The following is a 144,179-nucleotide window of genomic DNA, read 5'->3' as shown; positions in this document are numbered from 1 at the left end:
CATCTTTATTTAAATTTTGAGACTGTCCATTTGCCAATGCAGTTACTGTAGAGCCTCCCAAACCTGTAAGAGTAGATACTTCCTCATGAACATCTTGTAAGGCTTTGGCCACACCCTCCTGTTCTCTAATTTCTGTAAGAGCAGCCACATCCTCCACTAATGGATGCTTAATATATCGAACCTGTGGGCGACCACCCTTAGCATCCCCTCTTGCCTTATACTGCTCACAATCCCTTTTTACATGGCCAGGTTCCTTACAAAAAAAACAAGTAATATGGGATGCAGTATCTACTAATGGAAGTCTCTCTCTTTCCTTAGACTGTCCAAGCCCTTTACAAACAGTACAATTTGACTCACGAGGAGCTGACAGTTCCTGAGAAACTGCCTGCACTTCCCGCTGTTCTCTATGTGAGCCTATATCATACTGTCTCTTCTCCCACCCACGATCAAACCGTGGTCGTTGTTCTGGGACTCGACGCAGATTAAAATCTCCTGGTCTCCTTGCAAGTATAGCATCTCCCAGATCTGCAGCTTTCTGGGGTGAATCCGGCTTCTGATCCTCTATCATAGCTGTAAGATCTACTGAGAGTAAAGAATAAAATTGTTCTTTAAGAACCACATTCCTTAACTGCTGCAGGGTCGTAACTTTTTCTGCCTGCAGCCATAAATCTAATCTGTGTTCAAGCTGAGATATAACCTCTACTAATGAATCTCCAGGCTGTCTCTTGAACTGACGAAACCTCCTACGCAGACCATCAGAAGTAAGGGCTAGTCTGCGAGTAAGAGCATCCTTAAATTGTTGGTAAGTAGCTTCCTCTGATAAAGATGCCAAAATGTTCACAGCCACTTTATCTTGAACCAAAGGAGTAAGAAACTTTAAATATTTACTTTGTTCCACTCTGTTCTGTCTCATAGCTCTTTCAAACAAACACAAATAGTCCAAAATATCCACATTAGATGCCCATCTTGGTAGAGTACGTGGATCAATCTGTGGTTCTTTCTCCATTTCTAACCGACGCTGATACTCTCTCTCTTTTTTACGATCTCTTCTGTCTTCCTCAAAAAATTGACGCTGGTCCTGTAACATCTGAGTCTGTACTTGCAGGAGCTGATACATTAAACTCAACTCCCCCTTCATAGACCCAGCAACCTCAGAAGCACTTCCTTCATTGGAGGTATCAGGCAAAACTTTGTGCTTAACTTTCAGGCGAGCTCCAAAGTCCCGAGCCCCTCCTACAGCACCATCATATCCATCATTGTCTTCTTCCATCTCCTTTAAATTATCCAGTTCTCCAGAATACTTAGGAAGTGACATTGTTACTCCTTCAGACTGCTCCTGAAGAAAATGAAACTTCAAACGCTCCGTCTTGGGAGTAGGGAAACTCTGCAACAACTCCAATTCAGCAGCTGAAAATTGTACTGCTCCCAGAAGTAACTTAGCAGCTCCTTTCCCTAAGCTATTTTCCTGTTGCATTCCTCACTCCACAAAACAAAAAACAGCTACTGCAATTGCATATTAATCAGTGCAAATTGACCAAGGACCATGTATCATTGGTTAGCACCACCCAGTTCTATTCCAAGTGACCAGCACCACTATTCCTTCTGTTAGGTACAGGTGTGCATCACCAAACACCGTGACTCACCACACCCACCTAACAATTCACCACTGGAGGTACCCACCACTAATTACCATGCCAGACACTTAGTAGAGTCCACTACTATTTACCATGTCAGGCACTTAAGAACCCTGGCTGCCACCATGTAACAAACATTGCCCTTGGGGTAGGGAAGGACCAGGGGAGACACCAACCCAGCCAGGACTCAACCCCCCTCCACCACCCTCAAGAGCAATGCTTATTTATTTTTTGCTTACTCCAAGCCAGGTCCCAATATCATACATGCCCTGGTCAATTACTGCACCAAATGTTTTACATAAAAGATTTTTATTAAACTTAAGGGAGTTCAATTGCTCCATAAAAACATTTTCATATGCAACACAATAGCTTTAAAAACAAGAAATCTTAAAGAGGCTAAAACTATACTTACAAATCTCAGTATTGCTTCCACTATCAAGCTATAAGCTTCCTTCCCCCTGCACTCACTTTTCCAGGCACCCAACCCCAGGTTTTATTCCTTAGTTGTTAATACCCTACACCTGACCCAGCCCATCTTAAAGGGGAAGGGACTTGCCCCACCCCGTGACAGACACAACTCCAAATACAACTAGATCTGTAATACCTTTATTAACACAGCAACTAGTAATGTATAGACTGGTTTACTGGGGGGGGGTGCGAGGGCTGAGTTTACCAGGAAGGGGGAGAGAGAGAAAGGCTGAGATCTGAAATATAACACAGCTACAATATAGCTGCATAGTATTAGGAAAGCTACTAATGCCAACGCTATGCAATATAGGGGTACCAGGACCAACCAACTTCATTGTACCTGTATGTTGTAAGAATTAACTAGGGGGATAAGAATAGGCCCTCAGTTTGGCTGTACTTGTCGTAAGAGACGACTAAACAGCCACCGGGTAGATGGGACTCGTCAGCCTGGGAAGGCAGCTCATCTGAGAGAAGGAAAACTCTGATCCCAAACCTCCACTGCCTTGTGGCTACATCCAGTTATGGAAAAGGCTTCAGGAGTCAACCTCGAGGCAAAATCCGGAACTGGAGTGCCTGAGGCAGTTCATGGCTGAACACAGTCACGTTCTGGCAACTCCTGCGACGCCGCTGGAACCAACCGTATTGGCCTCTGCCTTTCCATTGGACCATTTCAGCGACGTGGAGGGGGGGATTTGCTGCATGGGTAACAGCCTATCCTCCATACCTACTTTACCCAGGCTTCGCGCACTGGAGAGGACACTCTGTTCCAGAACCACCATTCAGAGCGTGACACCATAGTCTTCTGAGACTGAAAGATGCCAACATGTGAAAAACACATTAGAAATGGCTATTCAAATGCTTATTTTTTTCTAGTAATTCTTTTTCTGGTAAATTATTAAAATGTTTATTTATAGCAGTGTCTCCAAACCCTGGCCCGGAGGCCAGATGCGGCCTGCAGCAAGCCTCTATCTGGCCCAGGCTCTTGCCCCCTGAAAGCCTCTGGTTCCACTCAATGGAACACGACCACAGCTGTGCTCTGGTTGTGTCTGGAGGGTGTTCTGAGGGCCAGAGAGGTTGAATGAATGAGCCCATTAATTTATTCACTCACCTAAGTTCTACCTCTAATTTATTTATTTAAATTTTATATTTAAATTTTTTTTACGGACCTCAATACCATGCCAGATATTTGATTCGGCCCTCTGGTCAAAAAGTTTGGAGACCCCCCCCAATTTATAGCTTCACTAGCTTTTTGTTGAAAAGTAATTAGTTATTTGGTTAGTGACAATTAATAAAATTCCATTCCATATAAAGTTTGGCAGTATAGCATACTACCAACAAATAAAGTTTTAAAAATCTAAATGTACATGAATTATGCCTCCTCTCAGTGAGATGGCATGATGCTGCATAGAATGCTTTCTTATACCCAGTTCCTAGAGAAATAAAAGTGGCTTGCATGGCAGCATGGTGCAATGGTACTTCTGCAGGGCCTATTGAAGTGAACAGACTTGCAGGACTACTGTCTTATCCAGACATCTACTGTCCTGAGGGCAGTGGTTTCCCCAAGAACTAGCCCCACTCCTCCAAGTAATGCGCAAACTTAGCTTGTTCAAACACACCTCCTGCCTTCATCACTACAGAAAACAGGTAGAAACAAGACTAAGCGTACATGTCACTGTCAGGGCTAGAATAGGAGATTCCTAAATAGGATTTATTATGCAGTGTAGAAAAACATTTTCATTCTCCCTCCCCCCAACATACACACACTATTATCTTTTTCAGTATCTTTTTCAGGTTCAGAATTCAGAACTGGTTCAGAATTCAACAGTAAGAAGCATACTACAACTAGAAATTCTGGAGTTTCACCCTTCATTTAACATGCTTACTCTGCCTTTTCATGGAAAGACCCTCAGGGGTGCCAACAATAACAAATTTAAAAAGACAAGAAATAGCAAAACCAACCCTGAAAATACTGATCACCACAACACAGCCACAACAAAATATTCTAAGTAAAAATAGAGCTTACACGCCAACAATATACTTATTCCCCTCCATAAGCTTGCTAAAAGAACCAACCCTGCTAACAGAAAGGCAAGCAGGCCCACTGGGGAGAGCACTCCACAGCCTAGGCACACAAGTGAAAAGGTCTCATCTCTTGTTCCCACCTGCTGGATTCCAGACAGCACAGGAGGACACAGAACAGAGCTGATGTTATCAAACTGAGTGCACAGGTAGGTTCATATGGACAGCCTCTGGAACACTTGGATAAATGCCATTTCATGACAGTACCTCACTACTTCCTCTATCGACAACAATTTGTGACAGTTCTTCATAAAGAACTGCTCAAGTATGTCTGTCATTCTCTGTAGTGGAAAAATCAATCCAAGAGATTCACTGCTTCAAAATGGATTTTTCTCTTAAAGTGCAACTCCCATAACATTTAACAGCTCCCAGCAATTCTTGTCAGGCTTCTAATATACTTTAAAAGAACAACGAGGTACAGGTACTATAACATTAAAAAACACACTGCTAATTGGCAAAGTATCATTAGAAACACTCAAGAAGAATTGTCAGAAGTTTCAAGACTCTTCTTCCTCACATGCCACTGAAAAGTTTTTCTAAATGAGGGGGGAACATTCCATCACACAGTCGTCCACCTGCAGTCTGAACTAAGGCTATGCCATGTGATTCTTCTGAGTGTGTACATCAGCTTTAAGGACCTCTTAGCTCTAGCAACAGAATATTGATGTTGTCATTCCAGCCACAGCTCAATCTGAAAGCAACTAAATAGAATTTTCTAAAAGTGAAATATCCCAATCCTATGTACTGTATATTCACTTTATAAATTCCACTGGATTTAATAGGACATACAGTATTTCTGTGTGTGTTCAACACTACATAATAAGTGAAGTTTATTTTCAATTGATTTGTGTTTCTACACCTCCAAAATTACTTTTCTTAAAGTAAAAGATAGAAGAGACATCACTGCCACAGAGATGCACACAGGTCTTTCAAACATTCCAGCACTGCAATAGCTGGCCCAGAAAGACAAAAAGAAGTGCTATACATATACTGCATACAATTTCAGTAGCAATGGCAGATACTGAAGTATGCTGCTGTTCTAAACTATCAATGCTCAGTTGGTAGTTACATGTGACAAAGTTGTAACTAAACCAGTTACCACTTGTCAAAACCACAAATGGCTCTTGCTGGAAAAAAGGCAATTCTCCATTCCAATACAAACATGAGTACTCGGTGCACATGCTTAATGCTTCTAGGAGTGGCACACAGTCAGTTACTAAATAGTGTCATTATTTAATTATTTGCAGCATTTATACCCCGACTTTCTCCCCAAGGGAACTCAAAGCAGCTTACAAAAGGGCAGGTACAAAAAAGTAAAAACACAGTTAAAACTGTACTCTGCCCAAAAAATCCATAAAACTTTAAAACAAGCATTTTAAAAAGCCATAAAACAATTTACAACAGAAAAACTGTCATACTTTTTCTGTTCAGCTAAGTCAAGCCAAGAAGAGACTAGCTAAGGAGAGCAAGGACACACACACCAGCAAGCTAAATTACGTCACAGCATTTCTAGGGTACTTAAAAACATATAACATAATCCATTTCCAGAATAACAGTAGCTAACAAAACGCTTAATCTTCACCATGGCAACTTTCTCCTGCTGACGTTTCATCAGGTTACCAGTTTAGGGCAAACTCCAGAAGAGAGGCCTTATCACTCTGCAACAGGGAAGAGCAGAAAAGTGCTGTGGTACCTTGGAGGCCAACTAGTGGCATGTGCTGTCAGTCAGAAGTTGCTTTCAATTGTTTTTACTTTTTTATATTTTAAGCAACCTTGGTGGGACAGACAGACAGCAAGTAAATATGTTAACTAAAATGTTTAGTTCAACAGACAAACCAAGGAAGAGATGATGAGTCTATAAGCACAAATCCAGAAAAAAGAATGAATGCCAATCTGGGATCTCTCCCAGTCTCTTAATGGAGTTTTTCAGGCTGCAGTTTGTGATGGTAGTTGTCTCCCTTTTGCCACCACTCCAGTACTCCCACTGCAGCAGATGGTACAAATGATGCTGTACAAATGATGCTAGGTGAAGGTACAGAAGATATTTAAAACTTCTTTAAGCAGTGCCTAGTAAATAGGTGTTTTACATTGAACAATACTTTAGAAGCTTCTTTAAAAACCCGGAGGTTCTTCAGATGTAGTCATATAATCACTGTTTTACATATGGGAGGTGCTCAAATAGACTGTCACCTTCTCCCCATACACAAGTAATGTGTATAGTGACAGCCAATAAGCCCAGTATTCAGCTGGTATGCACTTTACAGCTGTGGTATGCACTTTAACCACAGTTCAGTATATACAATAACCCCATTGGCCTGTGTTCAGCTGCACAAGCCCTTTGTGAAATAAATAGCTGTGGGCCAGGTTACTTATTTATCTTCTATGGTTGTCAGTGCAATAAGTGCAGATCAGTGCAAAATATATACCTCCCTACATTACTCATAAAGTCACTATCCTTTTCTGATTCTCTGGGATCAAATGACACCTCGAAACATTACATTTTATACTTAGGCAACATGCAAAAAGCAGTTTGAAAGTATTTTCTAAAACAAGCTGGACAGCATTTTGATTTCTAAAAAGTCTTGATTCTTATTTGGGACCAAGATGCCCCTTCAATTCCAATATCATTTAACCCATTTCTGCCCAGCCCACAGGTGTACACATTTGATCCCTGATGCTTATATGCAACATTTGGCAGAAATGGTTCAATTAAAAAAACTGCCTAAATCTCAATTATTATAGTAACTATCCCATTAACATCTTGCTTTTCACACACCTTGCACTCTTGTTGATGATATTTTATCATCTTTTTGCACAAAGTGTAAGTTAAGAACATGCCATTAAAAATCCACTCCAGGCTTAGAAGAGGCTGGTGAACATTGACAAGATAAGACAATCTCAAATGAAGGTAGACAGCCAGATTGCAATGTTAAAGAATAAAGTATGTTAATTAATAATGCTGTAGATCAGTGGTTCCCAAACTGTGACCCGTGGTTCCCTGGGAGAGCCATGGAAACCAGCCAGGGGAGAAACCCTTACAAAAAACCCACCACCCTATACAGTATAGCAGTGGTTCCCAACCTAGGGTACGTGTACACCCGGGGTACTTGCCAGGACCTTTAGGGGTACTTGAAAAAGAATTGAATACTGGCAGAAAAAGGCAGGTCTCTATTAGTATACCTATGAGGGTACAATTTATGGAAATGGGCTGCCAAGGGGTACACAAGTGAAAAAATGTTGGGAACCATTGCGATATAGGATCGTAGCCCTAATGGGGAGCAACGGCCATTGGCCCAATAGGTCAAAGGAGCTGCCAGTCGAAAAAGTTTGGGAACCACTGCTGTAGCCCTTTAAAGGATCCCTGATTGCACTTGATCCTGAAGCTTGATCACCTTCAGGAAGCCCAATTAACCCATTTCTGCCCAGCCCACAGGTGTACAGATTTGATCCCTGTTGTGTATACGCAACGTGGGGCAGGAATGGCTTGTGAGGGGTTTTGTTGGAAGTTGGGGAAGAGGATCATCATGGTGTCATTCTGGCTAGCCTTCCCCTGTCACTTTCTCCCCTGCTCCAAAGCTCAGAAGTGCGGCAGGGCTGTTAACCTTGCCCCCCCCCCCATCTTCCTTGATCTCAGCCTCTGAAGCCAGCAAGCGCTGCTTCACCACAGCAAGTGCCACCCAAGCACCCAGGGAGAGCTCTGCCCACCCTGGGATGCCACTGCTGGCCTGCAGGTAGTACCTGCGGCAGGAGCTTCACAGGCACGAGGTCGCCTTTGCCAAGCCTCACCTGGAGAGAGGAGCCGAGGCTTGCATGCGCCAGCTGGGCAGGGAGCCCGCCAGGCCGCCGGCCCGAGGGGGCTGCAGGCGGGAGAGGGACGGCGCCCACCTCAGGTGCCCCTCCGTGGCTCGCCCTCGCCTACCTGCAGGGGGAAGGCGGCTGCCCTGTTGCCCACGTAGCCGCGCACGACATGGCTCTGGATGGAGAGCACCCTGCACTCCTCCTCTTCCTCCATGCCTGGAGCGGGCGCGGCGAGCCGGAGACCTGCTGCTGCCTGCGGAGCTGCTCGGCGCATCCACGGCCGGCCAAGGACGGCCGAGGGAGAGAAGGAGCGCGGCGGAAGCGCGGGGAGCGAGTCAGGCGATCGGCGCAGGCACCTCAGCCTCCCCTCGCTTACATCACGGCCGAGACCGAGCCGGCAGCCGCTCCCGCGAAAGCCATTTAAAGGCGCCGGCGCCACACACGCGGCGGCGGGGAGAGGCCGGCGCGCACATGGGAGCCAGCAGCCCCCGCACGCGCTGCGGGGAGGGCAGGCTCGACCCCGCCGCGCGCGCTGCCGGCGGCCTTCCCAGGCAGCCGCCCACGCGCCAGAGACGCCCACGCCTTCCGTGGCTCACTTCCCAGTCGTGAGGGCTGAACTGCCGCCAGCTGCGGCGCCCACGACGCCGGGCTTGGCCCACAGCCACAACAGCCCGCTGGATCAGGCCATAGCCCATCAGGTGCCTCAGGGAGCACCCAAGACACCTGCATCCCCGTGCCCTCCTTGTGCCTGGCATGTCATAAGGAGCCCACTGGATCAGGCCATGGGACTGTGGTCCAGCTTCCTGCACCTCACAGTGGCCCACCAAATGCCTCAAAATGTGGCAGACCAGAATGGTTGGCCACCAAAGGCCCACCAAATGCCTTACAAAATTATGCAGGGGATGGACAGAGTGGATAGGGAGATGCTCTTTACACTCTCACATAACACCAGAACCAGGGGACATCCACTAAAATTGAGTGTTGGGAGGGTTAGGACAGACAAAAGAAAATATTTCTTTACTCAGCGTGTGGTTGGTCTGTGGAACTCCTTGCCACAGGATATGGTGATGACGTCTAGCCTGGACGCCTTTAAAAGGGGATTGGACAAGTTTCTGGAGGAAAAATCCATTATGGGGTACAAGCCATGATGTGTATGCGCAACCTCCTGATTTTAGAAATGGGTTATGCCAGATGCAGGGGAGGGCACCAGGATGAGGTCTCTTGTTATCTGGTGTGCTCCCTGGGGCATTTGGTGGGCCGCTGTGAGATACAGGAAGCTGGACTAGATGGGCCTATGGCCTGATCCACTGGGGCTGTTCTTATGTTCTTATATTCTCAGGGAGCATCCAAGACACCTGCATCCTGGTGCCCTCCTTGTGCCTGGCATGTCATAAGGAGCCCACTGGATCAGGCCATAGGTGCATCTGGTCCAGCTCCCTGCACCTCACAGTAGCCCACCAGGTGCTGCAGGGAGCACCCAAGACCACAAGACACCTGTATCCTGGTGCCCTCCTTGTGCCTGGCATGTCATAAGAGCCCACTAGATCAGGCCATGGGACCATCTGGTCCAGCTTCCTGCACCTCACAGTGGCCCACTAGGGAGCACACAAGACAACAGGAGGCCTGCATCTAGGTGCCCTCCCTTGCATCTGACCTTCTGATGTAGCCTACCTCTAAAACTAGGAGGTTGTGCATACCCTTCACAGCTTGTATCCTGTGATGGACTTTTCCTCCACAAATCTGTCCAATTCTCTTTTAAAGGCACCTAGGCCAGACGCCGTAATCACATCCTGTGGCAAGGAGTTCCACTTACTAATTACATGCTGGGTAAAGACATTTCTTTTGCCTGTCCTAACTCTCCCAACATTCAGTTTTAGTGGATGTCCCCTGCCTTCCTTGGGCTTAGCAAGGCCAGAGTTACACACTGTTCAGGGACCCATAAGAAACCACCAAGAGTATCGTAGCACCTTGCAGAGATTCCTTGTGGCATAAAAATTCTGGAGCGCTACTTTATGAAGCTTGGGCCACAAAAATATCTGTTAAGCTCTGAAGGGGCCCAAAGCAGAAACATAACTAGGGTGGAACCTAAGGGCACCTGCCCCAGGATCTATCAAGTGGGGACATGTGACTGCCCCCAGGCTCTGCTCTAGTTATGGAGGAGGTGCTGGCAGCTTTGTGCACCCTGCTCAGGGTGACCAGATGTCCTTTTTCCAGGATATGTCCTGTTTTTTAGCTTTATGTCCTGGAAAAGAACTTAAACCCGTTAGGTCCCATTGGGTCCCGTTAGGGAGAAGGGCGGGATAAAAATAAAGTTTTATTATTATTATTTATTATTAAACATCCTCCTTTTCCCTGTAAGCAGGTCCCTGCAGGAGTGCAGAGCCTTCTTGTAGTTAATTTTATGTAATAAATTATATATACACTATAGTTTTAAACTTAATAAGTTAAATAGTACTTAAATTAACCTCATGCAGTCAATACACGACTGTTTCTAGTTTTTATTTTGTCATATCCTACATTTTTCTTGGATGTCTTACATTTTGGGGTGCCTTGTCCTCTCCTGCAGTTGTGACATCTGGTCACCCTGGCCCTGATCAATCTCCTCTGAAGGCTGGGGGCCTCCACAGGAGAAGAAATGGGGTGCACAAAGTGGCCGCAGCAAGCACCCCCTCCTCTGGGGAGAAACTAGAAGTGATGTCACTGCCCCAGGTGGCAGGGCAGCACTCAACAGATCTGGCCTCAGAAAAGCCTGTTTTCTGGTTTGGGCACAGTAGAATAACACTAGTCCTTAGGAATTCATCACCAATCTTAGATGTTTTGCCAAATTCCTGTTAAATTTGGCCTATAAAACTTACACCCACTTCAAGCAAATTAGCCCCCCCCATCACAGCTCACTCTAGCAGTATATGAACCTACTGCAGTATATAAACCTACTGCACCAGCAGGAAGGTGACTAGTAGGTGGCTTGCCAATAAGGCTGCAGGGTCCATCCTCCCAGTTCTCCAAGCAACAATTCTTCTAGGTACAGCAGCAGCAGCACCTCAGCTCTCCACCACTCAGCAGTCTCTGTTTGGTTAATCCATCAGTCAGTGTGCCAGTTCATTAATCTGTTAGCTGGTTTGTGAGTCAGGCTGTTCATTTGTTAGCCAGAAAGCCAGTCTAATAAGCTAGCAAGTCTCCTCTCTCTCTTCAAGTACAACACACAAACTCTACCTTCAAGTGCTGCTTATATCCTCTAGTAGTGGCTACAGCTGCAAAGCACATTCACTGCTATTTAGGGCCCTGGGGTTAACCCTTGGTTCCCTAGCTGATCTTGAGCACAGGGCCACTGCTAGTACCACACCCTATCTCCTTGGGAGGAGGCCTCTTCCAGGTTTTTCCCCTACAGAGGCTCCCTCATCCTGATTGGATCACCACCCACACACAAACAAAAACATACTAACAAAGGTCACTGCCACACTAAATGCAGAGCTCAGATCTCAGAGCCCAATCCTATGTATTTCTGCTCAGAATTAAGTCCCATTAGAGTCAATGGGGCTTACTCCCAGGAAAGTGTGGATAGGATTGGGCTGTCAATCTCTTACACCAGTGTTCTTCAACTTTGGGGTTGGGAACTCAGTGGGGTCATGAAGCCTCACTTGTGGGGTTGCAGCAACTTAAGGGAGTGAAAAAGGTTGAAGACCACTAGACTAGAAAACCATCAGATAAAGGGGGAGGCATCTGGTGTACCTCTTCAGGTACCAGGATGTTGTGTCCCAGTCCTGTTCTTAGCAACTGTGCTAAAATAGCTTTCACTAGTCCTCAGTCTCATGCTTTATTTTTTGGGTCATATCATGAAAAAGGTTGAAGACCACTGAACTACACAATCCCTACAAAGACACACAAATAACTAGTAGCCGAGCACAAACCTCCCAGGAGACACATTGACTGCCTCTTTCTGCATCCAGATACACATATGATACATGCAAAAACCATGAGACGTTTACCCAAATCAACTGAGCAGCCAAGAGTGTATACAGCAGTCACTATACAAGCAGCCACCAAAGACAAAACACACAAGCAAGTTATTTGCAGTCTGGTTGTAAGCAAATACAAGCCTCACATAGGAGGGATACTGGCAAACAAACAAAACAAAAAGGTATATTCATCAATAATCCATCAATGTGCAAGGCAGCAAAGGGAGAAACACAGAAATTAAGGCTGCAATCCTAACCTCACTTTCCTGGGAGTAAGTCCCATTGAACACAACAGGACTTACTTCTGAGTAGACTTGCTTAGGATTGTGCACTAAGGCAAGTTCAAGATCCAGAAAGGTGATGAGAGAAGTAAGCCAGATGATTGTACAGGTACAGGAACATTGAACCAGTAATAAAGGCCTGGTGCACAAACTTTCAGGACCGTTCCCAAGGTAAATTGTTACACCACCAAATGGCTGGCTGGCATTAAGACTCTTAGGGTGCAATCCTAACCCCTTATGTCAGTGCTTTCCAGCACTGGCATAGCGGCATCCTGCAGTTGGGTGTCACTCACGGAGGGCTCCTCAAAGGAAGGGAATGTTTGTTCCCTTGCCTCAGAGCTGCATTGCCTTTATGTCAGTGCTGGAAAGCTGGATTTCGCCCTTATGGAATAAGAAGCCTTTCTCTCTTCTGGAACTAACTAGGCCCCAATCCAAGGCATGAATCCAGGCTTGTTCTAGCTTCCTCTTAAGCTGCTTCTTTAGATGGTAAATCCCTGTAGCTAGACACTCTTTTGCTGCCTAGATTCAATGTCACTTCTGCTCTTGGGTTTGGGGAAGCAATGGAGAGGAGAATGGGGTTCAAAGAGGAGTCTAACTGGGTATTTCAAATTCTCTGTCTAAGGAGAGTTGTCTATAGAGAGAGTGGGCTCTGGCTTCTTAAGGGCTGTGGTTTCTGGGAACACCTGTCTGCTAGGTAGTCCAATAGGAGTTCTGTTCATCCTCCTCTCTCCAGAGAATGCCTCATTGGGATCTATGTGCAAGGGAATCCTGAAAATAAGAAGTCTGTCAATTGGATTTTCTGAGCCCATGGTAAAACTACTCCCCATCTGCACCCTCCCCGCAAACTTGATAGGTTCTGCAATTTTTTTTTTACATTAAAAGTTCACACAGAGATGTGTATGTGTGAACTTGTACTGTGGACCTTGCACTGAGATACCTGTCTTATCTGCCCACCTTTGAACCTGCCTTCTAACATCATTTCCAGCTGTGAAAAATAGCTGTCACTGGAGCAGAGGATGTACAATTGTTTGACAAAGATGAGTTAAATGTTAGGCGACATCAGCCATTTTCAACCATTGTGCCATGGTGTGCTGCAAGTGGTTCACAGGTGTACCACAGGAATTTGAGGAAAGGTCACTTATTAGTAAGGCCAGTGGGGGATGTGAGCCCCCACACTGCCAGCACGGTGTGCCTTGTGAATTGTCAAAAACCTGATTGTGTGCCTTGACAATTTTAGTACCTTGTCAGTGTGCCATGAGATGAAAGAGGTTGAAAATCACTGGGCTACACTACATTTTATGCGCAGCATGGAGATATTGCCCCACACAACATCCCTGTGGCAAGTTCTCCTAATGTGTTGTCTAGGAGGTCTTACCAAGTGACACAGTGTTATTATCATGTTATGAGTTTCTCTACCTTTTTCTGCATCACTGGCTGCACTGCCAAAGATGCAGCAATTCACAGTTAGAGAGGTGTTTGTTTCTGATGAGTGAGATAAGATTACGGACTGACAGCCCAATCCTATGCATGTCTACTCAGAAGAAAGTTCCATTAGTGTCAATGGGGCTTACTCCCAGGAAAGTATGGATAGGATTGGGCTGTCAGACTGCAATCCTAACCACACTTTCCTGAGAGTAAGCCAATTGAACAACATAAGACTTACTTCAGAGTAGACCTGGTTAGGATTGTGCTCTAAGTCTTAACACAATGGGCTGAGTAAAATAAATAACACCATTTTCAAACATCTCTACTCATAGTGCAAAGAGTGGTGCATCATGTGGTGAGAGGGACAGGGAAAACAAGCCACAAGAGTGATATTTTGGGTCACATTCCCATAACACAGGTTGGATTCTTGCTATTTAAAAAGGGCTGAAATTGTTGATCCATAAAATCATTCCTAATTCTGTAATTCAGGGAGCAGAGAAAGTGATATGATCTCATGCACAATAAACTAATTTATAAAACACTCTTATCTACTATGTAGAATACAACTTTAACAGTACACACCTAAGCATGGCTACTCAGAAGCAAACCCCATTGAGTTCAGGGGACTTACTCCTATGTAAGTGCATATAAGATTACAGCCTTAGGCTTAAATTTTACTTCTGAGGAGACATGCCTAGGATTGCACTGTAGTAATATTTTAATTGCATGGTATGGCAAGAACATTGTCAAAATGTACGAAGGTTCAATCCTTTGTTAGGGATGTGATTTTTCCATTGCGTTTAAAATTCAGTCCTGATGTCTATGGGTTTGTAGAATTAAATCCTTTCTATTTCTTCGTTCATTTTCTATGATACTGCACAATGTTTAACCAAAAAATTCTTTCAAAAACTGTGTGATTTGTGGAAAGTAGGGGTAAACTAAAAGTGTTTTGTGACAACCTCCAGTGTTACTCTGAAGCAGCAAAAGCAACAGAGCACCTTGAAGACTAACACATGCATTAATTTATTACTTAGTTTAAAGTGTTAGTGTGATTTGTTAATTTTGTTAATTAAGAATAAATGTGTTATTCTTTAAGGTGTGACAAGTGTAGTGTATTATGAGACTTGCATTTGTTTTTAACACTTCATTGTGAGACTCCCAGGAATAATTTTTTAACAGCTTCTTATCCCTGTTTGTTTCTTCTTTTCTATGACTCAGATGGTATGTTTAAGAATGGGGCCGCCAGGGAAGTGGTGGATGAGTGTGGGGGAAGGATACCACCTGTCAGCTTGCAGTCGGTCCCAGTCCACCTTCTGAGGCCTCTGACAGGAATTTTATCAGGCAGTACAAAGTTTCTTTTGAGCCCCTTTGCAAGGAGGGAGGGGTGAAACAGTACAGGGGCAGGGTAGAGACGTGAGAGCAGAATTCGGGTAAGTTGGGGCTAAACAGGGTAAAGACAGCTGGAAAACTCTTTGGAGCCCAGGTCTACCAACCCATGTGGTATCAGCAGTGTCCCCAGCATCCAGTGCAGGCAACAAGTTGGAGTAGACAGGAAAATGTAAGATCCCAGGAAATTTCTGGGCCTCCTACTTTGGCTCCAGGGCCCCCTTTTGACCCTGGGCCTGGGTAAAAATTACCCCATTTACCCCCCTCTCCTAGGCCCTGTCTGAGGCAAAGGGTTCAAGCAGTTTCATGGCTGGGTCAACTCTGTACTAAAGAAATAGAGAGAACAGAAAAGAAAGAAATTAACACCACACTCCTGTGTACTCAGGAGTAAATCCCCTTCTGTACAATGAGATTTACTCCCATATAAGTGTGTATAGCATTGCAGCCTCAATGATTTGGCCAAGGTTACTAGTACTGAAATTCTTAACAAATTTATAAGCGAATATGTCCCACTGAACTCAGTAGGACATCTGAGTAAACATGCATAGCATTGCATGCAAGGCAGGTCTATAAATGCAGCTGCTTCAGATGGTACCAAGTTTCCATTTTGAGTTCACACCATGAGGAATAGTAGCCAACTGAGAGTTCCCTGCAGTGTGCATCCAAATCAACATAGTTTTTAAAATGCATGCTTCTAAGTACTACATGTAATTTTTTAAAGAGTGGACAATACTGGTGAGAGCTGAAAGTGTAATTCACAAAGCCACATTCAGATGGAATTAGAAATCAAGTCTCCTGAACTCTAATTGTTGGAACATACGTTGGCAACCTTCAGTCTTGAAAGACTATGGTATCGCGTTCTGAAAGGTGGTTCTGGAACAGCGTCTAGTGTGGCTGAAAAGGCCAATTCGGGAGTGACAATCCCTTCCACACCAGGAGCAAGTGCAGTCTGTCCCTGGTCTGTCTCCCTGGCTATGGGCCTTCCTTCTTTGCCTCTTAGCCTCAGACTGTTGGCCAAGTGTCTCTTCAAACTGGGAAAGGCCATGCTGCACAGCCTGTCTCCAAGCGGGCCGCTCAGAGGCCAGGGTTTTCCACTTGTTGAGGTCCACTCCTAAGGCCTTCAGATCCCTCTTGCAGATGTCATTGTATCGCAGCTGTGGTCTACCTGTAGGGTGCTTTCCTTGCACGAGTTCTCCATAGAGGAGATCCTTTGGGATCCGGCCATCATCCATTCTCACGACATGACCGAGCCAACGCAGGCGTCTCTGTTTCAGCAGTGCATACATGCTAGGGATTCCAGCACATTCCAGGACTGTGTTGTTTGGAACTTTCTTCTGCCAGGTGATGCCGAGAATGCGTCGGAGGCAGCACATGTGGAAAGTGTTCAGTTTCCTCTCCTGTTGTGAGCGGAGAGTCCATGACTCGCTGCAGTACAGAAGTGTACTCAGGACGCAAGCTCTGTAGACTTGAATCTTGGTATGTTCCGTCAGCTTCTTGTTGGACCAGACTCTCTTTGTGAGTCTGGAAAACATGGTAGCTGCTTTACTGATGCGTTTGTTTAGCTCGGTATCGAGAGAAAGAGTGTCGGAGATCGTTGAGCCAAGGTACACAAAGTCATGGACAACCTCCAGTTCATGTGCAGAGATTATAATGCAGGGAGGTGAGTCCACATCCTTAACCATGACCTGTGTTTTCTTCAGGCTGATCGTCAGTCCAAAATCTTGGCAGGCCTTGCTAAAACGATCCATGAGCTGCTGGAGATCTTTCACAGAGTGGGTAGTGACAGCTGCATCGTCGGCAAAGAGGACGTCACGCAGACATTTCAGCTGGACTTTGGACTTTGCTCTCAGTCTGGAGAGGTTGAAGAGCTTTCCATCTGATCTGGTCCGGAGATAGATGCCTTCTGTTGCAGTTCCAAAGGCATGCTTCAGCAGAACAGCGAAGAAAATCCCAAACAAGGTTGGTGCAAGAACACAGCCCTGCTTCACACCGCTTCGGATGTCAAAGGGGTCTGATGTCGAGCCATCAAAGACAACAGTGCCCTTCATGTCCTTGTGGAAGGATCTGATGATGCTGAGGAGCCTGGGTGGACATCCAATCTTGGGGAGAATCTTGAAGAGGCCATCCCTGCTGACCAGGTCGAAGGCCTTCGTGAGATCTATGAAGGCTATAAAGAGTGGCTGTCGTCGTTCCCTGCATTTCTCCTGCAGTTGTCTAAGGGAGAATACCATATCAGTGGTGGACCTGTTGGCTCGGAATCCGCACTGCGATTCTGGATAAACGCTCTCTGCAAGTACCTGGAGCCTCTTTAGTGCAACTCGGGCAAACAACTTTCCTACAACACTAAGGAGAGAGATGCCACGGTAGTTGTTGCAGTCACCCCTGTCGCCTTTGTTCTTGTACAGTGCGATGATGTTTGCATCCCTCATGTCTTGAGGTACTCCACCTTCTCTCCAGCAGAGACAGAGGACTTCATGCAGCTCAGTGACGATGATCTCTTTGCAGCACTTTAGGACTTCAGCAGGGATGCTGTCTTTCCCAGGTGCCTTGCCAAAGGCAAGGGAGTCCAGGGCCACATGAAGTTCTTCTAGGGTTGGTTCACTGTCAAGCTCCTCCAGCACAGGCAGGCACTCAATGTTGTTCAGCGCTTCTTCGGTGACTACATTTTCTCTGGAATATAGCTCAGAGTAGTGCTGCACCCAGCGTTCCATCTGCTGCGTCTGATCCTGGATGATCTCACCTGTGGCAGACTTCAGAGGGGCAATTTTCTTCTGCGTTGGACCTAGGGCCTGCCTGATACCGTCATACATCCCCTTGATGTTGCCTGTGTCAGCTGCTATCTGTATCTGGGAGCAGAGCTGGAGCCAGTAGTCATTAGCACATCTCCTGGCAATCTGCTGGACTTTGCTTCGAGCAGCTCGGAGGACCTGCAGGTTGCGCTCACTGGGACAGGCCTTGTATGCTGCTTAAGCTCTCCTCTTTTCCTCAATGACTGGTGTCAACTCCTCAGAGTGGGCTTCCAACCAGTCTGCCGTCTTGTTGGTCTTCTTGCCAAATATGGACAAGGCGTTGTTGTAAACGGCATTCTTGAAATGTTTCCATACATTCTTGAAATTCTTGAAATGTTGGAGCATACTGTGTTTGATAGCCCCAGGTGTTAGATTTTTTTCCTGACTGCCTTTTGGAAGTATGCAGTACTCAGCAGTAGCATGTTTGTTGGGAGTAGCATGCAGGGATGAGTTGTGACTAGAGTTGCAAAAACACATTTTTCACAACTCATATGGACTCGAGTCTTTGAACCCAGAACTGACTCATGACTTGTGTCTTTTCTCAGAAATGAATTTTGACTCTGAGACTTGCGTTCTGAAACTCATCTATCAGCCCATCAGCCCAGTCCTCTGTGTGTCTCTATGTGCTTACCAACTTTTTTTGGGTCATTTTTGCAGTGCCCCAGAACACCTGATGGTGATCCAGAAGCTGCATTCAAACCAATGTGAGACTTGGCGAGAGGAGGCTGGATTGGCTGCAGGAGGCAGGGGCTGGGAGGAGGAGAGAAGGGAGGAAGGTTGCATGAGGCCGGGGGGACGACGACACTAGTTTGCAACTCGAGTCAAGGGGCAGAGACTTGGGACGTGACTTGTGGGTGTGGCTCCAGCACAACCCTGGTAGCATGCTACATGACATGACTGTGGAACTCAGATTTCTAAATTACTTTAATACAGACATTGTAGCTTGCTTTTAATTAATTTTCAGATTTTGCTTTCTTTATTATTACGTATTTTACCTAGCTTCGCGCATAGACACTTGCCCGTCTTCTCTGGTTGGCAAAATTATTAAGTAGTTTAACACACTGGATGCTCCTTTTTTCTATATGAACATGTTTGGGAGCTCTCAAATAGGAAAATAATTTTTCAAATGTGCAGGAATTTCTTAGTGAGCAACAAACATTGCATATTTTGTTTGCATAAGTCTTTGTGGTCAATCTAGAATCACAGTAAATGGCAAAAACGTTCTTCCGTGTGGAGCCGAGACTGAGGCAATTTAAACTCCAAAGTGCAATGTTGCGAAATTCCTGTTTTCAGTGGTGATCACTGCAGAAGCCTCAAGATTACACTTGCGTCCCAACGATTCAAAACATTGACGTTAAAATAAAAATCCTAAGCCAGTTGTCAACATGGGAAGTTACTCACACGTAACAACTACTAGTGGCTTTGGGTGTAAATGCACATCCCCTTTTCAGAGTTGTGAAACACTGAAGCTAAGAGAAGGATCTGAATCTGGACTCCCCTGGTTTGAATGTGACCTCTGTCATGAACTCACTAGGTGCATTAGGCAAGCCACTCAGCCTCAAGTGCAATTTAGGGATAATAAAATTTATGTTGTAAGAATTCCATTAAGAGAACATTTGTGAAGCACTTTGCATATTCAGAAAGTACTAAACAAATGCTGAGTACAATATTATCAATAAAGTTAATATCTGAAGCAACAAAATTAATGTCCAAAATGTGTGCTTTTGAACTACCTTTCATAATTTATGGAACTTTAATATTGTGGTGCATAAACCTTTTAAAGTATCTCATGCTGCAGCACAGAATTAAGGCTACTTTTATTGAGGACAGGCATTCAGCAACTTTGTATATCTTGTGTGTGTGTGTGTGTGTGTGTGTGTGTGTGTGTGTGTGTGTGTGTGTAACATTTAAGGACCCAATCCTATCCAACTTTCTAGTACCTGTGCAGCCACAATGCAGTTCTAGGGTAAGGGAACAAATGTTCCCATATTTTGAGGAGGCCTCTGTGACTACCTCCCCAGCACAAGATGCAGTGTACACCCCATTGGCACAGCTGTACCAGCACTGGAAAATTGGATAGGATTTGGCCCTAAATTGCCCTAATGCACAAGTATACCACTATGAGGACAGATCCTGATGCATGCCTTGTTACATGCATCCTCTCTACCTGCTATTTTTAGTAAGGCAGCATGTTACTTCACACTTTTGTCTCACTATTGCAAATGAGGCAATTTTGCTATGAATTGCTATTATAAAGGGGGGGAAAAGGAGGGGACGCCTGTAAACATAATCCTATGCATGTCTACTCAGAAATCAGCCCCACTTAATTCAATGGGACTTTCAGGTAGGTGTGTATGGGACTGTAGCCTTTGACTTATTTTACACTCTGAAAGTGAATTAACTAAGAATTGATGAAAATATCAAACTCATCCTATGCTGGAGATTGTTATGGTCAGTTTGAATTGTTCTGACAAGGGGAATTTCTACATGCTGGTTTTCATGCAAAGAGGACTAAAATCAATGCTATTTTTCAATGCCAGAAAGTTTTAAATAGAAACAGGAATGTCAGCTAGGGGACTGGTATATTTCCAGCTTCGATGAAAAAAGCAGTGGTCTAAGAAATATATTGTTGAACTTAAAATTTATATTGACTGTGATAGTGATTATCATGCAGTCAAGCCACTTTATAGTCTGAGATTCCCTTGGACCAATGTAGGAGGAAAGAAACAACAGAATAACCAATATACTACAAAAATAGTGTATAATTATAGCTTGCAAGGCCCTATACTGCTAAGTCTTGAGTCATTGATCTCCTAACAGTTTCAGTGCTAATGTTCCACTAACATCAAGCCCAAAATAGACACACATTGGAATTGTATTTAAAATACTAATTATGAAATCCTCTTTCAAAACAGAATGATACATTTCAAAAATTTTTCCAGAAGAGCTAGGTGGAAGGATATTTTCAGCAGAATCCTATGCATGTCTACTCAGAAGTAAATCCCATTTAGTTCAATAGGATTTACTCTCAGGTAACTGTGTATGGGATTACAGCCTTAGGAAATCTGATTTGTGCACATATTTTGGGCCACAGAGTTTCAAAACACTTTCATTCAGGTGAGTTGATAATGAATTTTTTTTAATCTCATAACATTTTGTACTCACAGTTCTGACATGGAATTGATTATCATGAGTAAGAGTTGAAATCCTTTTTCCCTCTTACTAGATGGCCATAGTCACTCAAATGCAGAAAAAGAGCTATGGTACATGCATGACTCTAAAGACACTAATCCTGTAGTATTGTACCAGATAATAATTCAAGACCAATACTCTTTTCAGTGTATCATAGTGGATGTCCAATATTCAAATATCCTGCTCAGCCATGAAGATCATCACCAGGTGGCTATTGCATCACCTCAACAAGTACAACGTATAAAAAATATCCTAAATGTTGTTCTCATATAAAGTGAACATGCAGCTGAAATATGACTTTCATACTTTACTCTGAAATATGACACTAAGGATGCAATCTTAACCCACTTTCCAGCATCAACATAAGGGCAATGCAGGTCCTAGGTAAGGAAACAAACATTTCCTTACCTTGAGGAAGCCTCTGTGAGTGCCTCCCAACTGCAGGATGCAGCACATGTTCCATTGACGCAGCTATGCTACTGCTGAAAAGTGGGTTAGAATTTGGGCCTTAGGCTGCAATCCTATACATACATTCCTGGAAGTAAGCCCTTTTGAACACAGTCTGATTTACTTCTGAGTAGGTATGCACAGGATTGTGCTGTAAATGGGTGGTGAGTGGCTTTCAGAGGAGTAATGTTTCATACCAGAAATACATTTTAGTGGATTATTTAATAGGTAGTTGGTTTGTGTATTTCATGATTTTCTGCAGTGTGAATCTTTATGAGCCTTCTAAATGTTATATAGTCTGCCAAACCAGAGTTGGAAAAGAAGAGTCCAAGAAATACTCTAACAAAACAGACTTGTCCTATGGAGGAGCCAAGATAAAGAAAAGAACAGAGCCTCTGAAAGCACACAGAAAAGCCCTCCCACCATAAACTGAGTTTCCTCAGCAGTTTGTGCAATATATGCAATTTGCGTCACTTGCTGTTGTCTGGCAGTCACGAGCCACTTCCTTGAGCCCCTGTTGCTTGGGGTTATCTACTTGGCAAGAGTCACTCTCGGCACATTTTCTTCTCTGAAAAAAACATGCACACAAAACAGTGGAAAACTTAGACCACTGCTGTGATCTACACAAAACAGATTTGTGTTCCAAGTTAGAGCTTCAGGGGTTACATGGTAAATTGATTAATGTTGTCTGCATCCATCTTCAGTTGTGTTACCTGGGTGATGGTAATTATGTTGTGTGCTTCTTTTCCTGCAGTGAGGAAAAATGCCCTCTATTTGAATGAACTAAATATAGATTAAAAAAAAAATCTAGTCGTTTACACGTGACTTCAGGGATTAGTAAAATGGTCAATATGATATGACCAAGATTTCAATGTGGCTTTCTTTTGGCTTCTATGGAAGGAGAGGGAGCAGAGGCCACAGTCTAAAAATAAGGGATAATACTGATATGTGATGACACAGATCTATAGTAGCCTATGCGCTAGGAATAGTGAGACCTGGGGACATCCCCCAATGCCTTGGCCACTGTGTAATGAGAAAAAAAACTGCCATACTCCTTTGTTTGCATGGTCCCTTTAAATAAAAACAGAAGACCCACACTTCTGGGTTTGTGAAAACTTCACAAGAACACAGTAAGGAGGTGGATATCACTTCCTGCTCTAGTAAACAGGAGTAGATCAATGTGGCTTACATCTACAGTGAGCTGGAGGGTGATGGTGGTGGACAGAGGGTGAAGGGCACACCAAATCCACTGCCCCCTTGCCCGTCACCACCTGCCACCGATGCAAGCTGCATCAGTTCTCACCACGGTTGGGTTGGCAAGTGCGGTACACACAGAGCATTATAAAATCTGGGATCTTGATAACATCACATGAAACTTGGAACAGTTCCCCTTTAAAACTTGCCCTAAATGCCCCTGTAACTTACACTTTGTTTACCTGTATACATAAGCAGTTCACTCTGAACTTGCAGATATACTAAAGAGCAGATATATACTTATTTATGTTTTACCCTACTATCTCATAATGTTTGAGACGGTTTATTTATCTTTGTATTTATCTATTTAAAAGTATTCACTTCTAATTTGATTTCAAAATTAATAGGCAAAGATAACAGAAAGGAGCAGTGGTGAATGGGATCTTTTCCCCCTAACTGGAAACTCCTTTATGTAACATGGTGTTCTCTTAACTGTACAGCCTGCTGTTATGACCTCTAATCAGCACATCCATGAAAAAGGCTTAACTACAGGTGTGTATTGAAACCACTAGTGTGGTATCACAAAGCCCACCTAGGAAACCACTGGCATGCTGCTGGGTTGTATGGCCTACTGTGATAACTGGTATTGCTCCAGGTAGGATGAAGGGTGTATCTGTCACAGTCACTCCAGAAGGTATCTGAAAGTACATGGGCTGAACTCTTTGCTTCTCTCCCCACAACCCTGCATGGTGGGCTGCCTCATTGGCACTTGATCACCACAGCCCACTGGATCAGGCCATAGGCCCATCTAGTCCAGCTTCCTGTATCTCACAGTGGCCCACTAAATGCCTCAGGGAGCACACCAGATTACAAGAGACCTGCATCCTGGTGCCCTCCCCTGCATCTGGCATTCTGACACAGCCCATTTCTAAAATCAGGAAGGTTGCACATACACATGGCTTACAACTCATAATGAATTTTTCCTCCAGAAATTTTTCCAATCCCCTTTTAAAGGCATCTAGGCCAGATGCCATCACCACATCCTGTGGCAATGAGTTCCATAGACCAACCACACATAGTGAAAGATCCATCTGAAATGTTGTGCGGTTCTTGAAAGATACAACCTTTCTGCTATTGTAAAATTCCCCTCGGGGGTTTAGAGATAGCCTGCCTATGTGAACCGCCATGAATAAAGTCAGAGGAGTAATCCAGTGATTAGAAAGACAGTATATAAATACCAGTATTATTATTATTTGCATAATTTATGCAAATTAACCAGGCTCAATCTGAAGGATTACTGTTCGTGCCAAACTGGATTTGGCATTCCCAGTTTAATGGAATTGATTAATTCTTGGGCCTCAGCTGACTTTGAATTATTACATTTATATAGGATAGGGAATCACTTTCTCCAGCTGTTAGCTGATGGCCTTAGAGGTAGCCAAGGAAAAGGTAGTGGTTTCTGGCAGAACAAATTTATGACATTACAGAAATGAATATTGAAGGTTACAGAACTCTGTATCACTTGATAAGAATATGTGTAACAGAAACTTGCTGTCAGGGTCAAGAGAGGGGCTGTCAGAACTGCATGCTGATCCAGGGCAGTAATGCCTAACCATTAGCACGCCTACTTAATTTTTGTTCCCCTCTTTGAACATGCAGCTTACTGGCATGAAGGCTTGGTAGCCAGAAGGGATCCCTGGCCAGAACCCCACTCCTAGAACAATACTGAATGCTAGGGGTCTCTATCAAAATCACTCTCACAGTAGCACCTGCAGAGTGAGGAAACATGACAAGCCACTGATTTTCCCAGAACCAGGCAGACTCAAGGTTAACTGAAAAAAAGTTTTATTAAAAGTCTAATAAAAGGAAAATGGGATAAGAGAACTAAATGAGCAAGGAAAAGAGTAAAGAGAATTGCATTTTGGAAAAAGGTAATCACCTGCAATCATATAACCAGCCAGCAGATAAAATCTGCAGCATCTCACATCTTAAGTTTGTAACTTAAGGCTGCTGCCTGTGAAGTTCAAATTTATTTTAGAATGCGATAGGGTGTAAAGATGGCAGACTTAAAATCAGTATAAAAACTGTTTCCATATAGATAAACTGTTCTGTATTCAATTATACCTAGAAAATGGAACCACCTGCCTCCCCTTAAATTTCCAATGGGTGCTGGTGATTCTCCCCATCTGAAGCTCCCTGCCACAGCCTATGATAGCTGGAAGAGGAGAGAGAGAGAGAGAGAGAGAGAGAGAGCAAGCAAGCGCACTTCCAGTCAGGACTTTTTTTCTTTCTCAGCTGAAATGATGCCATATGTTACCTGATCTCTACCTCCTCCCTTCCTGGTGACAGGAACATGAGCTGATCCCATTGGCTCATCCTTTAACTCAAACATTTCTGGTTTTCAACAGGAAGAGCAAATGAAGTTCAATGAAGGACCTGGGGAGCACTCTTGGGTAGCCAGAGGCAGGGAGGCTACTAGCCCACCATTAGGAAACAAATGATTCAGAGAGAACAGGCAAAAACCCGCAGAAAGGAATGAAACACGCATAAAATATAGTAACTTTATGACGCTTGCCGTCTCCCAAGATTTAAACAATCTCTTTTGCCTTTTTGTCTCTCCATCATCATCATTCATTGCCACATAGCAGAGTTGCCCAGTGACCTTTATTTTAAAGAGCTGCCATTTAATCTAGAACAGTGCTGCTCAAACCCTGGCCTGGGGACCAGATTCAGGGTTTGGGTGGATCCATCTGCCTGATGAGCAGACCTTTCCATTCTGCCTCTGTGCAGCTGTGGGTAGAACTAGGCACCATAGCGTCCTGGGCAATCATGTCTGCCCAGACATCCAGTTGCACAGCTTTCCGGAATGCAGGCAACAGAAGCAATTGCCCGAGCATCCTGGTGCCCAGATCTACCCACGAGAGCAGCCACACAGAGGCAGAATGGAAAGCTGTGGTCCAGCAGGGGACCTCATTTTCTGAACACAGTGGTCATGACTTTGTGTGCCACTAATCTAGAACAGGGGTCTCCAAACCCCGGCCCAGGGGCCAGATGTGGCCCGCAGCAAGCCTCTTTCTGACCCACGGTCAACCTCTGGTCCTCTGAAAGCCTCTGGCCCACTCAACTGAACATGACCAGAACTGTGCTCTGATTGTGTCTGGAGGGTGTTCTGAGGGCCAGAGAGGTTGAATGAATGAGCCAATTCATTCATTTATTCACTCATCTAAGTTCTATTTCTAATTTATTTATTTAAATTTTATATTTAAATTTTTTTTTCCGGCCCTCCACATCACGCGAGATACTGTGTTTGTTGCGGCCCTCTGGCCAAAAAGTTTGGAGACCCCTGATCTAGAACATAATTGTCCCATAGAACAAAGACCACAGGATTCAAGAAGCACAGCTCCAGACTGCCTTATTTTTGAAATTGGATATAGAAATGGGCTCCATATAAGATCATTGGCTGCAATACTAAAGACATAAAGAATTGGTTGTAAATGATAGTGCTGAATAAAAGAAACCAAAGCCGAAACAGCTCCTGGACTTTTCAAATTATAAAAACTAACTACAGGCAAATTTTATTTGCATTGCTTAGATAGATTGGGCAGGAGGTCTGGTCTAGAGGGTAGAGCCTCCATTTGCCTGAAGATTAACATCCACAAGGTCGCCAGTTCGAGGCCACCGGCACCGTGCAACCTTGAAGCAGCTGGCAAGCTGCAGCTGAGCTGTTCCATCTGCTCGGAGCGTGGGAGGATGGAGGCCAGAATGTTAAACCAGATCGGAGTGTAACACCTTGAATGTAGTGGTTCTTGAAAGAAAGAACCTTCTTTCAATTTGTAAAAATCCCTGCGTGGATTTAATAAGCCTGCCTATGTAAACCGCCTTGAATAAAGTCTTGAATAAAGACCAAGAAAGGCGGTATATAAATACTGTATATTATTATTATTATAGTATATATGCAGAGCATTTAATGGGAAAAGGGACTATTTAATGGAATTGTCTGTTCAGCCCATGGACTTCATTGTACTGTAAAACAGTTAGAAATTTCAATGGAAGGAACTCATTGTTGAATTTAACCCATTTCTGTTGAGGGTAACAAGAGTTTTATTGTAGGCAACTATGGGGTGGCCATAGGAAAACTCACCTTTCTACCCCCAAAACATTCCATTGTTTTGAACATACCATTGTTATTGGTATGTCATTAACTACCTCACATAATATATCTAGAATTAACTCTAACATATGGGAATGCAAGTGAATGGCTCTTTGGAATGACAGATGTACTGACACTATATGGTTTAGCTGAAGAACTGCAATAGATTTGCATGTTTTGATACAGGGACATTAGAGCCCTGTTGGATCAGGCCAAGGGCCCATCTAATCCGGCTTCCTGTATTTACAGTAGCCCACCAGATGCCTTAGGGAGCACACAAGACAAGAGACCTGTAGCCTGTTGCCACTCCCTGGCATCTGGCATTCAGAGATAGGCTACCTCTAAAACCCAGAGGTTGCATACAATCTTCATGGCTTACAATCTGTGGATTTTTCTTCCATTAATCTGTCCAATCTCCTTTTAAAGGCAGCTAGGCCAGGTGCTCTCATAAGATCCTGTGACAAGGAGTTCCACAAATTATTTGATGGGTATTTGCTTTTGCCAGGTCAGATTCTCCCACAAGTAAATTTTAGTGGAAGCCCCCTAGTTCTGGTGCTGTGTGAATGGGTAAAGAACTTCCCTCTCTATCCATTCCATTCACCCCACGCCTCCATGTCCCTCCTTAGGTATCTTCTTTCTAGACTGAAGAGCCCCAAATGCAGCAGCCTTTCTTCAGAAAGGAAGTGCCCAGAAGCAAACCCCAGTTAGTTCAATAGGACTTACTCCCAAGTGAATGTCCTCATAGGCAGGTCTCCAAAAGGACATGGACTACTGAATAATGCGTGTCCGTGCAAGTTATGAGAAGCTGTAGTTGGTGACAGCAAAACAGAAATATCTTGTTTGAAATCTTGGGTCCCTCCCAACTGCATGTTTTTTGTGTAGCAGAAAGGTCAAAATACAGTACACAAGTAGCTAGGGAAGAAGTCGTCTCCTTGGCCATCATTTCTTAGAGTGACCAAGATCGAGATGATCCTTTTGACTAAAAAATTGCTTTTATCTTTGTAATATGACATCTGAAGATGTGGAAAACCATTATTGGTGTATGTTGCTAAACAAATAGTGGAATTATTCATTCTCTCCTTCCTATAATACTTTGTTTCAATTAAGTTTTATTACAGACACAGGATGATTGGTATTTTGTGTTTTTGTCAAGATCTTATTCAGTGTCATTCAATTTTGCTGTAAAGTACTGTTATCCACCAACCTGCAAGGAAAGGTCAGATTTAAAAGAACATGCAATGTTCAGAGAAAGAGACAACTTTATTAGCCAAGTTTAGGTGGCTTATTTTCCATGAATCAGGATATATAGTGGATCAAGAGATGGGTAAGACACACAGCTAAACACTACTCCTACAAGAAGGCACCAGAAGAAATAAAAGATCAAAACAGATGCTTTTCCTCTCACAAAAGCTTGATAAAATTTTTTTACTCCTAAATATTTTTAATACAAAGTTTTAAACTCAACATTTTAACAGATTCTTTAAGTTTCAGCTTAAATAATTACAAAAATGAGCAGTTTTTTAAAAAATATTTTCTTTACAAAGGACTGCTCTTTAAATACAAGTTATTTTAACCCTTATTGATTCCAGACATTTTTAGAATATATTTATGAGCTGGTTTGAATGTGCAGATTACTTTTAATCTGCACCCCTTTTCATATTGTCTGATACAAAATAAGTAGCAGAGTAGGTACTGCATTTCTTGCAGGTCTTCTAATGAATAGTTGAACCAGAATCTTGACAAGTATGGCCTCTTCCTTGGCACAACAGCCCCCCTGCACCTACTGAAAAGTTTGTCTGAAAGGGGCTAGAGGACCCCCAGAACTGGATTGTAGGGCACAAGTTTAAGGGAGACCAACAAAAATATAGTTTTGTGCAAACAGAAGTGCCTTCTGCTTGTGGAAGAGGAACTTGAGGTTCAAGCCACCACGTCTATTAAATTACTGTGTCTAGTTAGACTAACAGTGAAATCCTGGGCAAAAAAAAAAAAAAAAAGGAAAATATACAACACACATTCATGTTTACAAGCTATTCCTCCACCCCTCCCCAGTAATCTGCAGTTGGAATATTCATTAACTCAGAAGTCCTACTAGCATTACCTTTATACTTAGCAAACAGATGTCACTTTTCTTCTGCAACACATTTGATAACAGCAGTCCATAACTCTTAGAATAAGCATAAAACCCTGAGGTTGAGATCAGTAGAAAGATAAAAGGATATCCTAATACTTTTAAGTATTCTTGTCCTATCTGTTTGGCCAAAGGAATATTACACACTAAAATACATTTAAGATAGAATGGACGATATGCACATTCTATAATAGGCTTATCCAAAAGCAGATCACCAACTGATGTTGATGTAGTTCCTCACCATCTTATCATAAGCAGTTTTCAGATGCAGTGTAATGGATTTCTTGTTATTGTATATTAACATCAGTTTAAGGACAAATGTTAATACAGAGCTATAGGTATACAGTATCTGACATGAGTCATCCAAACAAGTGTCTCAATCTTGACAATTTCATACTACTGGAAACTTTAAGGGGGGGACGGACGACGACAATTAAGCACTCTGACCAATAGCACAAGCAGAAGAGGAGATACTTGAAAACAGAGTCACCTCACCAAAAACATTAGTAGTGATTTTATGAATGTTCTGGATTCTATGAAGTGATTGCCCAGAGGATCATTTACCTTGAAAGTTGAGCAAACAGAAGAATTAAAAGACAGATTTTTATCAGTAATATCTATCAGCTAAACTAAAATAAAAAGTCATCCACATCATAACTCTGTGATTATAGTTTGTCCTGTGCCTAGAATGGTTTCTGGACTAATCTGGTGAGGGATGGAGATGAAACGAGATTCTACCTTTGCACTATGTTATATTAAGGAAATGGGGGGGGGCCAGTCTAGAGACCAGACTTTGTTAAAAAAAAAAAAAAGGTTTAAAACACAAATCTAACACCCAGAATAAATTAACAGTCTGATAACAGATCTGCACTGAAATCAAAAGGAAAGCAAAGATACGCAGAGTCACCAATGTATTCTGCATGCTGAATACGATTACATCTTACACTGTAGATTTAAGTCACAGTCTTATTTTCAAAACTATATTTACCCTGTCTCCAAAAGGAATGAAGGCTTTCAGAAATAGGAGCTCCATATTAATCCAGTTCCATTGGATTGAGGAAAGGATAATGTAATGCAAACTATACATCAAACCACTTACGTGTTTGAGGGCAAGAAGATTATAAAAATGCCACATTTTAAAGAGAAAACACACCTTCTCTTGCACAAAAGGTGAAGCCAAATCTGAGGCAGCCAACAATATCAAGGGAAGTGCTTCAGAAAATAAGTCACTGTAGTACTTAAGTTACAGTCAATACTGAGGTCTGCATCTCACACAAGGTTCATGTGGTTTTTTCCCCTATAAAAGTAGTTTACTTGGAACAAATATTTGACATCTAATCCAAAGCCTTTGGTAGAAAGATAGAAGGGAACCTGCTTGTAGGAGAGGAACACAAAGCACAACAGGAATAAGGGGTGGAGAGATTGTGTGCGCCTCAGCTCCATAGAGTATCACTTGAAACTCCACAATTTAATTTCTCTTTCCTAGGAAAAAAAGGGATTAACAGATAAAAGCAACAAGTTTTTAAGAAATCTTTAGACAGCCATTCACGATAGCACAATTATTATTATTCATTTTTAATGATGGTCTTCCTATTTAGAAGCCCAAGGGATACATTCAGTTTATATTACCTTCCTTATGGTAACAACATACACAAAACAGTTTTACTAAATAGGCAAAGAAGTGCCTAAAAATAACAGTGTCATAGGTCATACGCAGAATCTTGGATTGCATCCTATAGAGCATGAGCAGAGGGATGCTCACGTAAGTGAACTTCCCCAACCCTGTCCCCTGCATCTCCTTAATATCCACTCTAGAGGATCAGGAGACCCTCTGGAACAGGACGGAGATCTTTCCTCTCTGTACAAACTGCAGTGCCTTCTGTCTGCACCAGAGGGAATTTGATTACAACCTCTTATTATATTTACTTCAAAAATACTTTCAAAAGTAAACGGTTACTGAAATATTGTGTACAAAACTAGTCCATATTTGCTTAGAAGAAGTCCATGGCAGTTGGTCTTTTCTTAGCTGGCATTAAAGAGGATTTCTGCGATTGAGGTGTTCCTGCAGGAGAGCCCAAAGATAACTTCAACACTCCATGAGGTGGTTTTTGCTCAGGATTGAAAGCCACTCTGGATGGTCCCTCGGGGCTTACTAAAATACTTTTGTCCGTCTTCTTAAATTCTGTCAAGATTAAAATGCAAAATTACTCAGCTTCATCCTCCTGCAAGGCACTGGTATGTTTTCTTAGTCGTGAGAACTGTTAAACATGCAAAAGATCAAGTTCTAATAATCAAGACAGTGATTTGGAGGAACAGAAATGCTACTGGAATATTGCACATGCCAACTGATACTATATATTTTGCCAAAGGGCCTGTCAGTATGATAGACTGTATGTATTTCAGGCCAGACATATCAACCAGAGCTCTTCATTTCAATGGACAAGAGTACACAACACAGGGTAGTTTTCTCAAACTGTGGGTCCCATGTGTGGAAAATGCTGTCATGCCGCAAAGCATTACCGGGAGCCACCAAAGGCTGCTTCTGGGTTTTGCCAGGCCCACAACCCACTCCACTGGCCTCTGCAGGGCTCAGAATGCCTTGCAGAAGTGACTTCTGGTTTGTATCTGCAACTTCTGATTTGCTTCTGCAAGGCATTCTGGGACCCATAGAGGCCAATGGATGGCACAACCCAAAAGCTACCTTCTGTGGCTCCCAGTAATGCATTGTGATGACAACAAGAATTGGGTCGTGACTGAGTGAGGAGACTGAGATGGTCATGGTGCTTACAAATTTGAGAGCCGTAGATCTAGGGGCAAATCCTAAATGGCGGTGATACCAAATAACAGAAAAGGTTTTGTTTCCATCTCAATGCACTTTTACTTTTCCCATATAAGCAAATGGAAATGATTAACGTATATTATATGAGGATACAACATATATTATATGAGGATACAAAGCAGGGACATCTGTTTAAAAAATGCACTTGCATCCACCTGACTGTTTAAGTTGACTTTTCAGGAAATCAAAAAGCAACACAATAAAGGCATACGATCTGTTTGAACCTACCAGCAGTCATATTCTTATTCAGTCCAAAGGTGACCTTTTTGGAGTTGGAAGACTGAAGCTTGCTCAACTACAGAAAGGAAAGATGACATCCAATAGAGTTGGTTTTCAGAACCAGTTAAAACTTCCCTTTTGGAACCAGTTAAAACTCAAGCATTTTTCCTGTCTCATCAATCATTTAAGGTGGTTAAATATGTTGAAAATCATAATAAAAATCTAAATATATTACAATTCAAAGCAAAGTATTACCAGTGTAAACTGCTGCTAATTGGCAAAGGGGCACCTTTTAAAATGGTGGATCTCTTATGTACAGCAGGTGGACAGCAACTGTCCCTATTCACCCCAGCATAGTGTCTCTTCTAGCGATTGTTGCTGATGTGTCATTTTTTCGATTGTGAACCCTTTTGGGACACAGGCCCATTTATTGATTTATGCTTTGTGAGCTTCCTTTTTGTCCAAAAGCGTTATATGACTATTTGTAATAACAGGAACAACAATAAACTATAGACCTCTGAATGCAAGCACACTTTAAATGACCGGTTTTGCCCAAAGGTCCTGTCCAATCTAAAAAAGTGGCCCTTCCAACATTTTCTGAACACAGCGAGAGAGAGAGAGAGAGAGAATGAATGGCTGTACCAATGTCCTGGCCTTGAAAATACCTGCTCTCAGAGAAGCAGCCTCTGTATTGTATTTCTGATCAAGAATGAACATCCTCCAGACAGCACAGCAGCTTAGCAAAATTGTGCATTTTGCAATTAAAGCATGAAAGTTGGTAGATACAAAATGCATTCTATGATGCTCAGAACTAAGACAGAGGGCGTTCCTAATATTCTCAAACATTTAGTGGGGCTGCCTGCTCTCAGTTTGCTTTCTGATCTCAATCTGAGCTTCACCAGCTACAGTTTGTACATGAAAACGTTTCATGCTCTTAACACAAAGCAGACAATTCTGACTTGGCTGCTGTGCTAAGAGGTACTTTGTGCTACTCTTAAAAATAACTGGTGTACAATCAGATGTGCCTCCTCCTGTAAGGAATGTAGTTAGGCATGCTGGCCAAGGTACAAAGCACTGAAACAATGTTAGATTTTTCTGGAGATCGGCACATTAGATTTTATGACAAAGCAGCATCTAGGTGCGGTTGTTACTGAGGAACTACTTTCCTCTTCTGCCACCGTACCTGCATGGAAGTAGTGCTTCCTTTAGCTTTTCGAAAGAACGCTGGCTTTGGCAGAGATGTTTTTTCAAATTTTACAAAGTCATTTCCTGCCTTCACTATCTTTTTCTTCAGCAGAGGGACAGTGCCAATAGTTTCCTGGAGGGAGATAAAGAACAGCTGAACACAAAAGAGCAAGAACAGAGTCTGGGTTCAAGAATATAGTACTTACAGAACTAGTATTTTAGCTCTAGGGCAGTGGTTCCCTAAGTCCTACTCAGACTTTTGGAACCCTGTAAGTCTTTGTGGGTGGGAGTGGGGGGGGGGCAGCAGGACAACAATTGCCACAATCAAGCTTCTGTCAGGCAGGAAAGGATTTTTTCCACTTACCTGGAAGTTGCTATGGATCTCCAGAGGGTCTTGGGAGCCTGCCACCCCCTCTGCAGCTCTCCCCAATGCTTGAAAATGTTGTAAACAGGAAAAAACAACAACACACTTCCTATTTTGGGAAGAAAACCGTAAGTGGGTCCCCCCTTTTTACAACATTTCCAAGCCTCAATGAGGGCTGCAGGTTTCCCGGACCCTCTAGAGCAGGGGTGCTCACACTTTTTTGGCTCGAGAGCTACTTTGAAACCCAGCAAGGCCCGGAGATCTACCAGAGTTTTTTTTACAATGTTCGCGCCATCATAACATATAACATTTATGTGTACAATGTATGTTGGTGTACCTTGAGCCCCACTGAGTATAACAGGACTTACTCCTGAGTAGACATGCCTAGGATTAGGCTGTGAGGCTGCAATCCTAGCCACACTTACCTGGGAGTAAGCCCCATTGAGTACAATGGGCCTTACTCCCGGCGTTTCCTCCCAGAGGCACCTGAAGGGGGGGGGGTCGGCACTCTGCGATCTACTCATTTTGCCTTGCGATCTACCGGTAGATCGCGATCCACCTATTGAGCATCCCTGCTCTAGAGAGCCATAGCAATCCCCAGGTAAGTGAAAAACCCCTTCCCTGCCTGGCAGTCGTGTAACTGTAGCAATTGTGTTTCTGCCCATTTCTGGGCCATTAAGGAGAATGGCCCTTTTTTGGTTCTGCTGGTGGTTTGTGACTCACCAGTCTGAGAACTACTGCTCTAGGGGTTTTGGCTTAGGAATATCACATCAAGAAATAAAACAACTGTTGGTGTTACAGTAACAGCCAACACAGGGTTACCTCACATGTTTGGAAGCCAGAAGTACATGGTGGGATAAACAGATCCATTAGTGTGCTTCCCAGGACACATATCGCATAATGTACAATGCAAAATGGCTTGGATTTTCATGACTTTTGGGGAATATATTTCAGGTTACTTTGCACACTCCAGGTACAATCACAGGCCTCAGCAATATCACTGAGGTCTATTCTCAGAAACTTAAAATCAAGAGAGCAGGCGCTATCTGTTAACTAAAAAAAAAAACAAAAACCAGAAATGGCGTTCACTAATCTTGTTTGACCTTCTCTCCTCCATCTATTAAACTCTAACATCAGACAAGGCAGTCACTGAAACTGTGAAACTCCATTCAGCCGGAATGATGCAACTATATCAAGGTACAACTGAACCACTTTTAAGAAACATTTAATAACAAGCTCTGCTTTCAACTGCCCCAGTAAAAACTCATTCAAGTCATTTTACAAGAACACTAAACCTTTTCAGGCTGAAATTTTCTGATGGAAATATAAATATAGATTTGCACAAGCAAAGAACCGAGTAACAAACAGCTATGACCAGAATAAAAGCATTTGATTCTCATTTTCAGAAGATACGTATGAATTCAAGAGGACTATTTGGAAATGGGCTGTTTAGCTTCTATTCCACACCTACAGTTTCTTTTTTGTTTGTAAGCAAGATCAGACCTGAAAACATCTCCCAAGCTGGAACAGAAAGATGTGGAATTTAAGTATGAATATTTGAAGATGGAAACCACCAGGACATGCAGCCCAAAAGACTAAATACTGTGGCCTGAGACAGGATCTACTAACCTTTGTGTGGTCCACCAAAGTCCAGGTTATTTTCTTGAAAGAGCAGTTGAAGGGCTGGACAACAGTGTGCACTAGGCAGGCACATCAGAGGTGGTAAAAAACAACAACAGAGGGCTCTACTTACATCATTTTTGCTCTTCTTGTTTTCAGCTGCAAGTTCACTTTCTTCTACAGGATTTAGGACTTCCTTGAGCTTCCTTTTCTTTTTCATGCTGACTATTTTCTGTCTGGAAACACTATTCTTTTCCACATTCCTCAACTTGTGTTTTTGCTTCAGTTTAACTTTTCGGACTGCCACGGATTCTGACTCTGCAAGGCTTTCCCTCTCCGGCTGCTTTACGGTTTCTTCAGAAAAACCGTTTCCAGTGACCAGTCCAGACTCCACTTTCCATTTCTTCTTCATCACTTTACTATCATGTTCTACTGGCGCACCATAGCCAGGGTCATCCTCAGTACTTGTATCAGCCTGTCCATTTTGATGGATAGTTTCTATATGAACTTTCTGCAGGCTGCAGTTTTTCTTCTTTGGTTGTTTCTTTAGCTTTCTTACTAAACATGTCAGCGACTTTGACACATCGGTTTCACCAAGCTCACTAATGGGATTTGCAGAAGCAATTTTATTTGCTTCCACGGTTAAACACTTCTTTTGTTTTTTCTTAGTATTTGGCAATTCACTGTTGTGGTTTAGATCTTTGGATTCTACCACCTCAACTGGTTCTTTCTCATTACTTCCAGCAGCTGCGCAAGAATCCATCATTGGCCTGGACTTCTTCTTCCGTTTCTTTCTCTTCTTTTGCAGGCCTGTGTTGGCATCATCCTTCTCAACACCATTTTGTTTGTTTGTAGAACTCTCTGTCAAGACAAATTAATTGGCTTTAAAGATGAAGCACTTGAGCAGTAGTTACTTTTGCTGCCAGCTGGGAAGGCAACTCTGTCTTTTAAAGAAAGAAGTAGTCATCTAGCTGTTAGGGCCCTTGATTATGATTAGTATCAAGGATCCATTAAGTGGTGCTGAAGCATTTCTCTGAAGCACTGCTGGACAAAGTGCTGACCTAGACGAGCAACTGGTCTAACCACAGCAGGACAACTGCTATGTTGTTATTACAAAGCATTTTCCAAGTTATCCTCAAAAGCCTTCTTGGTACTAGAACACTCAACAGGGAACTTGGCTGACAACAGATTATTTTGGCCAACTTTCACATTGAAACACTTTATATATGTACACACAAATCCTGAACCTGAGCCACTTCCAAAGCAACGCTCCTCCCAGTTAATATCAATAGCTCAACAGCCATGGATATTTTTTTCTTCCAGTAACGGCACTCTATTATTATATCACTCACCAAGAACTGGTTATTTACTTAAAGGAAAAATAAAGGCAGAGACGCTCTCAAGATTCTACCCTATTATTTGTACCTTATTATTAGGATTTAAATTGTAAGTTGCTTTGACTGACTAAAAAGCAAGATATAAATACAAAGTTAGCTGATTGTATAAGATGTTGCAAGCAGCAGTCACATGCACCTTTTTCCAGCTTGGTTTTTTTCAAAAGTTTGTCAGATTTCCTTTTCCACTTTCCCCTGCTGAAGGTGTCGTCATCTTCATCCGTAGATACATCTTCAGGGAAGTCATCTTGTGGAAAAGTCCCTGATGTTTAAGAGAATGTTTGAATGAGAATTATTCTGACTATATCATTTTTAAAGAGTTTTCACCTGATCTCATATTAGCAAACAAATTTTTTAACCTCCAGGGCGGGGAACTGGATCTGTGGATACCAAATCCATAGATACAGGGGTGTGTGCCTGCGTCTAGTTTTTTCTCTCTCATTATTTCAAAGATCCAGAAGTCAAGCTTTTAATTTAAAGAGCCAGAGAACAGTAAAATCATATCGCATTTGTCCAAATGGTGAATGGTGAAAGTCCCCTGGGGGCTAAGAATAGGCCCTCGGTTTGGCTGTACTTGTCGTAAGAGGCGACTAAACAGCCACCGGGTAGATGGGACTCGTCAGCCTGGGAAGGCAGCTCATCTGAGAGAAGGAAAACTCTGATCCCAAACCTCCACTGCTTGTGGCTACATCCAGTGATGGAAGAGGCTTCAGGAGTCAACCTCGAGGCAAAATCCGGAGCCGGAGTCCCTGAGGCAGTTCATGGCTGAACACAGTCACGTTCTGGCAACTCCTGCGACGCCGCTGGAAACAACTATATTGGCCTCTGCCTTTCCATTGGACCATTTCAGCGACGTGGAGAGGGGGGATTTGCTGCATGGGTAACAGTCTATCCTCCATATCTACTCTACCCAGGCTTTGCGCACTGGAGAGGACACTCTGTTCCAGAACCACCATTCAGAGCGCAATACCATAGTCTTCTGAGACTGAAGGATGCCAACAACAAAATGGTGAAACAACAGATACTATAATCATAATTTTTCACTCCAAAAGCATAACTAATTGGAAAATCAGGATAATTATTCTTTCTAAGAGAAACTCAGCCAAATAACCTACAAGAAAAAAGTGATTCCAGTATATACCAGTCACCCATAGCAAATTTCCTACCAGCACATGCTTTCCCCTATAGCATTTTGTTCTGCAACAAAATACAAGTAAAGTGTTACCAAAGCCTCACCTTCTGCAAGGTCCTGGAACCTGGAAAATAAGTAGAAAGAAGTTATATTGTTTCAGCCACATACAGATAGAAATAATACGCTATCAAGAGTTTGCACTTGTTGGAAAAAAAACTATTGAGATAAATCGAAAGGGCAGGACTGCAGGACTCAAGAATGTGCAAGGAAGCAGGAGGTACTCAAGCAAGTCACAATCAAAGGAGAGTTTATTTGAAGGGAACTTACTTTTTAATCACTTTGTAGATGTGTTTCCTGTTATAAACTGGTGTGTTTTTTCTGCTGGCCAATTCAAACAGTCCATCAGCAACCATTTTATAATCAAACTGTGAAACAAAAAATCAGCTTAGATCAGCTATGCTTGGTTGTTAATCCTAGTTTCTCACACTTTGATATTCTACCACCACTCTTAAACTCAAACTAGATTTCGCTTGAAGCTTTAAGTGACTGGGGCTAGTGTGATTGGTTTTTTACAGAATTAAAAGCAGCTGGAATGGGAGCATAGTGTGGACAACCCTCTAACATGGAAGTTAACCCTCTGCCCCACTATAGAACTGATCTGCCCACCTCTGTCTATTTGACTTGGGGGAGGGGGAACTCCCGTTGACACCAACCCCCGCAGTACATAGCAGCTGGAAGGCACACCAGTGCAAACTGGGACCATGATAAGAACATGATGTCATGGCCAGAAGTGACATAATCAAGCAGGAAAATTTTTAACAATCCTAGGCTGCAATCCTATCCACACTTACTGAGGAGCAAGCCCAACTGACTATCATTGTTAAAAACTTATACACAGTAGCCTGTAAAAAGTACAGGTCTGTAACCCTTCCCCAAATGCAGTCACCATGGTGGCATCAAGTCTAATATATAAAAAATAAAATATTGAAATGAATGGGGACGCACCAGAAATTGGCTTCTGACCCACAGTCTGAGAAACACTGAATAGCATTTCAAAGCAAAGGATGCAACCTGCACAGCTTCTCAGGTTTAAAGAAACTACTAGTGTTCAAACATTGTACAAACTAGTCTTAAGTACGTAGAAATATAAACCCTTCATGTCAAAGATTCCTACCTGGAGAACAGGCCCAATGTTATAATCAATATCTTCTTGAAGACCCTCTTGGGCCTCAGAACCAGTTGAAGATTTGCTTGACAAGTTCTTATCTACACAGCAAAACAGATGTATTGTTAACAATACATCTTTCTTATTTTTATTCAAATTACTTGTTAAGAATTTGAAACAACTGGATAACAGAACACTCAGGACAAAATACAGAAGAGTCTTAGGAACAATGGGGCCAATAAAACAGAACTGATGCAGTGTAGTGGCTAAAAGACTGAGCTGTGAATCAACATTTCGCAGATGTGAATCTTGCCTCTGTCAAGAGCTCAAAAGGTAGACTCAGGCAGACACCCTCACCTCCTGGACTGAAATACAGGCGTGTTCCATTTAACAACCGTTTGCTTAACGATGGACTGTATATATGATGGTGGTCAAAATACAACAAAGATGCTATGAATGAGGCAATCGCATCTCCCATAGCCTTCAGCAGAGTGTCTGTTTACACATCAGAGAGGCTCTTAATGCAAAGAAGAGGTAATCTCCTGTTGCCTGTGCAGCAATCTAGTGTCTGGCAGGGAGTGTCTATTTACAGAACAAAGGCAATAGATTGGAATGAATGTTCACTTAATGACCTAAATGCATGGCAACAGGGATCAGAGAATGTATCCCTGTCTTTAAGTGGCGTACACCTGTATGGGGATAATATCACCATACAGGTTTGTTTCGAGGACACCTTCAAGAAAAAGACAATGACGCTAACAGCGCATAGCTACACATGTCCACTCAGAAGTAAGTCCCATTTTGTTCAATGGGGATTACTCCCAGGAAAGGGTGTATACAATGGCATCCGAAATGCAGAAGAGCACAAATATACACAGTAAAATCTTGGAAGCATTACTATAATCTAAGATTAGAGCCCATGGCTGCAAGTCTATTAACTTTTATGAAGCATATGAACTTCATTTGAAGCCATGCTCTGGTGCTTTTGAAGCACTGGCCAACTCTTCCTTATTTTATTCATTTTTATCTTACGAATATTTAAAACTTGTGCCTAGACAAACATGGCTCCAAGGAGCATTCATGGTAATTAACAGCAACAATATAAAACCAGCATCTATTTAAAATGATAAAAATAGCAAGCAAATGAATGAGAGACATTTGAGTGAGACAGAGACACCTTTCCAGCAGACTCAAGGAACAGCCCGTTATTTAACCAATAAATCTCACCCTGCAAAGGCCCACTGAAGCAAGATGACTTTCACTATGTCTGCAGAAGTAAAAGGTCTTGTATCTTGCTTTCATCAGGTGAACCTTTGGATCAAGACCCCACAAATGAGCTCAGCGTATGGAGTGTGTGTAGCTGAAACAGGAGAGGGTAACCTAGCATTTTAACTGTCTAGAAACAAAACTGGAAGACAATGCAGATACTTTAGCACATGACCTTTGTGCTTGCATCATCTAAATCCTGTGAATAGGTGGACTGCCACATTTTGAAATAACTGAAGATTGTAAAGAGTTTTTGAGAGGTTGTTATAAGAAAAGCATATTACAGTAATCCAGCCTGAAGGTTATCAGGTAGCTGATCCTTACCTTTGGCTATTAGCTTACTTTCTTCATCGCTCCATTCTTCATCTGAGAAGTCATCATCACTGTCTGCTTTCAGTTCATTCATTAAATCTTCTATGGCAAAGGGGGACTGGTCCACAATGGTTTCAAAGATACCATGAATTATGGCTTGCAGAAGAAAATGACTGAATCATTGTGGGGGGAGGGAGAGAAAGAACACCATAAAGATTTGCAAGTTTGTGTATGTTTTATCCCATCTTTTCCTTTGGAAAGCTAATTCCTGAAGATCACAAAAATAAGTGCTGAATGTAATTTGCAACACACACACATGGACAAGCAATCTCTTGAACATCAAACCAAAAGCTACCAGCTGTTGAGTCATTATATTTTCGATAATATTCTGCTACTGCAGTAGCATCTGAAGGATCAGCTTTTTTATCAGTACAAAGAAACAGACATGGTTCCCATAGCTACGCACACTTTCATTTCCAGGCACACAAAAGGAAGTCAGTCTTGCCTCATCACAAACACTGTTTCTGTTTCTCTCTGATCTACGCTTAATTTTGCTCTACAAGACAATTTGCTTTATTCCCCCCTGCTTTTTGAATAATGATAAACTTACTCCTTGGTTTTGGCAACAATTTTGCAGAATGGATCAATAAACTTGAGATTCTGATCTGCCGTGAGCTGCAATAAATAAAGACACAATTAGTTCATTAAGAAGTCCTATTTGCTCCTGGCAAGGGACCCCATCCAGTCCAACAACCTGCTTCCCAGTAACCTGCCAGACGCCTCTGGGAAAACCACAAGAAGAAGAGAAACACAGGCCATTGCCCCCCTGCTACAGGTATTCAGAGGTATACTGCTGCTGAATCTCGAGGTAGCAGATAATAACCACAACTAATAGCACTGAATGTGTCCAGTCTTCCTTTTAAAGCTATTGTCTTCCATCCAAATTATTGGCTGAAACCACACTTTATGACAACAAATCCTAATTACGAGATGTGTGAACAAGTACCTTTCTTTTGTTCAACCTAAATCTCCTGCCAGTTTCTTAGAAAGACCTGGTTCTAGGGAAATTTTCCCTCATCATACCACATACACATACACTTTGATACATCTTCAATGAAACCTTAACAGACTTTTTCCAAACTAAAAGCTCCAATGCCAGAGGCTTTCCTAATAAGGAAGGAAAGCCTTCTGATCATTTTGGTTGCACTTTGCACCTTTATTATTATTAATTATTAACAGTATTTATATACCGCTTTTCAACAAGAAATTCCACAAAGCAGTTTACAGAGAAAAACAAATAACTAATGGCTCTAATCGCTCCCTGCCCCAAAAGGGCTCACAAACTATAAAGATACAAAAGAACATCAGCAGAAAAGACACTGCTGGGGTGAGGTGGGCCAGTTACTCTCCCCCTACTAAAAAGAGGAGCACCCACTAGAGAAAGTGCCTCTACAATACCCTTCGAGGTATGGCAACCAGAACTGCACAGACTATTCCGAATGTGACTGAAATGCAGATTTGTATAGGGATGTTACAACATTAGCAGTCTTATACTCGATCCCTTTCCTAAGAATCCCATGAATGGAATTTGCTTTCTTCATTGCTGCAGTACACTGGATCAATGTTTTCACTGAGCTATCCTCTCTATGCCCACAAGATCTCTTTCCTAGTTGATCACTGCCAGTTGTATTTATGTATTACATAACAAAACCAAAATACTGTCAGAATTCTAAGTAGCAGCTGAACAGCACAATCCTTTTGCATGTTTACTTGTAAGAAAGTTCAATTCTGTTCAATGGAACTTACTACCGAGTATGTACGTTCAGGATTGCAGCTTAAATTCTGCACTACAATGATTCGCACATCAAATAATATTGGTATTATAATAATTACATTATGCACAGAGTTGAACCCTCCTGACACACCTTGTACAAAAATAATATAAGATGGAAAATGATATTAAGTTAGCCTTGCTGACATTTATTTTGCAAGCTCAGATGGAATTACAGAAAATATTATAAAATCAAAAAATCTTTTTGCATTTTTGAAGATTAACAAAATAGAGACAGAAAACATTAACATTTTCTAATTTGCAAGGTGCTCCCCAGTCAGTTAATTTATTTGGGTAGCACTAACATTAATACTTGACACATTATAGATTGGAAAGATTAATTAAAAATTATATAGTTCTAGGAAAGTGGAAACCAACAAGATATACGAAGTCCAACCTAAGTGAAAGCAACAAAACATACAACACACTGCACTGCAAGTTTAGTCATGACTGAGGCTACAATCCAAAACATCCTTATTTGGAAGTATATTGCACTGAACAGAATTCACAGCTAAAAAGAAATGTACAGGATTGTGCTGTACATAAGTTAGTCATGATGAACAGCCCAATCATATGCTTCCCAGGATCCAGAGAAACAGTGGTGCCAAAATGGATACCTCTGGAGGTCTCCTCAAGGGAAGGGAAATTTTGTCCCCTTCCCCCTGAAAGCTCCATGCACCACAATGGGGCTTCTCAAGTCTGCACCGGCTACTTTACCAATGCAAAATAGAGAACCTCCATGCACTTGCAGCCCAACATGGAGGATAGGATCCAGTGGAGGAGGCCTCCGCTGGTCCCACTCCCTCCTGCTCTCCCCCCACCATAAAAGGCTGTACCGCTGCCCAGCAGTCTAACCTTCCTCTGGGGGTCTCATGCCGGCTGGGCCCAGCGCTGATGCTCCCTATTCCCGCAGTGCTGTAAACGTGCTTTACAGTATGTTTATGACACCCAGCACCGGAACTCAGCACGACCTATGGCTCATAGGATTGGGTTCTAAGTCCCACTGATTTCAACAGAACTTACTGCACACTCTTATGCATATCTACTCAGAAGTATGCTCCACTGAATTCAGTGAGACTTGGGGCCCAATCCTATCCAACACCAGCACTGGTGCTGCTGTAATGCAGCCCTGAGGTAAGGAAACAAATGTTCCCATACCTTGAGGAGGCCCCTGTGACTGCCTCCCCACCACAGGATGCAGTGCATGCCCCACTGACATGGCTGCACCGGCACTGGAAATTGGATAGGATTAGGCTCTTACTCCCATGTAAGTGTGTATAGGATTGTAGCCTTGGTCATAACTAACTAAACTTAGGACACAAGGCATAACAAGTAAACAGGGTGTTTAATTCCCTCTGTGGGAAAGACCTGAAGGCAGTAGTTTGAAGCAGATACTTCATGACTAGCTAGCCAGCTCAGCAATATGCATCACAAAGATTTCAACGCCCACCTCTTTGGCCCCAACTTTAGCTAGCTCTTCCAGATAGATGTCAATAAAATGCAATTTTATCCCAACAGGAGATTTGCTGTCAGAGTGAATAACTTCCTTCATTAGCAGATAGAGAAATGGGTCGGTGAAACTGAGGAAGGAAAAAGAAAAAAAATTATCCGTGTCACATCATGTGACACTTCAGCTGTTCCAAAAGAGTGATCAATGCATCTCATCAGAAAAGATTCAGATGTTGCTTACCAGAAGTCTCATCCAAGTGACTGTCAGAAATTCTGCTTCCTTAGCTCAGGGAGTAATATATTATCAAGTCTACCACATTTATCCAATTGGAGCATTGCTGATAGCTCCGAGACCCTGAAACTGCAATCCTCTATTCTGGGACCAATTGAAGAGGTGCGTGTGTGTCTGTGAGTCTGTGCATGCATGCGACAAAGGAATTCTCCAAAAAAATAACTTGAGGGGCAACAAAGTATGGGTACAAGTCCATTAGAACTCTAATCAGGTTAAGTTCTCTCATCAGTATGTACTGTCTCAATAAATCCCCTGAGAAAATGACCCTAATTGTTAAAAATGCCACAACAAATGATATTCCCAGATGCCAAATCCATGGCTAATGTAGGCTCCCTATATATTTATAAACACATACACACATAAATATATACACATTCATATTAATTTGCTTGCTTTAACAATTTTCACAAAAATATACTTTTGTTAAGACAGTGTATTAGTGAAAATAGGGGTAGAGCAAGTTTATAGAGTCATCAAGCCATGACATTGAAAAAAGGCTTCTCTCACTTAGGGGGGAGAGTAATATGTTTAAGAAGTCTAATGGCTTCTAGATTCTACAGTTTGCCCTCTTCTACTTCATTGTGACCATATACAGGTCCAGCCTATTTATACACGATTTTTTATACATGGATTTGACTCAACAGGAATGGCCCCTGCAAATGAGAAGGAATGCACTGATCCCTGGAAAAGGGGAAAAATGCATCCCTTTAAAATCAGTTTGAAAAAACCGAACAGTCCTTTAACAATAGCCTCCTTAATGAGAGAGAGAGAGGGCAGCTGGCTGACAATCCATCAATCCTTCTCTCTCCAGGCGACCCCTCCCTGGGCATGTGAAAGAAAGATGATCACTTTGCATTGGTGAAGGGAGGGACTGAGTGAAGGGGAGGACTGATTGATGGATTGTCTTCTTAATGACTCTTATCTTACATCACAAAGGTCAGCAAAGCTGTTTTTAAATCACCGGAGCAAAGAAAGTTTATTTTTAAAATTGATTTGCTATAGTGGGTTTTTTGCTTGGAATGGAACCCAAGGGGAATAATGAGCCTCAACCTGTATGTGCATTTCTCTTTCTCTCAGACACACTTGGATTACCTACCTTTCATTCCATCCATTTCTTTTCAGGACTTCAAAGGACTGCCTCAGCATCATACGAATCAACTAGATTGGAAAAGATGCATCCCATCACAATTTTTCTAGTCATAACACAAAGACAACTTGAGTAAGGTTTCTATGGAGAGGATAACAATTTCCTAAGTACAGAAACTGAAGTCTTCTGTCTTCAGAATAGATAATGGAAATATGATGGATTTATGTAACTCAAGTTTAATCTTGTATTTTAATGCAATAAAGTAGACAAAATACAATGATTTCTCCATAATACTCACATCTCTCAGCATCGGGTACAGTAGATAAACCCTTACTAAATACATATTTTTAAAAATACCCAGTCCAAAACTACGTACTATGTAGAAACAAATTTCACTGAAATCAGTGGGATGTGCTTATGGGGAAACTTATCAGTGGGAAACTGCCTTGGTGGATGACCTACGCCGGGGACTGGACAGAGGGAGTGTGTCCCTGTTGGTCCTGCTGGACCTCTCAGCGGCTTTCGATACCATCAACCATGGTATCCTTCTGGGCTGACACCCTGGCCCTTGAGGAGCGGGGTGCCACAGGGTTCAATTCTGTCCCCCATGCTATTTAACATCTACATGAAACCACTGGGAGAGGTCATCCGGGGGTTTGGAGTGGGGTGCTATCAATATGCCGATGACACCCAGCTCTATCTCTCCATTCCTCCAGACTCCAGGGTGGAGGTTGAGGGCCTGGAGCACTGTCTGGAGGCAGTGAGGATCTGGATGGGGGCTAACAAGCTGAAATTAAATCCGGATGAGACAGAGGCTCTCCTGGTTCGGAAATCCTTGATGCAGGTGCTGGACTATCGGCTTGCGCTGAATGGGGTTGCACTCCCCCTGAAGGAGCAGGTCCGCAGCTTGGGGGTCCACCTGGACTCGCAGCTGCTCCTGGATTCCCAGGTGGCAGCTGTGGCTAGGGGGGCCTTTGCTCAGCTTTGGCTGGTGCGCCAGCAGCGGCAGTACTTGGATCGTGCAGACCTGGCCACGGTGATCCATGCCACGGTGACATCGAGGTTAGATTATTGTAACGCACTCTATGTGGGACTGCCCTTGAAGACGGTTCGGAAACTGCAACTAGTGCAGAATGCGGCGGCCCGTATAGTTATTGGAGGTAGGCGGTTTGACTCTGCTTCTCCAGTGGCTGCATTGGCTGCCCATTCGTTTCCGGGCCCAATTCAAGGTGCTGGTTTTGACCTTTAAAGCCCTATACTGCTCTGGGCCAGGGTACCTTAGAGATCACCTATTCCCGTACAATCCGGCTCATCCTCTCAGGTCATCAGAGAAGGCCTTTTTACAAGTGCCACCGCCTAGGGAGGTACGTGGGGCAGCGGCAAGAAATAGGGCCTTCTCAGTAGTGGCACCAACGCTATGGAATTCCCTTCCCCTTGACTTAAGAATGGCTTCCTCTCTTGAGACTCTTCGGCGAGGCCTGAAGACCCTTCTGTTTAAACAAGCCTTCTGAGTTCTCGGCCTTTTTAACATCTTTTCAACATCTTTTAATATTTTTTAAATACTTGGTTACAGGCCTGATTCTTTTATGATTTGCTGCTCTATGCTCTTTTTACCTGACTACTTTTTATCTGACTACTGTTTTTATGATATGTGTTAATATGCTTTTATCTGTTTTTAAATTATGTTTTTAATCTGTTTTAACCTGTTATAAGCCGCCTTGAGTCCCTTTGGGGAGAAAGGTGGGGTAAAAATAAAGTTGTTATTATTATTATTATTATTATGTTTAGGGTTGATTTACACATTCAAAAAGTCACATAGTATGTATAAAATTGTTCTTCCAGAACCATATCAATGGTGGAATGTAGATAGAGGTCCCATTCAGCATACTAGAATGCTCCCCCACATCAAAAACTCCCTGCCTTTGGAAAGCTAGCTGAGCTGCATATCGTGATGCATTGTAAGATATAGCTCTCACAGCCTGTTTCACTGCAGAATGCAAACATGGGAATCATATGACTGACACAGGAGGTAAATTACTAATACAACCCCTCCATCAACTCTGCTCGTAGAAAACCTAGGAAGTCAGGAAAAGGGCTGCACTAGAACCCTTTTCGATAACAGACTAGTTTTTATGCAAAACATTTTTGGCATGCAATAAAGCATTTAGAATGCAACGTCTACATCTTAAAATTACACAATCCCAAAAGAGCTGCATCGAATGGTTTTTCTGAACAAGTTGATCTGGTCTCATGGTTCAAATTGGGGTGTTGGGCCAAAATACACACTGATACTTTATCTGCTGACCACTTACTTGGCAGCTCCAACCATGCTTTGGCATGATGTCCAAGACGAGCCACTACTACAAATTTATTATTTTGGCTACCATAAAAACTACTTGTTTGTCCCCAGTGTTTTAAACAGACAACTGACATAATTAAAAACAGGTGCATTCTCAACAGTATCTTGCCATTAACAGACATCTGTGAAGTGGGCAGGAGGTCTGGTCTAGAGGGTTGAGCCTTCATTTGCCTGAAGATAACACCCGAAGGTCGCCAATTCAAGGCCACTGGCACCATGCGACCTTGAAACAGCTGACAAGCTGAGCCGAGCTATTCCGTCTGCTCTGACCGTGGGAAGATGGAGACCAGAATGTGCGACCAGATCAAGAAAGAAACATCTGAATGTTCTGGTTTCTTGAAAGATAGAAAGCTTCTTTCAAATTGTAAAAATCCCTACGGGGATTTAAATTGCTTGCCTATGTAAACCGCCTTGAATAAAGTCTAAGGAGAAATCTGAGGACCAAAAAAGGCGGTATAGAAATATCAAAGAAAGAAAAAAGAAGTGAGCCTGTATCTTGGGAATACTTGTCCTTAAACACCCAAAGAGTTTGCTTTTACCGTGTAAAATTTATCAAGGCGCAGCCGGTCAATTCCATTCCATTCACGGTTCATGGTTTGCCAGAAAGTCTGAATGAACAAGTGTCCTGCAGAGAACAAAGGTAATGTTTAAGTTTCATATCAGTTGTGTTACACTTTACAGTTGTGTATCTGAAACATTTTTACTACACCTTTCAGAGGTCAAGAAAACCAACATATCCCGTTTGAGCTCCCCTGAAGCAGGCACACCAGAAGGAGCAGAACCATGAGAAGCTGTAGTGTCCTTAAGTTCAACAAAAAGTCAACCAGGAACTGAAACCCTTCCTATTCTCACTGGCTGTCAAAACCCTGCTTGAGAATGACAAAGGCTACACATCTGTTTTCCCTTGAAATTAGCAGCGCTTAACATTAGTATAGCACTTTGAGTGTACAAAGTGCTTCATGTGTATTATCTAGATGTTGGCTTTACAACAACCTTGTAAACACAAAAAATCCCAACTTCGCTTCACAATATGAATTTGTGAATAACAAAGAGCCACAAGTCTCTGAATATATATGAAATCCAATGACTTACGAGTTTCCATATCATCAAATATATGGATAAGTTGTGATATGTTGTTTGATAACTCCTCCTAAAATGGGAAAAGAAAAAAAAAGCAGCAAAAGTAGATTACATGAACCATGCATTAAGTATGAATAATTCTAAGAATCAAATCCAAAGAGTCTATGCACAATCTCAAACTACCCAATTTCCTTTTCAGAAGATGTCCCTTACAGGACTCAGAACTGCTCTTGGGTAGTCCAATCCTAAGCTTCGCAGCACCCAGAGGAACACCGGCGCCAAAATGGCAACCACTGTATCCTGTGGGCACCAGGAATCCACCAGAGGTCTCCTTGGGGAAGAAGACTGGCGCTCCCTCCTCCCACATTGCCATAAAGTGCTTTACAGCATGTTTATGACACCTACTGCTGGCACTGGAGCTCAGTATTCGCACTTATGGTCCATAGCAGGGGTCTCCAAACCCCGGCCAAATCCCCAGATGTGGCCCGCAGCAAGCCTCTTTCTGGGCTGCAGCCAACCCCTTGTTCCCTGAAAGCCTCTGGCCCACACAGCTGAACATGACCAGAACTGTGCTCTGATTGTGTCTGGAGGGTGTTCTGAGGGCCAGAAAGGTTAAATGAATGAGCCCATTCATTCATTTATCTAAGTTCCATCTCTTATTTATTTATTTAAATTTTATATTTAAATTTTTTTTTCCCAGCCCTCCACACCACGCCAGATATTTGATGCGGCCCTCTGACCAAAAAGTTTGGAGACCCCTGGTCCATAGGATTGGGCCCTAAAAGCCTCTAATAATAATTTGAAAATTAAAAAAATTTAGGCGATTTAGCACAATTTAAGCAACAATGATGCCTAAGGTAATCTCCACTGCAATAAATTCTTGACTGACACAATTAGATAAAAACATGAAGAAGTAGCAGAGAGCATACTAAGGATATTAGGTATCATGAAACTGTGGAAAAACTGAGTTTTCTAGATCCATCACAACAGCATATTTGACCAAGAGTTCCAAGTTATCCATCTGCTTTGGAACTCTGACAGCAGTTCTACTATATCTATACAAAAAAATTCAACATCTCTCTCTCCCCCTTTTAAAATCCCTCTTTATAATTCTGCATGAACACAATAACGTGACCTAATTTCAGATTAGAAAAAGTCTAATTATTGAATGTGTTACTTACTTGTATATTTCCTGCTTTTTACAATATCTTTAATCTACATGGATAGTTTTGTTTTGTTAAATATACATTTGCAACTATGAAATTCCATAGCTGAATACTTTAATTGGTAGATCATGCAACTAAATCTTTAGATAATTAAGTGATGGGTCATTCTGATAAGGGTCAAAAATTAGCAGACAAGACTAAGTTATGAACACATGCCTATTTTACTATCATTAGTAGGAATACACAGGTTAGCCCTCCTTATCCACAGGTTTGGGACCCACAGATTTGACCCAACATAGGTCAGGAGGGCCTCATTGTACCTCCCAGATGCTACAAGAAGTCTTCAACTTCCCCACACCTCAGAAGACCTGACAGAGCCTTCTGAGGTACACTTCTGATTTAGCAGAAAACTAGAAGTGCCTTTGAGAAAGTTCTGGCAGGCCTTCTGAGGCACAGGGAGGCACCAGAAGGGCTACCAGAAGGCACTTCCAATCACATATGAGGGTCTTCTGATGGCCCCAACCTTCAGATTCACTTGTCTGTGGGTTTTGGTATCTGCAAGGGTCTGGGAATGGACCCCCCCCCCCCGATACCTTGGGTCAAGGGTATACTACTTTCCAACAAAAAGTAGTTCACAAAGCAGTTTACATATAGTTCCCTGTTCCCACAAGACAGGGAACAATCTATAAAAAAGAGCTATTTGTCTATAAAAGAGGCAAGAGCTACTGAAAAAGGTACCATGCTGGGGTGAAGAGGAACAGTTGTTCTCCCCCTGCAAAATATGACAGGAATAAGACTTTAAAAGGTTCCTTTTAAAGCTCAGGCTTTTGATGTTATTTTGATCCTGGTATATCCCTAAAACAGTGAACAAAAAATAAATTTTATTATAACTTCTCTCATGCTTCCTTCAATGACACAGTTCAGACATCATGTGAAACTAGTTTAATCCCAGTTCCGAGTGTCTAGGGCACTTTTCTACTTCCATTCTCTATTTATAAACGAGGACTTGCCACACATTCAAACTCAGTAAATCCCAGTTTGTTTTAGCCAGAATTTCTGAACAAGCCACAATAGGAAACTAGGTCCTCCAGTCCCCCAGAGATGTATTCGAGAAATTGAGAAGAACAGTAATTAGCCCTTTTTTATAAATAAGCCAACATCAACAGCCAGATCTATGCACATATGCACACACCTACATGGGACTGATACCCAATCCTAGGCATGCTGAATTTAGGCTAGGCATGAGACTTACTCCCAAGTTAGTCTGTATAGGATTGCGGTGTAACCTGCAATACACCAAGTCAGATCTGCTCTGACCTTTGGTTAAATTGTCCCCTGCTGTGTGGCATGTTCAATTACTTATAAATGTTTTTATCACTTAATTCTGTTTTTGATTGTTTTATTTTGTGTTTTTTACTTGTAAGTCACCTTAGGCTTCCGTTTTCAGAGCTGGAAAAGTGGAGTATTAAATGTAAAAACAAATAAATAGTACATAGAACAAACTTGGACATGTTTTGGAACTGGGATTTATTTCCCATGTAAAAACACAGATGAGTTTCCATGACTAAGGAGAATTGCATCCACAGACACTTGATCTTTATTCTACATCCTAGCATAGACAGATTAAAACATACCTGCAGCAATGGTTTATCCTGCATCCACATGCAATAGAAGAGTCCTTTCCATATTTTTAATAATTCTTCTTCGCTAAAGCCACCTTAAAACACAAGAAGGAAATTGCACATTAGAGGAAAAAAAATGAGAAAAAAACATTAAAAAGTTTAACAGCACCCACTCCTACGCAATGCACATCTGTTTCTGCTCTAACAAGGGTGGCCAAATTTGCTTAAGCCACATACAATAAACTTCAGATGCTTGAGAGTGTAAGAGAGATGTTTGAGAGCTGCAATTTAAGGTTAAGAAGCATTTAAATTCTTAAATACATTTACACACCACGAACGTTAAAAGTTACAGAGACTCTCAGTTTATACCCAGTATGTATGTAGGCAACCTTCAGTCTCGAAAGACTATGGTATCGCGCTCTGAATGGTGGTTCTGGCACAGCGTCTAGTGTGGCTGAAAAGGCCGATTCAGGAGTGACAATCCCTTCCACACTGGGAGCAAGTGCAGTCTGTCCCTGGTCTGTCTCCCTGGCTATGGGCCTTCCTTCTTTGCCTCAGACTGTTGGCCAAGTGTCTCTTCAAACTGGGAAAGGCCATGCTGCACAGCCTGCCTCCAAGCGGGCCGCTCAGAGGCCAGGGTTTCCCACTTGTTGAGGCCCACTCCTAAGGCCTTCAGATCCCTCTTGCAGATGTCCTTGTATCGCAGCTGTGGTCTACCTGTAGGGCGCTTTCCCTGCACGAGTTCTCCATAGAGGAGATCCTTTGGGATCCAGCCATCATCCATTCTCACAACATGACCGAGCCAACGCAGGCGTCTCTATAATTATAAAGCTTGAACATTTTTTATATTAACTGTGACGCCAAAAAAGTTCAGCCAATATGTTTTCAGAGAGATGCGCATTATATGTCAGACAGCTGCATGTGGCTCCCAAGCTGTGGTTTGGCCGCCCTTGTCCTATAACAACATGCGCTCCCATATAACTACAGCTCTACCCCAACTCCAGGCACCTTGCCTCTAAAGTTTAATGGGATCTCTACACAGGAGATCCCTGCCTCAAGCACCTCATATGTTTCCTCACCACCAAGCCCTCACTACCAAGCACTAATGCCCTCACTACCAAGCACTAATGCCCTCACCACCAAGCCCTGGTGCCCTCACCACCTCATTCCCAAGCCTTCACCACCAAGCCCTGGTGCCCTCACCACTACCGTGCCCTCACCACCAAGCCCTGGTGCCCTCACCACCTCATTCCCAAGCCCTCCCCACCAAGCCCTGGCGCCCGACCTGCTTCCCTCACCACCGCCTGCCTGCCTGCCTGCCTCCCTGTTCCAGGTGCCTGCCCAGATGCGCACTCCCCAAGCACACCCTCTGCCACTCCAGCGCGGGCTCCTCTGCCCACAGCCACCACGTGTCTCCCCGAGCTCACCCGCAGGGCTGCGGGTCCTGAGCGCGATGTAGCCACGGAGCTTCCTCAGAGCCCGGTCTCGGATCTTCTTCTCGTTGGCGGCCAGCCTCTGAGCGAACTGGATCTCGGGCGGCTGCGCGACGGCGGCGGCAGGAGCCATGATCCAGCACAGCGCCGCGGACAACCCTGAGCCTGCAGCCCCGGCAGGATGCGACGCGCCACCCCGAGTGGGCGGAGTCCAGGCGGCGTGTAGAACGCTGGCGGGTGACGTCACAATCGCAGTCTCGCGCAGGCGTGGACTGCGAAGCGCTGTGCGCGCGGCCGGCTTCCGGCTGCTTCTGCGACGTTTTTGCGCGGGGCTGTCCATTGAAGGCAACGGAGGAGCCCAGGAGGGGGCTGTCCGCCCATAGAACGAAGGAGCCGCGCGTTGCCTGCCTGGAGCAGTGCCTAGTCTGGGCACTGGCAGCCCAATCCTCGCCACACTTTCCTGGGAGTAAGCCCCATTTACTCTCATGAGACTTGCTTCTGAGTAGACATGCATAGGATGAGGCTCTAGGGGTGCAATTCCATGCACACTTTCCTGGGAGTAAGCCCCATTGACTCTCATGGGACTTGCTTCTGAGTAGACGTGCACAGGATTTGGCTGTTAGAGATTGCTTGTTGGGGGGGCAGAGTTAGGAGGGAGATCCAAACCCTTAAGACTACCTTGCAGGGCTGTTGTAAACCACACTCTCAGCCTCGACCTCAGCCCCACCCTACAGAAGGAGTGGTGGCCTACACGGCAAGGTTGTCATAAGCTGCCCTTTCAAGTGTCAACCCTCGAATCTGCAATGTGGCCATAGTGATCTGTTTGTATTTCACGTGCAATAAGACAGGAGTTAAATTTTTGCATGGCCCGCAGGTGTCCGCATTTGGTCCCTGTTGTGTATATGCAATGTCTGGCAGAAAGAGCTCTCTTTGTGGAACTATTTTTTGAGAACTGGGAAGCTCGCCAGTGTCCAGTCACGGCTACATCAGAATCCTAGGATATTCCAAGGGTTTCTCTCTGCCACTCGCACTGATGCCCCAGATGGCTGCTCCAATTCCAACCTGGGCCGGTGGTCTTCAACCTTTTTCCTGCCATGACCCAAACAAACAAAAACAGTGTGATTGAAGAGCCACCGTTGGTCCCACCTCCCTCCTGGGACCTTGTCCATCCCCTCCCAGCATTGTCCACTGTAACCCAATGTTCATATTAGAGAGATCAGAAAAAGTTACCATGAAGCCTGGCACTGGTGAAAACTATGTTAGCATAACTGCTAAGAACCTGAGCAGAGCTGGGAAACAATCTCCTGGTAACTGAAGGAGTACACCAGATGCCTACCTCCTTTACCCTCTATCTTCAACCTTTTTTATTCCTGTAAGTTTCTGTGACCCCCCTTGAGATCCTGACCCCAAAGTTGAAGAACACTGACATATCCTATATGCACACACCATACTGTATACCTAAGTATAATAGGATCCGTCTCTTGTATTTTCTTATCTCTTTGGTCTTAAACCACAGAGACAGAGCCCAATCCTATCCACACTTTCCTGGGAGTAGGACACATTGACCGTAAATGGATTTACTTCCAAGCAGACATGCATAGGATTGGGCTGACTGACAACCACAAAGTAAACATTCAAAAAGCCAGCATTGGGGGCAAAGAGCAGAGGTTGGTGTGTGGCATTACTGTTTTGCTGGAAAGACTCAGAGAGATCTGATCACAGACTGTTAGGCCACTATAGCGTCTGTGGATTCCTTCCTACATGCTGGCTATGACTGACAAACTATGGTGGGGGGAGAAATCAGAAAACTAATAAATACTGGTTGGGGATGTGGAAAACATGCCGCAGCCAAATACATTGTTCAAACTACAGTACACTGCAGTCTACTATATAAAGTAAGGCTGCAATCAAATCCACACTTAGGGCCCAATCCTATCCAATTTTCCTGTGCTGGTGCAGTTGTGCCAGTGGGGTGTGCGCTGCATCCTGTGGTGGAGGGGTAGTCACTGGGACCTTCTCAAGGTATGGGAACATCCTTACCTGCTGCACTGTGCACTGTGCTGCACTGTAACTACACTGAAGCTGGAAAGTTGGATAGGATTGGGCCCTTACTTGGGAGAAAGTCCCATTCACTATAAAGGGATTTACTTCTGAGTAGACATAGGATTGGGTTCTTAGCGGGATTAGACTTTTTCAGTACAACTGGTTTAGGTACTTGAGTATTTGGCTTGAAGGCCTCAAAGCTTGTCTGAGGCAATATAATTCACAACATATCCAAAAGATTGGCTCACACAATAATAGCAGGAACACATGAACCAGAACAAAAAAATTTTATTCTGGAGCAGTAACAAATAGTCTCTCCATAGTTACTTTCAGTTTTATGGCTGAAGCTAGTCAGTGTAGATTTTGGTTGCTTGGCAATTTCACTGGTGTTCTTTCATATCTGAATCTTAATGTGGGATCTGTACCTAATCTACAGGTTAAATGTAAAGCATTGGTGAATCTAAATGGTAAGTCTATGCTGTAACAGTGTTTCTCGAACTGTGGGTTGGGACCCACTAGGTGGGTCGTGAACCAATTTCAGGTGGGTATATTTCAATATTTTATTTTCAATATATTAGACTTGACGCGACTACAGTATGTGACTGCATCTGAGAAAATGTTAAAACTCTGTACTTTTAACAGGCTAGTCTGTAAAAGCTTTTAACAATGATAGTCAATAGGACTTACTCCTGGGTAAGTGCGGGTAGGATTGCAGCCAGCAGTGTAAAAAAAAATTCCTGCTTGATGATGTCATTTCTGGTCATGACATCACTTCCGGTGGATCCTGAGATTCCCATTCTAAAAAAAAGTGGGTCCTGGCGCTAAACATCTGAGAACCTCTGAGCTCCGGTAGAATCCAAATTAGCGAATATGGGAACAATTGTGCAATACAGTAGTATGCATAGAACTGTGCATATAAGTCAGTGGGACTTACTTCTGAGTAGACATGCATAGGATGGGGCTATCACTTCCCAGTAAAGACGCTTACGACAGCACAGTAGCCTTAGAGCCCCAGCCTATGCATGCCTACTCAGAAGTAAGTACCATTGTAGCCAATGGGGTTTACTCCCAGGTAAGTGTGGATAGGATGGCAGCCTTAGAGTCCAGTCCTATGCATGTCTACTCAGAAGTAAGTACCATTATAGCCAATAGGGCTTACTCCCACGTAAGCGTGGATAGGATGGCAGCAGCAGAAAGCTGAGTAGACTAATGAGACGCCAAGCCACACTGAAAGCCAGGCTAGCCTTCCTGTCACTATGGGTTTCCGGTGTAACCTCCAATGCCACAAGCAAGCTGACTTTTGACCACAGAGCTGTGACGTCCTAGAGCGGCACGAGCACCGGAAGTCATGTCTATGGGTGGCTCTGAATGCTACCGTAAGTGGAGGCTGTGCGTGTGCGCGCGGGAGCGCGCGAGCCTTTTGCAGCGTTCGGCGAGCATCACGTGACGTGGAGCGTTCTGAGGGGGGTGGGGTCCCGAAGGCTTCTCGTGCTGCTGCTGGCGGGCTTGGGCTATTATGAAGCGCGGGAACAGCGGGACCGCGTGCAGTTCCGGGGAGGGGCAGCAGGTACCCGGGACCTTTGGCAGGAGTGAGGTCTGCGCTCCCTTCTGGAGCACAGGCTGTCCCTCCCTTCAGAGTGTGAGGAGACACCAGCACCTGAGGGCTGCGCTCCCGTGCACGCCTTCCTGCGATAAGCTCCACTGAAGACAATGGGGCTTGCTTCTGAGTAGGCAGGCATAGGAGTCGCTCAGCCCTGCAATCCTGTCCACACTTACTTGGGAGTAAGCCCATTGACTATAATGGGGCTTGCTTCTGAGTAGTCATGCATAGAATTGGGCTCTAAGGCTACAGTCCTACCCACACTTAGGGAGTAAGTTCTCATTGACTATAATGGGGCTTACTTCTGAGTAGACATGCATAGGATTGGGTTCTCAGTTAGGCTATCTGTTCTGGAAAAAAAATGACTTTACTACCCTCTTTGGCACTGTTTCCAGGATAGTTGACTTAATGCTGAAGAGCATAATAATAATATTATAAAATGTAGTTACATGATTACCTTGATGGGTAAGAAGGTCAGCCTGGATTAATTGAACCACATTTAAAGAAAATTATAAATGCAATTTCTATTATAGTTTAACTGTGGGTGCCATTTGAGGAGAGACATTCCCCCTTCTCTATCATGCAGCAGGGAATGTCTCTTCTAAGATGGGGTCTACTGCAACATCTAAAAAATAGCTTTTTTCTTCATAATGATTTTATTTGTAAATGTGTGTATTTCTGATTAATTAAGACCACAGTTTGGCAGTTTGGAAAAAGGTGGTTTTGATGAAGGTTGAAGAGGTGCCAGAAGAATAATTTGCTGACTGAAGATACATGGAACTTTTCAGAAAGCAATCATGCATATTTACTTAGAAATGTCCCATTCAGTCAAATGACACCTTTCAATTAAACATGCTTACAATTTGATTTTAAAGCAATTACTTTGTCTATTTGAAGGTACTCAACCAATTTTAGTGAACTTACTAATTAGTCATAGAGCTGGGAAAATAAATAAATATGCAGTTTGTATGAACTGGGCATACCCCAATTACAAAACACTTTGCTGATTCAACATTACAACATTCCTATATGAAAGATATTTAGGAATTAGCATGGAATCTTCGGGTAGATTATATTGTGTGAGGCTTGCACTCATATGTTTCGTACTGTGTGTAAGAACATAAGAACAGCCCTGCTGGATCAGGCCATAGGCCTATCTAGTCCAGCTTCCTATATCTCACAGTGGCCCACCAAATGCCCCAGGGAACACCCAAGGCAGCAAGAGGCCTGCAACCTGGTGCCCTCCCTTGCATCTGGCATTCTGACATAACCCACTTCTAAAATCAGGAGGTTGCATATACACGTCATGGCTTGTAACCAGTGATCGATTTTTCCTCCAGAAATTTGTCCAATTCCCTTTTAAAGGCATCAAGGCCCAATGCCATCACCACATCCTGTGGCAAGGAGTTCCACAGACCAACTACACGCTAAGTAAAGAAATATTTTCTTTGTCCTAAGTCTCCCAACACTGAATTTTAGTGGATGTCCCTTGGTTCTGGTGTTGTGTGAGAGGGAAAAGAGCATCTCTCTATCCACTCTATCCTTTCCGTGCATAATTTTGTATGTCTCAATCATGTCCCCCTTCAGGTGCCTCTTTTCTAGACTGAAGAGGCCCAAACACTGTACCCTTTCCGCAAAAGAAGGTGCCCCAGCCTAGTAATCATTTTAGTCACTCTCTTTTGCACCTTTTTCATTTCCACTATGTCCTTTTTGAGATGTGGTGACCAGAACTGGACACAATACTCCAGGTGTGACCTTACCATGGATTTGTACAACGGCATTATAATATTAGCTGTTTTAATAGCTTTTCTCATGATCCCAAGCATAGAATTGGCTTTCTTCACTGCTGCTACACACTGGGTAGGCGGCAGTGAAGAAGGCCAATTCTATGCTTGAGATCATTAGAAAAGGTATTAAAATAAAACGGCTAATATTAACTCCTACCTTGAGATGGAATATCCCCGACCAATGGAAAAACTCAAAGATGGTCCTGATCCACAAGAAGACGACAAAGAAGACATTAGCAACTACCGTCCAATCTCTTTGCTATCAATCCCCTACAAAGTCTTTACCAAGATCATCCTGAACCAACTGGAGTCAACATTGGATACATACTAGCCAGTGAAACAAGCCGGCTCCAGAAAGGGCTTCTGATGCATGGATCATATCCACACCATTACCCAGCTGATCGAGCGATGCCAAGAGTACACGATGCTGCTTATGCTGATGTTCGTGGACGAAAAAAAGGCCTTTGACTCAGTAGACGTTAACGCTGTCCTCGACTCTCTCCTGCACGCCAGAGTGGACCCGTTGTACATTAACATCCTAGAACAATGCAACACCCATCAACAACCATCCAGTTGTTTGACCGCAAGCTGGGCATCCCAATTGAAAAAGGAGTTTGACAGGGTGACACCATCTCCCTGAAGCTCTTCACCTCAGCCCTTCAGTATGCCATGAGCCAACTTGATTGGGACCATAAGGGTCTGCTGATCAGTCAAAAGAAGTTCTCATACCTATGGTTCGCAGACAACGTCGTGCTTATCAGCAACAATACAACGGAGATCTTGTTCAAGATGCTGAACAAGCTGAATAAAGTAGGCAAAGCTATTGGCTTGGAGATGAATATGAAGAAAACTCAGACGATGTCCAACCAATGGTGCGACAATGGCAACGTGCAACTCTGTAGTGCCACCCTGGATAAAGTTGACAGCTACATCTACTTGGGATGTGAAGTGAACATGGCCAATGACCTAACGATTGAGATTGGGAGACGAAGGAAAGCTGCGTGATCAAACTGAGAAGTCACCAGCCAGATCCAGGATTTGCAGCTGAGAGCCCACCTGTTTGACTCCATAGTACTTCCGACTTTTTGCTATGCCCCAGAAACATGGGCCGATAATAAGATCATAGTTACTGCCATGCGAACCACCCACCGGGCACTTGAAAGATGCCTCCTCGGGACGAACCACCGAAAGCAATGGCAGCAAGGTCTCAGAAGTCAAGACCTCCGGCAAGAATCCAAGACCTGCTTGAGTACGTGGCTTCTACAAAGCACAGATGGGCAGGACATGTCATCCGCTGAGCAGACAACTGATGGAGCACCAGTATCACGCACTGGATCCCGTATCACGTCAAAAGAACCCGTGGCCAACCAGCTACTTGCTGTACAGATAGCTTTTCCAGGTAATTTAAACAATAGGGACTGCCGCACTGGACAACAGTCACACTAGACCCAAAAACATGGAGCGAGTGTGGGCCACATTGGAAAGATTGCCAATGAGGATGGACTATCAATGTAACAATGTAATGTAATATTATAATGCCATTGTACAAATCCATGGCAAAGCCACACCTGGAGTATTGTGTCCACTTCTGGTCACCACATCTCAAAAAGGACATGGTGGAAATGGAAATGGTGCAAAAGAGTGTGTATGTGCTGAAAAGGCAGATTAATTAGGTTGAGAGATAATGGCTATCCCAGAGCCAAATAGTGAACTTCATGGTTGAGTGGGGGTTTGAACCTGGGCCTCCTTGTCCTTATCCAACATTCTAGTTACCATACAGCATAACTTTCACAATAAATCAAAAGGAACATAGGTTGCATATTAATTTTCTTGTGGAGGGGCCTTCTGTGTAAAAATTTTGAGATACATGAAACTGCAAACCCCAGTAAGGGCTTCAAAATTTTAGATGAGCATCACAGAGAAGAAGTAGGATATTTTCTTGTCAGAGAAAAAAGTTAGAATGCAATAATTTTAAGGATATATTACAAAGGGTCCAAAACTGTGAGCTGTGACTCCCTGGGGAGCCACAGAAACCAGCCAAGGGAGCTGCAGAATCCTCTTGAAAAACCTGCCACCCTGTATAATGAATAGGATTGTAACCCTAATGGGAAGCTATGGCCAATGGCCCAGTAGGTCAAGGGAGCCGCCAGTCTAAAAAGTTTGGGAATCACTGGTATATAGTATTTAAGATGAATACTTAGAAAACTTTCCAACTAAGAATTGCTTGGTAATGGGCATCCCAATCCTAACCTGTGTTGGTACAGCTGGGCCATAGTGGCATACGCTGTGAACATAGCAGGTTAGGAGCAGGTCACCTCAGGGGAAGGGATGTGTCAAGCTCCAGCCTGCTCTGTGGGGTTACTTGGAGCTATTTAACTGGCGCAAACACAAGTAGCCTGTGTAAGGCAGCCCAGGATTGGGGGTTAGGATTTGGTGCATGCTGCTCCTCCCACCCCCTTCCCAGACCTGATCCTTCCCCCATTCCACCCTCCCCCATCCAAAAATGCTCCCCCCTCTCCCTTGGAATACCCTCCCCACCACAGGATGCAGTGCACGCCCTATTGGCGCAGAACCCAATCCTATCCAATTTTCCAGTGCTGATGCAGCCAGAATGCAGCCCTGAGGCAAGGGAACAAATGTTCCCTTACCTTGAGGAGGCCTGCATGACTGCCTCCCCACCTCAGAAGGTAGTGCACACCCTGTTGGCAAGGCTGCACCGGTGCTGGATAGTTGGATAGGATTGGGCCCTCAGATACTTGTGTAATTGTGTATTGGATTGTGGCTAATATGTGTCAGCTAGAATGCTGTCACAGAAGTACATTTCAGAGTTTTAAATAAAGAACATTAAAAAGTAAAAAAAAATTCTTGTTTCAGACAACTGAGACACAAGGTGAATTTGTTAAGGTCAGAAAGAGTGTCTTGGAGAGGCTGACAACTGAAGTGATGCAGTTGCATGACATTTTGCCACAAATATTGAATGGTGATGTTGTAGAGAGTGTTCAGAAATTGGATGCGGTTGAAGCAAGTGAGTTCCACTGAATTTACATCAATCATTTATGCTATAATTACTGTTGAAAACAGATGTGACCTAGTTTGGGTGGTGGTGAACTTGAAGTAACTGTGGTCGTTCTTCTTGAAGTAGCTGTGAAAGGAGGAAACTAAGGAATAAGTAGTCACACACAGAGCTAACACCTTGACAGCCTTGCAATTTTTTTCTAGAAAAAGCAGGGTACAGGGCAAAATGGTGAACAGGGCAAGGGCTAAGACTCCCCATCTTGCTTCTGTGTTTTCAAACTGTTTTTTTCCCTTGGAACAAAGAAGTTTGTTGGGTTTCTTATACACATTTGCAGGTAATGTGTAGTTAAATCTTCATTCTTAATGAAGCAGGTTATCAAATACTGTATTCCATGGGTTATCTGGTTTCATCTTTAGCTGCATGAGTAGTTGTCACAAATGCCTCATAAGAAGAAAACTTCTTATATAGATAGAAGTGTATGTATTGTGGGTTGCTAGATGGGTGAGCTTTTACGATAGGGCTCAGAACAGAAGGCGTAGAATAAAACCATATGCTTGATGAATGTATCCAACTTTGCCTTGAAACTTCTCCTAAGGTTTGTTATCTCCACAACTGTTCTAGGGAATCTGTTTCATCTAATGCTGCAATCCCATGCATTCTCACGAAATAAGTCTTGTTGAAATTGCACTGCTTGTCTATGAATCTGATTTGTGAGGCATTATTTATTTATTATATTTATATCATGCTTTTCTTCCACAATAAAACTCAAGGTGATGTACAGTATTTAAATTCCCAAGTAATCTCCCATGCTAGCACTGACCACTGTTTGTCTGTACACATAAAAACTTACATCCCTATTGTGGAAAAACCAAACTTAGGGCCCAAGTTTGCAACTTAATTTGGGTGGTTGTTAACTTTGTTCTGCTTGAAGTAGGTGTGAAAGAAGGAAAACTAAGGACCAAATAGACACAGGGCCTCTTCTTATCCAAAATTACAGCACTGATGCAGCAGCAATGCAGCCCCAAGGTAAGGGAACAAACATTCCCTTACCTCGAGGAGGCTTCCATAACTGGTCTCCCCTCTTGCAGGATGTGCTGCACGGCGAATCAGGGTTCAAAACAATCTCAGCAGACTTAGAATTGTGGGTATCTTCAAGCTTTATTCATTGCCAGCAATGGGCTTCTCTTGGTGGTTCAAAATGGGGAACACAGAGAGCTGTGGTCTCTCAGTGTCCCAGAGAAAAAGCAACCGTCCCGTAGGTGTACATTGTTTAAATAGTATTTTGGCTTCTTTGTCTCTAAATCTCACACTCTCATTCGCTAGAAATTATGACATCAGAATTAGCTCATTTTACAGACATTTGGTTGGCTAGGTTGAGCTGACCAATAAGAAAAATAGAAATTTGCATAAACATGTCCAGAGGCGGCACTGTTCATCCAATTATTACTGTCTTTGCCTGTCTCTGCTTATTCTTCTATTGGCCTGACCTTGACTTCCTCTCTTTAACATTCTTAGTACCAGGCTTCATAGGGGCTGTGTGCCAGCATTGTTTAAACTAAGTTTTCTCTTATATGTGTACTTTAGGAGATGTTAGCAAGGTATAGTAGTAAACATATATTTATTCTGTACAGGGAAACTAACTTTTAAATAAAGATTTCCCTTTTTAGAACTCTTTTCTTATTTATTTTAATTAAACTTAACTTTTTCTGTCAGCTTTTAGAAGCTTCATTAATGTTTTGCTGACCAGTGGACTTTCAAGAATGTTGGCCAATTAGACAACTTCATAGACAATTTATTACCTCATTATGCAGGTGTTTCTCTTATCTTAGAGACACAATGTTAGTTAGCTGGACTTGATTTACAAGTGTCCTCATTAGTGAGACTAGATTAATGGCTGCTTAGCTCAGACTTTCTTAAAATGATTTGAGTTATGTCTCTTTCGTGGTACTAAGAGATAAGTTATTTAATTATCTCATTTCCTGGCCAGGTGCATCTTTGATTTCTCATTATTTTCAAATCTCCTTATGAGTTATGTTTCAGTTAAAACATCAAACAAGACTTTGAATCTTACAGAATTGGAATGTACTCCAGCTAACTTTTATTCTTAACCTATTAAGATTCACTTGAACTACCATACTTGTATCTACTATACTTTAAAGAATACTTTAAAGAATAAGGAATTATTAAAGCTATTTTCCTGCTTTAATTATGTCCAAATTGCTCCTTTTGTCCAGTTTGACTTTCAAGCTTTTGGGGGTGTATTCTTTGTTCAGCCTGGCTCCGTTTATCAATTCAATTAACTTCTTGACAACTGGATCATTCTGAACTCATCATTCTGGCAGGCTGCCAAGAGCAACACCCTTCAGGACTGCCTGACCAGCTTCCACTCTCTGTCCTCTGAGCATACCCCTAAATTTGCCTTTGTTTATTTGTGAAATGCTTAAACACTCAGGCTTCTAGCATTTGATATGTTCTTAAGCATTATTGTGTACTTTGTTTATTTGGCTAAAAAGGGAATCTTGTTGAATCACATTCTAACATTCAACTTAGCTTTTCCTATTGCATCCTGTTAAAACTGTACAAAATACAACTTTTGCTAATTAGCCACTCATCTTGACATATCAGTTCCTTTGGCAGTTTGCCTGGACATTCCTTAAAACTGGATATTCCTTTACCTTTGGCCTACTTCAAACTGTCTCAAACTGTTTCAAACTGAGAGAGGGCAGAAATGAATCCTTGCAAGTTTGTCTTATGGGATCATATATATAAGCCTAACTAATTTACTCATAACATTGCATGAACAAGCATGTGCATAAATGATTAGTTTCAGCATAAGTAAACATGAGTAAACATTTAGCATTAAGTTGCTTACAGTGGCCTGTTGCACAAACAGACCCTCTCAGAAAGAAAGAGAGAGCAAAGTTGCTTTTCTGGGCCTGCTTGAACAGAAGGCTGCTTCTGAGCAAACATACATGTTGGCTTACTTTGGGTATGCTGGACTCTTTCTCATTGATATATCTTGGCATCATACATTCATTAGCACATGAACATGTATGCAGTTTGATTACCTCTGCCAGCTTGCCTCAGATGCAGCATGTGCCCTATTGGCACAACTTCATCAGTGCTGGAAAGTTGGATAGGACTGGGCTCTTCTTAATTAGCTAACCACTTTTTATTATTCTGGTTTTCTATTGATTATTGATCAATCTTTTAAGCATTATTGCTCATTGATTATATTATTAATCATTGATTAGTCATTTGCTAATTGAAAACTGTAATCTGTGAGAATATTTGTTCTAATTTGTGTTCCATTTGGTACTCCATTTGTTTAGTTGTGGAAAAGAGAGAACGTGAACTGGAACAACTGAGAATGGATTTGGAACACTTTAAAGCCCGCCTGGAAGTAGCTCAAGCAGATTGTCTGAAAGAAAGAAAGGTAGGTAGCATTCTGACTCATATGGTCCATCTATAACGGTAACGGTCCTTATTTCTTTTTCAAAATTAGTTGGACTTTGTCCATGAGCATTACTTTGTAAGTTAATAGAATCAGCTGGGCTGTTTCTGAGTTTCTGTGATGGCATCAAATGATGTTTTGTTAATTAACCTTAGTGAATTTCATGAAAGTAAAGACCATTCTGCATGTTGATTTCTTAGATTTTCATAATTTTTCCTTCATCTTTCATTGGCTAAGTTCTTTCCCTGACACTTGCACTTTCCCCATTCCTCCTTTCAGTTTTAGTGGCTTTACTAAATAAGACTAAATAAGTCTTTGATCAATAAGTACCAAAATTATACTGTTTCACTTATTTCTATGGTATCCTAGGTAAGATTTAATAAATGTGCTTGTAAGTTCGTCCCTGGTGGCTGCACCTTTTAATGTGAGAGTGCTCACCACAGTATTAGTGTAATTTCTCTAGAGCAGTGATTCCCAACCTCTAGGAGCCAGGGACCACTGAAGCAAAAAAACAAACAAACTTGCAATAAGATTAATTACTTAATTACTTAATAATTAATTAGATTAATTATTAATTAATAAGATAATTAATTATAATCAATATGTTAATAACAATAAGATTAATAATTAATAATTAATAAGATAATTATAATTAATAAGATAAGATAATAATTAATAAGATAATAAGATAATAATAAGATAATTAATAAGATTAATTATTAATTATGTAGATACTCACATACAGTATGTGAAATTTTTACCAAGTAATCAAGCTCCAATTATCACTTCCCCTTATCTCTGGGTCAATCAGAGGGCAGAGCATTTCAACTCTGAAAAGTTTGTTTCTCAGCTGAGCTGTTGCTCAGCTCAGGCAGGCACCTCCTTAGTTGCTATAGTTACTTTCCAGGGACATTCCAGCCAAAGTTAACCTTTTATTCTCCTTCCTTCTACTACAGCCTGGTTCTGCTTTGCAAATGCTTGCAAAGCAGGTCTGTTTTTTGAAACACCAGGATGGAACCCTCCTTCCCAAGCTACAATTCAGTGCTCCATTACTTAAGAATTAACACCCATGGAAAGCAGTGGGTCTACTTCTGAGTAAAAAGGGTTGCTAATATCTCATCTCTCTGCTGTGAATTGAATTGCACACTCTCAGTTATGTGTTATGGGTTGTATGTTGTATGTACAGCTTCTGGCTTAACACACCAGACACCTTAAAGGTGTCTTTGATTCATGGTTCTCCTCATGTCTACCTTAAAGGTAGATTTGATTCATGGATCTCCTGCAGTGGTTCCCAACCTTTTTCACTTGCATATCCCTTTGCAATAATAAATTGTACCCTTCATATTAGCAAAATGTTTGTAATAATACAAGCCCTCATCTCCCCTCTATGAAAACCCAGACTTCATGTATTCATCACAGTGTTTTCTCATTTTATCTGTCTGAGGAACAGAAGACTCTGCCTTTGCACTGTTTGCGCCAGAAGTGTGCTGAGAAATTCTGGGTGTTTGATCACTTTCCATATTATGTTTCAACTTTTTTACTGTGCTGGTTTTCAATCACTGGTTCATAGATGAATTGATGACCAAAAACTAGCTATTGGTGGGGCTTTCACAGCCAGCTAGTTACCTCCCTTCCTGCCTTGCTGGTCCTTGCAAGGCATTCCTGCCTTGCAAGGCATTCTGGAGCACGGCTTGCCTTTTTCTGCCATTCTTTTTCAAGTACCCCTAAAGTCCTGTTGAGTGTCCCTGGGAGTACGTGAATACCAGGTTGGGAACCACTGTTTTAGTTTACAGTGCACTTACTCTGATAGTGTTTACAAAAAGGTGGTGAAGACCAGAATTTAAAAAAGAATAAAAATGTATCTTATGATCTTTTACTATGTTTTTAATAAATTGGAGACTACAGTTCTTAGGTAACAATTAGTGGTAGGTTATTTTTCAGGATCTGGCCTTGGGTAAAATCAGACAAAACTATAGTCAGACACCCCCCTAAGTTTAACCTCCGACTTATCCGAGGGTCGTAGAAAATTCCATGATTGTTAACTCAAAACCTGCCCTCGATTTATCTGTGGGGTCGACTTATAGGCGCATGTCTGTGGTAATCAATTGCTTGATACCACCCCTGCACATAAAAAAATAAATATGTAATAACAAGAGAAGATTAATTAATAATATGATTGTTTGGCTTCCTAATACTGGGATGTGCAACTAGCATTCAGGGAAGGAGAACGTCAATCTTTGATATATAGACCAGGCAGTCCTTCTTTAGGCTGACCCTGACTGCAAAGGAGGCAATCCTGGGTCTTTTCTTTTTTTTAATTTTTTAAAATTATTTATTTATTTATTTATTTATTACAGATACAGGGCAGGGTTGGACTTAGATATGGGTCTACACAGGTTACACATCGCAATCCTGAGACTTTTCACAGTTGAAGTCCCTAACAGGAAGCAGCCACAGCAGAAGCTGGAGAGGGATGTTACAATCCTATCTACACTTTTCTGGGAGTAAGCAACCATTGACTATAATGGTGCTTACTTCTGAGTAGATATGCCTAGGATTGGGTTCTAAGGCGGCAATCCTAGCCACACAGTCCTGGGAGTAAGCCTCATCGACTATAATGGGGCTTACTTCTGAGTAGTCACTTTCAGAAGTGGGCTCTGAGATGCTCAACTTCTGAATGCACATATCCCCCTGCTGCTCATTGCCAGCAAACTTGGTCGCCTGCCCCTCCATTGCCATGTGTAGGAAAAAGAAGGAAGCACAGACTTGTCTCTGCCTCTGCTGCTCATCCCCCAGCTGCGCCTCTGCTTTGGAGGAAAAGCCTCTCTCCCAGTGCTGAATGAGGAGCTGCTAACAAGAAATGCAGTCTGCAAAGGCTCTTTGTTGTTTTTCCTCCAGAGACCTTCGTGGACCACCTAGCAAGGTCTCGCGGACCACCTGTGGTCCACAGACCATGGGTCGGGAACCCATGCTCTAGAGCATTGAGTGCCTCCAACAGGCTGTGTGATATCAGAGACAAAACATCTCCCCTCTTTCTCAAGGATGGGATGAATAGATGGCAAGTGCACTTTTTGGTTGGCTAGATTATTTGGGTGGCATCCAAAGTAATACTTCCATGAGTGGGAGTGTGCTTTGTAAATGCAAGTGCCTCCTAAGAGCAGAAGTGGTGTCCCACTCATGCAGAGGGTCCTTGCATATACAGAAAGTTTCTTGCATGTGTGAAAGAGACCTTTTGTGCGTGTAATACACTCCTTCTGTTTTTGGAGGGAACTTAGTTTCTTGAAGGTAATGGATGCTGTACTCTGGATGCCACCCTTTGTAAATTAATTGTAAATTATCAAAATTGTTTGTTCAAATACATATTGCTTTTAGTGTTCTGAGCTTATGTAATTATTCAGAGTTCTTTTCTAAACTTATGTAATAATGGCATAGAAGCTATGGAAACTAGTTGAAGAATTGAAGAGTTGTTCGTATAAATACTAACACTTTTTCTACCTAATTATAATAGCTCTTTAAATAGAATAATTATACATATGATTAGAAGTAGCCAAAATCAGTTCAGTTGGAATTTACAGAACGCTAGCAGTATTTCTTGGTCAACAAATAATTACTGCTTTCAATTCTAAACTTTTTAAAATATTGTAAATAAATGTTTAAATATATTTATTTTAAATATTTTAAAAGACCAGCAAAGTGTCATCTTTGTTTTATTGTTTTAGGTCCTAATGAGACATGACAGTTGTCTTTTCTTTACTCACATGTCTGCTGTATTGATTAAAGATAGATGTATGTGGCAGCCTGTGTTAACCCTGCTACACCTTAAGTATATGTATATGTATTTCCTCACCCTCATCTCCCAGTCTGTGAATCTGGTGTCAATCTGATACCAATCTGGGCTTGGGAAACATAGTTTTGGACAACAGACTTAAGGGGTGGTAAAACAGGGAAGCATTCAACTTCTCTCACCTTCACCTAATACTTGAATTCTCTCTCTCACTTCTCACTCTTCTCTTGTCATTCTCTCACTCTTCACCTAATAGTTACTATTAGGATGCTGCTTTCTTTTATGTGTGATTATGGCAAATGTCAGCATCAGTACTTTGCTTATCAGCACTTTGGCTAATTTGGTCCTTGCAATCATTTTTCACTATAGAATTATGAGAGAATTCCATAGTTCGGGAGAATTCCAATTCCAGCATTGCTAATCCATCAGCACTTTTATTTGGTGATGGTGGAAATTTACTTTGAAATTTACTATAGAAACAAATTAAAATGTTCTGAAAAAAAGTCCTTTAATATTAATCAAGTCTTCATCTGGAATTTGATTAATTTCAGGAAAAATTAACTGTTCGACAGCAGTTGAATGAAGCAAAACAACAGTTACTGCAACAAGCTGAATACTGTACAGAAATGGGAGCTGCGGTATGCACATTGTTATGGAGTGTTTCTAGCAATGAAGAAGCAGTTCAAATTATTCTAGGAAGTGTAAGTACAGGGACTATATAAAAGACTATTTGCTCGGCGTTCTAAATGACAGCTTTGAAATGGCTGGTTCACACAGCCTTTTTTAACATCAGTTTGACTTTTTTGTCAGCTTGTTCAGCAACTCAGTTCAGTATTGGTCAAGACACAGCAATGGAACATATTTACTATGATCTAAGCCAGTGGTTCCCAAACTGGTGGGTCGTGACCCACCGGGGGAACTGGAAAAGGGTCATTCCTCTTTAAGGGGGACGACCCAGAATTCGGTAGCAACACGATAGCTACGATTGTGCTGCTGTTGGGCAGGGAGGTTCTCTTTCACTTACCAGGCGAGGGGTTGTTATGGCTCTCTGGAGAATCTGGGGAGCCTGCAACCCCCTCTGCAGCTTTCCTGGAAGCTTCAAAATCTTGAAAAAAGGGGAAAAACTCACTTCCAGTTTTTGTTCTAAAACAGGAAGTGCGTTTTTGAAGCTGCTGCAGAGGGGGTCACAGGTTCACCAGACCCTCCAGAAAGCCATAGTGACCTCTGGCCTGGTAAGTGGAAAAAAATCCCTCCCTGCCCAGCAGCAGCGTGATTGTAGCAATTGTGTTGCTGCCCTCCCCCATGCAAAGATTTGCAGGGTTCCCAAAGTCTGAGTAGGACTTTGGAAACCTCTGATCAAAGCTCTAGAAAGTCAATGGTGTATATATATAGCATATATCTATATAGCATATATCTATATCTATAGCATACAGGTGCAGCCTATTTATCCATGGATTTTTTATCTGCGGATTTGTCTCAACGAGAACGGGGTGGGGTACTGAATGTCACACACACCTTTGCCCTGCACTGGCATCTCACTCTGTTTCCAGGCAGCCCAAAACACTGCAAAAAGGCTCAGGCCCAGGCAGGGAATAGCCCTGGAGCCCTGGAAGAGGTTCCCCTTGCAAAGGAACAGTAACATTCCTGGAGCCCCTGAGCCAACCGAGGCTGAAGAGGGGAAGGGGGGGCAAGAACCTCTGTAGCCAGAACACGTGCAGCGAGGTGGAGGTGGAGCTCGCTGGAGTGCTCTGTCTGTCTGTCTGTCTCTCTCTCTCTCTCTCTCTCTCACTCACTCACTCACTCACTCACTCACTCACAGGGGCAGGTGCCGTAGCAACAGGGGGGATTGCTTTAAAAGAGAAGAAGGGATTGCTTTAAAGAACCCAGGGAGTGTTGGCCGAATTCCCCCCCATGGTGCAGGCTATTACAAAGCCTTCCCACCAAGCAAAGCATGCAATTTACAGCCCAATCCTCTCCACACTTTCCTGGGAGTAAGCCCCATTGACTGGAATGGGGCTTACTTCCAAGTAGAAATGCATAGGGCTGGACTCTTAAAAGATCAGCATCCCACCTGTGAAAGAAGCTGGGCAGCTGGCAACGGGGAGGGCTCAGGAGGGGGAGGAGAGAGGATTGCCCCCCCCATGATGCAGGCTCTTGGGAAGTCTTGGAGAGACAGGTGATGGTGAGCAGAGAGCCGGACTACAAGTCCCATAATGCTCCGGGGCAGAGGAGTGTCCATGATGGTGATTGGAAGGGTTGCAGGAGCCGCAGCAGCGAAGAGGAGGAGAAGAACCTGCAGCGCTATTGGGAGGCCGCCTAGGACACAGAGGCTTCCCAAGGAAGCTCACCATTCCAACTGTGAAAGAAGCAGGACAGCTGGCAACAGGAGGGCTGAGTGCGGAGGGGAGGGGAGGAAATTGAGAACAGCTGCCTTAGTTTCCTTCCAGCCGGAAGTGTCAGGCTGCAGCCTATTTGCTCTATGGACTCTAACTCTATGGACTCAGCACAACGTGTTTTTTGTTAATTGCGCCGAGTCATGGAACGGAACTAATGCAGATAAATAGGCTCTACATCTATCTATCTATCTATCTGTCTGTCTGTCTGTCTGTCTGTCTGTCTGTCTGTCTGTCTGTCTGTCTAGCAATTGAAATGGTTTTGACAAAAAAAATCAATGTTGGAAATTAAAGAAACTATTAACATTGCTTAAATTGGCATATTTCAGAAATATGGTAATTTGGGAATTCTTTGCATTTGTTTTAGTCATTTTTGCATATCAGGTATTATTATAAACTATGCAGACAGAGAGAAGTAACCACAAATTAATTTTTCTTATGTAGTCAGAAAGTTAAGGAAACTGGTTTACTAGATGCCATGATTTTGGAGTGAGATCCAGTATCTTATGCCCTAACTTTATAATCTATCCTCTTTGGTGAATTTTTCAGGCAAAGAGGATAGTTTAAAATTCCCCAAATTTTCAGCAGAAGCTCTTCATAGCAATTAACTCAATCCTAACATGCACTGGAACAGGCCGGCCACAGTGGCCTTCTCTGTATCCAGCACAGGTTAGCTGCAAGTTAGAGGTCAAATTGGAGTAAGGGATATTTTTCCTATGGGTAGCCCCTAGGATAGCCCTATGGGGCTACTCGGATCTACAGCAGCGATTTCTCTGGCTCAAATCTAAGCAGCCTATGTATGTATGTATGTATGTATGTATGTATGTATGTATGTATGTATGTATTTATTTATTTATTTATTTATTTATATTCCACCTTTCCACTCCAGAAAAGAGCACTCAAGGCGGCTAACAAGTGAAATATAAAAACCATGAAAAATATAAATAAGTATAAAAATCAAACATATAAAAACAATAAACACAAACAAAACATTGGATTCCCCCCCAAAAGAAGAAAAGACCATGCCCCCTTGTGTCAGCATTAAAAGGTTTGTGTAAATAAATAGGTCTTAAGCCCCCGCCAAAAGGACTCTAGAGAGGGAACTGTTTTCAGCTCCAGGGGAAGGGAGTTCCACAAACGGAGAGCTACCACCAAGAAGGCCCTCTTTCTCGTTGCCATCACCTTTACCTCCACTGGTGATGGCACATTCAGAGGAGCCCCCTTACCTGAGAGGATGGGTCGGATTGTATGGAAGGAAGCAGTACCTCAAATACCCTGGACCTGAGCCATGTAGGGCTTTAAATGTCAAAACTAGCACTTTGAATGTAGGGCTCCAAGACCCACGAATGAGATTTAGGATTTGGTGTATGCCACTGCAGCTGATTCCATCCTCCTCCTGGGCCCAATCCAGCTCCTGTCCTGCCCCCCCCCCACAAAAATACCTCTCCTTGTCTCTGTCCCACCCTCCTACTCTCTCCTATCCCCTGTGTCGGCCTGCCCCAGCTGGTGCAGACTTATCCCATCTGGGGTTGGATCAGGCCTTCATGAGCTGGCAAGGGCCTCCACCCAGATACAGCCAACTCCTGAGTTGTTGCAAACATGCTCTATGGCATGTTTGTGACACTCAGGAGCTGGTGCAGAGGGCCTGTGTCAGGTCAAGTCTACATTTGGATTGCTTTGTTTGTTTACAGACTTTGACTCCTGCTTTGCTACTTCACAAGTTACGACTCTGAGTATCTAGTAGACTTTGAGTTCCCCATCAGGCTAGAAGTTAAACAAAGTATCAAGCACTTAGTGTTTTATAAAAAGGGAAGAATCAACCATTATTATATCTTCTTAGAATCCTGCAGTGCAACCTGAGATCATTGTCTGTCACCTAGGGAGGCTAATCATCTTGAGTCTGCATAACTTTTCCTATACACCACTTTAAGACTTTTTTGAGCCTTTGTTGAAACTTGTAAATTTAAAAACATAAAATAGTATTTTTTTCTCATGAACTTGCAGAGTAAAGCTCTAAAGTTTTTTAGCATTGCTGGACAAACGATGGAGAGTTTTGTGCGGTCATTAGGTGAAGATGTCAAACAACAGGATGTGGATTCTGATGAAAGTCAGTTTGTGTTAGCTTTGGCAGGGATTGTTACAAGTAAGTGACTTCTGGAATATCATAGGAAAAGTAAAATGCATCATAAACTAAGTTGATCTACATAGTTTAAAATGACCTACCATTTGAAATGTTTATTCTGAGTTTACTTTATTTACTTCCCAATCCCATGGTCTTTTCCCACTGGTGGAACTAGCGGGAGTTCCTTATGGCAGTCACAAAAGCACTTCTGACAACATGGAAAGTACAATGGACCCTCAGTATTCATGCGGGAGCCATTCGTGGATCCCCCGTGGATACTGATTTCTGTGAATATGGAACGCCCTCAAAAGACCTCTTAGTCTCAACCAGAAGTTCCTGTTGGAGGCCTTCAGGAAGTCCTCTGAAGCCCAGGGAGGCTGTGTATGGTCTCCCCACGCCTCAGAACACCACCCGAACCCTTCTGGTCACATACAGGAAGTTCTTGAGGCCCTTCAGACTTGGGGTCGGCAGCCACGTTGTGCCAAAACTGTGGGTGCTGAAACCTCAGGTGACAAGGGCAGACTATAGTGCAGTGCTGAAATGCTGGCAGGAAGGCTGGCACCTTCCCACAACATTGAGATTGCTGGCCACCCACAAAGGAAGGTAAGGTGAGGAGGGGTGAAGCTCAACAGAAAGGCTGCAGGAAGAGATGGATCTAGTGGGTGTCGTATGCATCGGATCCTATTGCCTCTGTGAGTAGCCTCCCTGCCCCCTTTCTCACCTCAGACTTGTGCCATCTAAAGAACCGTTGCAAGTCCAAGGAGACTCATTGCAAAGCAGGAGGCCTGTAGGGAGGTGTAAGGGGATTTAAATCTCCTTTCCCTGCTAAAGCCTCCCAATCCTCCACCACCACCCCTGTTGGATACAGCGTGCCTAATTTTGGCACAGCTGCACTAGTGCATGGGGGCGGGGAACAGGATTGGGCCCTTAGATTGACATTTTGTAATTTAATTTTAATATTTATGACTTCACTCTTTTAATGACTTCCTGTTTGATAGGAAGCTGACAGCTATATTGACAGCTACTCTCAATGCATTTATAATCTTGATGACTTTTAGATTAGGCATTGATCTGATAATAAATAAAAGATATTTTGTACTTTCTGGCCTGCTAAAATAACCATGGTCTCTAGGTTAGTAGGCATATTCTAGGTTGTGTATTATTACTAATTACTCTTTCAGCTGAAGTTAAATTTTTTTCTGCATAGAATATTACAACAGATGCATTAGTTAAAATGCAATGTAGGTTTTTATTCTAATGATATCCCTTCAGATTTATGAAGAATAAAATTAGTTAAAATGTGACTTGAACAGTTAAATTTGCTGAAAATGACAGACTTAAGAATAAGATAGGCATCTTATTGATTGTTTATTTTGTTTGTAGCCTGTTTTATTCCAAAGGTAACAGCATGTTAAAATCTTAAAAAGTATGACAGTGTTTAAAACTACTCTCATCCCACTTCACCCCTCATCCCACAGGTGAGGGGCAGGCATAAATTGGTCTCTGTGATGAGGTTGTGATAGAATATAGCAGAAAAGGAGGTCTCTCAGATAGGTGAGGTTCAGGTTTCTTAAGTGCTGACTTAACCAGCACTTAGAATTGGCCCTGAAGGACATTAAGGAGCTAGGTTTGTGTTGCAGTGGTCGTACTACTGCAGTGTGCTCCCAATGAACTATCAAGATTGTTACATGAGCTCTTTTAGCACCAAAATTGGGAGGTGCTATAGTGAATACACTGTCAAAAAATAGTGCATCATGAGTGTTGTCATGTGGAATTAGTTTCTGGAGCCTTTCCAATGATTCAAAGTCTTCTCATTGATTACAATCTTTGCATACAATCTTGCAATTAAAACTAGTTTCTATAATTTTGATGCCCAAGAATGTACTCTCTCTTTTTGAAATATGGTTTTTATGGTTTGTGTGTTATCTTTTGTAGATGTTGCTGCTTTAGCCTGTGGTCGTGAATTCCTGGTCAATTCAAATCGAGTATTGTTGGACACAGTGATGCAACTTCTGGGAGACCTGAAGCCAGGATGCTGTACCAAACTGAAAGTGTATGTTTACTGGATAGAGCTGCTGCAGTGTGATGGAATGTTTAAGATTATAAACTAGGGCAGTGGTTCCCAAGCTTTTTCTACTGGAGACTCCCTTGACCTACTGGGCCATTGGCTGTGGCTCACCATTAAGGCTACAATCCTGTATATTATATAGGGCAGCAGGTTTTTCACGAGGATTCCACGGCTTCCCTTGCTGGTTTCCGTGGCTCCCCGGGGAGGCATGGCTCATAGTTTGGAAATCACTGAACTAGAACCTGTGAAGTTCCCATTCATTTAAACCACAACCCCTAACCCTACCTGTCCAAAATCTGCAATACAAGGGATAATATTGACCTAATGCGCAGGGGTGTTGTAAGAATTTCAGTTTGTAATGCAAATGTACAACTTATAATGGCCAGAATGTGCAGTTGGCTCAAAGTGATTTAAAGTCTGCATAAGAACATGCTCTTAAGGCAGTTCTTCTACTTTCATCACAGAAGGAAAAAAACTAAGCAACAGCTCCAAGCTTCATAGCTGCCACAGCCTACCAAGCTGGGAGAAAAAAGGGAACCCAGTACTTGAGCAAGCCTTGCAGCTGAGACTTGTAATTTACTCCTTTCTGCCTTTCCTCCTTTCTGCCTTTCGATTTTTGATGAGATTACAGGCTTAAAATTCCACTCAGGAGTCACGGGTTAGATCTGTAACTGCTCTCCTTCCTAGATAGTGCCACCATAAATTGTGTGGAAAGCACAGTTCCGCAATAGAAACAGAGGTTGTAGGATGCTGGCTTCACAGTCATGTCTCTCAAAGCTGTGATTCTGTTTCCACCCTCATAACTTTACCATGTGGCAGGCATGTGATGGAATTGCTTTATTTATTGAAGATTTATCCTGGGGCCAAAATAGATGTGTGGGGCAACTGCATAAACATGCACATGCCCTATTGACCTATAAGCAGAGGTGGGTGAAAATGGTTTTATTTTTCCTCCGATTTCAGTGTTTTACAATGTTAGAAATGCAGAAAGTGGTGATACATGTTTGTATTCCAAAGACACATTTTTATAAATTATAATCTCTTTAAAAGTGTACTAGGCAGGTGATATTGGTGATAAGTGTCAGCAGATGCAGCCACATGCATGTAGAGGTGTTAGAGAATGGTTTTATTTTTTCACAGATTTGGAGTTTTGTGGGTTTTTTTGTTTTAAACCCACCAATACCTATAAGGGTTGAGTGGGTGGGTGCTCTTTATTTTAAAAAATGACAAGAAGGGTGCTTGAGGAAAGTGAAACCCATTCTGTTCCTCACTTTACCTTTCTGCACTCTGCTTGCTTTAACTAGTTTTCTCCCTGCCAAACTTCTGTGATTGGAGTTAGGCTACAGAAAGACTGTTTAAAAGCGGCAGAGTTCAGGGAGAGGCAGGTTTTACTTCCCTGTTCTATGTATTCCTTTGGGGGAGAGAAGTAGAGCTCCCCCCTACGACAGCCTTGCTTGCTAAATATGCACTTGTCACATTTTACTATAATGTGGGGGTACCTAACTAGTTGGGCATTCCAGAGTATGAGTTACAGAACTTTCTGTTGTTTGATTGTGCTCCTTGATAATTAACAGTTGATGCTGCTTTTCCTTTTAGTGGAAATGGGAACAGAATAAAAAATAATTTGCCTGTTCTGCAGTATTTTCAAACAAAATAGTGCAAAAAATGAGCTTGTGCAGACATGCTCTAAGTGATGCCTTGATCATATCCCTAGCAATTTCCGTCATTGGGGGCTCCCTCATCCACTTGGAAAAATGATACAAACTATGAAGGTGAGAGTTTCCTTAAGGGAAGAGGACATGAAAACCTTGATAATCAAAAATAGAATGCTCTGTGAGACTGAGGCTGTGCATACTTATCTAGGAGGTAAATGTGCTGAACTCAGTTGTGATTATGCTTGTGTAGGATAAGGTCATCTTGCTTCTGAAGCCTGGAAAGAGGCAAAGACAGAAAATCACAGGTTCCAATGTATGTATGCAAGTCTTTGTGCAGACACACAGAGGTTTGCCGATCATTGCATTAGTAGTTTCAATAGGGAACCTCCAGGCAGAAAGCAGTTAATATTTAGTTTGTAGTTTTAAATATGCTGTACAATATAAAACCTTGTTTTGGCTTATAAATTTTGTTCATTTTAATATGTTACAAAGGATAGCCAGCAGAGGGTGCTACAGGATTTGTAAATTGCTGATGTAGCATTGCTGGACAAAAACATTACTAGTCATAAGTCTGTATTTCTTTGACTAAGAAAACTTTCAATAGAAATAAACTGGAATGCCTAATGAAAATTATTAAACTTCTTCAAAGAATGAATACAGGTTTTTTTTTAGCGTAGAGAATGTGAAAACAGTTGAGAGGAGGTGATGAAGGTCTAGGGAGTTTTGTGCCTGAATAGTTGCATGCAGATTATTTCAGTTGAGCTTTGCCCTTTGGCCAGCTTAACAAAGTTGTTTAAACTCTCAGGAACGTCCCTCTTTCAGCATTCCTTACCACAATGCTTTCTTAGTTCACCACTACCAGTCCTTCTGTTCCCTGCAAACAGACAATTGAAAGAAAAACACAAATTGCCATGTCTTTTTACGTCACTTAATCTCTTTTGACGTTTGTGTTGATAAACAGACTGCAAGACCATGTCCAGATGTATTAATCCTTTTATTGTAATAAATTTTATATAACTTTCCTTGGTTGATAATATTGAACAGCAGGCATTCACAATTCTCCTTTTGGAGGCAGGAAGTCATTTTTTCTGGGAACTGGAGAAGCAGAAACAAACCTGAAAACTTGGTAGAGGAGGATTTTTCTCCTCTTTCTCAGATTCTCCTCAGCTTTGAAAATTAAAGGCAGGCTTTTTGTGACTCCTTCTCTGAATCAGTTTAATTTTCATATTCTCATAGTATTAGACTTGAAAAGGAGAGGGGAAAAAGAGAGAAGCAGCAAGGATTAGGAGGATGGACGCAGAGGCCCTTTGAGCCCTGGCTGACCTGAGGGTTGACTGAACAGAAAGTTTTGGGGCCAGAGGCAACTGAATAGACAATCCTGAAAAAGTCTGCTCCAGTCCTGCCCCCTTCAGTTCAAGGGGTTTGCAGAGTGACACAGTGTAGCATGGAGAATAAAGCTGACATCCTGAGGCCCAAAGGGATAGTGCCCAAGATTTTTTGCACCCTTTTATACCCGATTGTGAGAAGCCACAAGCACAAATTGAGTTCCCCACGAAGAGCAACCAGACTGAACAATCCCTATTGGAGCAAAGGATGCCCCCCCCCCAGTGAAAGTGGTCAGTCAATGTATCCTACAGGAAGTCCTTCCTCCTCCCCTCCTGCAGGAGTGAGGAGCAGAAACAGGGGTCACACTAACATTACAAGCAGCTTGCCCAACAGAGAATCTGTGCCGCAAAATATACCAGAGATGAGTTATGTCCATATTACCTCCCCCGTATCAAGTCTGTGCCAGGCAGGTATCAAAAATAGCAGGAATTGTGTGCCTGCTTGTGCAGCAGAGAAGACTTAATGTAAGGATTTTTCCTCCCTGCTCAAGTGACTCAAATCCTCTACATCACTCCTTCAAGTTTGCCTTCAATCCACAGGTTTAGGGACAGATATTGCTCTGACTCAGAAGAATCAGAGGCCAGAGAGGAAAATGAATGGTTAGGCAAAGGTGCAGGTAGTGGGTGGCAGAATAAAATATGCCTGCTTATTCCCAGTAGAGAACTTGTTTAATTTGCCTGCCAGTTGAGTATATCATCTGGGAGACACACAAACCTATTAGATTGCTCCTTCTACTTGTAAGAGCATGAGACCTATAGGCACCAGTTTAGCCTTTCCAAATTTTCCCAGCTCTTTTTATTGCTCTCCTGAAGAAAGAGTAGTGTTATACAAGCTCCAGGCATGTTGCCATTTCAGTTCCAATCTTGTTTTTTCACTTTCCTACCTAATGATAAAACAGGTGATCTGTAGGAACCAAAGGTAGAGGTATTGGTTGCAGCCCTCGTATCTACTGCAGTCATTTGAACAGAAGAGAAGGTGCTCAGTGACTAAAATGATCACTGAACTGAGATGGCCCTTTGATTCCTCCTCCTTTCAGCACAATTTTTTGTGGGCTGCAGATCTTCAGTTGCATGAAGTGAAATCCTCAGCAAACAGACGTATGTATGGATACACCCATATGGGGGTTGAGAAAAAGAAAAAAAGAGAGGCCAAAGAACTGTGAGACAGAAGAGTTGCAGTCAGCAAGAAACCCAATAAAGCCATTTACTTACAGCATAATCCTATGGGCATATTTGGAAGTAAGCTCCTTTGAACAAAACTGGACTTACTTCTGAGTAAACATGAATAGGATTGTTGTTAGTTGACCTAATCAAAGTATTTGAGGCAGGAACAATGGTCACCTTTGGTTTAGATCTGTAAAGGGAAGTTCCATGAAATGCAAGAAAGGCAATAGGTGAGAAGTTATACCTATTTGCGTTTGTATACCGCAAGTTATACAAGAAGTTTGTGGTGTATACCGCAAAGAAAGAAGGGTTCCACTAAATCCAGGAGGGTGCCCGCATGGCTAACCAGCCAAGTTAGAGAGGCTGTGAGGGGCAAGGAAGCTTCCTTCCGTAAATGGAAGTCTTGCCCTAATGAGGAGAGTAAAAAGGAACATAAACTGTGGCAAAAGAAATGTAAGAAGGTGATACTGGAGGCCAAGCGAGACTATGAGGAACGCATGGCCAGCAACATTAAGGGGAATAATAAAAGCTTCTTCAAATATGTTAGAAGCAGGAAACCTGCCAGAGAAGCGGTTGGCCCTCTGGATGGTGAGGGAGGGAAAGGGGAGATAAAAGGAGACTTAGAGATGGCAGAGAAATTAAATGAGTTCTTTGCATCTGTCTTCACGGCAGAAGACCTCGGGCAGATACCGCTGCCCGAACGGCCCCTCCTGACCGAGGAGTCAGATAGAGGTTAAAAGAGAAGATGTTTCAGACCTCATTGATAAATTAAAGATCAATAAGTCACCAGACCCTGATGGCATCCACCCAAGAGTTATTAAGGAATTGAAGAATGAAGTTGCAGATCTCTTGACTAAGGTATGCAACTTGTCCCTCAAAACGGCCATGGTGCCAGAAGACTGGAGGATAGCAAATATCACGCCTATTTTTAAAAAGGGAAAGAGGGGGGACCCGGGAAACTATAGGCCGGTCAGCCTAACATCCATACCGGGTAAGATGGTGGAATGCCTCATCAAAGATAGGATCTCAAAACACATAGACGAACAGGCCGTGCTGAGGGAGAGTCAGCATGGCTTCTGTAAGGGTAAGTCTTGCCTCACCAACCTTATAGAATTCTTTGAAAAGGTCAACAGGCATGTGGATGTGGGAGAACACGTGGACATTATATATCTGGACTTTCAGAAGGCGTTTGACACGGTCCCTCACCAAAGGCTACTGAAAAAACTCCACAGTCAGGGAATTAGAGGACAGGTCCTCTCATGGATTGAGAACTGGTTGGAGGCCAGAAAGCAGAGAGTGGGTGTCAATGGGCAATTTTCACAATGGAGAGAGGTGAAAAGCGGTGTGCCCCAAGGATCTGTCCTGGGACCGGTGCTTTTCAACCTCTTCATAAATGACCTGGAGACAGGGTTGAGCAGTGAAGTGGCTAAGTTTGCAGACGACACCAAACGTTTCCGAGTGGTGAAGACCAGAAGTGATTGTGAGGAGCTCCAGAAGGATCTCTCCAGACTGGCAGAATAGGCAGCAAAATGGCAGATGCGCTTCAATGTCAGAAAGTGTAAAGTCATGCACATTGGGGCAAAAAATCAAAACTTTAGATATAGGCTGATGGGTTCTGAGCTGTCTGTGACAGATCAGGAGAGAGATCTTGGGGTGGTGGTGGACAGGTCGATGAAAGTGTCGACCCAATGTGCGGCAGCGGTGAAGAAGGCCAATTCTATGCTTGGGATCATTAGGAAGGGTATTGAGAACAAAACGGCTGGTATTATAATGCCGTTGTACAAATCTATGGTAAGGCCACACCTGGAGTATTGTGTCCAGTTCTGGTCGCCGCATCTCAAAAAAGACATAGTGGAAATGGAAAAGGTGCAAAAGAGAGCGACTAAGATGATTACGGGGCTGGGGCACCTTCCTTATGAGGAAAGGCTACGGCGTTTGGGCCTCTTCAGCCTAGAAAAGAGACGCCTGAGGGGGGACATGACTGAGCCATACAAAATTATGCAGGGGATGGACAGAGTGGATAGGGAGATGCTCTTTACACTCTCACATAATACCAGAACCAGGGGACATCCACTAAAATTGAGTGTTGGGCGGGTTAGGACAGACAAAAGAAAATATTTCTTTACTCAGCGTGTGGTCGGTCTGTGGAACTCCTTGCCACAGGATGTGGTGCTGGCGTCTAGCCTAGACGCCTTTAAAAGGGGATTGGACAAGTTTCTGGAGGAAAAATCCATTATGGGGTACAAGCCATGATGTGTATGCGCAACCTCCTGATTTTAGAAATGGGTTATGTCAGAATGCCAGATGCAAGGGAGGGCACCAGGATGAGTTCTCTTGTTATCTGGTGTGCTCCCTGGGGCATTTGGTGGGCTGCTGTGAGATACAGGAAGCTGGACTAGATGGGCCTATGACCTGATCCAGTGGGGCTGTTCTTATGTTCTTATTAAGTTAAATTTATGAGCTAAGTGCAATAATAAATCATATCAGCAATGATAGGTGATAATTTTTTTTTGCTGAACTTAATTATTTAATGATGTTGTGAGACAAGAAGCAATCTTTTTTCAAGCCAAACAAATAGATTATCTTTTGATAAATTCTATTCCAGCAGTTTCTTGCTAGACATTCCCTTTGTCACTCATTTGTTGTAACATGATAATTTTAAGGCCAGTAGTGTGTCCTGGAGATTGAAATGTTCTTCCACTGGTTTCTGGATGTTGCCAAACCTGTTTTATGTCAGGTTTGTGTCCACTGAGGGCAAATGAAGCTGTTCAGAGTGAGGACTGATCACATGGATGATCTTAGCCTATTAGATGTGGGAAACAAAGGCTATTCAGAACACTACTACCTAAATAAGATTGACATATTTGTTATTGTCATAGTGGTCCCTGAAAGGTTGCTCAGGGGATCAGTGATGAGAGGGTTTATAAAAGTCTCTTCATCTCAGCCCACAGAGAAGGCCCTTTATTAAATAATGATTAAAGGAACATAACACTTTATCTCTTGATATACTAGTGAAAGCTTATTTGTTCTCTGCGGTGGCAAATGCAAATACATAAAGAAATAGAATATTGGCGTAATAGAATACTGGTTTCAGCTTGCCCAGATTAAGTTCAGAGCTGCAAACATTACATTTGCTCTCTGTTCAATCTTTAATGTGGCAGACTAGACCTTGACATACTTTTCTATCCAAAACAAATATCACTGTAGTAAAATTGCACCTTACAGCAGAGATGGGATTCTATCAATTGATCTAAAATATTTTTGTATCTTTCAGTCCTATACTTGTGGTAGCTTACAAAATCATTTTTAAAACTGGCAGCTGAATCCTAGTTATGTCTACTCAGAAGTAAGTCCCATTATAGTCAATGGGGCTTACTCCCAGATATGTGTGGATAGGATTGCATTTAAAAGCTCTTAAGAAAAAAATGTATAACATTAAAAACTGTTAATAGCAACAGTGTTGTAGCAGCAATTTATTTTAATGTTTTTCAACAAATACATTTAAATAATGCAGGTTCTTAAACCCATTGGGTGACATCCACAATTTCCCTTCCTCTATGGCAGGGGTACCCAAACCCCGGCTCTGGGGCCACTTGCGGCCCTCGAGGCCTCTCAATGCAGCCCTCAGGGAGCAGTCTCCAATGAGCCTCTGACCCTCCAGAGATTTGTTGGAGCCCACACTGGCCCAACACAACTGCTCTCAGCGTGAGGGCGACTGTTTGACCTCACGCATGAGCTGTGGGATTAGGGCTCCCTCCACTGCTTGCTGTTTCACATCTATGATGCAGTAGCGGTAGCAAAAGAAAGGCCAACCTTGCTTTGTGCAAGGCCTTTTATAGGCCTTGCAAGACCTTCATTCATTCATATAAGTTCATCTTTAATATATTCATTTATGTCAACTTATGTAAATTTATTCAAATTTTAAATGTAAATTAATTCTTCCCCCCCACCCCGGCCCCTGACAGAGTGTCAGGGAGACGATGTGGCCCTCCTGCCACAAACTTTGGACACCCCTGCTCTATGGCAAGAAACTGTGGAGATATCCATATTATTTCTAGGGAAAATTATAAAAAGTGTTTAAAAAAATTAAATTATCTTGTCTTATTGTGTGATGTGTTAGCAAAGCATTTGGTTAGGAAGTGCAGTTCTGGAGGCTTTCGAAAATAGCTTACTGAGCATAGCACTTATCCAGTGTGTATATTTTCAGAGTGCTGTGTAAACAGTAACAAGTGGTTTGACAGGAGTATTGTCACTGCAAAAATAATGGCATGGTGGATGACTTTTTGTAATGTGAACAAATATACCATGGCCTCTCCAAAATGTAAATAAAAGGAGGCTTACTTGCTCTTTTTTTTTTTGCCAGCCCTCAAAATTCAGGATTAGTTTCTCCTTAACACCTGAACAAACAACCCAGCTTTATTATTCAGATTCAAGAATAGTGATTAGTGGAGAAAGAAGTTTTTAAAATTTAATACAAATGTTGCTAATAATAATACTTAATATTTCTATAGCACTTTACTGAATATGCAAAGTGCTTCTTACACCTTTCCTTGATGCAGTCCTTACAACAACCCTGTAAGGTAAGTAATATTATTGTTCTCATATTGTAGGTAGGGAGCTGAGACTGAGAGAGAGTGACTTGTCTCTTAGGACCCAATCTTATCCAACTTTCCAGTCCTAAGGCAGCTGTGCCAATGGGTTATGCAGTGTATTCTGTGGTGTGGGAGCTGTCACAGAGGTCTGCTCAAGGTAATGGAACATTTGTTTCCTTACCTCAGGACTGAATTGTGGCTGCATCTATGCTGGAAAGTTGGATAGGATTGGACCCTTAACGAGTTTGTTAAAGAGGCAAGATTCAAACTGGCAGTTCAGGCTCTAAGCCACGATGCCACACCTGCTTCCACATCTATTCCTACACTGGAAAAAGTTGTTTTTATTATCTGTTTAATGTTGGAATCACTACTTTAATGTTTATTTACACTTATTGATTTTACTTAGTTAGAAATACAAATCACTTTACATGCTCATAGTATGAACTTCAAATTTAATAGGTGTGAGATTTCAGAAGAATAGTTTCTCCATATGATTTCAGTATGATGTGGGTATCAATGGTATCATAAAAATGTTTTTCTCTCTGCTTTGAATTGTTTTGTATTCTAAATTTTGTTGAGCATTACAATTCCTGTCTCATTTGAAACTCTCGCATCATGAAACACACATCATGAATATCGATGGATCAGGTTGTTTCAGTTTTTAAGCTGTCTTCATTCTTATCTTCAGTCAATAAACTGGATAACTACAAGTCTTTCCTTTTTTACACTGTTTAATGACCTTTGTGGTAATAATAGTTTAATAGTTATATATTTATAACTATTAATAGTTATAATAGTTTTATAACCATTATAAAATAGTTAATAAGATAATAGTTTTCTTATTTTTTAAAGTAATATCCATCTTCAGAATAAACTAAATTCAGTACTATTCCAATAGATGCAGGAACATCTCTATTATTACAGGCTGAACAGGCTAAACAGTAAACTTCCTCCTCCCACAATCATAGCGGGGTAGTAGGAGAAATACTATTAAAGACTGCATTATCTTGAATTATTTTCTTTTAACCAGCAGGTTGAAAGGAGGGGAGCCTTTAGAATGTGTCATGTGATGACTTGGGCTGCTTCCTCTGTCTTTGGAAGGCAGCCAGATAAGTCCCCTCCCACATACGTGGGTCTGTTCTTCCTCCAAAACAGGTCAACAGGCTGGTTTGCTGGGAAGTCGCCCTCTCTGTTATGACCGAAGGCAGGATTAGGATTGATTACTTCCTCCTAAAAGAGGGACTTCCTTACAAAACTGGTCTGTGTTCTCCTTCACAGCACTTCTTGCTAAAGCTCTTGGCTAGGCCAAAGAGAGAGTGAGAGAGATTACATGACCACAAAACAACTCCTCTGCTTTTCACCCTACCTGACCCTGCCTTCGTGAAGTTAAGCAATACAGTTGAAGTAGTGAACTGGGCAGCAGCTCCATGAGAAGCAAACTGCCCTGGAAGCAAGTTCTTTAATGGTAGTGGCAACATCCTTCTGAGTTGAGCAGTTACACGATCAGATTACAGCATCACTTTCAGAGTTTCTGAAGACTCTTTATCTGCAGGACTCCTACATGCTGAAGTTATTCACCTGGTGCTCTCTAGACATGGAGGAGCTTAAATGTGAAACTCCCTGATACTTCAAGAGATCATGTTGGAATTGATGGAGCTCAGTGATGAAGTTCTGCAGCTGGTTCTAGTGTCCCAGTAAGCCTTGGCTGTCCTCCATCTTTTTAATGGTAATTAAAATTTGGTTTTGGCTGTAGATCTCTTAGAGACAAAACATGGATCCACACTGAACCTTTAGTTTATATCAGAAGCTTAGGAATTCAGGAGGAAAACAAAAATAAAAAGGGTACTTCAAAAGTGGGGCAGGTTTTTGAGGGATTCTTTTAGTCACTTTCTGAAATGTGGCAGTCTGCACCACTGTGAATAATAAAAATAAGACACACATCTTGCTCTTAGGCTTACAAACTATACACAGGGATGGTGCCAGGCCATGCTTTTCAAAAGGTCCACCAACTGTGCCAACTCCAGAACTCTCAGTATAGGTAGCAGAAGAGGCACCCAATGTGCCATTGGAGTGGACAATGTGCACCATGGGGGACGCAGTGTAGGGCTTTCCCCCAGGGCACCTAGCAATCTGGTTCTGGCACTGTGACTATAAGATGCAACAAACAAAGGGAGAAATGCAGTTTCTGTATCATTTGGAATTTCTTCAAGAGATCATCAGCTAAAGAGCCTTAAGATTAGCACTCCCAAGTGACCAGTTGTAACAACTTGATCAGAGAGCACTCTTGTCATGTCGAGCTTGGTCCAGACGGGGGGAGGGGGGCGGGGCGGCGCCTCTTGACAGTAGTGGTACAACACTGGGTTTCTAAATATATTTTGTCTGCTACTAGAAAAAAATTTTTTTTTTTAATTTAGATCATGACTTTTAGAATCTAATACTAAAGAATTTCTGTTTCTGAGAATAAAAGGTCTCCTTTCCACTGAGACAGTAAATCTGTGGGTGGTCTGTGCCATTTCTAACTGCACTTGGGGGCTAACATTTTTAATGCTTCCAATTCACTCTACATTGAAAACTAGGTGTTGGGGAGATTGCTAGGCCAAAAGCATTCTCTATTGCATCTAGTTTTCTATGCATAGAAATTACAGTCTGTTCTTTATATGCGAGTTCGCTATCTGCCAGTTTGTTTATCTGTGAGGGGCAGAATTGCCACCTACTCTCATTATCTGCTCTCTGTTCTCGTTATCCACTAATACTTTGTTGGTGCACTCAGGGTGGGGTGAGGCTTAGCACAGCTATGAGCAGGCAGGTGGAAATGAGAGAGGTGCAGGAGGAGGAGGAGTGGCCTCCTCACCAGCAGATGGCAGCTCTGGCACCATGTGGGGGGAAGAGGAAGAGATTCCTCTACAGCATGGGTCTCCAAACCCCGGCCTGGGGTCCAGATGTGGCCCGCGGCCAGCCCCAATCCGGTCCGCGGCCAGCCTCTTGTCCCCTGAAAGCCTCTGGTCCACTTGGCCGAACATGACTGGAACTGTGCTCTGGATACATCTGGATACATGGCCAGAGAAGTTAAATGAATGAGCCCATTTATTCACTCTTCTAAGTTCTATCTCTTATTTATTTATATAAATTTTATATTTAAATTTTTTTTCTGGCCCTCAGCACCATGCCAGATATTTGATGCGGCCCTCTGGCCAAAATGTTTGGAGACCCCTGCTCTACAGTATACAGCCAATAGGAGAGGGGATTGCAGTAATCATGTCCAGCCAATTTTTTTGAAAGTTGTTTGGATTGGGTCAATTTTCTGCATTCAACAGGCATTGGTGTTGGCATGTGAAGAATCAGACACATTTGTGTCCACTTCCAGATTTGCCCCACCATCTTGGGCACCAACTCAGAGATTTCAGCTGAACCTTCACAACCCTGGCAATGATTAGAGGCTGATGATGAGAGGTCTGTTGAAGGCTGCCTGAGGGTTGTGCTGGGGAGGAGCAAAAGCCAAAAGCCAAGTGGGGGAGGAGGAGGATGGGTGAAGCAACCGCCCCACTGCTGAACTCCGAGGCCTCGTTGTTGGGCCAGCAACTCTCAGTGCATCAAGGGAGATCCAGCACGGTGGGGGAAGCATCTTGGAGTTGTTGATGAGCCCTGACTGTCACTCAGCCCCATAGACTTCAAGTTAAGATTCTGGTTCATAAAGTTCATAGAGTGTGTGATGAAGAGGATCCCCTGGAATCAAACCCCACTTTTCCCATAGGCTCAATGATTCAATATCTGCTAATTCAATATCCACTAGGTTTTAAAGGAACCTAACCTAAGTGGAAAATGAGAACCAACTATTATTTTGAAGATGCAGTAACATTTGATTGTGTGAGACCCGACTCTGCAGCCTGATGTGGTATAGGCATATACCAGGGGTCTCCAAACCCTGGCCCGGGATCCAGATGTGGCCTGTGGCCAGCCTCTGGTACCCTGAGAACCTCTGGCACAGTTACCCAAACAAAACTGGAGCTGTACTTGTGGGGTGGGGGAATGGGGGTCCATTTAGGTGTGTGCTTTATTTCTTTAGTGTGAGTTGGTGCTTGGAAAAATCCTACAAATTTGAGCCCATTCATTCATCTAAGTTCTATCTCTAATGTATTTATTTAAATTTTATATTAAAAAAAATTTTTTCCTGGCCCTTGACGCTGCCAGATATTTGATATGGCCCTTTGGCCGAAAAGTTTAGAGATCCCTGGGCTATACCATAAAGCCTAGACACCAGCTCACCATCTGAGAAGTAAATGTCAGTTCTGAGTACATAAAACAGGGCATCATTAATCTACCTTACGTCTTATGCAACTGGTGTCTCAAGTAGCATTATATCTAGTGAGCAATAAGAATGGGGCTGTTTTTATTGGAATTTTCAATTTAATGTGCTAAATGGAAGGACAGAGGCTGTAATCCTGTCTGCACTTTCCTTCAAGTAAAATCCACTGACTATAATGGGACTTACTTCTCAGTAGACAGGCATAGGATTGGGCTCTAACTTTACTGCAGCCGAGTGAGAACTACTGTTTTTTGGATAAGAAGATCAGCTGGATTACAGTGAAGTAGTGCAGAGTGATTTTTAAAGGCACACAGAATTCAGAGAAGCTGATTTAAAAAAAAATAAAGGTGTTGAAGCTATAAAGATGAAAATGAAAAACAGGATGAAATTGTCTTGAGATTTGTAGTGTGTGTCAGGATTTTAAATTAAGCATCCTCAAGCTAATTTTTTTTAAGTACCCTTTTCTGTTTGTCAGAGTAAGTAACTTAATCAGGATGATAGGCTATCCACTGGGGAGTCCCAATTAAGAGGATTTCACGGATTGTGTTATGTGTTCATTTAAGGCTGTGTTCACGTGAACTCCTCCAGCCAGTTCAGTGAGATTTTACTTTTGACAGATTTCCTGACATTGCATTATTACAATGTACAGATTGAATTAATTCAAACACACAGGGTTATTTTGGTGTAAGAGTTGTCTCAAGTATTCGACTACGTCTCTGCTTTTTTGAATGTGGGCAATAAAGTAAAAGTTCCTGAGGTTCGTTGGAAGTAAGTTGTGCATATATTTTAGTGGAGTGCAGATCTGTGCAGTTCAGTCACTTGTTAAATTTATATTGCAGACTGATGCTGATGTCTTTATACAACATAAGTATCAACATAAAAGGCTTGAAGTACATCAGTGAAAGCCCAAGATTCTTCCCATTACTCTGGTGGCTCCTGAATGGTAAGCCTTTTCTTAATAAAATATCATGTAATGCTCTTGCTATGTAACAGATATGTGAATATTCATCTGAAGTTCTCAATGTGCTTCGTCTTTAGCCAAATGCTGATAATAACAATATGTCTTTCTGCATTTAATTAAAACACCGTGCTCTCAATAACATATAATTTGCAAAAAAAAGCCATGTTTTAGAAACACAGAAATAATAGATGGAAAAGTAAGGATGGGCTATATAAGAGGCAGAATGAGTTATGTGGGGAGGGGGGAAGGATACACGTTTCAATTGAGTATATCATCTGTCTGCTCCCACAGGCTGAAAACCTCTGATACAAAGGTCAGATGAATTTAAAGTTTAGATTCTGATTTTATGTGTGCCTTCTTTCTTACAAAATGAAAAGGCCATGTAGTCAGATACTGCTAAGGGTCAGGGTCAAGTAATACTACTGGTGTTCTTAAGGTATGATAAGCTGTATGGCAGGTAATGTCCTTCTGTATTTGCATCTTTGAGTTTTACCCCCATTCATTTGTAACCATATAAGATAGTCACCAGAATAATCCAAGAAATGTTATTTACGTCTTCAGAAAAACTTCTGTGGCGTTTTCAGTATTGTACTGAAGTAAATAAATATTCAGAATAAAACTGATTCATGGGCTAATTATAGGCTGCTGCTGAGTGGCTGCAGGGACTGGTGAGTACATACCAGAGGTTAGGGCTGTCAGGCTGGGGCGTCATGACACCCCAGTTTGAATAGCTCTGACATATATAAAAATTATCACACTTTTTTGTGTCTTAAGGCTGCCGTTGAGTGGCATCACTGTTCTTGGTGTCACCCAGTGTGCCAGTGGTGTCACCCCCATTGCCCTGTCCCCTTCCAGTCTCACTCCAGCCCTGTTCTCTAGCAAGAAAGAGGCCAGCTTTCCAAACCAGCTGCTTGCCATGATGTTGCTGGGCCAGCTGCCTGATGCAGCACCTCCAGACTGGCCAGCTCATTGCAGCACTCCCAGACCAGCTGCACATCGTGGGGCCTCTGGTGTCACCCCTTTCAGAGATTTCACCTGGTGTGGTCCACATCCCCCCTCAGCCAGCCTAGTATGCCACTGCTGCTATTCTATCCACACTCTTATTAGGGAGCAGATCTCCTTGATGAGATTTTATAGTGAATAAGCATGCATAGGGTCCAATTATGAGTTTAGAATTTTTACATTGCCCTTCAAAATGTAGCAGCAGAACAAAGAAATTACTTTTGCTGGAAATGACATATTTAATATAATTTAGTGTTTAATTAAACATGTTGGCTTCTTCTAAAAATACAGTATAACACTGCAAGTGTTCATGGACAGATGAGTCTAAAAGTTTGACCCCTCTTTCAAACCCCCCTCTCTCAGAGGTCTGCCTCTCATATGGACATATATGTGCTGGACTGGCAAGTTTGTGAACTGATAGCTTGAGTTGTTTACTTATTGTATTCGGTTAGTTTGTTGAATTTCTAGCTTGCTCTGTCCTGCAGGAGTGGGGTGTGTGGAATGCTAAAATGAAAATGTGTTAAAACATAACTAAAAATTCTGTAAAACCACTGAAATACAGAATTTTCAAATGATACAGTACCTGCTTAACTCTGATTCTAAAAAGGACCCCTCCCAATCAAAATGTCTTCCAAACCACTGGAGTATGTGAAGTTTTCTGCTTATATTGGGGTGAGAGACGTTTGCTTACTTCCTAGTCAAGGCAGTTCAGCTGAACTTAGGGTAAATCGTAAGCACACCTATCTGGGAGTAAGCTCCATTGAACCAAATGAGGCTTACTTCCAAGTAAACATGTATGTTAGTGGAATAGATAAATAATAGACCAGAGGTTCCCAAACATATTTGTCAAATCTCTTATTGCAGGCTGCAGTTCATGCCCTTGTGATTTCTGTTCTTATAGTGTGCTCTGCTATACCGCCCCTTGTGTACACTTGCATAACTTCCAGCTCATAACCACCCCATGTGGAGTCTGGAGCATCACTTAGGAAAATATTTGAAAGCTTCAAATGCTGCAGGTTAATGGGGCCTTCTTCTCAACATTTCATCCCACTGATGAAATAATCTCATTAGCAGATAGATGGAAAATTCTGCCTGCTTGCCTGGACCTGACATAATGTGTGGTATTTCTCAGGAACATGGGAACAGCTCATCTCATGAGCAGAAATGATACCTATCTCACCACAAATATGTTCAGGGATTCATTTTCTGTACCAAATATCAGTTCTGACTTATTGTAAAGCTTATTGTAAAAATGAAATTAAGATTACTGCTTTTTTAGATTTTTGTGTGTCCCATATACCTTCAGAACTCAGGGTGCAAATCTGCTTTTGTCAAAGCTGTTCTACCCTGAAAGCCCATGTTCTAAAAGAAACAAAGGATAACAAAGTTAAAATCCGAAAACAAAAAATACAGACTTCTAAAGGAAGATTCTACTACATACAAATTCCCACTCTTTTTCAAGGTAGCTCCCTTTCAATGCACCATCCCCACACTCTCTTCTCAAGCTTCTCAGACTCATACCATATCACACCCATTTGTTGCTAGCCCAGGGTCTCCCTTGCATTACATACATTAGAACAGCCCCGCAGGATCAGGCCATAGGCCCATCTAGTCCAGCTTCCTGTATCATACCGTGGCCCACCAAATGCCTCAGGGAGCACACAAGACAACAAGAGACCTGCATCCTGGTGCCATCCCTTGCATCTGGCATTCTGCAGTAACCCACTTCTAAAATCAGGTGGTTTTACATACACATCATGTCTTGTAACCCGTGATGGCCTTTTCCTTCAGAAATTTGTTCAGTCCCCTTTTTAAAGGCACCTAGGCCAGATGCCATCACCACATCCTGTGGCAAGCAATTCCACAGACTGACTACACGGTGAGTAAAGCAGTCCTAACTCTCCCAACACTCAATTTTAGCGGATGTTCCTTGACTCAATTTTAAGTTAGCAGTGAAAGCTGCTGTGACTTTACTCTTGAAGACTACAGTCTGTATTGCAACTTGACCATGTGCATGCTTACTTGGATGTAAATCTCACTGAATTAATTAAGATTACCTCCCATAGAATCTCCGTCTCAGGTGGGTTGTCCATGGGCAGTTCATAATGTAACTCGCTTATAGATAGTATGAAGTTATTTTAAAATAGTGGCAGTGGGGGAAATGGGAAACTTGTAAATTAGTCAGGGTTGAACTTGGTATGTGTTTTTTGTTAGCATGATAAATCCTGCCTCTGGTGACCAAAGAATGTTACAGGCACGTGTGAACTGAACTCACAGTATGTTTCTAGAGCATATTGCAGATTAGCAGTGATGTAATGCAGTTGCTTAAGCCCCATTAAAGAGAGCAGTTCATCTGAGAGTGTATTGCTAATGACACATGTGACTTGGACATCCTGCTGCGTTATCAGCTGCTTGTACTAGTGACATCAAACAGGCACTGGCAAGAGATTGTTGGAGAAGTTAAGGTAGATTGTCAGTATGTTGTTCAAAATTGTGCCAGTTATAATTCTGATAAGATTAGATTATGTATGCTATTCCACATCGCAAGCATATATAAGTATCCAGATTATATTATTTTAAATAGATTTTTTTAATCGCCAAAAATGTTTCTGCAGTAGTCCTTTTGAAAGACATTATTTTGTGCTCTATACTTCCTCAAGTGGTAAGAAGTCCCAGAGGCAGCCTTGTAAAGGGTCTCCCCCTCTTATTGAAATGCAGGGGCAAGCAACTTAGCCACCTCACTTTCCAAACAAATGCAAAAAATCAAAAGCATCGTATCCCAAGACTTATTCTTTCAGACCCCAAAAATTCAAAAGTGATAAAATATCACCACTTGTAAGTGAAGTTGTTTAAAGAACTCAAGAAAGTTCTCCTTTTAACATTAATATTGGAGCGCTATTAATATATTCATTGCAGGGAACAGGCAAGACATGGTTAACTTTTCTTGGAAAGAGGGGAGTATACCCACACTTCATATTTCTGTGTTCCAAGAGTAGGCAGGAATGTGTTAGTGATAGTGAATACCCGGCCTCCCTGGCCCTTAGAATACCTTTTAAAGGGATATAAATGTCACTTCTGGTTTTCACAAGGAACTGAAGTTGCTCTTTTTTGCCCAAAATGGACATTCTGAGGCCCACAGAGGCCACGGGCAGATACGCACAGCCTCGGTAGGCCTCGGAACACCCTCTGGCCGCAACTGGAACATAGCTCTTGTCGCATTTGGAGGGTTGAGTTGGGCCCTTCACCGCGGGTTTGGATTATGAAATCTGTGGGTATTTTATTTATTTATTTAACGTATGGCATATAATACATGGACTTATATATCGGTTACACTAGATCAAATATCAATGTCCAGTTCATGCAGCCATTCAAGGACAGAGTAACCTTCATAGAAAAAAGTCAGACCATGGGCCAGTATATGCCCTCAGTTTGCAGCCAGACATAATGTGGTACATCGTTTGGTGGGAAAACCCGCAATCACACTGAGGGGTAGATACTAACCCCCATTTAAACAGGTACTAAATTTGCGGGTACTAAATTTGTGGGTACTAAATTTACAGATAACGAGGGCCACCTATATACATTTTCTTAATAATAAAACAACTAAGCAAAGCAGAATGGGTGAAGTTGGAAACCACATTGTGAAATGTTTAGTAACTGTAAGAAGTGACTGGGAACTGTTGATGCCTAAAGAACAACCGGAGAGGAATCTGCAAATGCTCAGTCTCAGGAAAAGAACTTGCAAGGACAGAAAAACCAGCCAGCCTTTTTTAGAGACTATTACAAGTCCCTCCCTTTACGTATCATACTTATACCTATTATAATGTTACACTTTGTCAAAATGTGCTTAAGTTGAAGATTGGATTGTTTGCAGTGTCACTCACCATTTTTCTGTTTTCTCTCCTCCCTTGTAACTTCCATTTGACCTATTATGGTTGAACTGCTGTCTGAAAACAAATGAACTGAAATGAATGTGTGACCATTCTGAACTCATTTGTGCCTAATGTATTCATTTCTTTACTGTAACAAATTAAATCAAGTGACTCCATTTGTTTCAAGTTTTCATTTATTATTGTGGCATACCTGAGGGGGGCAAGGGGACAAATGCCCCTGGTGTTGAGCTTGTCGGGGTTGGGCCGCGCTGCCATCCACCCCGCAGCAGTCAGTCAGCCGGTGTGCCAATCTGAGGCCCACTCCCTGAGGGCCTTTCACCCAGAGGCGTTCTGAGGACTGGGGAAGTAGTTCGCTGCCTCCCTGGCCGTCTGAAGGCCTTATAAAGCCCTTGGAGGGTTGAAAAAAATCACTTCCGGTTTCACATTTTTAAGACCTTAGAAGGCCTTCTGAGGGCTGGGGAGGTTTCCCTGGCCTTCAGAATGCCTTCTAAGGGCATAAAAACCAGAAGTGAAATGTAAGTGATGTTTTTTGGCCCTCCGAGGGCTTTACAATGCTTTTGGAGGGTCGGGGAGGCTGCGTGTGGCCTCCCTGGGCCGCCAGTGGGTGGGGTGGCAACTTGGTTGGTGGGGGGGGGGTGGCAGCTTGTGGTCATGGCCCTGGGCAGTACCAGGGCCAGGATAAACACTGATTTGTTACACAACAAAGGCGTACTCCTAAGTAATACATAAGGGAAATGAGAGTGGGCAAAGCTGACCTTAGAAAGCCTTAATATGGGGTGATTGTTTAGGGATCTCTTGCTTTGTACATGCTAACAGTTTAACTAGACTTTCTCTTTTATTCCTAGATCCAGACCCTGAAGTATGTCTTCATGTTCTACGGCTTCTCCAGTCTGTGATTTTAGAGCCTGACGTTTTTACAAAGTCTGCTTCCGAGTTGCGTGACACTCTACCATTTACACGTATTGTTATGCTGTCAAAGAGCCGCAACACAGATTTACAAATGCTCGCCCAAGATCTGCTTGAAGATCTTAAAGTACTAGAATATGAATCATAAGGATATATATTATGACATTAACGTTTCAGGCATTTTATCTATACTGAGGCAGTTTGTAAAATACTGTTGTTCATTATAAAATTGAAACTTAACATATGTTCAAGAACTCTTGCTGTAGTTGATATGTAGTTGCATATATGTGTGGCCAGTATTCCTGTACAAAAGAAAGTCGTCAGTAATATGTGCATGCTCTGCTGTGCTCCAGTGTCCAAGGTGATAAGCTTCCATATAAAGGTCTCGGTAGCAGAATATTCTAGGAGATGTATGTTATAATTTCATTTTGATGGTGCCACTGATTCACTTATTTTGAGGAAGGCCTGTTTGGCTTTCAGTGCTTAAGTGATTTTAATAACTCTCAGGTTTCTTACAAATGAGGTACTGTTTCTGAAACTCAGGAATTATGAAAGCTGCCTTTTCGGTGAATCTGCAGTTACAATGTGAGGAAAGCAAGTTTTAAAGTGTGTTTTATAGAAGGCTATAATATATATATATATATATATATATATATATATATATATATATATATATATATATATATATATATATATATATATAGTTCTTGATTTATGAAAATGTACTGCTGTTAGTTTTCTGACTGTTGTTGTTCCAGGGCATTGAATATATTTCTCCCTCAGGCTTAAAACTATTAAGTCAAAGATGGAGTGGGCTGAATAAAACTGCATTTGAGTTACCACAGGCTACCTTACTTAAAGTTTGAGATTATTGAAATCATACTGATCATTAAATCATCTCTTAACTGGAAAGTCCTCATTGGCTATAGAATGCATCAGAGCTATTACATGTTGTTATTTTTCTCATGTACATTATCGTATTTCACTGTCCCCCTTTGTTTCCTACATTGCAGTACATATGTGCAAAGATTAGCACAGGAGCAATGAGGGTCAAGAGACCACAATGTGGAACAAATGTGCTGTGGGAAGAGCAGCTATTAGCCTGCAAGTAGATTTGCCTACAACTAGGTATATCATGTAAGACTTCCATGAAATTACACTGTAAGAACAATGCACTCTTTGCCCATCCCTTTCTCCAACTCCATGCTTCTACCATCCACTGTTTTTGCAAGTTCCTGCTCTTCAGTATATTGTCTCTGCCTACTCTGTATAATTTCCTTCAGCTAGCCTCCCTGCTCATTTAGCATTCCTGTCTCTCCACACACTCTTCTTTCCAACTGTACAGTATTTGCATCCTGAATGATTGTGTCCCAGTCATTAGTGTCCCTGAACATTTGAGTCTGATTTTTTTGTGTTTTTCTATAACTGGGCAACAAACCCCATATGCTAAGCCCATATATAGCCGAGCTCTAACTCTACCTTTGTGTTTTAAAAATTAAAAAAGTACAGGTGTGTGCCTCTCAGCGACATTCTGGCTAACGCCAGGATTGCATATCCCCACCCGCCGAATGTGAGGGTAGCTCTGCTCCCCTCATCTCTGAAGGGTTGTCTGAGCCTTCCAGAGGCAGTGCATGTCCAAGCGCTGCTCAGACTGAGGGAAATCGCATCTCTCGTGTAATTTCCAGCTTCCTCCGTGAAACCAGAAGTAGCATGAGAGACGCAATTTCTCTTAGTCTGAGCCTTGCAGAGGCAGTGCTCGTACATGCACTGCCTCTGGAAGGCTCAGACAACTTTCCGGAAGGGGGGGAAGGGACCATCCCCTTCCCTGTGGAGGGTCTGCATTGCATCAAGCGCTGCTTGACAACAGGGATTGCGATCCCAATCCCCGTCATTCAGTGGTGCACGACTGTACATCTAATATAAATGCACATATATTGGGACACAAATGTACAGGATGCACACACAAAAATGGGCACATATGTACAGGGATACCAATGACTGGGATGCATTTGGTGGGGACACAGTTGCAAGTCCAGGATGCAGTGGTCTTGTCACCCAAAAGTTCAGTCTCTCCTGTCCTTAGGACTTACAAGGTTTTTCCACAGCTTTCCTCATTCTTTGCTATTCTTTATATGAGCATTGAGAAGTTCAGCTGATGAGGTTTGCTTTTGAGAAGAGCATATTAGAAGGATAATGGTTTCTTCATAATTATCTGTTTGTAAATGTACATGTTGAACAAGTATTTTAGTGGTGAAGAACAAGCACAAGTATTATTATATCCACAAAGAAAATCTGGTTCCTTATATCTTAATGTTACACCCAGCTACCTCTATTTTACAGGTCTTTTCATTAAAAACAAACAAAAAAATCCCAGAAAACCTGGAACCTGTCAAACAATAGGACCCATAAAACACAAAATGTTATACTTGCATGTAAGTTGATGGACTTCTTAAATACATAAGCCACTTATGTTAGAATAGACTTGTGAAGTAAGTTATTAGAACTTGGTGGCCTCAAGCAGAATTCTGCCAGTGGCATATCTAATAATTGTGCAGCCCATGGCCTAATGTAAAATGATACCCTGGAAGTGACATCATAACTGGAAGTGAAACACTTCCGGTTGAGACAGTTTGCTCAGGCTTTTTAAAAAGTGAAAAATGGAGAGGACCAATCTCCTCCTCCAAGCAGCTCCTTCCCCCAGCGACTCACTCATCTGTCCCCCCCCATTGCCCCCCCAAGCCCCTGCTGCAACAGGCGACAAGTGACTATTTGCCACCACTTCTTTAAGGGAAAAAACTTGGACTCTTTAGAAGAGGTGGCAGGGGCAAACATAGACTTTTGCTGCTGCTGCCTCCGCCAGTCCCAGTCCCCCTCCTAATTTCCCTCAGATAAAGAGACCACTGAGACATGTTGGAAGCAATAGGTTCCTGTGATCACTGGCGGGCCTGGCTATGGGGCACATGGGGCAAAAGCCGCAGGCGCTAAGCCTAGGCAGCCCGGGGAGGGGCGCTGAAGCTGCGTTCCCCCCGCGCGCCCCCCCACATTTCACTTTAAATGAAAACGGAGCTTCTGCAAGGCTTTTTCCAAGCCTCGGAGCCTCCATGTGTTGGGGGGGAGGGCAGGCTGCTTCCCTCTGCTTCCCTCTTACTTCCCTCAGAAGTAAGTCCTATTTTGTTCAGTGGGGCTTACTCTCAGGAAAGTGTGGGTAGGATTGCAGCCTTTGTTGGTACCAACTGGAGGGTAGTTTAAAAGAAAACTATCCTATTGTAAGAACTACTTTGCTCAATTGGGGGGGGGAGTCAAGAGAACTGAATTATTTAGCTTCTTCCAAAAAAAAGCTTATTTATATTTATTAATTTTCTTGTTTGAGAAGTGAGTAGTTCAGCACCTGCTGGCCATTAAAACAGTATTTATAATTTGGGGAGGAGGGATGCAGAACTGGATTATTTAGCTTTTTTTTTAAAAAAAATTTGTTTGAGAAAATGAGCAGTGGCAAGGTCTTGCAGCCACCCCCTCCCTGCCAGTATTTCTCTACCCAGTGTATAATTAGTCTGTGGAACTCTTTGCCACAGGAAGTACTGATGGCAACTTGCCTAGATACCTTTAAGAGGGGATTGGACAAATTCTGGAGGAAAAGTTCATTACAGGTTACAAGTCATAGTAGGTAAGTGAAAGCTCTTGGTTTTAGAGGCAGGCTGCCTCTGATTGCCAGATGCAGGGGAGGGCACCAGGACGCAGGTTGAGTCTGCTGTCTTGTGTGCTCCCTGGGGCATCTGGTGGGCCACTGTGAGATACAGGAAGCTGGACTAGATGGGCCCTGGACCTGATCCAGCAGGGCTTTTCTTATGTTCTTAATATTAGAAGCCACTAAGCATTCATAATCTGCTGAGAGGCAGGGAATTGGGTGTGTATTATACACTGTTATTCTGTGCTACTGTTAATAATAATAAACATATATGCAGTAAAAAATGAAGACCTGAACTTAATGGGTACTGCTGCTGATCAGGGCCTAGGAGAGGGGGATAAAGGGGGTAATTTGTACCCAGGCCCAGGGTCAGAAAGGGGGCCCAGAAACCAGATGACGGTGCCCAGATAGTTCTTGGGATATTATGTTTTTCAATCTCACCCAAACTCACTGCCTGCACATGATGCTGGGGGCACAACCACACACATGAAGTGGCAACTGCTGCTACAAGCCATGCACACCGGGCCCAGGAATGCATCCATGACCCTCCCTAACAGAATCAAATCTGGGAAGAAACTGGCCTGCTACAGTAGCTTTTTGGCTTGTGGATTCCATAGCCATGAAGGAGTGTATAGGGCAGCGATTTTCAACCTTTTCCATCTCATGGCACACTGTCAAGGCACTAAAATTGTCAAGGCACACCATCAGGTTTTTGATAATTGCCAAGGCACACCATGCTGCCAATGGGCTCACATCCCCATTGGCCCTACTAATGACTTTCCCCCAAATTCCTGTGGCACACCTGTGAACCACTCACGGCACACCAATGTGCCATGGCACAGTGGCTGACAATGGCGGGTAAAGGGGTTCAGGGGCTACGGCTGCTGCAGAAGTTCATTTTGGTGCACACAGCACACTGTCCATTCTAGTGCAAGCCTGATGATGCTAATTTTCTGCCATGGATTTTTTTAGATTTCAAAGATTTTAGACAGACTTAGCAGTGTGTTTGGGTTTCCATATTACTTTATCTAGCTGCCAATGCCACATGGTTGGATAGAACTGGGCTCCGCATCAAGAAGCCTGGTAGACCTGGGCTCCAAAGAGTGTTTTGGCTGTCAATACCCTCCCCTGGCTTATTTGGCCCCCTGTTCTGCCTGCCCCCATTGCCCCCTCCTCCTTTGGGAAGGGGCCCAAAAGAAACTTTGTACCCCCTGAAAAAATTCTTCTCAGAGGCCCTGCTGCTGATGCTTTATTCTAATGCTCTAACTCCAATGCTCCTTGCTATTGTTTTACATAAACAAATCATGCATTTGCTTGCTACAGTGCTGTGTTCAGTAATATGCTATCATGCTGTCCTGGCCTTCACTGTTATTTAGTCTACCACTTAGGCAGCTATCTGTGGGAAACCGAGATATAGAAAGCAGGACTAAATTGGCCTTGACTTAGGTTGATTCACACATGTCTTTTTTGCCGGCCTTGTGGTTTTCACCACACCCAGAAGTTTGCTTGCTACAGTGGTGTAGCCTTAAAATCATTTGTCAGATGTGAGATGGCTAATGCTGCTGTGTTGTGCTGCTTCTCCAATAGTGGTGTCTACCTTACGCTGTTTTCTGTGGGAAACAGATATGCTAGATTGGCCTTGCCCTGGCCTGTTTCCATGCTGTCTTGTGAACCATTCACACAAGTCTCTTTTGGTTTCAGTGAACTAACATGCACATGTCTGTTTTGCTGTCAGTGTCTCACTAACATTGCAAATCTGGTCTTGTGGTTTTATGCCATAAATATCTATGTTGCTCTCAGTGTGTTCAGCAGGGTTCTTCCCTATGCTCTCAAGCAGCTCAGTGCTGCAAATCGAGTCTTCTGTGCAACATTAATATGCGGCTGTGCTGCTTGTCCAATGTGGTGCTGTCTATCTTAGGCAGCTGTGTGTTAGGCAGCTTTTTAAAATCACACAGTTTTGCAAATAATAAATTTAATTAATTAATTAAAAGGGGGGGGGGCAAAATTTCAGTTTGCCCCGGGTGACAGATGGCCTAGGTATGCCACTGCCTGTGATGACAAAATCATGGATCTTGTTCAGGCTTCCAAAACATGACTGCGAACCCCCCTCAGCCCCCTAGCCTGTTTCCAGCTCAAAGACTCCCAACTCTATTCCCGTCTCCAATCTCAAATTTGATTCAAACTGTTTCTTTGCATCTCCTATAGCTAGATACTCATGGAGAGACTTCAGAGAGAGATTTTGTGCAATTAAGGAAAACAATCTCAGCCATTAAGGGCAATTAACACTATTTTGTCTAGTCCCTGACTACTCATCACTTGTCCAGGGATAGGCCTATTTATAACAGTCAGGATAACCAAACTCAGAAGGGTGCCAATCCCTTTTTGAAAATTGATCACTGAAGCAGACCAGCCTCAAGGATTCTACAAAGATTACAGTGCTAAAAATCAATACATCAATTTCACGTTCATTATAACTGTAATAAGCCAATAGGGAGGTCATTTCCTGGCATCAACAACTAGCTAAGTTGTATGCCTAAGGTAAAGGTTGTAATTTCTTCAGATGGCTGCCAGGAAATACCTTCCCCACCAGGTAATAGACAGTGTGAAAGGGGAGGGAGTTCAGAAAAGAAAACTCTTGATTAGTATGTGATCCACATGTGGTGGAGCACAGAACTTTGGTTGTCCAGGGCCAGAGTGCTAGAACAGCTGTTGTGATGCCAATTGGTAGATGTGTACATGGAAAAGGGAAATGTAGATGTTCAAGAAATACTGAACAGAATTACACATTGTCCTGTATGGCAGGACATCTTTATAACCACATTGGCACTATATTGCTAACATAGGATTTGCTTCAGATGCTCTGCCTATCTCACTAAGGGTGCAATCCTATCCTGCACTGGAACAGGCAAGCCAAGAGGCTTGCGCTGTATCCAGCGCAGGATAGGGGCCCAAAGTGACTCAGCAAGAAGTAAGGAGAACTTTCCCCTTACCTCTGTCTAAGGCACCCTGACCCCTATGGGTCTCCTTGGACTTGTGCCACCTCCTGAGGTGGCAGAAGTCCGAGGAGAGCAGAGTGGCTTGAAACTGCTCTGAAGGCATGAGGGAGGCGTTTCTGGGCAGGGGGAGGGCTGATGGTGGGCAGCAGGAGGCGGGGCTAGGACCTGGAAGTTATGCCGGATCCCAACCCCTGTTCCAGGGAACGGGGGTTGGGATCCGGCATAACTGCCAGGTCCTAGCCCTGCCTGCTGCTGCCCACTGTCGGCCCTCCCCCTGCACAGGAACGCCTCCCTCCTGCCTTCTCCATGCCTCCTTTCTGCCCATCTCAAAGCCTTGTGTTGGTCCAGCCTCTGTCGGTGTGGAGGTTTGTGTCAGCTTCTGCAGGCTGGCACGCCTCTGCGCGCCAGCCTTGCCAACTCCCGAGGAGTCTTCCTGGTCCATCACAAGGGATTTGCGCTGGCCCAAAGGCACCTCTGGATTGCACCCTACATGACAGATGTGCCTCATTGCCTTTCCGATCAGGGCTTAATCTAATGAAGTTTACCAAGGACTTTGCTAGGAAAAAAAATAAGAAACCTAGGAAAAACTCTTCTGAATTTAATTTATAGGTAGATATTTTATGGTGCAATCCTATGCTAAAGCTGTGCCAGCATTCCTGCCATATCGGCACGTTGTCTGAGCCACTTTTGTCACGTCTTAGGCCCATCCAGCACCTTGGAAGGGGAAACAAAGCCCCATCAGCTCCATGGAGGCACAGTGATCGCAGTAACCCCAGCAGCGTCCATGGGAACTCCTACAGAATGCACTAGTCAGAAAGCAGTGACCTGACGTTGGTCTATTGTCAAGTAAAAGTGCAAATAGCCAGTCACTGTAACCCACCCAGCTCCAGTATTAGCTGTTAGAGAAGCACTGGCAGGGTGAACCAGCACAAATCCAGTGAGCAGCCATTGCTGGGCCTTCACCCCCGAGGAAGAGAAATGCTGATGACCACCACCAACCATGGCAAACTGCCTCCATGACAGCAGCACATGTCATACAACCTGTTCTCACAAGGATGCCACAGTGCCTCCCACTGTGTTATAGCTGCTGTGTTATAGGCAGCAAGGGGGGCAAAAGTGGAGAGCAACTAAGAACCTCAGCCCCCAGAATTTGATCCCTGTTGTGCCAGTCACAAACTGCCAACAAATACCTATTGGACTGCCACAGAGTAAGCAAAGGAAGACAGTTCCTTGGGAGAGGCTGGGCATGTAAAAGCAACATACAAGCCTCTCCAGGACAACGGTTTGTGTCTCTGTGGGATTTCTATCTGCTGGAAGGAACCCTTTGGCTAGGGATAAACCACAAAGGGAGCCCCAAGAACACTCAGGCAAACCAGGATGATGGAATCCCAAGGTGCTGGAGGCCAGACAAGATAGGTGCAAGTCTTGGCAAGGGATTTGCTATAGCCAGTGCCACACTCACTATTTCCATAACTAGCTTGAAATACCCATGGCAAAGATAAAAGAGAAGATGGAGGTAGGCCTGGAACCCACACTGACCAGTTCACAGGACTCTGCAAACCCACACCAGAGTAATAAGTCTGGTGATTAGTGATGCACTGTCTTTGTTTTGGGCATTTTTTTGCTTAGGTTATTTGGATCCAAACTAGCATTAAGATTTAGATTTTCATTTTTCTGTATTTGTGAAGAGATGCATGCTGAATTGCAAAGTGAACAGATACAAAAAGAAACAAAATAATTGCCATTGGGAGCATTCATGCATATAGAATGAAGCATACTTTTGGCAATGAAGGAAACAAATCTGGGCAGTAGCAGGGCTGATGTCATGTTTGTGAAGTGCTTTGAGGTCCCTCTAAGAAGTTGATAGATTATATGCGTTCCATGGGAGGTTGGCTGCCGTTGAGAAAGTGTGTTTTCGTATTTTCACCACTTGATCTTTCAAGTGAATTTGTCTTCATCATGCCTCAGCTTGTGTTCTTGCCCTTTTGACTGTGTGCACTTCTTGACCTGGTGTCACATGTTCTGCACTGCCCTGTACCATGGAATGTTTTAACTGGAATTCTGTGGCAAACTGCATTCCTGACATTGTGTACTCTTTCATTCATCACTTAACTGCTGACCTGAAGGAGGAGGAATTCTACTAATGTTCTTGGAGGACTTTTGATCAGGAATGAGCAGGTGGCTCACTCTTACCTTGAGTCCAAGCTCGAAAGAAAGCCCCAAGGCAAATGATTCATTTGACAAACTTCTTGATGGCAGACTTTCCAATTCCCTGAAAATCCATGACTCCTACTTAGGGCATGCCTATAAGATTTTTCCAGTAAAGATCCTGTGCCCTTTGAAGTTGCAAGACTGGCATAAATTCAACAAGCAAATCTCTACACCTCTACGAAATGCTGCCTATGTTAAATTTCTGCCTGTTATGTAGTTGTTAAAAGCACAGAAGCCTTGCCAGAAAGGAAGTGGCAACCTTCACCTGCCCAACGCGAAGAAATTTTTTGTAGATGGAACATCCACAGAAAACATTCATTTCTATTCTTACCTTGAGAATAATCCACTATTGGCCATCTCCTCAACATTGCCAAAATAGAATATCAGCATTATGAAATATATGCGTTCATGAACAGCTGCAGAGACTGAATCAGCTCTTAATCTAGAAGAGGGTGATGTGGAGTTCTCTGGTAATGTGCAGAGGTCATAACTCTACTAAGGGCTCTGGAATGTGCTTTTACTATAGTTGGAATGCATCTTCTGCAGAGTGACTAAGAACTCTCCAAACGCCTGGCATAGTTGCACACAATATTTATATAGCTCTCTGTGGAGCTGGATGTTACTGGCTTCCAACAACTGCAGCTCTAGGGTTTGCCCTGATTTTTGGCATACTTGAGCAGCTGTCAAGGATGGTGTTCTTTTAAAGGGGTAGCACAGGCTGTTTTAGGGTTAGGTGGTAGGTCAGAAGTTGCGACTGGGACTCTCTGAAAGGTGAGGTCGGGTAACAGACCCTACCAGGTTAATAGCTGGAGGGATCAAAAAGTGAAGAAAGCCTTGTTGGTCCCTCTGACACCTAGCCATGGGGATTAGCTGTTCATGAAGTGGGAAGAGGAGTCATTGAAAACTGCAGTTGTCCCAAGCTTTACTGTTTCATCTAGACCCCCAACCTGCTAGCCCCATTAAATTGCAGTTGAACCGCAAAGAGTTTCTGGTTTGAACTTCCTATTTACAAGAAAACATTCAGAAAATAATCCAAGTTCATGAAGACAGCCCCAAATATGACAAATTTTTCCCACCGCCATTGGTTCAGAATCCCATTCCCCTCTTTGTATACCACAAGTTTCTTATATTTTAGAAAGCCTTATTTGAACAACAGTGCAGTCTCCTGCTGTGTGTAGGCTGTAACATAGCACTTAAGTGAGCTTTTTACAGTGAAATAGTAAGTATGTCTAAAGTCTGTGCCATTGAGTGCTGTGGGACTTTCACCCTGGTAGGTGTGGATTGGAATGTGCTAGGAGTAATTTTGTTTGGATGTTTTGGCTTCTTCTAAATTGTAGAAGCCCTTGGGAGGGGGCAGCTTAGAAATGGAAACAAATTACTTATACCTTAGTTTACATATTGGATTACTGACTGCAACTTTGTAGGTGGAGAGACAGGTGTTGGAAACGGAGAAAAGCATTGCCATGGGTAATCAAGTGACACATCCACAGTTCAGGACGAGAGAACATATCTGTCAAAAGCATCTCAGGCTCCATCTCCCCCATCTTCCCTTCTCCAGCTACTTATAAATAAAATGCAGGCTGTTGTTTTGGCCTTGTTCCACTTTCAAAGCAATGCCATTCTCTCAGAAAGATATAGGTATTTTCATCTCTGCCACCTGTCAAAGCGATTGAAGATTTACGAGTGACAACTGAGTGTTAATGTCTGCCTTAGTTGGTTCTCCAAATAGTTGGTGCATTCCAAGTCCCTTGGCCTTTACGTCAGTTTTCATCCCCTTATTTTCAGCCCAGCTAGTAACCCAGTGGCCATTTGGAATGAATCATTTTGCTAAATACATGCCTTCCACACCAGTTACAACTGGGAGGGGGAATGAGTCATTTCACAATGTAGAAAGTCAGATTTTGCCCCTTGGTATTTCTGTGTATGCAAGAGTGATGAGCATTTATTTTTAGATGTTTTTCTCTTTTCTGCAAATGTTGCTTTCCAAGTGGAAAGTTCATCTTGAAAGTCACATATTAATACCCCGGCCTTTACATGGCAATTATCATGGAAGAGGTTGATTTTGCTAGGGTCCTTGGGGGGGGGGCAGTGCAGTACATACATTGTTAAAACCTGATTGTGGGGCGGCTTTTGCTAAATTCTGATTTAGAATTTGTTTTCAGTAGTGCAGTGAGATGACCTCTGCTGACATTCATTTACATTTAGAGTCATTTGGATTGGCTTCTTTGAATTATCAGTGATGATCAAGAGGGAAAAGAAAACCTCAAGAGGTCTTGCATTGCTCAACAGGAAGTGACTACCTGTGCAATATCTTTATTGTACAGACAAAGTTTATACAGGCATTGATGTGCATTATGATGATGATGTTGATGATGATGAAGAAGAAACATTTATATTGACAAGGAAAGCCCTAAAAATCACCTCGTCTATAGGACTGAATATTAGCCAGGGAACCCAATATAAGATTTAAAAATACAGAGTTCATTTGTATGACTATGGATTATTCCCATACAGGAGACGCCTGAGGTGGGACATGATTGAGACATACAAAATTATGCAGGGGATGCACAGAGTGGATAGGGAGATGCTCTTTACACTCTCACATAACACCAGAACCAGGGGACATCCACTAAAATTGAGTGTTGGGAGAGTTAGAACAGACAAAAGAAAATATTTCTTTACTCAGCGTGTGGTTGGTCTGTGGAACTCTTTGCCACAGGATGTGGTGATGGCGACTGGCCTGGACGCCTTTAAAAGGGGATTGGACAAGTTTCTGGAGGAAAAATCCATTACGGGTTACAAGCCATGATGTGTATGCGCAACTTCCTGATTTTAGAAATGGGTTATGTCAGAATGCCAGATGCAAGGGAGGGCACCAGGATGAGGTCTCTTGTTATCTTTTTAGATTGTGAGCCCTTTTGGGACAGGGAGCCATTTAGTTATTTGATTTTTCTCTGTAAGCCACTTTGTGAACTTTTAGTTGAAAAGCGGTATATAAATACTGTTAATAATAATAATAATAATAATATCTGGTGTGCTCCCTGGGGCATTTGGTGGGCCACTGTGAGATACAGGAAGCTGGACTAGATGGGCCTATGGCCTGATCCAGTGGAGCTGTTCTTATGTTCTTATGTATTTTTTGTGTGTGCATAAAAGGATCTGTGTTGTTTCACAATGTACCTATACTAGAGTCCTCTTAAAGCATTCCACAAAAGGCATTCCACCTCTGGGTATGGTGGTACAGGCCATACTCCTGGCCCTGATGTATTTGATAGCCACACCTCTCCTCCCCTTATGAATACTCTTCTTATGAATAAGCCTTATGAAGGCTTCGCTTTCATTGGTTTAGCTGACACAATAAGGGCGCAATCCTGGAAATGAGTTGGGCCAGTGCAAGTTCCTTGCACCAGCCCAGGAGGGTCGCAAACGTGCCATAAGGTATGTTTGCACCTCTTCAGGAGGAAGCTGCGTCAGCGCACGGAGATGTGCCGACACACAAAGGCTGAATCCAGTCTCTGTGGGGGCTTCCTCCTGAGGCTTGTGTCGGCTAAGCTGGGCTGACGCAAGCAGCAAAGTTAGGTGGGGGGAAGGCAGGGAGAAGGCGGGAGGCGTTTCTGGGCGGGGGGAGGGTGGGCGGTGGAGGGCCCTGGGGACGGGCGGGGAGCAGGAGGTGGGGCTGGAATCCAGCAGTTATGCCAGATCCGAACCCCTGTTCCCAGGGAGAACGGAGCGGCTTCAAGCCACTCTGCTCTCCTCAGACTTGCGCCACCTCAAGAGGTGACACAAGTTTGAGGAGACATAAGAACATAAGAACAGCCCCACTGGATCAGGCCATAGGCCCATCTAGTCCAGCTTCCTGTATCTCACAGCGGCCCACCAAATGCCCCAGGGAGCGCACCAGATAACAAGAGACCTCATCCTGGTGCCCTCCCTTGCATCTGGCATTCTGACATAACCCATTTCTAAAATCAGGAGGTTGCGCATACACATCATGGCTTATACCCCGTAATGGATTTTTCCTCCAGAAACTTGTCCAATTCCCTTAAGGAGACCCATAAGGGCTAGCGGCCCTTACTCAGAGGTAAGGGGAAATGTTTCCCCTTGCCTCTGGCTGAGCCGCTTATGGCCACTATCCTGCACTGGATACAGTGCAAGCTTCTTGGCTTGCCTGTTTCAGCACAGGATAGGATTGCGCCCTAAAGCCATAACTTTTCAGTTGCTCCTGAACAGTTATCTCAGCAGTTGCTTCCTCTTCGAATTACAAGGTAAAGAATCAAGGTCTGCCATCCTGCACTGTGGACAGATAGTACTACAGATATGCTACAGTGTCGAGTCCTTACATGGTTCGTTCTGGCCTTAATTATAACCAATCCACTTTACTAAGAAATTGCATGTACACTTACAAAAAGCCACCTCTATCATATATTGTTTACAGCAAAACACAGTATACTCCCGAAGTTTGATTAATGGAAGTGCATTTTTTGTTGTGCTTTGTTTTGTTTCAGTCTCTTTTCCCTGGTGGGTTTCTCACCAAGTAAATATGGAAATAGAACTTTTGCTTAAATCATTTGTGGTGTACAAACAGTTGCATTTAGGGCTGATGTAATAGCAAAGCACGCAGGTGCCGGATCACTGGCTTACGTAACGTTTATTTTATTATTTTATAAGTTTTTGAAAAACAAGCCAACCCATCTTTTAAAACAGAAATAATATTACTGATAAATTGGTAAGTTTCAATCATTTGCAAATTTCATTAGCAGACCAGAAATGTATACCTCAGTTCTAAGAATATTTACTTGGGAAAGTCCCACTGACTTCCCCGAAAGTCACTTCCAAGTAAGTATGTCTGGGCTTGTAGCGTTACCCTGATCCCAATCACACCTACATTGGGTGTAAGGGTAAATGAAGATAATTACCATTCACCAAGTGGTAACTTATCTGTGTGCAAGCAGCCAGTTGTTAAGCTGAGCTGATCATATGTAATGTCCTGCTAAGTGGCAAAACATTCCTATCTTGCCAATCATTTGCCAAGCACTCACAGATGAATCCCCCTGGTTTGTGTCTTTGTTGCCTTCTGCCTGTCTAGTTGTATTATAATTTTAATTCGTTGGATTGTGTTTTTGCTGGAAATTATCAGCCATCTTGAATCCCCCCTGGTGGAGGAGAAAGGTAGTGTGGAAATACAATACTTTAAAATAAATAAAACAAAAAATAAGAGTCTTCCTCTACAAAATATGATTACTGGGCATTTCAGCATGTCAGGAATGGATGACCGTCGTGTGTAATTCACAAGGAATAGGACTACTAACACTTTACGTTGTATGAATGTACAGGTGGTTTGTTCATGCAGCCATGTTTTTGTTCAGCTTGTACATGTGTTCATTTTAAAAGTCACCTGGAGATTGGACTCCGCAAAAAGGTAATATATATACTATGTGCACTGATATATGAATATTTCATGTACTGTGTGCTTAACTGTATATTTGTATAGATAAGCAACCATGTACAGTACATGTACACTGTATACAGATAGTATGGGCATTGAATATTATGTACAAATACAGTTATTGTTAGTCTGTGGAACAGTGAACTTTGCCTGTTGGAGAAAATACCTGATGTTGTATACCCATTTACTTATCTCAATATGAATGAGGAGTGAGTCAAGAGCTCCTGGTCTTTTCAGTATTTCTAGATTGTATAAACAGATAAGAGACTGATATGAGCTCAGGCACCATAATAACACAGCGTTAAACAGAATCTGCTGAAATGGATCAGGTTCTCATATTTGAAACCTGCCACTAATAAATTAATGGATAACATGGTGTTTTGACCCTTAGATTGTCCCCCAGAATGCTGTTCACCTGACCAATGAAGTATTTTCTTCCCTTAGGGTAGTTGAGTGTGTGCTTCTCTTTGACTCCAAAACAGTGGTGTGTGAACCAATGTGGGTGAGGCTGGCATAGGAAGGGACCACCACATGGTCTGTCTTTACAAATATCACAGATATGGCCTGGGACTGGATCACATGGAAGTGGTTCCCATGATGCAATGGCGAGTGATGATTGGGAGATTAGTTATTTGTAATCCAAGGGGGATGTGTCCAAGTAGAATAAAGGTGAAGTTCAACTCTAATACAAAAGCATGGTTAGCTAAACAACAACCAGAGCCACTACTGATATTGGTGAGGAAGGAGGGCAACTCTGTCTTGGCCTCTCCTGTAAGGAGTAAATATCCAGAAAATCTTCACATCATACTGTAATGTATGCTTACGTACGTGAACACAAAATCACCTCATGTTCTCCTTGCTTTTACTCCCCCCCACCTCTGTTGTCTCCACTGTGTGACTATGTAGATTGTGACATTTTTGGACCATTTGTGCTATCCGTAGCTTCCCATTATGTCTCAATTTACAGACCTCTGACAAAACAGAGTTTGGGCGAATGCTCCACTTCAAGAGGGTTCTGAACCATGGAAATGGGAGTCAAGGTATGAACATCTGAAGCAAAGTCCTGGGCAGATAGGAAACAACAGCAGATCTCATCTATATATATGTTGCCTGTTGTATTTCTGGATGCTCAGATTATAATATGGTTCTTAACTATGGTTAGCACAAAACGTGGTTTCACATTACACCTGAACCATGCCTATGTTGGTTAGTAGGGACTAGCAGTTTTGGAGATGTTCATTATATAGCCACTATACAGTTTAATTTTCTTCCAGTGCTATTCTATGTGTGCTGAGTCAGAAGTATTTTCCTTTGAGTTCAATGGGCCTTACTCCCAGATAAGTGTATAGGTTCAAAATAGTCAAATAGGGAACTAGATGGGAACAAGGTGAGAGGGACTCCTTTCCACCCCCAAAACAGTACAGAACACTTGGCAGTATGTACTTAGAATGCACCCTATGGCAAGAGGCCAATGTACTCACTGATGCATAGGAGAGACGCAATTTCCAGAAGCTTCAGTACAAACTGTGAAGTCAGAGGAGGTGACCCTTCTGTCCTGGAGGGAGGTTTCACAGTGCAAAGGAAGCACACAGTAAAAATGTGTTGTGTGCCTCAGTGCCTGACAGGACGTGAGGAGTTTGAAGGCTCCCCTCCCCCCCAAGATCTATAACTTTAGGAAACTAGCAATATCTATTTCACATATTCTGTGAATGTTGGACAGAGCTGTGATATGTAAAAGGAAACTGAGCTGTTGAGAGTTTTGGGAAATACGTGTTTGACATGTGTTTCTCAACCAGTGGTACAAGTACCACCAGTGGTACTTGAGGTGGTGTCTGGAGGTACTCATGGAGCCCTGGACCCCTGCACCCAATAGCAAGACCAGAAACGCCACAAACAATTGTAGAAGGCTTCAAAAGGTGCTTTTCTGCGCTTGAAAAAGCCCTCCCATCTACCCTGAGCCTCTTACTGGTGTTTGTCCTGTTGCATTTGGCCTCCCAAACCCAGAAGTAACTGGCAATGATGTCATTGTGTCAGGGTTAGAACATAACCCAGGATAAATTTGCAGGCCTGAATAAGGTAGGGCCTAATGTATGCTGAGTCACCAGGACTCAGGTGTAGAGGGAGCCAGCTGATGAGGCATGCATCATGAGACAGGGTGTGGCAGGAGGAGGAGATACCACCCATCCTGATTCATGCACAGAGCTTCATAAGAGACTGTGAGAACTCTCATGCGTGTGTCGCTGGTGGTCATGTATGTTTTGCTGTCTCTGCTTTGTTTTGCTATGCTGCTGCTATTATTGTAAAATTGTAAATACAGACTGAAATGGTGATGGATTTCCTCCTGTCTGTGTACTCTCTCCATTGTGGGCTGTGTCCTTGAAGCTGCATTCCGCTGGACAACCAGATAAGGAGCTACTCCCTCCTCGACACATTGCCAGTTACTTCCAGTGGTACTTCGAATAGGTGGACCATGTGAAGTGGTATGATGGAGGACAAATGTTGAAGTTAAAGAAAACAGCTCCTTTTTGAAGAAATCTTTGTTACAAAACTGCGAGATTCTGCACTACATTAAACCAGAGAATGCGAATGTCAAGACCGAAAGGAAAAGTCATAGACATTATTTGACATTCTTCCATGAAGTGAAGGCAGGAATCTAACGGTCAGACTAGATGATAAGCGTCTCTCTCTCTCTCACTCTCTCTCTCTCTCTCTCTGTGTGTGTGTGTGTATGTGTGTGTGCGTTTTAAAGGAAATACATGTGGGGAAAGCAGCTCAGAACAGTGGCGGACATAGGGAGGTTTTAGTACTTTGAAAAAGTTCCAAAAAACACAAGTCCTGGAACGAGCTGGAATCCCTAGCATGTATGCACTGCTGAAACAGAAACGCCTGCATTGGCTTGGTCATGTCGTGAGAATGGGCAATGGCCAGATCCCAAAGGATCTCCTTTATGGAGAACTCGTGCAGGGAAAGCGCCCTACGGATATCTGCAAGAGGGATCTGAAGGCCTTAGGAATGGACCTCAACAGGTGGGAAACCTTGGCCTCTGAGCATCCTGCTTGGAGGCAGGCTGTGCAACATGGCCTTTCCCAGTTTGAAGAGACACTTGGCCAACAGTCTGAGGCTATGAGGCAAAGAAGGAAGGCCCATAGCCAGGGAGACAGGCCAGGGACAGACTGCACTTGCTCCCAGTGTGGAAGGGATTGTCACTCCCAAATTGGCATTTTCAGCCACACTAGACGCTGTTCCAGAACCACTTTTCAGAGTGCGATACCATAGTCTTCCGAGACTGAAGGATCCCAATGGAATACTTCTGATCCTGATTGTGCCTCCCCATGTGCACTATTTTTAGCCTTTGGTGAAGGACTGTTTCGAACGCCATCCTAAATCTAACCATGGTTTTGAGCCATTTCATGCCTCCCTGATCTTGTGTGTGCTATTTCTTTAAAAACAAAATATGGAAGTGTAACCTATCCATTTAGAGTCACAACTAGTTTGACCCTGTGGTTATTTCAGTGCTTTCTTTCTTTTTTGGGGTGCAGTGAAAGTAATCAAGGCTAAATGTAAAAGGTGAAATAGGCCCCTGGAGGATATATGGTAGGTGGTTTATGTATATTTATTCCTTAACTGTCTCTGGCAGACTGTGGCCAGACGTTAGCAATATAATGTCTAACTCATGTATTACATGTTAAGGTTACATTTTTTCACAAATAAAATTTTTCCATATAAGACTTTGGGAGCAAGAACACCAATTTCATCCTTAATCCTTACCGCTGCCCGAATGGCCCCTCCTGACCAAGGAATTAAGTCAGATAGAGGTTGAAAGAGATGTTTCAGATCTCATTGATAAACTAAAGATCAATAAGTCACAGATGGCATCCACCCAAGAGTTATTAAGGAATTGAAGAATGAAGTTGCAGATCTCTTGACTAAAATATGCAACTTGTCTCTCAAAATGGCCACGGTGCCAGAGGATTGGAGGATAGCAAATGTCATACCAATCTTTAAAAAGGGAAAGAGGGGGGACCCAGGAAACTATAGGCTGGTCAGCCGAACATCTATACCGGGTAAAACGGTAGAATGCCTCATCAAAGATAGACTCTCAAAACACATAGACGAACAGGCCTTGCTGAGGGAGAATCAGCATGGCTTCTGTAAGGGTATGTCTTGCCTCACAAACCTTTTAGAATTCTTTGAAAAGGTCAACAGGCAGGAGAACTCGTAGACATTATATATCTGGACTTTCAGAAGACATTCAACACAGTCCCTCACCAAAGGCTGCTGAAAAAACTCCACAGTCAGGGAATTAGAGGACAGGTCCTCTCCTGGATTGAGACCTGGTTGAAGACCAGGAAACAGAGAGTGGGTGTCAATGGGTAATTTTCACAATGGAGAGAAGTGAAAAGCGGTGTGCCCCAAGGATCTGTCCTGGGACTGGTGCTTTTCAACCTCTTCATAAATGACCTGGAGACGGGGTGATCAGTGAGGTGGCAAAATTTGCAGACGACACCAAACTTTTCCGAGTGGTGAAGACCAGATGTGATTGTGAGGAGCTCCAGAAGGATCTCTCCAAACTGGCAGAATGGGCAGCAGAATGGCAGATACGTTTCAATGTCAGTAAGTGTAAAGTCATGCACATAGGGGCAAAAAATCAAAACTTCACATATAAGCTAATGGGTTCTGAGCTGTCTGTGACAGATCAGGAGAGAGATCTTTGGGTGGTTGTGGACAGGTCCATGAAAGTGTCGACCCAATGTGCGGCAGCAGTGAAGAAGGCCAATTCTATGCCTGGGATCATTAGAAAAGGTATTGAGAACAAAACAGCTAATATTATAATGCTGTATTGGCCACCTTCAGTCTCGAAAGACTATGGTATCGCGCTCTGAAAGGTGGTTCTGGCACAGCGTCTAGTGTGGCTGAAAAGGCCAATCCGGGAGTGACAATCCCTTCCACACCGGGAGCAAGTGCAGTCTGTCCCTGGTCTGTCTCCCTGGCTATGGGCCTTCCTTCTTTGTCTCTTAGCCTCAGACTGTTGGCAAAGTGTCTCTTCAAACTGGGAAAGGCCATGCTGCACAGCCTGCCTCCAAGCGGGCCGCTCAGAGGCCAGGGTTTCCCACTTGTTGAGGTCCATCCCTAAGGCCTTCAGATCCCTCTTGCAGATGTCCTTGTATCGCAGCTGTGGTCTACCTGTAGGGCGCTTTCCTTGCACGAGTTCTCCATAGAGGAGATCCTTTGGGATCCGCCCATCATCCATTCTCACGACATGACCGAGCCAACGCAGGCGTCTCTGTTTCAGCAGTGAATACATGCTAGGGATTCCAGCACGTTCCAGGACTGTGTTGTTTGGAACTTTGTCCTGCCAGGTGATGCTGAGGATGCGTCGGAGGCAGCGCATGTGGAAAGCGTTCAGTTTCCTCTCCTGTTGTGAGTGAAGAGTCCATGACTCGCTGCAGTACAGAAGTGTACTCAGGACGCAAGCTCTGTAGACCTGGATCTTGGTATGTTCTGTCAGCTTCTTGTTGGACCAGACTCTCTTTGTGAGTCTGGAAAACGTGGTAGCTGCTTTACCGATGCGCTTGTTTAGGTCACCACATCTCAAAAAGGACATAGTGGAAATGGAAAAGGTGCAAAAGAGAGTGACTAAGATGATTACTGGGCTGGGGCACCTTCCTTATGAGGAAAGGCTACGACGATTGGGCCTCTTCAGCCTAGAAAAGATGCCTGAGGGGGCACATGATTGAGATATACAAAATTATGCATGGGAAGAATAAAGTGGATAGAGAGATGCTCTTTACACTCTCACATAACACCAGGACCAGGGGACATCCACTAAAATTGAGTGTTGGGAGAGTTGGGACAGACAAAAGAAAATACTTCTTTACTCGGTGTGTGGTCGCTCTATGGAACTCCTTGCCACAGGATGTGGTGATGGCATCTGGCCTGGATGCCTTTAAAAGGGGATTGGACAAATTTCTGGAGGAAAAATCCATTACGGGTTACAAGCCATGATGTGTATGTGCAACTTCCTGATTTTAGAAACGGGCTATGTCAGATGCAAGGGAGGGCACCAGGATGCAGGTCTCTTGGCATTTGGTGGGCCACTGTGAGATACAGGAAGCTGGACTAGATGGGCCTATGGCCTGATCCAGTGGGGCTGTTCTTATGTTCTTAATCACTCAAGAATAGATTATCTAATTCTATTCTCTCTCAGTAGCACACTAGAATCATGCTCTCAAGATTAGCACAGAATAAACATTTAATAAGCTTCTTTAAGTTGTTGTTCAAGTTATCAGGAGGAATTAAGTCAAAAGGGTGATTTCCAATTTTTGAAAAACAGTACATGCAATTTTTCTCAAAAACAGACACTATGATTTTTTGCCCTCTTGCTTTTAAATGTTAATTTTTATTGGACTTGGTATCAAAAGTACTCAGTTAATTATACTGTGCAGAAAGGGCGTAAGGAAATAACATCTGGGAAAAATAAAAACAAAGGCAAAACAACCATACCTGAAAAAAACACAAAAGCATCATTTATAAATTAATACATTACAGCCAGGCAGATGAACACGACCCCCTCAGGCTGCTACACCAAGAAGCACAAAAGGTCACTGGAAAATCTGATGTCTCCATGTCTGCCTAACAGACATAACTAGCCATGCACTTATTTACTTTTTCAAGGAAGTCTGCTTCAGCCTGGAAGCACCTCTCTTTTCATTAGAAACAGTCACAGGTGCCTGATCTTGCTCGGGACCTTGGAGCATGGGAGAGTTAATTTCTTTCCCCTTGCAGTATTTTCCCACCAAAACTTGCTTCCGCTGGAGTGGTTATTTGCCCCCAAAGTGGCTGTTCGCAACAGTGATGAGTATGAGCTGGGAGTCCCTTATTCAAATCTTACTCCTGAGTAGATGTGGTTAGGCTTGCACTGTCAGTCTCCCATTTGCAAAATGACTTAGGATAGTCTGACATAAAGGGCCAAACTAGATAAGGCAGGGCAGCTGTGTATGTTCATGTCTGTCCTGTTTCCATATAAAACAACATCTTTATAAAAAGCATATACTGTAAAGCAATATCTCAATTTTATATGAAATGAAACATACAGGTGAAGGGGACAGAATTCATCCCTCCTCTCACACCTGACCTGATATTATGGGTATTCAGTATTATTAACCTACTGAAGTTGTTTATGCCCTTTTAAATTTTTGTTGACATGTTTTGAATAAAATATTAATAAGCTGTGGAACTTTCAATTGTTCGATTGTAAATACCATTTACGTTATGACTTTTACAGCCCAGTCCTACTTAATTTCCCATGTGGCGATGCACAGCAGCATTTGGAAGCCTCCTCAAGTTTAAGGGAACATTGGTTTCCTTGCTCTAGGGCTGCAGTTTGAAAACTGTAGTCAGTGCTTGCAGGGGAGGGGAGGGACGCAGCGGGGGCGGGGGAAGGCAGCAAGGCAATCCCCAGGATCGCGTCACTAATGGGGCTGCAGGGACTGGGATGTACTCACCAGTCCCTGCAGCAACATCCTGGAGGTGCGGGGAGCCCTGCGCGAGTGTCTACAGGGCTCCCCAGCATGCAGAAAGTGAAAGCGGAGTGCTCGCGCTCCACTTCCAGTTTTGCAGAATTGGAGCATGATAGCTCTGCTTTCACTTTCTGCATGCTGGGGAGCGCTGCAGACACTCGCACAGGGCTCCCCGCACCCCAGGAAGGCTGCTGCAGAGACTGATGAGTACATCCCAGTCCCTGCAGCCCCGTTAGCGACGCGATCCTGGGGATTGCCTCTCTGCCTTCCCCCCTGACCTCACCCCTTAAGGGGCCAGAGGCCAGGGCCCTCAGGCTGGGGTGTCACGATGCCCCAGTCTGAATACCACTGCTCTAGGGTGAGCCCATACTGGGCCACTGAGGGCCCAGTGCTATCCAACTATCCAACACTGGTGCAACCACAATGCAACTCCAAGGTAAGGGAACAAATGTTCCCATACCTTGAGGAGGCCTCTGTGAATGCCTCCCCACTACAGGATGCAGTGCATGCTCCATGGACTTAGCTACATTGGCCCTGGAAAATTGGATAGGATTGGGCCCTGAGTCTACTTGGACCTGTGCCAGCTGGCACAAGTCCGCGTGAACCCAGGTTGGGGGATCGAGGCTGAGAAGGGGGATAGGATATTGGTGTGTGCTGTTGTTGGGTGATACCACTCCTGTTCCAGCCATGAGCTACCCTCCTCCCAATCCCATTCATCCCCCTCCCTGCCCTGCCCCCTCCTTGCCTCTCTCTTACCCTTTGTGCTTACTTACCAGCACCTGTAGTCTTCCTTGGTCTTCTGGTGTGTGGATTTGGCTGCTTGCTGTGGCAGCCAAGCTATGCTGGATGGCTTGTTGCATTTTGCAACAGCCATAAAGAGACTCATTCCAGTCCGCTCATTCCAGTCATGTAACAGCTTAATAGGACTGGGCTGTTACATTTACAACTATGATTATGTTGATATGTTCCTGTAAATAACTCTCACTGCAATTGTGAGTGGTGGGAAAAGCAGTAAATAAATAGATTGTGATGATGACTTACCTTGCTGTACTCTGTTAGTATTGGCAACCTTCAGTCTCGAAAGACTATGGTATCGCGCTCTGAAAGGTGGTTCTGGAACAGCGTCTAGTGTGGCTGAAAAGGCCAATCTGGGAGTGACAATCCCTTCCACACCAGGAGCAAGTGCAGTCTGTCCCTGGTCTGTCTCCCTGGCTATGGGCCTTCCTTCTTTGCCTCTTTGCCTCAGACTGTTGGCCAAGTGTCTCTTCAAACTGGAAAGGCCATGCTGCACAGCCTGCCTCCAAGCGGGCCGCTCAGAGGCCAGGGTTTCCCACCTGTTGAGGTCCACTCCTAAGGCCTTCAGATCCCTCTTGCAGATGTCCTTGTATCGCAGCTGTGGTCTACCTGTAGGGCGCTTTCCTTGCACGAGTTCTCCATAGAGGAGATCCTTTGGGATCCGCCCATCATCCATTCTCACGACATGACCGAGCCAACGCAGGCGTCTCTGTTTCAGCAGTGAATACATGCTAGGGATTCCAGCACATTCCAGGACTGTGTTGTTTGGAACTTTGTCCTGCCAGGTGATGCTGAGAAAGCGTCGGAGGCAGCGCATGCGGAAAGCGTTCAGTTTCCTCTCCTGTTGTGAGCAGAGAGTCCATGACTCGCTGCAGTACAGAAGTGTACTCAGGACGCAAGCTCTGTAGACCTGGATCTTGGTATGTTCTGTCAGCTTCTTGTTGGACCAGACTCTCTTTGTGAGTCTGGAAAATGTGGTAGCTGCTTTACCGATGCGTTTGTTTAGCTCGGTATCGAGAGAAAGAGTGTCGGAGATTGTTGAGCCAAGGTACACAAAGTCATGGACAACCTCCAGTTCATGCGCAGAGATTGTAATGCTGGGAGGTGAGTCCACATCCTGAACCATGACCTGTGTTTTCTTTAAGCTGATCGTCAGTCCAAAATCTTGGCAGGCCTTGCTAAAACGATCCATGAGCTGCTGGAGATCTTTGGCAGAGTGGGCAGTGACAGCTGCATCGTTGGCAAAGAGGAAGTCACGCAGACATTTCAGCTGGACTTTGGATTTTGCTCTCAGTCTGGAGAGGTTGAAGAGCTTTCCGTCACATCTGGTCCGGAGATAGATGCCTTCTGTTGCAGTTCCAAAGGCCTGCTTCAGCATGACAGTGAAGAAAATCCCAAACAAGGTTGGTGCAAGAACACAGCCCTGCTTCACGCCACTTCGGATGTCAATGGGGTCTGATGTGGAGCCATCGAAGAACAGTGCCCTTCATGTCCTTGTGGAAGGATCTGATGATGCTGAGGAGCCTGGGTGGACATCCGATCTTGGGGAGAATCTTGAAGAGGCCGTCCCTGCTGACCAGGTCGAAAGCCTTTGTGAGATCTATGAAGGCTATAAAGAGTGGCTGTCGTTGTTCCCTGCATTTTTCCTGCAGTTGTCTAAGGGAGAATACCATATCAGTGGTGGACCTGTTGGCTCGGAATCCGCACTGCGATTCTGGATAGACGCTCTCTGCAAGTACCTGGAGCCTCTTTAGTGCAACTCGGGCAAACAACATTCCTACAACGCTAAGGAGAGAGATGCCACGGTAGTTGTTGCAGTCACCCCTGTCACCTTTGTTCTTGTACAGCGTGATGATGTTTGCATCCCTCATGTCTTGAGGTACTCCACCTTCTCTCCATCAGAGACAGAGGATTTCATGCAGCTCAGTGACGATGATCTCTTTGCAGCACTTTAGGACTTCAGCAGGGATGCTGTCTTTTCCTGGTGCCTATGTACTCTGTTACATAAGAACATAAGAACAGCCCCACTGGATCAGGCCATAGGCCCATCTAGTCCAGCTTCCTGTATCTCACAGCAGCCCACCAAATGCCCCAGGGAGCACACCAGATAACAAGAAACCTCATCCTGGTGCCCTTCCTTGCATCTGGCCTTCTGACATAAATGTTAAGTTCGACCATTTTCTCCCTGGTCCACTTCACTTCCAATATCAGAACTGGCTGTGAGTAAACTGCTTGAGGCAACAGGATGCAATGAAGTATAGCAAGAAAGTCGTTTTGTTCCCCTCACCTGTACACTCAATTTCATATTAAAAATAAATCCTGCCCTCCACTTGTACATGAATGGGTAGACAGAGGGCTGTCAAGTGCCATAGCCCTGACAATGTTTTGTAAAGGTTACTGAGATATTAATTGTGCAGTGCTTCAAACATTGTCAGTGTTACATGAATGCTTATTATCAGTATGACATCTTCCCAGCAAATACATGCATATATTGAAATCCCACCACCCCCAAATAGCAAATATAAAAGTCTAGAAATGGCAAAATATTGAAATGGTTTCTCTCCCTGTCACTCCATGCACTCGATGGGATTCTGATATCTGGGATTCTGAACTTCACATGGCACTAAATGCATCCATTAAAAAACAATAAAAGTAAAATAGAAGCTGCATGGAGGGACAGTCAAGATCAGGACCAAGGCACTGGGGGAGGGCTTATTTAACCTCCCCCTGTGCTTTTGTTCCAATAAAATCTGCTCATACCAAGTTGATAATATTGGTGCCTAGAGAAGATTTCCTCCTGGGGTAGCAGCCGCCTGAGACGGGACAATTTGTGAGGACTGGTAGAAAGCGTTCGATGTCCCCACCCCATGTGTCTCCCAGTCCCAAACCTGATCGGACCCTTGCCACAGCTACTATTATAATCTTAAAAAACAAAAACAAACACAAATGTGTTTAGTGCCACATGTGGTTCGTCCCTTCTATGGTGTCCTCTGTGGATGTATTTTCCAGCCAGCCGTTATCAAAGAAGAAAGCTCTCACACAGGAAGGGAGGACTAGAGGAGAAAGTGACAGGGAGCCTCATGTTAGGATAAATGACAGCGCCTTTCCCCCCCAATAAAGTTATGTTGCTGTTTGGAGCAGCTAGGAGTGTCTGAGCCATTCGTTGTGAGCAAGACTAGAGCTTCCTAGACATTAATCCTGTGCTGAAAATGAAATTAAGTTTCCATATACTTGGCAGAAGGACTCCAGTACTTCCTATTTGGGGAATACAAAGAATAAGGCATCTGCAGTTGACAGGAAGTCAACGGCCCTCGTTTCCTGTCAAGCCGGGAGAATTAAAAACCAAGGGAACACATATTTCACAATGGTAATCTCATATGCACGTAATTGTCCTGGCAGCCCCCCATGCATCAAACAATTAAAATAGGAGAAACATTCTGGGTCTCAAAAGTATTTGCTTATGCTTTGTTATTTGTGCAAAATGATATTAAAAAATAGATGTGAGTCAAGGTCAATGTTTTTTTCCAAGTGTTGATGCAACTTTCTCTTCAGTATTGCACTAATAAGAGTCTGAGAGAGCAAATGTTTGACTTTAACATCAATATGTGGGAATAATAAGAAATCAGAAAACGGAAACGAAACGTGTAGGCATGTGAATTTTGTCCAACTGGAAAGCCATGACAATTATTAGAGGTTTCATGAACAACACGCAAGCTACAGATTCAAATTGAGTGGCTTTTGTTAATCAGTAGAGCCTGTGGCTCTTGTTAATCAGTAGGGCATTTAATTAGGAGACGTCGTGTAACAAGGAGAGAAAATTTGTCTAGTGAATTTGCAAAATGTTGTCAAAGGTATCAGCTCACATGTGTAAAAGCTCTTGCTGGGAGAAGACCAGCAAGAGCTTGCTGGTAAGTCCTGCCTCCCCCTGCCCCCCGTGTTGGAACATTGCCAATGCACTGCAAAAACTCTGCCCTGGCTCTCCCCATGGAAAGAGTTTGTCTGCACTAGTCTCTCTATGGAGAGAGATCTCTCCCATGATCTTCCAGCACACTCTCACTGCTTGCCCCAATTCATTCATTTCACTCTTATTTGTAATCTTTCCCTGGGGCTAAAGTTCAAAGAACCTCCAATATTATATTTGAAGTAAGGTTGTTGAGGGGTTGGGAGGAAGAGTAGCAAACAGCAGGCAAGAGTTGGGGAATCCGATTCCACTGTTGCAGTTTGCTAGTACAGTAGAGCAAAGCAGAGAGATTTTCCTCTCCTCTGGCTGGCTCCATATTCAGTTTGGTACGATTGTGCTCCCTGCCCCCACATTGACTCCCAGACAAGAACAGTGATGCAGATTGGATGTCATCAGCCTAGCTCCCATCTGGGTGGATTTTCCTGGGAAGTTCATGTGGCACAAAGTTAACCATGCTCAGGTTTCACTCTTGTCGTCGTCTAGCCGCGTTGATCATACAGGCACAGAGCAACTTCAGCACACAAAGTGCTTTTTTCTCTTGCGTGTTCTAAGATTTCCATTTGTTCATAACATTTATGGAAGAAAGTTGTGGATGAAAATGAAAGCTTAGCAACCTGGACATTTTGGTGGGGCAGCGGGCGGCGTTATGTGACCCACCAAAAATTGGGTCGTGACCCACTTGTTTGAGAAATGCTGTCCTGGACACTTCTAAAATGATTCAGTATCTTAAAGAGGTGGCTGAATCATCCCACTGTAGGGGCCATTATCCTGGAATACCTTCCATGGTTTTCAGTATCTTCATCTCATTCTCTTCCCCTCCCATAGACAAAGAAACTCGAATTTGAGCCAGCTGATCAGTCTGTGAAGTCCACCTGATGTCCAAGAGGAGGACAGTCAGGATCCTGTGGTCTAATCCTAATTGCAGCTACTGCAACGACTGTTCTGGTGATGCAAGGCATTTTCCTACAGTCACAAAACATGACACGCTGTTGTGCACTGGCTGGCATCCACTGGAAGAGGTGAGTATCCATTTCCATGCAGCAGCAGACTCCGGATGCCCACCACCCAGGTAGGATCATGCAGGGAGTGGGACAGAGTTGATAGTGGTGAAACAGAGTTGGGGTGGGAACAACAGGATGGCGATGGGGAGGAGGGCAGATCAGGACCCTGGGAGTGGGAGTGGGAGTGGCGGCAGCAGCGTTTGCTGAAGCCAAATCCCCTTCCTGGGCTCGATCTGTCTTCATAAGTTCATGCAAATTTGAACCAATGGTATCATTGGCACAGTTCTGAGTAGACCCAGCAGACCAGCAGGGTCTTATCTTGGGACAAGGGAATAAATGTTCCCTTGGAGAAGACCTCAGGAGGCTGAAACTCCCCCCCCCCCCATAGGATGCAGTAAATGCCACATGGTGCTGCTGCATCACCATGAGGGGAGTTATGGTGGACTGGGGTGCCCATGTCCCCCAAATGACCCCATTTATCTCTAGGTAAAGCAGGATTACTGCCCACTGGCTATATAAAGATTGGGTCACTTGCCCCTTTTGAGCGTGTTGCCTAAGTTTGTTCTTGGAAGCAGTCGCAGCTTCACAAATGACACTCTCACTCATCATGCTTCACTTGTGAGTGTAGGGACCAGAACCCTGGAACAACATGAGTCATTAGGGTAGGGATTGTACCCAGTTGTCTCCAGTGTGAATTTGTTTTATACTTGACTGTGCCAAACTTTGCCTCCCACCTGCCCCCTTTTTCTCCTTTTGTTCTTTGGTCAGCATCTTGCTTTTATCCCATGATGCCCCCCATTCCCTTTTTGCTAGCTAATCAGTACCTTGCCTGCATCTCTTGGCTTTTGCCAAACATTGGTTTGATTCATCTCCCCTTTATTACAATTCTTGCATTCTTATTGTTTTACCTGCCTGGTCTCTGTTCACCCAGGAACAGGTGGGTCGCCATGCCTCTCGGGCTGTCATGTTCTGCTGCTGCTTGGCTTTAAGGGATCCCTCAGAGTTCAGGGCTTTCTGTTAACCTGGGGGAGAAGCTTTCTCAAAGTGGTATTTTTCTCTCTGGGCTTCCTAGCTTTGGGTGGTGGCAACAAAGCCCTATCTTTTCTCTGTTATTCCCAATTTAGCCAGTAAGAAGAGTGGAGTAAAGCAGAGAGTAAGGGACAAGGATGCTGTCCTATCTATTTTCCCCTCTGTTCCTTTACAGGAGCAAAGAAAAGGAGAGTGCTGTTGCTTTTATTGGTAATGCATATGATGGTTATGCAATGTGTGGCTATATAGAGCCTGGACAGAAACTTAGCTTTCAGCTATTTTTGAATCTCTGTCCTCAGTGTGCTTCAAACAATACCCAGCTACAGGCTACAAGAAAATATTAAATATTTATTATAAAAATGAAAACATGTGAAACAAAGCAAAACAGTATTCAAAGTCAGACTTGTCTTACCCTTTGCACAGTCATGTTTACAGGACCTTGTAAAATACAATTCTGTAGGGTCCACTTAGCAGTGAAGTCTGGATGCTTTGCACGAGAGGAGTAGGTCATTTGATAACTACAAATTCAGATTATATATTCATTCATTCAATCACACATACATAAGTAAACCATATGTATGTATTAGAATACTACGGGACTAACTCCTGAGCAGATTTAAAGGAGAGATATCCTGGAGTCGATCTAACTGACTATAAGGGGATGTGGTATAAGTTAGCCAAAGAATCCAAGGATACCATCTGGTTTGAATAAATGCATTGTGGCTAGGCGTATTTTCTTTGCTGCACATCTCCACAGAAGTTTTTTTTTAAACATGATGATGGTGCAATTTTTCATTTTCAAGGGAAAACCACTAGGACTAGAAACTCAGAAACCATGATAAACAAGTCATTTCTCAGACAGTGTAGTGAAAGAAGACATTCTTTCTTGATGCAGATGTAGCCCTGTTACTATCTACTAGGAATGTTTAGCTAGTTTCATTCATCCTTTCAAAGTGTTTTTTGTGAGTCAACACACCAAAAAAACCTAGCTACTGCCAACTTAGTTTTAAATAGTGAAGTTGCCAAAGTTTATACCTACATGGCTTCAGATATGATCTTATCGAGCTCCTAATTGTTGCCTATTTTGTGATTTAAGCACAGTTTTCACTGAAATGTCTTTTCTGGTGCACATTATAACCCAAGGGAGTGCAAATCCCTTCTGCTTTGGCACACTGGATGCACATGTGCCACTGTCCCATTTCCCAGAGATCTTGGGAAATGTAGTTAGGTTTTGAGTGTTTGAGCTTTCAGTTTTTATCTCTGTCCAGAGTACCCCCTGTAAGTAGTTGTGTTATTGGCTGGCAAGCAGGATGGTCAGTGGGAAGGGTTGTGTGCCAGGCACCACTGTTGGATGCACTGTTGGAAGTTTGGGTTCTGCATGGTCTGCTGCCATTATAAAGGACTATGGTCTGTAATTTGCACAAATGGATTATTAAGCAAGTATTGCCATAAAACAGGTGTCGGCACCATACTGCCCATGGGCCAAATCCATCCTGCTACCCGAAGTCATCTGGTCCATATGGAGCTTGGCTTGGCAGGCAAAGTTTCTCACCCAGTTTGCTCAATGACTCTGTGAGCCTGGGCAGGTGGCTGCCATTCCCTATCTGGCACACAGCACAGGAGGCTCTGCATAGCCACTTCCAGGAGCTCAGCAACCTAGAAGTTCAGTCATGATGTGATGATGTCATCGCCAAAGGTCTGGCCCCTTTGCTCAGAAAGGTTGCCAATCCCTGCCATAGTGCTTTGACTAGCCATCATCTTACCAATGCCCCTTTCTAATTTGAGGATTATTTCTGTTTCCAAGTTAAAAGCTTGTGACTTAGGCATACTAAAGGGTGCTTGAATCCTTCATATTTCTGAAACTGAACAGCTCTCATTCTATTATTGGATCATATAATCCAGTATATATCAATATATCCGTACATTGATATGGACGATAACTGTCAGATAAAAGATGTGTGCAGCTGACAGGGTGTCGTGGGTGGGGTTTGGATCTGGCATTTGAGGGACCAGGGCACCATTACAATGGTGTATTGTAGTATAAAGCAGCCATGATGCCAAATTGCTGTACTTGCTTTTTTGATTTGTTGTGTGGATATGGCCATCAAGACCTTGTATTGGACTCAGGGCAAACCAACATTTCAGATGCAAGCCCATGTTCTGGACAGCCTACAGCACTTGGGCCATGTGCTTCTCCCAAGTAGAGTTGAAGATGTTCATGTTGATGATATGTACAATGATACATAATGCTGGGCTAACAGCTGGTTGATGAGCCTTTGGGGCATGTGGATATGGCCTTTAGGTGAAGCCTAAGCAACATGGTCAAGAATTTGTACAATCTCCTTAGACTGCCTTTTCCTGTTGAGATGGGGTAGTGCACCTTCCGGTATTCATTTTTCACATCTAAGGAGGCTAGATGTTGTGCCCCAACAAGCAGCTCTAGTATCTTATCTGCCTGAGGCACCTGAAACCCTGTTGGCACCTCCAGACATCAGGCATGTACTTCCCTCTGGTTTATTTGCCACAAGAACCATTGAGGAAGAGGAAGAGCCCAGGCACAAGTTAAGCCCTGCCCATTCATGTTTTATTCTACTATTTGTTTACTGAAGGCGTTCAAAACTTGGGGAAGTTCCTAGTTCCAGAAAATCCAGGTAAAAGAAACTGAAGCCCATAATCAATGCAGACCATTAAGCTCCTGTGAAGCTCAGAGCATACACCTTCTGTACTTCCCATTCTACTGACAGATTTATTTCCTCATTCTGTGGGAATTTGCAAGAGAAAGGAGTGCTCTTACATAACACCATAGAAGCTGTCATTGTAACAGATTTTCTTTTAAAAAGTAAATATTTACCATCCATTAGAACTTCAGAAACCGCAATAAATGATTAAACAGACAAACCAATCAGATACGGGACCAGGTTTGATGACATTAGTCATTAATAATATGGCTTGTCTATATTTACTCAAGCTATCTCTACTCAAGATCTATGAGAGTGTAGGAGAGTTTAGAATTGACTTCCACAGAAGATCAATGTACATGTTTCGTGAAGGCAATCAAGTCATAAGCTTAAAAAGCACTCTGTTTGAGAGGTCTTTGGACCTGATGTACGCTGAGACAGGTGTATTACTGATGCTTTCTACAAGCGCTAACTTTTCAGATACACTTTGTAGCCTTCCGTTGGACTTCAAGCTGAAACTAATTCCTAGAACTATGACCAGCTACAGTAATGTGGGTATGTCCATGATACCACTTACTGCACTGGTTCTCAAACTGTGAGTTGTGGCTCCCTGGGGAGCCGTGGAAACTAGCGAGGATAGCTGCAGAATCCTCTCAAAAAACCTGCTGCCCTATACAATGTACAGGTTTGCCCCCATATCCATGGGGGTTCTGTTCCAGAACCCCCTGCAGTTATGTGAATTTGCAGATATGAGTGGATGCCTATCCCCAACCTCGGGAGGTAAGGGGAGCTTGCTTCCCTCGCCTCTGGAGGGTCCTGTGAGCCCAGCAGAGGCCACAGACATCTGTCCACAGCCTCTGACAGGATCAGAATGAGCCTTAGAGGTGAAAAACATCACTTCTGGGGTTTTTTTTTGTAAATCCAGAAGTGACGTTTTAAATGCCTTATAAGGCATTAGGAGACCTGGGGAAGCCCTGAAGGAGAGCTCCCCTTGCCTCTGGAGGAGGGGCTCTCTGGGGGGGGGCATGCACAGGAGGGCCCATAACAACAACAACAACAACAACAACAACAACAGTATTTATATACTGATTTTCAACAAAAAGTTCCCAAAGCGGTTTACAGAAAAAAAATCAACTAATGGGTCCCTGTCCCAAAAGGGCTCACAATCTAAAAATATGCAAAAGAACACCAGCAGACAGCCACTAGAAAAGACACTGCTGGGGGGAGGTGGGCCAGTTACTCTCCCCCTGCTGAATAAAAGAGGAGCACCCACTTGAAAAAGCACCTCTTACCAGTTGGTAAGTGCCTCTTACCATGGACCCGATCTGTGAACAAGTGAATCCATGGATACAGGGTCTGTGGATATGGGGGCCCCTATATAAGATTGTGACCCTAACGGGGAGCTATGGCTAATGATCCAGTAGGTCAAGGGAGATGCCAGTCAAAAACGTTTTGGAACCACTGACTTACTGAGCCACCTTGGGTGCCCTTCGGGGAGAAAGGCGGAATAGAAAGTGAATAAATAAATAAATAAATAAATAAATAAATAAATAAATAAATAAATAAATAAAATACTGGATACTGCTGATGACATCACTGGTGAGGAACACAATCTTTTCCCCCTTTCCCGTGCATCAGACTTTTGTGCACTGTGTATGTCATATCTATATGTGGAAGTCTATTCCTCTAAGTGAATTCCATTTTCTGATTTAGGAAAGAGTGTAAGAGTGCCAGAAAGAAATATTTGCACATTTCTTTCTTTCTTTTTTAATTTTGAGCTGTAGAATTTTGGGTTTGGATGAAAATCTGTCCAAAGAGGGATTAGGTGTAACACTGAAATCTTTTCTAAGGACAAGAATATCCTGAGGGGATGAGTTCATAACAGATGGAACTATGGAAAGAAAATTCAGATAACATGCAGACATAGTGAAGGACATGCTTGTCTCTCTCATTCGTTCCTTTGATCCTGTAATTCATCAGTGATGGAAAATTTATCAACGAGAGTCTTCTGAAAAAGCAGATTTTTGTGGAGGAGGATTGTAGTTACTTTAATTTTGAAGGAAGTTTAGAGATATAAACAGAAATGCATTCAACTCAATCTGAACCAAAACTTTACTTTATTCTGAGTCATTCCTTGAGATGTCTTTAAATGTACATTTAGAGTTCTCAGTTTCATAATAGGGTTTGTTAACCCCTTATAATAATAAGCAGACACCTTATTAGTAAGGCTGAGATTCTGCTTATGCCCACAGATTCAAGATTTGCAATTTAAACCACTTTTGGCAGGTGAAGGCATGTGTTTCTGACCAGGAATTATCTGCCAGCTTTACAGTCTAAATAATCAGACACAATAAGCAACTCCAGCAACTCTGCAGATGGCTAATACAGTACATTTCTCAGGCAAACAGAAGCACAGCTTTAAGCCTTGAACTAGTAACTATATGGCTGTATGTTGGACATGAAATGCTAGGACTGCAGATGACAGTAACAGTGCACAATGTACCAGTAATTCACAGCCCAATCCTGAGCTGCCCAGTGCCCAACACCTCCTCGGGGGAAGGGGACATTCATCCCCTTCCCCTGAGTAAGGAAAGTAGCCCTGTAATGAGGCTACTCAACTCTGCACCAGCTATTTAGTTGGCACAAAGGAGTCCTGTGCCAGGCCAGGAGGCCCAAGCGGGGCTTTGGATCGAGTGGAGTAGGCAACTGTGTCTCAGTCCTTTTCAAAGGGCAGGCCAAGAGGAATGTAACACCACCAGAAAGATCCTGCTCTTCGGGGGGGGGGGTGTTTTATGAAATGGCTATGTCTTCTGATAGTCACAGGCATAAAACACATATATACCACCCAAGGTAGGGAACTTGAGTCAGTCGAATCATGAAAATGTGTGATTTTGGGTGACTCAGTGACTTGTGAGTCAGGCAGATGGAAGACTGGAAGATGGCCCCCCTGACTCAGCACTCATCCCCACGCATGCTGATTCAAGTCTGCCTGTGTCTGGGTGTGCTTGCTTACTGTTTTCGCAGCGTGAAAAACCTTGTGGGACCAGCATTCCAACCGGGCAAGCAGCAGGGAGTGCCAGCCGAGAGGCAGGGAAGGGTTAATGCTTCTGAGCAGGAGGGGGAGGTGGGAGACAGCTCTTTTGCTCTTCTGTGATAGGAAGGAACGGATGATAATTGAACAAAGGAGGGGCATTCTGATATTTTCATTGGTTGAGAAAGAGCAGGAGGCTGGAGGGGAAAAATGGAGGTGGGGAAGCGGGGGGGGGAGGCAATTCATAGCGATCACGCTTTCCACTATGACAGGTGGGGAGGGGGAAGCCTCAGTGAATGACTGGCTGCAGTGGGACTACCTCTGAGTAGGGCTGTCAAGGATTGGGTCGTCCTGGTAAGCCTCCCAGTTGTTGCGCGTGACCCTCCTCCCTCTCTGCTTTTGTCCCTGCTCTCATGCAGTCCCTCCCACCCCTCCTGTCCTGTTTACAGATGGACGGGGACATCAGGGGAATGAGTAAAGAGAGCTCTCTCTCTCTCTCTCTCTCTCTCTCTCTCTCTCACACACACACACACACACACACACACACAGCAGCAGCAGCAGCAGCAGCAGCAGTCCCATTTTTTCCACAGTGTACCTTTTAAGGGGGGGGGGACTTGTGTCCATTACAGTCGCTAAAGGGTGACTCAGCAACTCGGTAAGTGCCTCTGTCATGACTCATTTTCAAGTTGAGTCACGAGAGGCAGTGACTCGGCAACATGACTCGAGTCAAGCCATGCTGGACTTGCCAGCCCTGATACCACCTATACAACAGTGATTACGCTTGCTGAAAATACTTTAAAATTGATTAAAATGTTTAATTTGGAATAAAAACACATAACTCTGCTTTCAGCCTGTTTTTAGGATAACACCGCCATCCATGAAAAAATGAAACTGTTCTAGACTGTATCTATTTATTGTTTATGTCACCTTTGAAGCCATTGATTTTGATGAAATTTCACAAGTTTACAGCTTGGAAGGCCAGGAAAGGAAATTCTGTTTTAATTAAGATGTTCGCTAAGTGTTGTAATATTTGTGTATTTGTTTGTTCATTTTTACATAAATAAATACATACATTTAGACTATGCGAATTATCCTGTCATTTAGGGCCCAATCCTGTCCAACTTTCCGGTGCTGATACAGCTGCCGTTCAGCCTTAAGGCAAGGTAACAAATGTTCCCATACCTTGAGAAGGCCTCAGTGACTGCACTCCACCACAGGATGTAGCACATACCACATTGGCACGGCTGCATCAGCGCTGGAAAGCTGGGTAGGATTGTGCCCTTAAAGGTGTAATTTTAATTTTGCTAGTTGTTTACGTCACTACTATTACCATTACAGTCAGTGAGATACGGGAATTATGATTTATGAGTAACATTGCTACAAAGAAAACGTTACTAGGGATTCTGTAAGTCTGGTACAGGAGGAGGTCCGTGACACCATGATTTCTCGTCACGGGTGACACCAACCCTAGTGATACCTCTGTTTATCTGTGGCTAGCTTCATTCAGGTAGCATGCTTTTTTTCAGCCTGCACCACCTCAAAATGTTTGTTTCACACACATTTCCTTCCAGATGGGTGCTTCCTCTCTGTGGCCTCTGCCAACAGAAGCTGGCAGAGGAGCAAGAAGCAGTGCTGCCTTCAGCATCTCGTGTTGTCTCGCTTTCACGGTCACACATTCCCTCATTTGTGATCAGGCGAACACCACCTTGTAGAAATGCATCCTGGTAACATGATGATAGAAGCTGCAGGAGACGTCTTGGCTGACATCTGACTTACTGCTTTGCAGAACAGCTTGTTTACATTGCTTTTCCCCTTTCTCCTAGTACACACCTTACCATTTAACTGACTCAGTGCTCATGTGTCCAGCTGGGAAAGTTGCACAAACAGCACGCTTGAGTGTCAACACCAACCAACCCTGTACTGTGATTCTCCGAAGGGCATGTGAAGGATTGGCACGAGAGGGGAGAGGGGACAACCCTTTCCCGGAGACCGTGCACTCAGTCACCTTTTGCACAGTGAAAGAGTCACTCCGGCATTATTTCCTCTTTCTTGGAAGCAAGGCATCTCAGAGCAGGGTTATGCAATGCTGCTGGGTCACAGGGCTGGCCTAGCATGAGGGATGTACTGGATGCTGAACAAGACCCAGCTAGGAAACGACTATTGCCGGGGCCAGATTAGAGGATTATGAAGCCCCATCCTCAGCTCCCATACAAGCCACTAAAATTGAGTGTTGGGGGAGTTAGGACAGACAAAAGAAAATATTTCTTTACCCAGTGTGTAATTAGTCTGTGGAACTCCTTCCCATAGGATGTGGTGATGGCATCTGGCCTAGATGCCTTTAAGAGGGGATTGGACAAATTTCTGGAGGAAAAGTTCATCACGAGTTACAAATCATGGTAGGTAGGTGCAAGCTCCTGGTTTTAGAGGTAGGCTACCACAGATTGCCAGACACAAGGGAGGGCACCAGGACACAGGTTGTGTCTTGTTGGCTTGTGTGCTCCCTGAAGCATTTGGTGGGCCACTGTGAAAAACAGGAAGCTGGACTAGATGGGCCTTTGGCCTGATCCAGCAGGGCTCTTCTTATGTTCTTATAAGCCCAGACTGTGCCTGCAGTCATTTTCAAAATTACCTCAGGGACAGAAACTCTTAAAAATCTAGTGGCCAGAACTCCCCAAGGAAGCTGTACGTGTGAACGATTGTCTGCATCTGTACTTGAGCTGTACGAAATACTCGACCCACAGAAATACGAAAACAGAGAGGCCATTTATTGGTGTCTTATTCTTGGCAGGAACAAATGTTTTGTCAGCCATCTTTCTGCCCTTTCTCTGGAGGGGCTAGCTGAGACTTGAGGAGGCTGAAGGGACAGGCAGGTACAGCAAACCTTTGCACCAAGACCCTTCAATCTCCTTAAGTCTCCTGCTCTAGGTTGCCTGAGGAGCCAGCTGACAGCCAGCAGATGGCATCAGAGGAGTGGAGCTGGGCACAACTATTTAAATTCAACCCCTAGCTGGGTCAGGGGCAGTGAAGAGCAGTGGGAATAGAGGGAGGAGGAGACAAGTTACAGTACATTGGAAGGCTGAGAAGAGGAATAGGGAGAACTGGTTGGAAGGGAACCCAGGACCAGGCAAGGGGAAGATGCCAAGATGAGGGTGAAGCTTTCTGGGGATGGAAGAAGAGAAGAAAACTGGGGAGGGCTTGGGAAAGGAGATCTAGGCATCTTTGACCTGGCATACTGCCAGAGAGGTGGAGGCAGGATGTCATATAGGTGTAGTCCTCCTTGAAGGTGAACAAGGAGTGGCTCTGAAGAGACTCAAAACTTACTCTGGGCCTAGGTAATATTATAACCCAACAACCTCCAAAACTTCTGGAAACCATGCCCTGGACTCTACTTTAGAAGAAGAGCCTCCAGTTAGACGCCAGTTAGACAGGTGAAAGAACCCCTAGTCAGGGTCTGGGTGAAGTTAATCCAGTGGAAAGGTGGGTGCCCCTCCTTTTTTGTTCAATGCTCCCTTGTTGAATAAAGGGCTCAAGTGCAATCAAATACCCAAGGTCATGTTGTTTCAAATCGCCCTGGAGGTAGAGTTCTCACCTAGCAAAGAGGAGGTGGCAATGACACACTTCAAAGCATATTTGAGAGACTGAGGTCTGTTAAGTGTTTCATGTCGAATACTTATCAAGGAAGTAGGTGATTAGGTCTTCACCTAACTTGTCATACTCAGAACATTTCTGGTGTGCCCTTACAGTACATGTCCATTCAAACAGAATGAACAAAATGGCAGCCTTCATGAGCAGCATGTAATTTAAGTGCCACTATGTAAAGGGTCACCTAGCCCCCCATCTGTTTGGTATTGGCTCTCTGGACGCTGCTATGCATAGCAATCCTAGGCATATCTATTCAGAATTAAGTCGCACTGAATTCAATGGTACTTCCTTCCAGGTAAGTATAAGAACACAACAGCCCCACCGGATCAGGCCATAGGCCCCTCTAGTCCAGCTTCCTGTATCTCAGAGCGGCCCACCGAATGCCCCAGGGAGCACACCAGATAACAAGAGACCTCATCCTGGTGCCCTCCCTTGCAACTGGCATTCTGACATAGCCCATTTCTAAAATCAAGAGGCTGCACAGACACATCATGGCTTGTAACCCATAATGGATTTTTCCTCCAGAAACTTGTGTGTTTATAGTGTGTATAGGGCTGCAGCCTTATTTGATGATTGCTTGCTTCACCTTCGGTGTATGCAATTTAAGGAAGCACTTGACTCTTTCCTGCTGCCATGATGCACTAAATGTAATTATTCCTCAGGAGCATCTGTATCACTTGGTACTATGAGAGATTTAAAAAACCCACTGCAACAAATCCTCTTAAAATATGTTTTTATTGGGGGCGGGGTGTGTGTGCCCGCATGCGTGTGTGCTTTGGTGGAATTGCAAAATTCCAGAAGCAAGGCTTTGAACTTGTGCCCTGAAATCCTATCCCCCTGAAACCTGGCTGAAATGCTGCCTTCAATCATCCTGTTTAACTTGGATTGCCTGGGCAAAGCAGCAACTTGGGCGGAGAGAACAGGGAGGTGCTGGCACGGACAGAGTCAGTTTAATATCCAACAGTATTTGAGCGAATGGCATATCAGCATCAATTGCACATGGATATGTTTGAGGATATCTGGAGGCCATTCCTGGATATAATAACGTAAGCCGCATTTTATATATATATATAAATTAAAAATTTTTTTTTAAAAAGGTTAGCCCTAATATCCAATACAGGCCCTGTGCTCAGTAAATCTTTGAAACAGGTTGTTCTGAGAGAGTAAGAAGAAGCGTCTTCTACCCCCTCCCCAATTACTCATTGCTGAACTGCTTCCTGGATATAATCAGTGAAGGTGCATTTAAGGACTTAAGCAAGTGCTTGCATCCCTATATGAAGCTCATTATGCATGCATACAGGCACATCTAAAATAGAAGCTGGTGCTGTTCTTCCTCCCCACCTCCAGCGGGTTAAACCCAGGTTCCACCTGCCTTTGCACTGCAATCGACAGATGTACTAGCCTCTATTTTGAAGACAGAACTCATTGCCTGAATTACTCAGGGGGTCTTTTTCAAAAAGTGCTGCCCCTATGTTTGCGCAATTGAAAGTCCATGTGTCTAAAAATTGTCTTTGGGGAAAAAAAAACCCCTTACATTTTTAAAGTTTCGAAACTGCTCTGGGTTGGGTGTGTGGAACTGTGACATCAAACACGTCAGCCAATCAGCACTGTGAACAGATGGCTTTTGCTCCCAAGCAGTTTTCCCTGAACTTGGTTCCAGAAAGTGACTAGTAGTGATGCATCTTTGCCAAGAGCACAGAGAATGTGCCTCTTGGATGCAGTGGTCCTTGTTTTTTAGGTACATGTACGCTCCTGACTTCTTATGCAAGCCATCAGGGAAAGCACCCAAAATATACTTCTCTAAGCAGCATCTGACTGTTATTTACGACATTGCTTTGCGTAAAGAGCCACGCCACTCAGCCTGTTCAGTGAGATGCCATACTGAAGAGCCATATGCTACATTTTGGACTGCCAGCGAATCAACACTGCAATCGTTTGCAGACTGTTTTATATTTTCTTGAATTGGGAATCTGTGTCATTCATTGCTCGGAACTGCCTGGAAGAACTACAGTCTGCTATTTAGGCAGGATTAACACCCTTGATCGTTTAATTGTAGTTCTTTTTTTCCCCTTCCTCCTTTTTTAGTTTCCTATCACTAACACTATGAACTAAAGAAGGGATCAATGCTGAGATATTCTTTCTTCCATCCTGCCTTAATTGCAGAACTATTTCTGCCCGTTTCTTATGAGGACCTGCTGACTTGCACAAGATGTGCTTGTGCTGTAATTGTAAATGAAGGATTCATAGTCACACAACTACAGATCTCAGCAAAAAAAGAACAAACTTATTCCAATAATCAGAAACTCAAGCAGTACTTTAGCTGTTGCTAACCAAATTCTATGCTATCCTGGAAAATAGCCAGGTGTCATATAAAGTCTTATGCCCTTGTACACACAACCGATTTTTGAGGGTTGTATAACATTGGCATTGCACCACAGGCAGTGAGTGGTTACACAACAAAACCCTTCAAGAATTGTTTACAGCAGAAATATCTACTTTCATAGTCATATACTTAGGGGTTGCATAGGGTGGTCACTGACTGAGGGCTTGCAGCCAACAGAGGGCCTTCACTGCCTCCTGAAACCTGAATACCAGTGGGAGTGGTAGCATGTGTAGATCAAGAGGTTCATGCCACTGTTGCACTTGGTACTGCCACCTGAGCTCCCTCAGGTGTCCCTCTGTCATTGTGAAATCTCCAGGGGATATTCCCATCAGCTGGTGGGGAGGAGGAGTTGTGCCTGCTGGCAGGGATAAGGTTGGGGGCACCACTGGAGAGCTTTGTCTGAGGACTGTCGGTAAACTGGGTGCTGGCACTGCACCACTGCCATATGTGTATATAGGTGCTAAGCCTCAACCACTGAAAGCTAAATTGCACAAAAATCTACTTGACCAGAAAGAGGGGAAAAATCCTGACTCCTCCCATTATCCCTTACTGCCAGTGGCATTTCAGTATTTGTGACCTTAAAAGTGTTTTCCTCTTAGTTCCATGAGCGAGACAGCGATTAAGCATAGGGGGAACTTTCAAAGAAGTTGGTACCTCTGTGAATTCAGAAGCGGCACCTGTGTAAGAAGGTGGTCTCATGTCAGAAACAGAATACTGAGTTGGCCTCAAGGCCCAAAACCTGTTTTGCATAAAATGGTTCAGACTTGGAAGATATGGAGCAGGATACTAGCACATAGCACATTTCCTGCTAATGGACAGTCACCCAAATCCATGGCTGCACTGCATGGTTTTTAATCCATGGCACATTTTGCTGATCCTTGCTTTTCGAATCCAGACTGAGGTACGCTATGTGGAACTGCCTTGAGAGTGACTTGGAATTGTCAATGGAGACAAAATCCCACTGTACAGCCTGTTCGATGGGAAGCTAATTCAAGTTCAACAAGAAGAAAAGTGCCTTGGGGAAATTTCAAGGAAAGAAGTTGCAGGCAAGGAAAGGGTTAAGCATCCCTTTCTATTACTACTTACCTTTACTAAGACAAATTCCTTGATCTATGTGTCTGTTTTGCTGGACATATGCAGGCAATTGGGGAATAAGTATGTATTGATTTCCAGCCCTCCACCCATGAGGGTTCCACAAACCTTGACAGAAAGGCTGTGTGTCAAAACTCTTTGCTGGATGACTATTTGCTTGCATGCTCCAGCATGGAAGTTTCCATCCAATGACTGAGAGATGCTCAGGTGGTTGCTTTCTCCAAGCTGTCCTGCTCCATCACAGTAGCACTTCAGAGGTCGCTGGGCTGCCACTGCAGCGTTCTTACCATCAGCTTTCCTGAGTGGCTTCATATTCTCCCTTTCTTCTGTCAAAGTGGACAGTCCTAATTTATTTTATTTTACGAGAAAGTATGAGCCATGTCTTCTCAATAAGGCCCAATGATTTGAAGTGAGGACCCATAGCTCAGTAGCAAATGCATATGTTTTGCATACAGAAGGTTCCAGGTTCAATCCCAGGTATTTCCAGTCTAGTTCAAAGGATCTTGCCAAGAACAGCAGCTGCCTGTCAGAGCTGGCAATACAGGGCTGGATAGATTAATGGTTTGAGGGCACAATCCTAACCAGGTCTACTCAGAAGTAAGTCCTATTTTGTTCAATGGGGCTTACTCTCAGGAAAGTGTGGTTAGGATTGCAGGTGACTCAGTACATTACAGTTTCATAACCTGGCTGTCATCATACTATGTAGGACAGTGGTGGCCAACCTTTCAACTTTAGGTCTCCAGGACCTTTAATAATTGTGCAGAAGAGGGAATTTCAGCAGGTGTAGCTCGTCATCGGATAAGCTGTACCTGCTGAAATTCCCTCCTCTACTCAATTGTTAAAGGTTGAGGAGCCCTAAAGTTGAAAGGTTGGCCACCCTGGTGTAGGACATGGGGAGTGTTGAACTATAATGGTAACTTGGGAAATGCATTGAGTGATCACCTACATCTATACACCCACACACAAACCACCCTCACAAAATCCTTCCCAAAGGAAGGTTGCCTGAACTGAATCAGATCACAGGTCATCCTAGCCCAGTCATGTCATCTGTGATAGTCACAGTAGGCCATCACTAGGCCGCTGTGGGCTGCCCCAGGCAAGAGGCTTGGTGAAGCATGTCACCACACTGCCACAGCCTCCCTCTGGCAATCTTCCGGCCACCTCAGTCCCAGCCGCTGCATACTCTCACTGTTTATTATGTTTTCGCCATTCACCAGTGAGAGCTTATGGTGACAGGATCTGAAGCGGCCCAAAGATTGCCAAAGAGAGGCAGGCTTAAGGAGAGCCTAGAGGGTCGGCACAATGTGATTATGTCACCCCCGAACACTGAGAACCAAGTAAGCACCACTGCCCCAGTTACAATCTGCAGTAAATAGCCATTTTCCAAGGTGTGTGCAGACCATTTTTCAGTGCAACTGGATGACAGCAGTGAGCCTCTCAGGCCACTGTGCAACTTGCTGCTGAGGAAAGCCTCCAGGGTCTCCCTGTAAACTGCCAGGCTATGGATTTTTTCCACCTGTTTGCCAATTGCCTGACCTCTTCTGCCCAATCACACACACACCCATGGTCCTTTCCAGACCTGAACTGTGAGTGCTTGGTGCAAAGTATGCCCTCTCCCAATGAAGCTCTGTTTTCTTCTCTCAACCCCATTTTCGTTGTATCATAAGTTGTATCATAAGACTTTTAGCTTGGAAAGAATGGAACGGTGGTGGTGGTGGTGGTGGTGGTAAAACCCTTGAAAATGACATGATGTCAGCAACTGGCAACAGCAGCCTTACATGACAAGAAGACCATCTGGCTCCTGCGTCATCTGCCTGATCCACAGCTTCACATAAACCATTCCAAGTGTCTCAGCAGGGCCCAAAACTTGGCATGTGGTAGTTGCAACTGTCAGAGGGACTGAGCAGGAAGAGCCAAAACCATAAGACACATCCTGCTTAAAACTCATGGGGAAAAATATCAGATGACATTTGCATTGTAGCAGGAGAAAAAAAAAAGAAACCTTGAAGCCAAAGCAGTATCTTTCCAGTACCCAGCACTTTCTACAGGGTATTAGTTAAAAGGGAAAGTCTTATTGATCCTTAATAACTTGAAAATCCACACACAGATTCGGCTGGCTTGTGAAGCTCTTTTCTTTTTTTAATCTGCCACTTCAGCTCAAAGAGTCCTTCCAGAGTCTGGCATTAAACATAAAAAGCCAGGGTGGTGTCATGGGCAGGGAGATCCTGTTAAATCCAAGAGCCCTGGGCCTGAAATCCTTGCTCTGCCATGAAGCCAGAAAGGTGACCCGGGATATTTGTGTCAGCCAAATCTACCTCTCAGGCTTGTTTTGAGAATGAGATAGATAACCCTATGTATGCTTTTTTGAACGTTAAACAGGAGCAGTGGGATACAAGACTAAAAACAGAGAACAGCCCATTTCTGCTGATGAAATAGCATTTACAGACTGCTTTTTGAGAAGTACTTCACATACATTATCTCAACTGTACATTACATCACATACATTGCCTACTTACAACAACAACCACAACCCTATAAGGTAGGTAACTTATAGCTCAATCCTCTATAGGGGCTATGGCAGTGGATCTCATGACCTGTTGCTGTAGGTCTTATTATGGAGGTGTGAAAGCTGCACCACCGTTGCGCACGCCAGACCAGGTCAGGCCAGACACTGAACCAGGAAAGGTCCCAACACAGCATGCAACGTGTGCTCTTTTGGCACAGCTGCTTGCAGTAGCATGTTAGGGGCTAGGATAGGGCCGTTAGTATTTATTATCCCCATATTGCAGGTACCTGAAACTCGCAGCCAGTGTCTTATTTAAATGGGTCATCTAAGAATGAAGCTAAAGCTAGGTGGTTTCCTAGCTCACATTTGTAGCAATGACACCACAGCAGCACTCAAAAGTACTTAGTTTGAAGACCAAAATAACTGTGATGACAGATATGTGCAAGTTCCTCTCTGTCTTAGTAAATGTTCGAAATATCAGCCATGAAGGTGGGAACAGCTGGGAGAGATCCAGATCAGGGCTGTTGCACACAAAGAACTTAAAAAAAAAATTCCTCATGCCATCTGAAAATCCACCCCTCTCTATCATCTGGCATTTGCCCTGGTTGGAAAAACATATGAGGACAAATAGTTGCTCGAGGAAGCTTTCATCAGCTGACGTAACAACAAGAGATTGTGAATCAGGGACTTCCCCGGTTTGAATCTCACCTCTGCCATGAATGTACTAGGTCGCTTTAAGGCAAGCCACTCCCTCTCAGCTTCTGTCTTCCCACCTGCAATATGGAGAAAACAGTATTTATCTTACAGGGTAGTTGTAAGGACTGCATCCAGATAAACATATATAAATCACTTTGCACACTCAGAATACACTTTATAAATATGAGTATTACCAGGAAAATGTCATGTGAGTGCTCTTTTCCCTGTGGCTGCTTTTTGGTAAAGTTTTTTAAAAGATGCATTCATGCACATCTCCATCATCGTGGCTACCTTGGGTGGAGAGTATTCCTTAGTTCTCCCTGAACTCTCCATTCTTTTGCGTAACTGCTTCACTGTGAAGTCAGCAGGTCAACATGCCAAGTCGTTAAAAGGAGCTGACCCAAAAGAAAAGCAAAAACCTAAACACTGAGCACTTCACCAACCCAGTGAAGTCTCTTCACCCAGTGAAGCACTTATCCAACCCAGTGGCATAGCTAGAGGGGGTGCAAAGCACTAAGTTTTGCAGGGAACCTCACTGCTGTATGCAAGTGGCCCCTCCCCTCTCCTCTGTTGCTGTTCTGGGTGGGGGGAGCAAACCAGAAGCAAATGCCTCCACTTTGCTCCCCCTGCCCAGAATGGTTCTGAAGGGGAGGGGGGGCCACTTGTAGGGGCCACCTGCAAAACTTAGGGCTTTGCACCCCCTCTAGCTATGCCACTGATCACCTTTCCCTCTCTGAAAGATTATCTAGGGTTTTTTTTTTAAAATTCAAATAATTTGCTCGGTCATTATTGAAAACAATGTGAATTTTGCAACCCCTTTTCCTGTAAACTGTGAAGTAAGTTTCTATACAATGGTGCTGCTTGTGCAATCAGTGTCAAGGAGTAACTTCTGCATTTTGTTTTGCCATTCCCTTTATCTTTCTAGGAAGTGAGTGAGCAAATTCTTCCAGGCCTCTTTCCCCAGACACCTTTATGTTGCTTATGCATTCATTCTGTCACTGAGCTAGTGCTGCTTTAGACTGGCATCATCACCTTCATTTACAATCATAAAACAGGAAACCAGTGAAACTGAAACAAATCTCTTAGGGGATGCCCAAGTTGCTGATCTTTGGCTTTTCCCACTCTGAATGGTCACTGATAATTGCATAAAGAGGTGCTTCTGTCTGCAACTCATCCTGTCAAGGATTGCCTCTGATTACCAACTCATTTCCTCGGTGATGGTGGGGGATGTTTTGTGTGCGTATGCGCGCACAATTTGTACTTTGTTAAAGAGCTAGACACTTTCCGAAGACTAAAGATTTGTCTGGACAAAAGCCTCGGCTTACAATGTCCCTTTTCCTAACCATTGTCCTGTCCCTGCAGTTTTCCTTGTGAGTTAAACAACACTGATTTTGTGCAAAATTATTCAGAGATCACAGGAACCTTGCTACTTCCTTTAAGGAGGGGAATGTGTTGGATATCATTTCTGATATCCAACAGCTTCAGCTCCTTCAGAATCCCATTGCAAGTTTCCTCTTCTTTGGTATGTCACATAAAAGTGTTTTGGTATCTATGTGTGAGTGTATATAGAATAAAGGACCCAATTGCACAGATTCTGAATGAGAGAAAGTATTTAAAGAGCCAACCCTCTAAATCACGAGTTTGTGGGAAATATGCTCAAATTAGTGCTGGAATAGAACAGAAAAACTAAACTGACCCTAACAGTGCAATCCTAGACATGTCTACTCAGAATTAAGTCCCATTGTGTTTTAAAATTTAAAAAGTACACCTAATATAAATATACATATATTGTGACACAAATATCTGGGAAGCAAAAAGAATGGACACAAATGTTCAATACCAGGACACATTTGACTAAAACACAGTTGTCCGGGAAGCAATGGTTTTGTCACTGTAAGAACCATATAGGAGTGACATGCAATGTCTGATTGTAAATCTAAGATCCTACCATGTCTGATGTAGGAGATCTGTGATCATGTGTCCTAATTCTTTTTCTATACTTTAAACCAGGTACTGGGAGCTTTGAATACGATCAGAAGAGAGGTTCTGGGAGAAGAGAGAAGGTTTAACCAGAACCAGCCCATCCATGAAATGAATGATGCTGTTCACCTTGGCAGTGGGTTGGGGGAGCAAATATATGCTTGTTACTTCCTCCTCTTGGTTGCCACAGACAGAGCTGGCCTCCTCACCCTCCATGAGGGCTCTTGAGTTGCTCCCTGCATGCTCTGCATTTCCTACATGTTTTGATCCTTGCAGCGCCATGACATGGTCTCCTCACCAGATGTAGTGCAGGTACTGTGCAGGTGCTAGGTGTTGCAAATGAGCTGTACAGTGCATTTGTGGTACCGTGAGAGTAAGAAACCCTGCACCATCCTGCCAGTGCTGAATTCAGCACAATGGCTGCTGGTGATGGTAAGTATAGGACCATGCTGGGTACAGCATGGGCCGTGTGGCCCCACTGAGCCACCACTGCTTAGGATTGGGCTACCAGTCATGGTGAGGATGTGTAAAGAGAACGGTGTGTGCTACCCTGGACATCTTCAAAAAAGGTGGGATGTAAATAAAACCTTGGTACCCTACTTGTGGGGTACCATTCATTCTTGTTTGTGAATTGGTGCAGTCCTGTTTTTGAACTCATTCACTATGAGCCACATAAACTGATGTGCACTCATCACATTGCCTGGAAATGAATGAATGGATGGATGGCCTGGGCATTAATATTTCTAATTCCTTGGGCTTGCTGTTCCATTATCATTTTAAACCAAGGAAATGGATAGATGACTACTTGGTGTCAGTTTGAAAAACTAAAGGTTAATTGCATTTCTTGTTCATTATATACATTTCTGAACACCTACCTTTATGTTTAAAGTAATCTAATCTATGATGTAAGAATCTGCCCATTTCTTGACTAGGTCAGTTGAGGAAAACTTATCAAGCTATAATAATTCCAGCCAAGAGTCTGAGCTGCATGCTGTGCATATCTGGTAGGATTCCAGCTGGGCTCCAGGTAAAGCCAGCCATTAATTGTAGGCAGTTGTGGGACAAGGACTGCATGAAAATTAGTGCAATCAAGGTGAACAGCTGAGGCCTCAAAAACACAAACTCAAATGGAGTATGTGAAAAACAATTCAGAATGAAACATTCATGGAAGGCTATGATTACTTCTGGCATCAATCCAATTATTTACATCAGCAGTCATTGAAGTGCAGTGCAGTCCAGGTCCAAGGAGGCACAGCCATGTAAATACTCTCTCTCTCTCTCTCTCTCTCTCTCTCTCTCTGTCCCACATCCAGAAATAAAAAAAAAACTCACCTTCCCTCATTGCTAGGAAGAGCTCAGTGACACACCCCGTGAGGCACCCCGTCTTCACCACTCGGAAAAGTAGGAATAGCTAACCCTGTCCACTGAGCAGGTGTTGCGGGATATTTCTGGTAGACCAGAAGTGATTATGAGGAGCTCCAGAAGGATCTCTCCAGACTGGCAGAATGGGCAGCAAAATGGCAGATGCGCTTCAATGTCAGTAAGTGTAAAGTCATGCACATTGGGGCAAAAAATCAAAACTTTAGATATAAGCTGATGGGTTCTGAGCTGTCTGTGACAGATCAGGAGAGAGATCTTGGGGTGGTGGTGGACAGCTCAATGAAAGTGTTGACCCAATGTGCAGCGGCAGTAAAGAAGGCCAATTCTATGCTTGGGATCATTAGAAAAGGTATTGAGAACAAAATGGCTAATATTATAATGCCGCTGTACAAATTGATGGTAAGGCCACACCTGGAGTATTGTGTCCAGTTCTGGTTGTTGCATCTCAAAAAAGACATAGTGGAAATGGAAAAGGTGCAAAAGAGAGCAACTAAGATGATTACGGGGCTGGGGCACCTTCCTTATGAGGAAACGCTACGGCGTTTGGGCCACTTCAGCCTAGAAAAGAGGCGCCTGAGGGGGGACATGACTGAGACATACAAAATTATGCAGGGGATGGACAGAGTGGATAGGGAGATGCTCTTTACACTCTCACATAACACCAGAACCAGGGGACATCCACTAAAATTGAGTGTTGGGAGAGTTAGAACAGACAAGAGAAAATATTTCTTTACTCAGCGTGTGGTTGGTCTGTGGAACTCCATACCGCAGGATGTGGTGATGGCGTCTGGCTTGGACGCCTTTAAAAGGGGATTGGACAAGTTTCTGGAGGAAAAATCCATTATGGGGTACAAGCCATGATGTGTATGCGCAACCTCCTGATTTTAGAAATGGGTTATGTCAGAAGGCCAGATGCAGGGGAGGGCACCAGGATGAGGTCTCTTGTTATCTGGTGTACTCCCTGGGGCATTTGGTGGGCCGCTGTGAGATACAGGAAGCTGGACTAGATGGGCCTATGGCCTGATCCAGTGGGGCTGTTCTTATGTTCTTATTTATCTCACTACAGATGGTAGAACTATGTGCTATAAGGCATGGGGTATCCATCCCATGTAAAGCTAATGAAGGGGGCCATTTGCAGCAGAGAATTGGCAAGGGAGAGGGAGTTGCTTCATCCTACCCTACCCTGTTTTACAAGATGCTAATCCTTTCCTGCAAGCTCTCACTCTCACTCACTGCTTCCTGCCTCCAAACCCCCAGCCAGTTGCAAGTTCAGAAAT

General features: G+C 43.4%; 3 protein-coding genes across 7 annotated transcripts in view; 1 reads left to right on the top strand and 2 right to left on the bottom strand.

Moving 5' to 3' along the window:
* Positions 1 to 8,445, bottom strand: part of PDXK (pyridoxal kinase) — a 64,329-nt gene extending 55,884 nt beyond the window's left edge. The window contains exon 1 of the mRNA XM_066622419.1: positions 8,101 to 8,445. Within this exon, the coding sequence (XP_066478516.1) occupies positions 8,101 to 8,253 (153 nt within the window). The 5' untranslated portion in view covers positions 8,254 to 8,445. The remainder of the gene's footprint in view (positions 1 to 8,100) is intronic.
* A 19,595-nt stretch (positions 8,446 to 28,040) lies between these two features.
* RRP1B (ribosomal RNA processing 1B) lies at positions 28,041 to 52,925 on the bottom strand. The gene is made up of 16 exons (XM_066622418.1): positions 52,737 to 52,925; positions 51,322 to 51,404; positions 48,534 to 48,591; positions 47,981 to 48,066; positions 45,092 to 45,153; positions 43,705 to 43,834; positions 41,034 to 41,098; positions 40,436 to 40,596; positions 38,855 to 38,946; positions 38,008 to 38,105; positions 37,785 to 37,804; positions 36,688 to 36,810; positions 35,288 to 36,015; positions 33,169 to 33,303; positions 31,995 to 32,061; positions 28,041 to 31,109 (listed from the first exon to the last, which is right to left on the bottom strand). The coding sequence occupies exons 1-16, from the start codon at positions 52,873 to 52,875 to the stop codon at positions 30,919 to 30,921; spliced, it is 2,238 nt and encodes a 745-aa protein (XP_066478515.1). The 5' UTR covers positions 52,876 to 52,925; the 3' UTR covers positions 28,041 to 30,918.
* Positions 52,926 to 53,124: 199 nt separating this feature from the next.
* Positions 53,125 to 95,505, top strand: HSF2BP (heat shock transcription factor 2 binding protein). Of its 5 annotated transcripts, none has more exons than XM_066622104.1 (8): positions 53,125 to 53,208; positions 61,047 to 61,197; positions 64,521 to 64,624; positions 68,978 to 69,127; positions 72,824 to 72,962; positions 74,877 to 74,994; positions 88,948 to 89,051; positions 94,810 to 95,505. In XM_066622104.1, exons 2-8 carry the CDS (start codon positions 61,116 to 61,118, stop codon positions 95,016 to 95,018), a joined length of 906 nt encoding a protein of 301 aa, XP_066478201.1. In that variant the 5' UTR covers positions 53,125 to 53,208; positions 61,047 to 61,115; the 3' UTR covers positions 95,019 to 95,505. The 5 variants fall into 5 exon arrangements, with proteins under 5 accessions (XP_066478201.1, XP_066478204.1, XP_066478202.1 ...); XM_066622103.1 differs by lacking the exon at positions 53,125 to 53,208 and adding an exon at positions 56,301 to 56,352; XM_066622107.1 differs by lacking the exon at positions 61,047 to 61,197 and having other exon boundaries at positions 53,131 to 53,208.
* The last annotated feature ends 48,674 nt before the right edge of the window (positions 95,506 to 144,179 follow it).

The sequence above is a fragment of the Tiliqua scincoides genome, chromosome 3 (assembly GCF_035046505.1).
Source record: "Tiliqua scincoides isolate rTilSci1 chromosome 3, rTilSci1.hap2, whole genome shotgun sequence".
Taxonomy (NCBI): domain Eukaryota; kingdom Metazoa; phylum Chordata; class Lepidosauria; order Squamata; family Scincidae; genus Tiliqua; species Tiliqua scincoides.
Note: the sequence above shows the minus strand (reverse complement) of the source record. Positions and strands in the feature narration are given on the sequence as shown.

Bases quoted from the DNA above. Each gene is read 5' to 3' on its own strand.
- RRP1B (XM_066622418.1), bottom strand. From the start codon at position 52,875: ATGGCTCCTGCCGCCGCCGTCGCGCAGCCGCCCGAGATCCAGTTCGCT. The intron at 40,597-41,033 runs GTAAGTTTATCA...ACAATGATTCAG, and splicing joins ATTGTTGCCAAAACCAAGGA to TCATTTTCTTCTGCAAGCCA. The intron at 33,304-35,287 runs GTAAGTAGAGCC...ATCTCCCTCCAG, and splicing joins ACAAGAAGAGCAAAAATGAT to GAAACTATTGGCACTGTCCC.
- HSF2BP (XM_066622103.1), top strand. From the start codon at position 56,302: ATGAAGCGCGGGAACAGCGGGACCGCGTGCAGTTCCGGGGAGGGGCAG. The intron at 64,625-68,977 runs GTAGGTAGCATT...GATTAATTTCAG, and splicing joins ATTGTCTGAAAGAAAGAAAG to GAAAAATTAACTGTTCGACA. The intron at 89,052-94,809 runs GTAAGCCTTTTC...TTTTATTCCTAG, and splicing joins ACTCTGGTGGCTCCTGAATG to ATCCAGACCCTGAAGTATGT.